This window comes from Amphibalanus amphitrite, unplaced genomic scaffold, assembly GCF_019059575.1.
Source record: "Amphibalanus amphitrite isolate SeventyFive unplaced genomic scaffold, NRLGWU_Aamphi_draft 001019F_arrow, whole genome shotgun sequence".
Lineage (NCBI taxonomy): Eukaryota > Metazoa > Arthropoda > Thecostraca > Balanomorpha > Balanidae > Amphibalanus > Amphibalanus amphitrite.
The window spans coordinates 1-133,998 of NW_024882513.1; the positions used below are offsets into that span (position 1 = coordinate 1).

The window sequence follows — 133,998 nt, forward strand, 5'->3', positions numbered from 1 at the left end:
CCAAACCGGCGTTCTGTCTAGTTTATGCTACGAAGGCAGCTTAGCTAGTCGTCGATTTGTGGTCATGAGGTCGACGTGGCCCACCTGGTCTATGAGTCACACGTTCCTCGAGTTTGTTTCCAAAGGTCAATCGCTACACCCTATATCAGCTCAGTTCGTTTACCAAAACATTCCTAGCAAAGACACTGGCAGCGAGAAAGGTCTGGACAGTGGCCAGACAAGTGCCTCTTCTCCCTGGGGGGGATAGAGCAGCCGCCTGACAGGGCGACCGCCACCGACCACCCACGGGAGGGAGGGGGGGGGCGGAAGCCCCGCTCCGTCAGAGGAAGATAACACCATGGCACGAGAGGCGACATCGGAGAGGGGAGGGGAGAGGAGGAGAAACTGATGAACTCGCTAGCATCAGAGATCACGTGCCAGTCCCGGAACGTTATAAGCTGATCATGCGACCAGCCGCCTATAATAGCATTTGTTATTGATGTCTCGAGTTAGCAGCTATTGAGTCGCGATAATGTGAAACGGCCAGACTGCCTCATTAGCCAGTGGTTGAAGCGCATAACGATGGTGCATTAGGCTGACCTGATAGCATCACTCTGCATAACCCGTGGTTAGATATGCTGTGATAAAACGGCGCGTAATGCGTCTCGACCTCTATAAATTTACCGTTTGCATTGTTAAGCAGCATTAAATGGACTGATAGCGCGCTTGATGATCAAACGATCCACCACTCCCTTTACTTCTCTAGGACTAGTTACGCAATATACGCACTCACTGCATGTTGCGTTCTCCTCAATAAGCGCAGTGGTCCACATTGTCACTCACTGTGTGTAGAGCTCGACGTTCTTGTTGCTGCCGCTGATGTAGAACGTGTTGAGCGTCTCCAGGTTGTCCCCCTCGAGCACCTGCAGACCCTCGACGCTGAACTTGGCCCGCAGCCGGAACGCCGGTCCCGAAATGATGCGCTTGTTGATGAGCCGCGCGGAGCAGAGCAGAAGCAGGTCCGAAAACTGAGGACGCGACAGACAGAGGGGTCAGACTGGGGTGGTTAAATATCACTTGAGTAGCGTAGGTGTTACGATGAAGGAGAGGTCAGACGGGGAGGTGAACGGCAGCCCAAAGGAGTTGGACGACAGGACAGGTGGACAGCACCTGCCATACGAGCAGGAAAGGACTTAACACACAAAGACACATCAGGCTGCTGTCATTAACACAGATTGGCAGCCACGGCAGCCGGCAGTGAAGACACCCGTCATTTAACGTCAGTAACAGGGCTCCTCCTGTCTGACTCCACCCTGAAGACCGCTAGGCAGAGGTCCCCGCCCTGCCGGCCCACTCCGCGGCTGCACGCGACACCGGACCGTTTCACGGGGTACGGAACCGGCTGACCCCGCCGCGCTGGTATAGTCCGTGGGCCGGTACCGGCCCCACTAGCACAGTTCGTGGGCTGGACGACAGACAGACCGGTCATTGAACCCATCAGCACGTCATAGGATGCCCCATATGGACCAATGGCGGTCGCTAACCGGGACGAAAAACGCGCCAGCTGTCCCGCAATGGTGTGGAGCTATCGGTCAGAGTAACGCGATATCCGCAAGCATCGGTATAAAAAACGGTAGCGCAGAAGAAATGTGAGGCGGTGTGTGTCAGGCAACACGGACACACTTATCATATGCCAAAAGCAGAATGAATAAAGGATGTCGCTATTTTACGATACTACAAAATTATGCCTCTTACGCACCGCATGTACTCTCCAACGAAACTACCACACAACATACTCGCTGATTACATCCCACAAAGCGCCTCTCCGCCGCAGTGTGTTGACCCGGCATTCCTGCAGCCCGGCACAGCCCTGCAGCATCGAATGCATTAGCATATTCCGACCATCCCAGTTCCGGCACTGTGTGCTATACACCGCGATTACGTAGTCGGGCTGTGTATGGGGGAGTGTTGTGACGCAGTGTGTGACCTCCAGCGACCGGATCTCACCGGGAGCACGTGCTAGAAACGTACCGCTCCTGATGATCTTCCTAGGAACAGGACGCGAAAGAACACGTATCGATCCAGACTTTCTCACCATGAAGAGGCTCTAAAAACAAACACCGTTCCCAACCGTCTTAACACTAAGAGACATGAAGAATACACATGGCTCTTGGCCATCTTACGTCCAAGAACAGGTAACAAGAACACGCATCGCGTCTAACCATCTTACCAGGAAGAGGTAGCGCTCCTGATGGTCGCCGCTTCGTGCAGAGATCTTGCAGATTTTGCCCTCCTTCAGGAGCTCGCGGGTTGGCGACACGAGGTCAGGCCCGCCGCTGATGTTCTCCTGGATCTCCAGCAGCTGCTTGAACTTGTCGACCCGCTTCATCGTATCGTTGCTGTGCCTCGCAGCCTGGGTGACCAGCTCCAGTGCCTCTGCAACCAAATAACGGAAATAATTAATTATCATTATAGCTCCCGCTGGCTCCAACGAAACCATGAAAGTGAAAATGAGTTACGAAAATAACACGTTATAACGTATTATTTCCGTAACTACCACCATCCTCCACAAACGCCTTTCAGCCAGCTTCCTGGAGTTTTCCGAGTTTTCCGTAACCATTACGGCCGTAATAACCACAAGTCCCCACGGTGCGGCGCTTCACGAAGCACTTACAAATAGACCACGGCCAAAGTTACGGAGACCTTCAGTTTGGGCACCCGAGGTTCCGGAAGCTGACCAGTGAGTCCGGGGCCGTGCCACGGAAGTCGGTATTTCCCACGGAGTTTTGCAGACCTCGAGCAGGTAGCCAGAGGGTCAGGAAGCTTGGTGACCGCAGCGGTAGCGATAATTGGGGCATGGAACGGCGGCGTGAGGCCGGTGTGAGCCGAGCATGTGGAGTAGATGGTGGACGGGAGGTGGACGAGGGCATGGTGGAGCCAGCTAAGGAGTGGACGGTGGTAGGATGTAAGGAGGAGGAATCCGTGAAGGAGGTGGTAAACTGGCAATGGCCTGAGCGAATTTTAGGATGAATAATGCATTCAGGTTTGCTAAAATGGAGCCAATGCAACGGGACGGTGATGGGATCTGAACGTCATAACGCGGGTTGGCGTGGATGAGGAGTGGAAGCACTGCGTAAATAATCGGAATAAAGTAGAATGTAGTACCTAAACGGTGAATATAAAGGGGAAGTTTGAGTGAGTCATAAAGATGACACCGTGATAGAGAGAACGTTAACACTGAAAACTTTTTTACCATTTCCTGGAGGGTAAACCCGCCATAGCATGGTAGCTTGACACACAGACGTTTTTTACCACCCTCCAGATGGTAAATTTTACTCTTTCATGTAGAGTAAACTCGTCAGGGAGGGGTAACGTGACACACAGACGTTTTTTACCATCTTCTGTATGGTAAACTCTTTTGATTTACTCTCGTCTAGAGGTTAACATTTTCGAAGTTACACGCTGCGGAAGAGTAACTCTAGAACGTGACCCTCCTCTAAAGAGTAGGATGCCATCTAATCTGTAAATTTACCCTCTTACTGAGAGTATATCCTTCTGGCTACCCTTAGTCACATGGTAATGTTTACTCTTTCCTTTAGTGTAAACCCCCCAGAGGATGGTAGCGGACCCACAGACGCTTTCTTCAGAAGCTTCGCGAAGCTTCTGTTAACCGGAGTTCATCACTAAAAAACATGCTTCAAGAGCAACAATATATATTTGGCATTCCGTACAAACAATACGAGGGGTTCACCAGCCATGAGCATTGTGAGACTCTCCACTTATTCATACGCGTTCAGCGATGCACACGCGGTAAATAAACATCACGATACAACTTGAAAGCAACTTGAATACGAATACTCAAAATGAATACTTGAATATGAATAATAATTCAGCTCCCTCCAATTGGATAAGGCACCACAACATTTGAAGTGAACGGCAGCGTTCCTGGGTGGTCGCCCGTCTACGTGGGATAATAAAACTGCATCACTACAGTGCATGGCTTTTTGTAAGTCACCAACAAAATGCATCACAACAAAATTTATGTACCTACTTACAGCACTCTGCCACGTGGCCGTGCACGGGGTTCTGTTTGGCAGATCAAACTAGCACCACTCAACAGCACGCAATGCTCATCACATCGGTACTTACAATAAAATGTCCACAGAGGCTCTAAAGGCGATGAACAACACACAAGCACAATCACCAACGGCCACGCCGCGCGGCACCGACACCGCTCACATCCGCTCTCGGAGACCAACGGCCGAAAACTGACAGATGCGCGCGGCCTTCAAACCGCAAACGGCCGATCTCGTTTCTGATTGGCTGATTGATATTCATTCAAATATTATCTTCACGAGGGTAAACAAGATCCACGCATGAAAGAACCACCTGCACACGAGTCACGATACCCAGGAGGAAAGAGTTTTCGTCATGTTCAGGATTGCGAGAGATATATTGATATTTACATGGTAATAATACTCTTTGCTGGCGAATAACTTCAATTTAACCACGTACCGTTACCATGTACATAATGGTAGCAGCGAGGTACCCTTTTAATATACTCTTATCTTGCGGGTTTGGTAAAAATGAATCCTCCAGGAGGTGGTAAAAAAGTTTTGAGTGTTTCATCGACTCAAAGCGGCGAGTTAAATTTTTATTTTAAGAGAACGTTTAGTTGACTTGCATAGGTGGCACATTTAAAGAGAACGTTAAACTGTTTCGCAAAGGTGGCTGCTGCTTTCATCGAGCACAGTATGCCGCTTCTCGGCCGGTGAGCAGCTCTGCAGGGGCAGCTGGTATGTTATCTACTCCTACAGCTCACGGTCCCGAAGGTCATATCACATCACACCTCGAACAATGAGCATCGCAGCTCGTGGAGTGACAGATAAGGTCGGTGGCCACAAACGTACCAATCACGTTACGGAAAATAGAAAAGTGACGGATACGTCACTTTACAAGTGACGGATACCTTCTTTACAACATCGCCTCTAACGACATCTCCTGTCACATGCCGACCGAAATGAGGGGATTCAAAATCACAACAGTTAGATACGCAGACGACACGCAAGTAGCAATCACGCGGGACAACGAAATCGCCTATCAGAACTATCTAGATGCATGGAATATGTTTTGGACAGAATGGCTACCTGGTTCCTTCAACACGGTATGAAAGTAAATGCATCCAAAACTGAGGTAATCATCTGCGGTGATCGTAAGCAACTGTCGCGAATTGATATGATGCCTGAAATATCTTTCATGGGCGAGTGTCTGAAACCCAGTTCACATGTAAAAAATCTAGGTGTTGTCATGGACCAGAATCTATCTTGGAGTCATCACGTTAAGTTAATCTCACAGCGATGCTTTGGCACTTTAGTTGGCTTATTCCATGCTAGACATGTGTTGCCTCTTGATGTGATGCCCAAGCTTGTAGATGCGTTAGTTATTTCACACGTCAGGTATTGTGTTCAAGTGTATGGTAGCTGTAACGGCGAGTTACTGGAACAGATTCAAAAGATATTCAACTTTGCGGCCAGACTGCTTTCAAATAGGCGTAAATATGACCACATTTCGGATGTACTTCGAGATTTTAAATGGTTAGATTCGCGGCAGTTTATCGCTTATTTTGATCTCTGTATGTTGCATCAAGTCATCACGACCGATTGTCCATCATCTCTGTCATCCCAATATCGATTTAATCATCAGACTCTTGAACGTGTGACGCGGCAATCAAGCCATCTGTATCTCGAGCGCCCCAGGAACAATCATGGAAAAAGATCATTTGCTTACCGTTCTGGCCATTTATACAATACCTACCATGATAGGCTGTGTGATGTGAATGTTACCACGCGGACTTTTAAAAAGCGCGCCAGAGAAGTAGCTTCGTCAATTTAACCGTTTTCATCGTTTTGATCGTATCATGCATTTTAAGTGTTTTATTTTTACTCTGTACGGCTATTTACACCTTTGTCTCATGTATATCATGTTTTTTTCTAGTGTAAGACAATGACCTAAGAATAGCCCTTCAGTGTGGATTGGTCAGCTCATGTCAATACATACATACATACATACATACGTGACAGATGATGAAAGCTGTAGGAAGCAACGGCTGCCATAGTACCCAACCACTGCACTGTGCTCGAAATCGCACAGGTTGGTGGCTAGATGCGAATCGTGAGAATATGCCGTTATAAAACCGTATCATTGCCTGGTCTCGCACCTGATACCGATTTCCTAGGAATCCCAGTACATGAGCGATAGCAGGCTTGTAACGATAAGGACAGTTTGATGGTGAGGTCATTGAGTAAACGCCCTAACACGGATTCTCCACCATACTCGTATATCCGGGGGGGTGTTTGAACACCCCCCCCCCTGCGGTTTTTCGCAGATATCTCAAAAACGGCGGCGCGGAGCGCCGCCGTTTTTGGCACACCTGTTCGTGCATCTTTTCCGCACATGTTGTGAAAATTTCAGACCCAGGTCACCTTAGGTCAGGTCACCAGGTCACGCCAAGTGACCTCACCTCAGAAAAAATAAGAATGCTCGTCATAGCTACACCGATTGATTGATTGCCTTGAAACTTGCAGCGATTGATTAGAGCAACAATATCTATAAAATGTATATCTCGGAATTTTGATATCGGTGACCTAAGGTCAGGTCAATTTTGCGACCTCTCCATTATAAGTCAATGGGAGAAAATTGAAAAGCGTCTGTTTTGCACGAACGTTATTCTAGACACTCTTAAACATCGAGATGTAGGTAAAATGGACACACTGAACCGGAAAATGGCAACTGTGACCCCTCGCTATGTCCCCGAGGTCATCTCAGGTCACGAACAGAATCTAACAGTTTTTCGCTAATAACTTCTGATAGAGACGTGCTAGAGCGCTGAAAACGCCTTAGATGTGTTCGGCTCGACGTTGCGGATCGACTGATATGCAACATGACCTTTTCCGGTCAGGTCATGACCTTGACCTGAGGTCAAATTTTCAAGTTGACCTTTCAAGGTCAAATTATAGTTCATTCGACGCGTCTCGACGAGAGGAACACGATGGTGGCAAAAGTAATGTCATGACTCTTTTGAGTCAAAAGTTATTGCCGAAAAAACGTTTTTCGTAAAAACGGCTATTTTTGGAGTTTTTGCCCCCTGGAGGCTAAACCGTTGACCTGAGGTCAAATCTGAGAACAATACTCAGAAAGGTCTGTAAAAGGGCTATCGAATGCGCTTTTCCGCGGCGCTGTAGCTCTATCGGTTCCCGAGATAGCCGTTGGCAGTTTCCAAAATGTTGAAATAGTGGACATTTGACCTTTGGTGACCTCTGGCGACCTGACCTTTGACCTGACCCAAAAAATGACCGAAGTGTTTTCGTCCTTATTTTGGACGTTCTTTCGATTGCCGCTTACCGCGTGTCGCTACGTGGCCCAGGAGCCGAGTTAGAAGGGGGGGGGGTGTTCAGACACCCCCCCCCCCCGGCCCGGCGCGGAATCTCAGAGCACCGGCCCGGCGCGGGTTAATTAAGCTGCATATCCGCTCCGTAGCGTACTGTCGTGTTCATCGCTTATAAGACACATAGGTAGGTTCAGTACTTAGCAATTCACCCTGACATCTTATTTCACCTCTTTGGCTCTTTAGGCCATGCCTCTCACTCTCCTCTCGCCTCCTCTCCTCTCCTCTCCTCTCCTAGTCTCCTCTCTCTCTCTCTCTCTCTCTCTCTCTCTCTCTCTCTCTCTCTCTCTCTCTCTCTCTCTCTCTCTCTCTCTCTCTCTCTCTCTCCCTCTCCCTCTCCCTCTACTCACGCTCAGCGTCGGCCCTGTCGGGTGAGTCGGCAGACAGCTTCTGCAGATAGTCTTTGAGCAGCAGCTCGTAGCGCGGCACCCTCTGCACCGGCACGATGACGTGGTGCTGCAGCGGCAGGTTCACGCACTCGTCCATCTCCTGAACATCAGACAAGGGATAGGGGCTGAACATCAGGGGACCGAGGTCACAATCGAACTGGCATAAACGAGCAGAAAATTGGAATAATACCGAAATTGCTTTTTAATACATTGATAGTCTGCTTGCTCTGTACTACTATATATAGGTATAGATGGACATTGAACAGCTGAACGGTTACCGGCATTTGGAGCAGCAATATATGTATTGAATTATTGTGGGGAAGTATACCTTTATTACTGAGGAATACAAAAATAGGCACATTTTAAACAGCATATAGCCGCTATGACAAAGACAGCGCATAGACAGCGCATGAAGGCGAATATATGGCGACATGGAAGTCGGCTAGGGAGACATTCGAGCATCTGAGCATCCTATGGACAAGTTCACAAGTGATGCGAGCTTATCTTTGTATATGTCATTTTTCGTTAGTCGGCAAGTCTTAGCGACAAGCGGCACATCCGCCGTCACCGACAAACGCATCTCGGGTGCTCTAAAAGCTATCGCAGCTAAGCGTATCAAGCGCGTCCGCGTGCGTCCGTCTTATATAATCTGCCCGTATAGGAGCTGCTCGAATGCTGTTTCTTGGTAGACGTACTTGGGAGCGACACGATAACTGGCTGGACCACTATAACGTGTCAGATAGAGGCTGCAGAAGTACCCACGCCTACACCGGAAAATCGAACAACGTATGCGCAGAAGCTATCGCGACTTTATCAAAAGTGGACCCTCCGTGCATCGGTGGCTGTCCCACCGTACTGAATCATCGCTGTTTTCCAAGACTCCGGTCGCGCGCAGGCACGCTGTTTTGGCGTCAGTGATGTTTTTAGCCTGCGTCAGCGGCGCGGCGACATTAGGGTGGCTCGTGACGGAACGCTGGGGGTGTCTGGACGGCCCGCGCCGACGGGCATCCAGGAATCGCCCACCCGAGCCACCTTATAGGACACAATCGGTGGGTATCGCGGGGTGCAATGTCGCACAAGGCCGGCCTGCCCAGTCAGCTGGCAAGAACGTCACAATCGATAGTGACTCAACTGACGGCCTCGCTGGAACTGGAGTTAATTCTCGGGTAACCGACTCAGACTACTCGGGATTAAAATGACGCGTTGTTCCGCCAACACCCATCCTCTGAAGATGCTCGCCCGCCCACAAACGATTTCGTGCGGCGGTGTTTTTAGGTAGGGCCCGTTCCGGTCTCTAGTATCAACAAGTGAGTCAGACCGGTTTCGTCGATGACGCTGTAGCCCCCGCCCATAAGCCAATAAAATGAGCTGATGACAAGGAAAAGGAGGGAAGCGACAGGATAAAGGGTCATCCCAGCAAAAACGCCAGAAAATGTGATGATGCAATTATGGGTTGTTATCGTAATTCTAATCAGTGTCTTAACTACATAGACATTGCGTTGCATCAGCCATTATAAGCATATTTTTACATCGTTAAAATACGATACATGCACTGTGTATATAGGGTATAAAGACGGGAATTTGTCGTCTTATCAGATCACATGATCGTAACTGAACTCTGCAGCGGAGCATGGTAAAGATTCTTTGAAGTTACCGAACAGCGGAAGACGGGAAGACAAATAGGTATAGCTGCATCAGCCATTAGGCGGCGGAGCGGGGGTGGCACCGGGGCACCGTGCCCCCTTTGATTTTTGCATTTTAACATATATGGCCCTAGGGCGTTGCATGGAAAGAATGGGACAAAAAGTGGCAGTACCCCCCCCCCCCCTTAATTGAAGGTGTTCCGCCGCCACTGGCCATCAGCATTATATGTAGGTACTCACATGAATTCGATCCATGATGGCGGCAAACTGCGGGCACTTCTGCTGGTAGGTGTTGATGAGGTTCATGGCGTTGCTGTAGCCGCTGACGTACTCGGTGTACATCTTCAGGAACGGCGCCGACCTCTTCATAATGTCACCTGACAGACAAACACGGTTCCTTATAATAAGTCTTTCAGCCCGGTGCAGTATGCAAAATGCATTACAGTTAAAAAAGAAAGCATTAGGTAAAAATAAAACACATACCTAGAAGGTAGGTCCTATTCCTAGAAGGTAGATCCTATTTTTGTGATGGTTGTGCTGTTGTGCATCGTTCGCTGCAACCTAACTTTCAAATTGAAGTCATCACAACATTCCCACGGACAGGAACAAAGTGGGGCTATTAGGGGTGCCCCAATTTGTGCCTTCGGTAATTGGGTGCACCAGGTCACTCATGTATCTATATAAGTGTCAACGGTGAACGAAGCATCACGGGAGCCCCAGCGGCCCACTCCCTGATTGACCGGTAGGTATATGACACATCTGGTGACACGCGAGGATTAATGTAGGTAACAAACAGAGTAGCTATTCCTACAGGTATCAGAGCACATATCATATAGCCTATTCCGCCCCTCCCTGACCCTCTTCGATGTCTCTTCCCTTACCTACATACTAATTACTATTAAGTGGCTGGATGACTGACAATTTAAAACCACTTCAATGCTAGTCACACCCCGCTGCACTGTGAGCCAAGCTCCGACGATCGTGGTGAATAAGTGATGGTGGCAGAAATTCTTGTGAATAATGAATATCCCCAAGGCTTTGCGTAGCAGTGACTAAACCTTCTGCATTCGAACGACGAAACGATTCCAAGTTCAGCTAGGGGTCCACCAGCCGTTTTTCGAAGAAATGTTCAGAAGTAAGCGCTACCGTTACACGCTGATCCAGAACCATGACCGAATATTCTAGGAACTCCTACGCACACTGCTTGCGTGAAGGGCCATCTGATAAACGCATAATCGTCCGACCGCTCTTCTGCGTAGGCCATTGCGTCACGCTAGTCAGCCGAGTCGGCAGCGGCAGATCTGGGGAGCTGGAGACGGGCTGCCGGACGGCCTCCCAATGTTCGGACCAGTGTCCAGTATAATGTTCAGACCAGTGTCTCGTGCAGTGTCCCGACTGACGAGGGTTGTTTTAGAGCTGTCAGAAAGCCGCACGTGCAGCTGCGGCGACCCTGGCGCTGTCGCACGTGACTTGTGACAGTTTTGAGCGGCATATGTGACGGCAGTCCCGCGCAGCACTAAACTGGCGCACGCAGCATGTGGCATTTACCTACAGGCTGCAGTCGTCTGCTTGGTATGATTATTAGGAAGTTGCAGAGCACAGAGCACAAATACATAGTAAGGGGACACCGAACTTCCACCGCCTTAGGGCCAGGGCAGTGAGACAGAGACGCCGCAAAGAGAAGAACATGACATGGAGGGATGCGGGCCACGCGAAGAGAGTATCACGATCAAAGTTTAAGAATGGTACACGGAATCACGTCAAGCAGTTGATGATGAAGGGAACACCCTTGCTGTGACATTAAATCCATCTAAAGCTGGATAAGCCGTGCTGCTCAGAATCACGGTCAATCAACAGCCGGAGTAGCTCTCATAGTCAGACCACCCTGCACCGGCCACTTCAGCTATCATCCCGTTTGACTTGCACGGCGCGATAGCCCTTCACCCCTCTGCTTCCCCTGCATCCCGACTCCCAGGCCGCGGGCGCTCATTGCGGCCGGCGGCGGCTGGACCTTGGCCCACTGCCCGTCATTTCGGTCATTGCCGACGACACGCTCGGCCGCTGGTGTCGGCTCGGCCACGAGCTGACTGGCTGGAACGTGGGGGACGCAGCTGGATGGACTGGAGGGTGACCGGCGGGTGTGTGATGTCTGGAAGGCAGCGACGGCGGAGGGAGCGAGCCTGAGAAGCTGCAGAGCCAGTTAGCGGAGACGGCTGAGGGAGCAAAAACGACCTTCAACAAACCGCAGCGAGGGGAGACGTCTTATCTTCTGCAGCTAAACAATCCGGCTCCGGTCTTCACTGCCTTCGGTCTCTCCGCAGCATGAACGTTCTCTTACCGCCTCTTTCCAGCTAAAGCTTTCCCGTGGGTTGGTTTATCTGCACTAAGGCTCCTAGATAATAAGGTTCAATGGGTTTCAGAGTTGTGTAAATGTCTCGCTTAGTACATAAACGACATATGTCATTAGAAAGGTACCACAACAGCCAGCCATTCTTGCCGATCATGTAGTGTTTTAACACGCGCAGTGGAAGGGTTGCGAGTACTACGCCCAGTGGAAGGGGGGGGGGCGGATGTCGCCCCCCCCTAAGATCTCAGCTCCCACTGGAGCTAGAAAGACGAAATTTGGAGGGTAGGTGGGGGCCATAAGGAACTCTGTTGTGTGTGAATTTCATGACCCTAGGTCAATAACTTCAAGGTCAAATGAGGTCAAATGTGGTCAAATCTGCCATATTAGCGACTTTTTTGCGTTTACACGCCGATAACTCAAAAAGTTACCGGCCGATTTTTTTTAATCTTTCACTATACGAAAGAGCAAACATTTGTGAGTATGTATGGTGAATTTCTAGATAATCCAACAATAAATATGGCAGTTAGAAGTCTGCGAAGGGTAAGATGTCGCCGGCTGAAGCGGCATCGGCCGACGCGGGAAACGCGGCAATCACAATTTTGTGTTTACACACTCATAACTCAAGTTGTTACCGGCCGATTTTCAAAATTCTTTGACCATATGATTGCCTGTACATTTCTCAGTCTTCTCACCGAATTTGACGCGAATCTAATATAATCAGCGGTAAGGAGCGCGCAGGCGCGTAACCACCACTGGGGACACTGGGGACCGGTCCCCAGTAACTTTTGGGTTACTGGGGACCGTCCCCAGTGAAACCGACGACATCCTCATACTCAATTTGCTTAAACAGCCAAATATTGTCTCTAAATCGACGTGAAGAGTAATATGTAGTCAACGGAAGACAAAACTAAGGATGTTTTGTTTAGCCCTGCCTGCCCCTCGCCTGGGTGGGCCTTCAGCCAACTTCTCCATGGGGGGGGGGCTTTTTGGCCAAACTGCAGATTATCTCGGAAAGTAAGCAATTAAGAAAGACGCAGTAAAAAGCAACAGCTAGCTCGCTACAGTATGTTTCAGAATTACACTTATTTTTGATCAGGTCATCGCTGAGGTCACTGGAGGTCACCAAAGTTAAAATTTTCACGAACTTTTGTTTCCAATTTTGACAACTTTTCACAAATCGGCGCATAAGTCGGGAACCAATAGAGCTTCAATGCGGCGGAGAAGCGCATTCGATAGCTCTTTCAAATGCCTTTCTGACCAATGCCCTCAGATTTGACCTAAGGTCAACGGTTTAGCCTCCAGGTTGGCGTTTTTGCGGAATAGGTTTTTGTATCATAACTTTTGACTCCAAACTTGTATGACGCTGATTTTACGGCATCGCGTTTGTCTCGTCGAATAAATTATAAGTCTGGAAAAAATCGACCTCAGGACATGGTCACGGAAAAGGTCATGTTGCATGTCATTCGGTTGGTATTGTTGAGCTGAACACATTCATGGTGTTTTCAGCGTTCTAGCGTGTTTCTACCTAAAGTTATGGTAACAACTCATGGAGATGTTTCATGACCTGAGATGACCTCAAGGGCATAGAAGGGGTCACAGTTGCAATTTACCGTTTCAGTGTGTCATTTTTACCTGTGTTTTCGGCCAATAGAAGATCATTTCAATTTCCTCCCATTGACTTATGGGAGAAAATTGGAAAATGGAGAGCTCGCAAAATTGACCTGACATTAGGTCACCGATGTGAAAACTTTAGAGATAGGTATGCGAATTGTTCACACTGATTTCGTCATGCAAAAGCTCGAGTTTCAAACTCTTGGATGGATGTTTACTGTAGGAATGACAGTCACATAGTTTTTTTTTCTTAGGCATGGTTAGGGGAAAGTGGGGTAAGACGGTCAGGGTAGGTAAGACGGGTACCCCTTCTGCAGACCAAACCAATAGCGCTATGAGCAAGAAAAATTAGGACCAGAATTGCCTTTCCCACTACACACTACCATTGAAGTCTGGTGAATTTGTGTTCAGTCAATAATCTTTTATTTTGATTTCTTTAAAACACTCATTTCATTGAAAACATTCATAATGTATTGTGCAAGCTTTTGTGTGCAGCACTAAAGTTAAAAACTGGTAATCACTTGTGGTACACTCATATGCCTGCAGTGTTCATTCACCGCGGATTTGCTTTGTCTGCATCAAATTGTCCACAGATAAAAATCGTGCTGAACTTCTGACATTGAGTTTGGGGTAAGACGGGCAACTATGAATCCAATGGGTCTGTAATGGTGAAAATATTTTGTGTTGCTGTAGGAAAAAAGAAGCATTTTTAATAAGAATATGTTCGATTCCGATACTCACAGACATGTTAGCAATATTCCTTCGGCACAGTTTATTCTCGAATAATGAATGTGAAAAACGGCTCTACATGGCTTCTGAACTAGGGGCTAGGGCCTATATACGAGCATACGCCTTCTGCTCGAATCTCGTATACTGCCATTTCCGAAGCACTTGAGACCAACGAGCGACTGTATCAATGCGGCTAATCTCGGGCATTTGCTGCGAGCTGTGCTGGTCGGTGAAAGAAGCTGGCCGTCTTGCCCTACCCATGAGACCGTCTTACCCCATGGGGTGGGGTAAGATGGGGTTTTGCAAGGTTTTGCAAAAATGGCTGCAGTTTATTTGTTGAATCAGGTCTAAGTCTCATCTTCTGGCAAATGGAAGTAAAATGTCTAAAAAAAGGTTTTCACTCAGTTTCCCGTTTCTATGATGTTTCTAACCGGCCGAAAATGGCTCCGAAGTTAAGGTGCCCGTCTTACCCCACTTTCCCCTACTTTACTTGACCTGGTGACCTGACCTCAGGTGACCTGGGGTCAAAATCTTCACACATGATGCGAAATTGAGGTATCATAAGCTATTCGAAATTTCGCGGCGGTGCGCGCGGTGGTTTCCCTTACACGCGCAAAAAAAATGGCAGGTGTGGCCAAAAACGCTCCCCCCTCCCCCACTCGGGCGAAGGCTGATCCTGAAATATAATATTTGGTGTTCACAGCCCTCCATGTGGTCCCCAGTGACTTCGGACTCGTGGTTACGCGCCTGGGAGCGCGATGTAAAGACGGAACCGTACCGCCCCGGCACAGTCTACAATTCAGGCGGCGGCGCGTAACGGCTAGCGCCGGCCGCCGCGCCGCCGCGCCGCCGCGGCGGCAGGATGTTTGACTTTACACCGCTATTACTAGAAAAGTTGTGAACCGATTTTCTTACTTCTTGCACGAGAAGATCCGCAATTCAATTCTGGACAGGTAGCCGAAATTTCACATTGATGTTATGCTTGCGGCGCGAGTTATTGGCGAAAAACAGGAGGGGTGGGCGAAATCCGCCCCCCTTCCACTGCGCGTGTTAATTGATCGAATAATTAGCATCGTTAATTCGGTGACCCGATGGTTTCTGATGGTCTCACTGCTGCCCTTAACAAGTTGTTTTTTTTCTGTCACAATTTTAATTCAGCTGAGCACCAAACGGCCTCGGAGCCACTTCTGCCGCATCACTTATATCATCCCTTGGTTTGCCTAAATGCTGCGCGCCATCAATGCCAGACCACCACGATACAGGGAAAACATGACGATCATCACCCACGCTCGTCTGTCCCCGACCGGCGGACGCGCGTCGACGTCTGCGGCGACGGCTGTTTCCGGTCCACCGCGCCGGACAGACGCCAGACGGACGGTGGACATGTCATGATGAGCTCACCGACTGGTGGCGTAACTCGTGTAATGTGCTCCCATGTTCCCAGAGGCGGCGGCGGATGGCCCTGTGGTCGTGATATCGCCGCAGTCGTCACAACCACAGCGGCAGATGGCGTATGGAATGGGAACCATGACGAGGATCCGACTGAATATGTTCCAATTCGTGGGATGCTGGTCATTTGGTCATACTTGTTGGGACCATGTCCCTTGGCGATTATTTCGGTCAAACCATAAGCACATCCCATAAGCAAACAAACGTCGTATTTAGCGATCCTAGCTACTCCACAACTTTCGGCCTAAATCGAAACACGACCATGAACATTTTGACTCTCACGGCCGCTTACACGCATTTTCGGACAGCCCAGTCCCAAGTCTACATATGAGACCCCGAGTGCTCACCTATTCTGGGGTTGTTGTCCCAGTCCTTGAGCCGGGCCTCCAGCTCCTGCAGGAGGTGATCCCGGTGGAACTGGTGGATCGACTGGATGTTGAGGAACATCTGAGTGGTGACGTCGTTGTTGAACAGGTGCTGCCTGCGGTTCTCCTCCTCCACCCGACGCCGGAAGATCTGTGGGAGGGGAGAGATGGTCATCGGCTGCGGGTACGGGGCTCAGAGCAGCGCACAGTCAGAAAAAGTAAATTAACTGCCCCGGTCCAACAGAGCATTGCAGAAAAAAAGAAGTAATTCAACTGCCCCGGTCAACAGGATGATGTGACAGGCATGCAAATCTGCCCCCTGAAACATCAGGATATTCAGGATGATAAATTGGCATTTAATTATCAGACACATGAATTTCTCACAAAGCAGAGAAATAAAAGTGAAGAATCGGACCTGTATTGTTGGTCCGCATAGTGGTCCGTGGACTAGCTTCCCTGAGTTCGCCTACTAAACCAGGCAAATCTAAAAATTTATCGCTGTCGCTTCTTCCGTTCACTTCAACCCGTCACTTTTTCTTATGGCCACAGTCCGCATGAACATAATCCTATCTAAAGAGCCGTCTGTTTATCGCCGTGACTCTATAGATGGCCTTGGCCGTGACCAGCTATACCGACCTTCAGGGTCACATCAGTGGTCGAGTGCAGTTCGGACACTAACAACAAACTGAATAACAGTGTAAACGTTCAGGCTCGGCTCTAAGGACAAGAAAGACAATGGCCGTGCGATTCAAGGTTAAATTAGCCTGCACGAAGAACCACACATCATGAAATTCAAATTATCTGTTTGGACATACTTCCTAATGAGCATTGAAAATAATAAGGTACCTACATTTTTGCTACGAATGTTTAATGAGATGGCCACAATAGAATTGTTCCGTTCGGGTTGAAATAAAGACCATTGTTAAACTTTTCCACAGTTTCCATTCGGGCCACCACACGACGAACTCGTCGCATGTTGTTTTCCTCTTACCATTCCTGTTATAGCCCACGCTACGAGCCGTATAGGGGCATTCCACGTCAAGTGGGACAAAAAATGACGATTTTGAACCTCACCTCCTCCGATTTTTGCGAAACTTTGTGAACCTACTCATCTATAAGTGAAAAGAAAGAAGACATTTTTTTGCCAAGATATGACGTCACGTTTCCGAGATACACGTCATCAAACCTTGACTTCGGCAAGGCACATTATCATCTTTAAAGCGTCATAACTTTTAAAGTTTTAGACATATCACCACGCGACAAAGTTTGAAATGGAGGGAATAGATCAGGCTTTAATTTGAAGATCACAATATGGACGTCATTAACTAATTAGTGAGCATAATTAAAATTCAAAAAATAAATTTTGAATTTCTGAAAAATGGGTACCCTTCGATTTTGCTGATTTTTGCATATTTTATTCTTCCATACATTAGCTACTTCATATGAAAATTTCAGAATGGGCCGACGTCTACGTAACTGTCTTTTGGACTTCGTAATGTCTGGCACTCGCGCGTTTCGTTTTAGCAACCAAGGAGAGGCGCTACGCGGAGATGGTTCTTTCTACCTTAACCCTCGCCCGCACATGCCATTTTCCCATCCTAGAACGCACATGGGGGGGGGGGGTGGTTGCCACCCCCCCCGCGCCATTTCGTTCCTGTTGGAGATAGAGCTTAGCAGTAAAGACCAAAAAGATTCTTTGGGAAGAGACGAATCCAATGATACCCAGTTTTACCTTCTCAGGTCAGTCATTGACCTTCCAGGTCAGGTCAAACTAAAAAATGTTGCTGTTTTGGGTCACCGTTGGATATCAAGTGTGCTGCTTATCAAATACCGATGACGATGCTGTTTTCTGGTGCCAAGCCAGCTAGAACCTCTTTGTCACACTACCCGACCAGAATTTTGCTGCTGAGGTCATTTCAGGTCAAGTTAGGTCAAGGTCAATTATATGTGTTTGTATGTCTGTGTGTGTCTGTGTGTATACTGATGTGTGCACCGATTGTTTTTGGGTCCATATTACATGAAATCATGATCTGAGAAGCTTTTACCAAAAACGCAGTCAAAAAACTTAAAAAAAGTAAAATCAGCTTGCCTAAAACGCAATTATCTTAGGTGACCTAGGTTGACCTTGACCCTGACCTTGACCCCTGTACATCGTCGAACAACATGTTCCATGATAGGTAGGAGGTAAGACTGGCAAAAAAGGCCGAAATCAGGGTGTCAAAAGCTCATAAGGCCCATGGCAAACGCAAGATGTTGAGAATTGGCCATTTGGGTCATGACATGACCTGAAAAACAAGGTCATATCTCCGAAACCAAAAATCACAGAAACTTGAAATTTTCAGTGGACATCAAGAAAGGATAGAGGAGCAGCTATACGAAAAATCAGCCTTCTAGCTCTAAAAATGTTGAGTGCAGAGCAGAAAGACTACCTGGGGGGGGTGGCAACCACCCCCCCCATGTGCGGGCGAGGGTTAATCAAACCAAAGCAAACCTAACCTGACCTGGCCTAATCTAACACGCGTAAACTTATGTATAGCCCTCACGGCAGTTGCTGGCTGGCCAAATGCTACTTAGATACGAACACTATAAAACAAAAATGAACGCGTGTTAAAACACTTGAGGCTGACAAGCCACGAACCAGCGACCTATAGATTACGAGGTGGGTTGGGTACACTCGGCACACTAACTACTAAGCCACGAATGTAGCTGGTCATCGCTGAGCTGTAAGCCAGTTTTCTTTTTTAATGATGCAATTGAGCATTCTCCCGGCAGCGCCTCTCTTTGGTTGCAAAAAGGAAATACGCCTGACTTTCCCAGCGCTAGGGGAGAAAGGCCCGGTTTAGTCAAAAAAGGGTATTAAAAACGGAATTTGAATTGTAGGTGGGGCGGTGGGGAACTTTATCGTGTGCCAATTTCATGGCCCTAGATCAATATCTTCAAGATCAAATGAGGTTAAACGTGATTAAATTTGCTATAGTGAATATTTTGCGTTTATACGCCCATAGCGCTAAGAGTTAATGGCCGATTTCCCTATTTCTTCCTTTATACGACATTTGTAGTGTTATGAGAATCTCTAGCTAATGCAACCATAAATTTGGCAGTTATTGGCCTGCTAAGAGTAAGATGTCGCCGGCAGAGGCGGAGATCGGCCGACGCGGGAAACGTCTCATTCACAGATTGTGTTTGCGCCCTAATAATTCAATTTTTACCTGTTGATTTTCGCATGTAGGTATTTGACCATTAGATTGCCTGTACATTTTTAAGCCTCCACACCAAATTTGACACGAATCGATCATAATCAGCGGTAAGAAGCGCGGTGCAAAGATGAACCGTCCCGCGCCGGCACAGTCTACCATTCAGGCGTTAACGGCCGGCGCCGGCCGCCGAGCCGCTCCGGCAGGAATGTTTAACTTAACACCGCCATTACTAGAAAAGTTGTGGACCGATTTACCTATTTCTTGCACGGGAGGATTCGCAATTCGATTCTGGACAGGTACTGAAAGTTTGACGTTAATATAATAATTATGGCGTGAGTTATTGGCGATAAACAGGTGGGGTTAGCGAAATCGGCCCCTTCCACCGCCCGTGCTACGTTGCACTTCTTGTTGCTATATCATCCGAAGTTATCTTTGGCCCACTCTAATTTTCTCAGCACCTGTGCCTTACGTGTAGTGGAAAACAATATCTAAATTTGAGCAAAATCGAAGGGTACCCATTTTTCACAAATTACATTTTAAGAAATTAATTCAAAATAAAATAAATTCAAAATCATCAAAAAATGTAAAAATTGTCAAATTTTACTAGAATAACTCCTTATGTACACGTTTCAGTTTGTTTGAAATTAACCCTCGCCCGCACATGGGGGGGGGGGGTGGTTGCCACCCCCCCCCCCAGGTAGTCTTTCTGCTCTGCACTCAACATTTTTAGAGCTAGAAGGCTGATTTTTCGTATAGCTGCTCGTCTATCCTTTCTTGATGTCCACTGAAAATTTCAAGTTTCTGTGACTTTTGGTTTCGGAGATATGACCTTGTTTTTCAGGTCATGTCATGACCCAAATGGCCAATTCTCGACATCTTGCGTTGGCTATGGGCCTTGTGAGCTTTTGACACCTTGATTTCGGCCTTTTTTACCAGTCTTACCTCCCACCTATCAAAGAACATGTTGTTCGACGATGTACAGATGTCAAGGTCAAGGTCAAGGTCAACCTAGGTCATCTAAGATAATTGCGTTTTAGGCAAGCGGAATTTACTTTTTGTGAAGTTTTTTGACTGCATTTTTGGTAAAAGCTTCTCAGATCATGATTTCATGTAATATGGACACATAAACAATCGGTGCACACATCAGTATACACACAGACACACACAGACATACAAACACATATAATTGACCTTGACCTAACTTGACCTGAAATGACCTCAGCAGCAAAAACCTGGTCGGGTAGTGTGAGAAAGAGGTTCTAGCTGGCTTGGCACCAGAAAACGGCATCGTCATCGGTATATGATAAGCAGCGCACTTGATATCAAACGGTGACCCAAAACAGCAACATTTTTTAGTTTGACCTGACCTGGAAGGTCAATGACTGACCTGAAAAGGTAAAACTGGGTATCATTGGATTCGTCTCTTCCCAAAGAATCTTTTTGGTCTTTACCGCTAAGCTCTATCTCCAACAGGAACGAAATGGCGCGGGGGGGGGGGTGGCAACCACCCCCCCCATGTGCGTTCTAGGATGGGAAAATGGCATGTGCGGGCGAGGGTTAATAGCTTCAAAAATGTTGAAGCTATAGATCTTTCAAGATTGCAGTACACGTCCAATTCTGCTAAAAAAGCAGAAGTTTAGCAGCGTGTATCTCTGTAGCCCGAGGGCATATGACAAAATCCTTTCACCCTCAGAGGTTTCACCCAATAGGCAATAAGTATACCAAGTTTGAACAAAATCGCAGAGGTGACCGATTTTGGCTGTCCCGGTTGACATGGAATACCCCTATATCAACACGAGACATCGGATGTTTTCTCCACGGACTAGTTTTGTTGTCGGCTGCACGCAATAAACGCCCGAGTGCGTGTTATGAAAGAGCATCGAGATCTCAGATAGACCTGACCTCGACATCGCCTCGCTGTCAAATATACCATGTCATGCAGCTGCGGTATTAAACCACCTTTGCTACATGGCATGAGACACCGTTTGAGATGACAGGCGCCCAGCCTGATAGGGCTAAAGCGTGAGAGTGAAAAGACAAATTCGCTAATTGCGGAAATGCAGCAACATCAGGGACGTTGTTGTCTTCGGGTACACTCGGGTCTAAAAAGGGAGAAAACCACTCGGCCGAAATGGGCACTGGGCAGCCCTATCGATGTCAACTCACCTGGTCGATGAGGTGCAGCTCCTGAACATATTTCCTCTCCGTGGTGAGCAGCTCGGTGGCGATCTTTCTGAGCCGCTCGCGCCGCTGCCGCTCCACCTGCTCAAAGTCCACCTCGCTCTGTTCCAGGTCACTCTCAGACTCCACTGAGGGCGCTTCTGAGGGCGCCAGTGACGGCGGCCGCGCGGCCGACCGCCACGGCAGGGCTGCCGCCGGCGCCGCCCCCGGAGCCGAGCCTGGATCCGCCCCTGGCGGTGACCCGGACGGCCGGAGGCGACAGAGCGGCCGGTGGCGCCGCAGGGGCCGCTCGGAGGCCGGCTCCGCGGGGACCTCAGTGATCTCCAGCCGCGGAGGGGGCTCCGCCGAGCCGGCCCGGCTGGGAGGCCGCCACGGCAGCGCTGGTTTGTTGGACCAGCCGAGCTGACGCTGAGCGGTGCGAGGTGAGCCGCCCAGCGCCGGCCGGCCGGTCCAGCCCAGCTGACCCGACCGCGAGCCGCCGGCCAGCGCCGGCGTGAAGTCATCGTCGTCGTCCGACTCAGACTCGGAGCCGTAGGAGTCCTCGAAGGCGATCTGGTTTCCCGTGATCCTGCCAAACAGAGCAGACGGTAGGCGTGTCAGAAGGCAGCCTAGTTTTCAGGATTCAGGGCTGTGAGAGTCTGGTGAGACAGTCGCAGCTGACGCTTTATGGGGTGCTCGGACCGGTCAAGACAAGCTCTATTGACATAATTTGGACTTAGATATTACTGCAGCTGGCACGGTTCATAAGTCAGTTTGATTTGACAACAGCACTTCCGTAATCATTCCGAGGATAAAAGGAAATGCAGCTTAATTATTCGATCGAATGCAGATCTGCCATCGAGCCGTATCCAGGCTGGGCCGTGGTGAGGTATCATACAGCTTTGACGTAGCGCGGCTCCCTTGCACCGCCGTGGTGTGAGCGGTTCCCTGATATCCGTCCCGCCTGCCTTAACTGGCTTGATGGGTGTAACCGGCCGCGGCGGCAGCAGCCCACCAACGATGACGTCAAAAAATGACGCTGTTGTGTGACGTCACGCTCAGAAAAACTGGTCCATTGTGCGCTGATAACTTCGACGAACTTCGCTCGGAAGCCGCACAGGCCGGAGGTGGCGGAGGCTCTCGTGGGCGAGACAGAGCACAACAGCGGAACAAGGCTTCCGCCGCGCGGCGTCTCGCGCCGACACGCGTCCCACATCAAACAACGGCTTTTCCGGCGCCGCGGAGCTCTGGTAAAAACGACAGACGGGCCGGACAATGGACAATGATGGAGAGACTGCCAGTCGACGACCCGGCGGCCAGTATAATAAAATAAACGGGCTATATAAAACGTGAATCAGAGTAACAAAGAGAATTGTGGGGACAAATTGGGACTGAATAGAATATAAGGGAGCAGCTAAAAAAACACAACATCTTAGGAGGAAAGAAGCGTATAAAACAATCAGTCCTACCAAGCAGTATTGACGCATTTCACAACCAAACTCGTTCCCCAACCTATCAATCACTAAATACACCGAAAGGTGTGGTGAGCCGACGGGGCCGCATCTGTGTGTGTAATGTGTATGTCTGTGTGGTATGACGTCAGTGAAGGCGCGGCCAGCTGGGCAGACCCAGGAGGGAGGGGGGAGGGGTGATTCGTCCGTCGCGTCCGTTCGGCCGAGGGCGGTCGGTCAATCGGACGGTGACGTAGATCGGCCGTCAGACTACGCCGTAAACATATCGGGGTACCGTCTGACTAGGCGGGCGGGACAGCATGAGAGGGCTGGCTGGCTTCAATGAGAGTGAGCAGCCGCAGCAGTCAACAGGGAAGACTTGATTTAGAAGGGTGAGAAAGACAGATGGGCTTTGGCGCAATATCAAGATACAACCAATGCTCTGGTTTTCGGCTGATGAATTGGTGGCCGTCTCAAGGTCTCGTTCAGAAATTCGTGCGCCGTCTTTATCAACCACAAAACGTGCCTGCGTGTGATCAAGGTTCAAGCCTCACGTTACCAGATAAGCAGCAGTACATAACCTATCGCCCATCATTTATCACTCTGCCGGCGGTGCTGGGTCCCATGGGAAGCTCAAGTTTGGCGCCGCCAACAGACGTCATCACGGGACCTTTGGCAGCGGGCCCGCTCACAGGAATCTGTCCAAAGGTCGCGGTATGTCGCTCGGAGCCCACCACGGTCACCACACGCACCAGAAGCATGTCGAGCACGACTGTCAGGAGCACCTAGTGTCCCTCAGATGATGACAGGCTCCGTCTAGCAGCGCGTGCAACATGACAGCGGTAGCACGTGCAGCATAGCAGAAACAACGCTGCCAGTCTCGCAACATTGCCAGACTTTCTACGTTGTCGGCGGAGTGTGAAAATGTATCAACAAAGTCCAGGGAGGCTGAGTCAGAGGCTGCGGTGGACCCACGCGACGGACAGAGTTCGCGACGGGAGCGGAGCGGGAGGCCGGCGGTTACGGTTGGAGAGACGGCAGACGACTCTGCGACTCGGCTCTGCGGTCGTTACTCGTTAGTTACTTCGCTGCAGCCGCTGCCGTGATATCATACCGTCTGCGTGAAGGTCACACGCTGTGTAAACCCCGCATACCGCCGCGCCACCTCACCGTACACACACCAGTCGAGTAAATCTGCCGACTAGTCTCACAGCGGTTACACCCGGGTCCCAGCTGTCTGCGTATTCACACCGAACGTGAGAGTAAACATATTCTCTCAGAGCCTGGCCTATTTGTTAGCTGGATGACAGAGCCACGCCATCTCTTACATCCATGACAATTCTAGAGAAAGGAGACCAGTTTGGACTGACAGAAGCGAGGCTTCAGGGAAAGACTACCACCCAATCAATCCAGGTTTGTGAGCCCCAGTCATGTCACTCCCACTGACCTCGACTTTGAACTTGGGACCGTTTGACGGTGCCAACTGCCAAGCGAGAGCCAGCAGTTGTCTGTCGGCGAGGTAAACGACTACCCGGCATAGCGCGCCTCCTGGGCCGCGTTGGGTCGGGGTCCTGTCATAACTATAGACGGAGTACGTGGTGTGTTATTGCTTCAGTGGCTGGGAAAGTGTCTGGGGGATGTTATGGATGGGGCTGTGAGTGGTCAACCCGTGCTGTCGAGTTTGACAATGTGACGCTAAAATTCGGGAAGTGCTTATATTCTTCAGTTTTAGCTGATCTAGGATGCATTTAATAAGTTTGGTGCGTCGTAAAACGTTAAAGAACACGCACCTAATCCGTCACGGAGTACCTATCCATTGACTGTGTTTAGTTTTTGCCGCTAGATGTCACTAGCGATAAACCCCTGTAGGCATGCTGTGCCGCAATGCCTGCGTACCTACTGTATGTATACGTAACACATTCACTTCGCGTTCTCACAAATACAGATTGACAGACACACATCATAAACGTATATAAGGCATATGCTTCGTTAAAAAGTCTATTTGAGGACTTGAACGCAGCAGTGCTTACTTTCATGCCTATCAGTCATCGGCCATAAAATAGGTACTTAGCATTTTACTGACGCTAATGATCATAACAAATGTTGGTTCAGAGGAACGCCGTCTTTGTCATAAGACGTGAATTCCGCAGCCTTTCCGTCTTGAATCTCTCCTCCCTATTACTATGGTGATATCTTTTTTGACGTCATGAACCAGACCAAATACGACTCGGCCGACGACTGTTGTGACGTGGGTGACAAGGTCACCTGAAGGATGGGATGAGAGAGATTCCGTTTTTTTTTTATAACCGTACAGTGGTCCAAGCGGGATGATTATTATAAGCGAAAACATGCAGGCATTACAAGAAGCTGATAAGATTACAATTATCGAAGTGATTGGGTCGCCAGACGGCTTTGTCTCGTATCTGCCACACTTACCTACTTTTTTGCAGCATGCTTGTTTGTGTGGACTTTAAACACGCTTATTCATATGTCGATAAGAAACAGTTTACAGAAATCGATCAGAATAAAGTGAAAACATCACTTCCAATGCTGCAATTTAAAATTGTGCATGGATACCTATCCCATGGTTAATCTGACAATGATGATGGGATTTATTGATGGCGACCCATCCCATTATAAGCCACATAGAGAATGGATTAAGAACCTGACTAATTAACATTGGTTTCTATACTACTGCATGGAGGCAGTAGCCAATCAAAACCGTTTGACGAATGACTGACCTGAATAACAGAGTCGTTCAGAAGCGTGAAGGCGACAATGCCACATACCAGTGGTTGGAACCAGGGCACAGATATGATTATAAGATAAGTGCTTATCTGGTCATAAACTTGACAAAGCTAGCCTTAGCGTCACGGGCAGCCTACCGATATGAATTGTGAGGTCTAGACAGACCTTTCTGAAATACTGAGTGTTTTTTACTGCTGAACGCCTAAACACTTAAGAACAATCAACGCTGAATCTCGGAGTGTCAGAGTGACTGCAGACTTATAGCTTCCGGCCAACAACACCGTTCGAATATGCCTGGTAGGCGCCATGGCAAACAGCTACACCGGCCCACCACGCCCTGTGGCATGGACGCGGCGGCGGCGGCGGCGGTGGCAGGGTGGCCTTATTGATTCGTTAGAAGGGCGTGCCCGACACGTATCCCGCCAGGAAAGTGGTTGGCTACTTCACTTCAGCTTTGCTGGACAGGAGAGGGATATGAATTTATTCACCTTTAAGGCCGCCCCACACTGGACCTCGCATGCGGGTTGCGAGATTGCGGGTTTTGAGTTTGCGGGCATAATAGGTAGGTACTAATTCATAGAGTGATTAGAGCGTTCCCTTATGGTAACTTCATGAATGCAGTGAAGCCGGTACACCTTCAGAAAATTACATATATAGTCGCAATAGCAGCGCAACCATCCAAAATTCGACTCCAACGAAGAACCCGCAAACCTCGCAGAACTCGCAGACCTCGCAGCGAGGAAAATCGAAAGTTGACTCAAAATCAACTTTTGGAATGCGATGCAAGCTGGCTCGCATGCTAAAAATATGCAGACTCGCTTGTTAGATTGTATTGTGGGTCACTCAGCTTAGATTGTATTATTTGATTTGAAAGAAACCCGAAAAACCAAAAACTCGAAACCCGCATGCGAGGTCCAGTGTGGGGCGGCCTTTAGATATTGTCAAGGATATAAATCATTCGCTTCGCTACGTCATCGCGGTAATTGCTGAGCTTGATGCCAGCATCTAAGGGAAAAACTGCCAGAAGAGTCCCGAGCCATATAAGGCTTTGATCTGGTGTTAGATGCATTTGAGCAATCAATTAGATTAGTATCAACAGTTTCCGGCGCCAGAGCCCGAGTTGCACGCTGAAGTGGTGCTGTGATTGAAGTTGCAGTAAATATACGTGATTTCCGCTGTATCGTGAGTGGCAGGCTGGACTCACCCTATAACTGCACGACTGAGATGAGCAGCTATTGATCGGAAAGAGGTCATGGCTGTTGGCCATTCAATGGCTGTCCAAACAACGGTGAGGGCGGCAGCATGCAAATTTTACGGACATATAAACATTAAACAATCCCATTCAATCAAACTCCGACTCTGACCTCCCGAATGCAAGATATCTCTGTGAAGCAAAAGGACATTTATTCTCCAGTTGACGGAACGAAAAAGATAGAGAAGCATTCATGAGATGTGTTTTAATTAAGCAAGAATCATTACCTAACATCAGTGATCAGCAACTATACTTACACATCAATCATGATAGATAATGCGAAAATCGATATGAATGCACCTTGGAATTTGAAAATTAGTAATGCCTGGAGAGATTCGAATATTTTCCCCCGTAATTCAGTGTTGGGTCCGCTTAAAATTGACCACAGGTAGGTATGTGGAAGCCATTTTGCATGTTTAATAATGCTATTCAAGATGTTAGATACCAGCTACGACATAAAATTATTACTTATCAACAGTTGTATCTACTGATCCTTACTTCCTTATAAGCTACATGCTTTTCGGGCCATATAAGGAACCAATTCCAAAACAATACCCCCTCCACACGCCATTCTCAATCAAGACGGGCCCACCACCACAATCCCCGCAGCTCCGCCATTCGCAGACCCGTCACAAACACTAGCTCTCAGCAGGTTCGGCGGGGCCTCTCCAATGGAAATTAGCCGGCTTCCCGGGAACGCGCATACATTAGAGGGCTGCGGTTGAAGGATGAGCAGCGTGACCTCGGTGATATATACGCGTGCCGGTGGGTAAACAGCCCCTTAGGCAGGAGGAACGGAATGGTGGGGTCAAAGGTGATATAAGGACGGAGAGAGGGAAGTGATTTGGTGGGTGTGGAGTGAGTGTTTGAGGGGAATTTGGAGCAGCTAACAGGAGGGTGAGAAAACAGAGTTGCAATCCGTGAGCAAATTGTTTCGAATTATAACATTGCAATGTTGCCTTAAATGAGGCAATGCATTGCCTTATTTATTTCTCTATCTATTTTTTTACGAATACTGATGCGTTATTCAGGTCGTTTGAGCATGCTGCTGTAGGAAAGGTAGGAAAGGCATGCCGAGCCGCCACGATTTTAGATAGTCGCCGTAAAGCCCACTTTACGTCACAGAAAAAATGCTGTCGTTGGAATCGTTGCAAAATGATGAGTCACGCCCGCCGAGCTTTCGGCACTTCAATAGCTGAGACGAATGGCCATAATTAACCGTAATGCCCGTGCGGCGGAATTTAGAGATCCTCCCAACGAATCAGCAGGCGCATTAACCTCGGAGTGTTTGCGGCCGGGACTCTCTCGCCCGTCATCGGTGGCATAACGGCACCATTCGGCGGTCTGTTACCAGCGCCGTATACCGGCAGAGTGGAGCCATTTGGCTGTCATCCGCGGAGCCTATGCAGCTACGGCTGCCGAGGTCAACACAGAAGCAGCGAGCATGCAAGAGAGGGGTCATATCGGATCTTTTCAGACGCCGGTGTGAAGGCACTCATCCGATCCCGTCTCTGGCCTCGGCCACGGTCTGCTCAGCCAAACCGGTGACGGAAATAACGTCAATAACATGACTGGTTCCGTATTCGACCGACGGCGGGCGGGCAGAGGGCCGTTTGGACGGCGCGACTGTTGTCTGACGTCAGAGGAGAGAGGGGAGAGGAGGGAGACCGGCGGGCTGTCGGTCGGTGACAGAGAGCGATGACTGTTTGGAGACGCTGGGTCGCAGCTCCGGTTGTCTGGGTTCGGCGCAGTACGTATACCGGGACAGACAGGAATCGGCAGCTCGGCTGCTGAAAGCGGCGCAGCTCCACAGTGGAAGACATAAGAGCGCGTCGATGTAAGAGCAGGCTATAGGCACTAACGTATTGCTTTAGACGATTCCATTTCGCCCTGAAGATCAGACATTTGGTTATTACGACCTGTCACCTACCTATATCCTGTCAAATTGGATAATCGAAAACTGAAAACTGAAACGGCTTTCGGTAAGGCCTACCCTGTTCTAGCCCCAAAGGCCCCTGTTCGGTATGCATGAGCAGCAGGGATGGTAGGCGGATGGGTGAAATTCCCGACAGGCAAACAAACAACACCTGTTTCTGAGCGCGTCTCTGCCTATTACCAGTCCGCCCTTTCACCCGCGGAGCGCCGGGGCCCATGTAGTGCTGCGGGGGCGGCCGGCTACAGCTCGGTGACCTGCTGGGTGAGGGTGTTGTTTGGTATTGTGGCCGGTATTTAGGCGCTGGTGTGAGGGCGTGCCGCCTCCCGCCGCCCGTCGCTTACAGACCACCGCCCGCCGCTCCCAACTGACCGCCCACCGCCCACCGCCCACCGCCCGGAGCACGGCGGGCCGTTCCGAACGTGACTCGTAAGTGACGCGGCGGATCATGGGCCAGGTGTGCGTTAGGTATCCCTGGGGCGGTGGACCAGATGTGGCCCCAGATAACGGGACACAGCGGTCTTATGTATGAGGGTGAATAGAGGACCGAGGGGGCGACGAACCAGGCAGGAAGAAGGCAGGAAGATAACGAAGAGGTGTGAAAGGGCCGAGTGATAGACGGCACCGAGTAAGGATACTATGGCCCATGGCGTTTCCACTGCAACGCTTACCCGGAAAAAAAAGACATGAACCATCGCAAAGCCCAGTCTCTGACGAATGACAGTGCGCCTTCTTCAGCCGTCAGACGCTAGACAGCGACTGTTGGGGGCGGCTACTGTTCACCTTCGCCGCCTCTTCTCACTGTGCGAGTAAGGAGCTGTATCAGTGGGAGCCTCAGCAGGCCCCCTCGGTGGCTTGGGTGGAGGAACACTATCCCAGGCGCGAGGTGACGTGACCCCAGCAGGCAGAAGCAGCGCTCCACCCATACATCCGCGTACGTACGTGACTTCGCTGGCTACCACTCCGCCGACCAGTAGCCATGACCCCTCCCCGCCGCCCCTCCCTACACCACAGACACCACGCCACGCCCCCTCCCCCGACACGACCTCCACACGACCACACGTGCCGCTGATCACGTGCTGGTCGATCAGATCGTGTCGGCTCGTGGCGTGCTAAACTAAAGTCAGCAGCTGTGCTTGGTTCGTGGTTCGTCAGACTGAATCTGACGTCACCGTCCGATGGTGACGTCAGAGGTTGAGCTGGCGTGTTTGTGAAACTCGGACCTCGCGTCGGTGACTTTGAGCGCTACGTGGCGAGTAAAGCTCGCTGCTCGGCAGCGCTGAACAGCCACAGTAGCTCTCGGCACGCCCCCTGGCTCAGCTGGTATGCTGAGGACGGTATCAGAATATAGTTCGCCCATGAGAAGCCCCGCAGTGACCGGGCTGATCTGTTTGTTGTTGGTGCTCAGTATCGGCCATTCGGCTCGCTGGGTGGATCCCATTACACTGTGATGGTATTCCGACCTACACAGCTGGCGCAAATGAAAATAATTTGTCTTCCAGCGTGGGCGGTGATGGATGCCACGACGGGCGCGCCCGTGAAGAGACGGAACAAAGAATCAATGAGATTCGATCCATTAGCTCATGGAGCGCCAAACAATTAGAGAGACTGTCTGAGCTTCGGCCGTAGACCCGAGACTAGCTGGAAGGTCACACATCTGAGTTCAAATACACCAACCACGGCGACGACCTTGGAGTAACGCCAGAGGGAGAAGAATGGGACACAGACGCGCTCGCCGGTTCCATGTATACAGCTCGGCTAGGAAGTTGGATTTGAAGACACATAAGCTGAGTCAGTCACTAATCAGCACTTATCATAGACAAAGCTCGGGTACTGATACTGTGACTGTAACTATGACTGAAACTGAAGTACGGGAATCATGTCCTTATCAATGGCAGTGCATTCCTTGCTAAGCCTTATCAAACATACATCATCTTTGTGATAGCGCAATGAGGAAGTTGATAGTACTCTGTACTCACTTTGGCAGCTCGCCGTCGAGGCAAGTGAAGGAGCTCTGAGACGCCTGCACGTTGATCTTGTATTTCAGCCGCATCCCCGGCGGCTGGATCAGCGGGCCGGCGTCGAAGAACCTCCAGAGCGGCCCGCTGACCCCCTCCAGCGGCATCATCTGACCGTCGCCTCCGCCGCCGCCTAGAGCCTGACGCACGCCCAGCTGGGCGCGCACGTTGTAGTCGTTCCCGCTCAGCGAGACCTGGCGCGGTCCGTTGTCGCTGGCCTCGTACACGCCACGCCGGGAGCCTCCGGATGCGGCCACCTCTTCTGTAACGTGCGCCGCGCCGTCGGGCCTCATGTGAACGGCCCGGTCGTGCGAGAGCTCCTGTCGCTGGGCATCCACATGTGTACGACCTCCGCGCTGGGTCACAGTCGCAGCCTCGGTCTTGTGCGCGCGCTGCTGGCGGACTTCCGAGCCGTCGCTGTGCGTGTGCTCCTGCTGCTGCTGTCGAGTGACCCGGGTCACGCTCGGCTGACCCCAGCCACCGCTCGAGGTCACCGTCGTGCTCGTGGAGGACGACTGGAACGTCTGCTGCACGCCCGACGGCAGACGGGACGGCATCGAGAGCGGACCGCCGCCGGAGCGGGTCACCAGAGCGTCACTCAGACCCGGGCTGTCCTCCGACCTTCCCAGACGGCTGGACAGCAGTGACCTGCTGCCCAGCAGAGACGAACCATCCAGCATGGACCTTCCATCCAGCAGGGATTTTCCGTCAAGAAGCGACGAGCCGTTCAGCAGAGAACTGCGGCCGTCCAGCAGCGAACTCTGCTTGTCGAACAGCGAGGGTCCGCCGATGCGGCGCGGGGAGACAGAGTCCTTGAGCGGCGCCGGCGCCGGTTGGAGGTCCTTGGCCCCCGCCAGCCGCGCCTTACTCGATGCTAATGGCGAGCCGCCGTTTTTAGCACCCATCTCTCTGAACGGATCGTCTCGGCCCAGCCGCATCCCTTGCAGACCTTGGAGGCTCTTCATTCCCTGCATTTCGCTGTCTGCGAACATCTGCTGGAAGCGCTGCTGGGTCTTGCTGACAAACGCCTCGAACTCGTCGTCCGAGTCGCTGCCGATTCGGCGCCGAAACTCGCGCCGCAGCTGGTCTAGCTCGTCCTCGGGTTCGGCGGGGGCGGGGGCGGGGGCGGGCGCCTGTCTGACCCGCACCGGGGCCGGCAGGCTGGAGCCGACCGGTCGGGAGGGCATATTGTTGACCCCGCCCACCGCCCGCGCTGGCAGACTGACCCCAACACGGACGGGGTCCGTTCTCGCCCAGCCGGTCCGGCCGCCGCCCTGCTGCGTCATCACAGAGGTCACCAGAGGTCACCGGAGGTCACGCTAATCGTCCGTGGCGCCGTCACCTCTGCCTGAATCAACAGGGTGACGGATGACCTCGCCTCACTTCACCTCAATCACCGGCAGACGTCACCTCGAATAGTTTCCACTTCGTAGCACGCTCCAACCGACACGACTCCACAAGTCCACACACTCAACACAAGGCACTCCACCGCACCGCACCGTCTGGCAGTGGCTCTGACAGCTCTGATACTACTGAGCCGTCACCACCAGACTCGTCACACACAGTCCGGTTCAACACACTTCAAGCGTCCACAGCACGCGGCACCCTCACCCCTCGACGGTCTCCGACTGACTGACGGCGGGCAGCGGCAGTGACGCGGCGGGCGGCGGGCGGCGGGCGGCGGCGGGCGGCGAGGGAGGGCGAGGGGCGGCAGCCGACAGGGGTGGAGAGGGGAGAGGGGGCGTGGGTGCTGCGACGGGCTATCGCTCGCTCGCCGGATACAGTGACGGAGTCGCCTGGGTCAGTCGGCATACAACAGAACGGCAGATGTCTCACGGCTTAGGATTGGCCCCGTTGTTGACCCCGTTTTGCCTTCCTCAGCTCAGGTTTCGAAAAAAAAAAATGTTGTACTTACGTGATAACTACTCGTAAAATAATCACGAATCTTAGCAGATGCTATACTTCAAAATATGTGAACAGACTTTTCAGTCATTGACTGAATCTTGGGACTGACAGTCATCTTGGGACTCAAATTATCTCGGGAAACGTCAGCTCAGGGTGGTGACGTCAGGTCAAGGTCAGATCACAGTTGCTGAAGTCACGAAGCTGATCGAGGACGGCTGCATGAAACATACCGTCCTCTGCGGATGAATCGTTCTGAGCCCATTGCCATGGCCTTCCCGAATCGCCAGCTCAATTTGATCGGGAGTTGTGGGAAAAAACTCTGATGACTAGAGTTGCAAAGTTTTCCCAATGGGCTGCTACCGGCACCGCCCCGCCCCACAAACATTTTCTGGGATACCGGCATGCTACCACGCCCCAAGCAAAAAAAACCGCCAAATTACCGGCATACTAAAAAACCTGCATTCTTGATTTTGGCTTACCCCTACATGAGATGCCACATTTTGGCAATTTCAGAAACCGCCCCACCCAACAGCCACCCATTGTCCAACTTATTACAATTCAATAGCCTCTTAGTGTCCAAAGTTTGAATCATATGCTGATAATTTTTTGTGCAAAATCAAAAATACCGGCATGCTACCGGCAAGACATGCCAGATACCACGAAAAAACCTGCGGTAGTGAAAAATTACCGGCATGCCGGTAGTGCGGTAGGGAAATTTTGCAACTCTACTGATGACCTCAATCAACTTTAGTGACGTCTTATCGGACGTTCAAATGGATGTTTACAGTTAGTTCGGACGCAGTCCGAAAAAAATATCCAATGCATATATTTCGAAAAAGTCACAATAAATCGCCAAAGGTCAATGACCTTGACCTGATCTTCCCGTCAACTTGACCGCCAGCCAAATGAATGAGTCAACAGCCATTTCACATGTTGGCACGTCTGTTATCAAAGAAAATCTGAAAGCGCACACATCCTAGGTCGTTAGAGTCAGGGTCATGAAATTTTCAGGGCAGATATAAATTTGATAGCCTGGAGGATAGGTACTTATTAGAACTTTCGTCGAAATCAGCTACTTTTTACGAGACTTACCTATTCGTGAACAACCTAAGGGGGTGTCCGTTCGACCATAAATGCTAAGGGCAACTTTCGGTCATTGCTTTAAAGTGTAATCGATGTAGGAACCGGCTACAGGAGGATTCGCTTTTGCACCGCCATCGGTTTGACAGACTTATCACTAGCGAGTTTGCTGTAGGTAGGTAGTTAATCTTTTTTACGAGTTCTTAATGAGCTCATCCACAGCTCATTTAATTACACATCTGAGCCAATTAATCAAAGCCAAGCAGTGGCAGTACCTACATACATGTCCAATGTTGAGACGGCGCCCTTTGAGTAATTTAAAAATAATAATTTGGCTGACATCCCTGACCCATGAAGCTTTGACATGAAATCATGATGAGGTGCGTAGTGCGTACATGACCTAGACATGCGTTGTAAGCACAAATACTATATCCAACGTTAACCCGCGACCGCCTGGGGGGGGGGTCGGATCCGACCCCCCCCCTCCGTTTTTCTTGAATAACTCATGAACCGCTTGCGCTATCAACTTGAAACTTCGCATACCTACTCCCCCATCAATTTGACGTCTTCTGTGCAATTTTTAAGAAAAAATTTTCAAAAAATTTTGAGATATATCGATTTTAGTGATGTAACTACATGGCGTTTTCAGTCAAAAAATGGTAAATGTTTAAAAAATCGCCAAAAATCGAGGTTTTATGCAAATTGCAAATTAAGGACATGAAAAGACGCAGCTCAACGAGTTCTTTAAAATGTCTATCTCGGATTTTCCATAAAATGCGTTTTTCACCCCTAAAAATTCAAAAAACTATATTTTTTTTGGAAAACAGCTGATAAAATCCAAAATTTTGAGAATTTCCAAAAAACCGGAATATATGTTATAGAGCTCTATTAGAACATTAGATGTCCCAAATTTCAACTTTCTATCTTGATTTTTGACCCCCAAATTGTAAAAAATAGCTCCAACATGCATAGGGCATGGTGACGTCATAAGCATTTTCGCGAATTAGAGGCACTTCTGAACATCGCATGTGAAAACAAATTGCACCACTAGATTCCTGGGACAAAACTGGTCTAGAAAAGTGCATTTTTATGTCAAAAATAAAAAGTTGAAAAATTGACTTTTTTTTCTTAGCCCTCGTTTAGTTATGTATGGTATAAACGATTTTTTATGCTTTCAATGCACACTTATCACCAGCACAGTGACTTGGGGTCACATATAACCATTACCATCGGATTTGGCGTGAAAAATAAGCCATAAAACATGTGTCGCACGCCCATGTAGCAGAAAGTGAAAACCGTGACCTTTCGTGACCTGACCTGACCTTGACCCGTACTTAGTATGACCCCTATACGCACATGGTACCTTCACTAGGTCTTTGAGGTCATTTGTGGTGAGTTTCGAGCAGCAGCTATCGATTCTGCTGTCCGTAAGCCTAATCATGCAAAACCCCTGAATTTGACCTTTGACCTGACCTTGACCCGAAAGTTGACCTCAATCTTAAAATCTTAAGAGTGCTTTGGGAAGGTCTCGTAGAGACCTTTCGAACGCCGCCTCGCGGGGCTCGATACGACCATTGGTTCTCGAGATAACAGGGGGGGGGGGGTCGGATCCGACCCCCCCCCCCCCCCAGGCTGATGTGGGTACGGAAATAGCCCAGGCGGTGCCGGGTTAAACACTGAGTTGAAAGTTTACGTAACTTCTCAGGCCACACCGGGGAGGCGTGATGCGTTTTCGTCCTCCCCGCCCAGGTTTTTTTTTTTTTTAATTTCTTTTTATATAAGCGACGGTGCTACGCGTTTTTGGTACGCCCTTCGGTGCATTTTTTTCTCTATATGTTCTAAAAATTTCATACCAGGCACTTTCTGAAAATAATTGGTATGTATCTTGTGACTCATATTAGGGTACCGAAGTCATTCTTGCAATACAAGGCCATAATTGGTTGATGTTAAAATTCCAAAATGATTAGTAGGGCTGGACCCCTACTAGGTAGGCCTAAAAGACGGCACCCCGGAATCTCTAAGAATTCAGGGTTGCAGGCAGGGCTGCGGAGTCGGAGTAGGAGTCGGAGTCGGAGTCGGTCGGAGTCGACAGTTGTGACCGGAGTTGGAGTCGGAGTCGGAGTCGATTTTACAAACCCGAGCCGGAGTCGGAGTCGGAGTCACCGAAAATCTGTCGACTCCGCAGCCCCATGCTAGGTCTGCGGAGTCGGAGTCGGGAGTTGGAGTCGGTCGGAGTCGACAATTCTGCCCGGGGTCGGAGTCGGAGTCGGAGCTGGTTTTTGAAAGCCGGAGTCGGAGTCGGAGTCGGAGTCGCCGAAAATCCATCGACTCCGCAGCCCTGGTTGCAGGTCACCACGTCAGGTCAGGTTGAGTGACCAAGTCATAAGAAAAACAACGTCGCTCCACAGCTTCAGCCTTCACCAGACATAATTTGATTCGGAACTTGACTAGATTGATAAGGGCGACAAAATGTAGAAACGTATATCTCGAATTTTCGATATTGGTGACCTAAGTGCGGCTTCAACATGAATAAATAAGAATTAATCGCAACATTTTCTTTTGAAAAAAAAAATTGTACTGAAAAATACAGAGTAGAGGATAATTTTCCAGTATCGCTGGTCAGAGCGTCCAGCGAGTAAATAAGGTACCCAAAAAACATCTAGACTGCAACAATGAGCTCCTCAGGGTCAGGTGCATTCAGACTGCATCGACAAATCCTGACTAAGACGGGACCCGGGCCCTGTTCTAAACCCGTGCTGAGAACTAGTATTTGACTAGACCACATAGTACAATTCATTTTTGAGTGTAAAAATTTGCATTCATTCGCCCTTTTATTATTTTGTAAATGAGTCCCCCTCTCAAGTTTCAACGTATCATGGCCTAATGGCTTTTTGGGTCACTGGAACTGCAGTCCCAGTGACTCATGACAAAAAGCCATTAGCCGGCCATGATGATGTAGAAGATAGGGGAGACAGAGCATAGGCGGCGGAACGGGGGGGGGGCACCGGGGCACCGTGCCCCCCTTTGATTTTGGCATTTTAACATTAGCCCTATGGGTGTTGCATGGAAAGAATAGGACCAAAAGTCGGCAGTGCGCCCACTGCCCCTCCTTAATTGGAGGTGTTCCGCCGCTACTGAGACAGAGTGAGTCCACCATCAGCGACCACTGCGGCTAAATCCATGTCTCGGTAAAAAGTAAAACATTTTGTACCATGATGGTGATGGGCTAATTAATCATTTAGTACACAAAATGATTCAGGGGTGTCGTTTTCCGAAAATGATTGGTAGTGCCCAAAGGCGGCGGCTGGCCATATATGACGGGGCTTACAAGGTAGGGTACCCCCAAATCTGCCTTTCTCATCGGATTTCGGCCACTTATTTTTCGCCCTGGTCATTGACAAGACTAACCGAAATCTAAAAAAAAAAACACAAAAAAAAACTTTGGAAATCTGGGTCCACACCGGACGCCATGCACAAAACGTGCAGTTATATAGGCAATAGTGTCGGAGGAATGCACGCCATTCTGAAAGAGGCCCACATCGACTTAAAAGGACGGCTGTGCTGAAAGGGGACAGGAACAGCTTTGAGGGCCCAAGTCGACTAAAAAAGACGGCTGCGGGGCCAGGAACGGTTTTGAAGACCCACGCCAATTGAAGGGTTCGACAACTAACGAGGACTGGAAACACAACGATAGTTAGAAAGACCTGCTTGCCAAAATAAAAGGATGACAGTACGAGGGGCGTTCAGAAAGCTACGGGCCCGACCATGAAGGAGCAGAGAGATACAGCATCGACTCATTAGACCAAAAAGTTCATTTATTCAAATAAACACCGTTAAGACAAACACATTTCGCGCAGCGCTTCGCGAGAGCCCTCAAGGCCTCCATAACCAAGTGGGTTTTGGACCCATCCTGCACGTCCAAGACGGCTGATTTCGTCTCCCTGCTGTTAGCGAGGTTGCCGCTGCTAATTTTCTTATGTTGGGGAAGAGGTGGCAACCACTAACCAGAGTGTGCAAGGTTCGGAGAGAAAAAAGTGGATGCGACAACAACTCGAAGCTCATCGCTTCACTGTTCGTCATCCCGCCCATGTACGCAGGTGCGTGGTCGCGGATCAGGTGCACACTTTACGTCAGCTTCCCTATAGCCTCTCCTCGATGTTTATCGAATGGACGCACATCATCAATTGTGTGCCCCTGTTTTGGAAAGTTGACGAGCGGAGGGGGGTCGCATCGACCCCTCCCCCTGCCAGGCCGTGTTATGAAAAATGCCCAGGGCGAGGGTTAACGCTTGGTGCCTTTTCTGCACTAACTACTATGAAACGAATCACTGCTCTCTTCTGGGCGTCGCCCATCCTATCCGAAATGGCGAACTATGCTACGAATAGAAGCCCGAATCAATCACAGAAGAGACTTAATTAATGGCCACTTACTTAATTTGCGTAAGTGGACATCCCAATCACACATCATTTAACACACCGCCTTGCAGGCCAAAATTCCAACTCCTTCATTGTTCGGCCCGAAACTTTTTGAACGCCCCTCGTAGTTACGAGCTTCAGTTTTCGGGGTCTGATGCGGTAATGACCTGGCGTTGAACCCTGGGGAATCAGGCTGCATCACCCACTCAAATCAATATACCTATGGCCTATTCTGGAGCACCGCGGCACCTTCCGAAGTCGGTGTAGGGCCTCCAGCGGCTGGTGTGGAGACGGATCGGGGTCTATTAGGGGCGGTCGCGTGGTATGCGGGACTCAGAGGCAGTTATGGACCTCTATAACCAATTGCGTTTTCGAGCCTCTTAAAATCCATTAAGGACCGGAGTCCTAGACACGTGAAACCTCATTGTCAGCTACATGCACCTACTGTGGCTAGAACCTTATTTATGTACTTGCATATGTGCTTATTTAATATTTGCTTATCTGTTTATTTTGATTTTTTAATCAACTGATAAGTGACAAAAGATTGGTAGGGCTCAGCGAACATTGGTAGGGCCCAAATAAACATTGGTAAGGCTCGGGCCCTGCCAGGCCTATACAAAATGACGCCCCTGACTATTGTGAAACTTGGTAGGTAGGTAGGTAGGTAGGTACCACATAACTTGAAATTACTTGACGTAATGACATGATGTGGAAAGTGAAAATGATACCTAGGTATTGATGGAAATTTATGGACTTAGGTACGCTACAAGAAGATTGAATTGGTCAACCAATTCAAATTCAATCTACTTGTGGAGTAAGTCTATAGATTTTCATCAATAGTTACCACTTACCATTGAAGTTACTTGCTATCATGTTGATTTTATACATAAGAACCTCATTCATTTTATTTGTATGACATGTTTGAATGCAATTTTCTCAATAAGTGAAGAAAAATGTTGGTAGTGCTCAACAACACATTGGTAGTGCTCAGCTGAACATTGGTAGTGCTCGGGCACTCCCAGGCCTATACAAAACGACGCCCCTGAAATGATTATTCTGATGTGTGTCATCACTCGGTCGAAAATCGCTGACGAGGAGGGCCAATGGGCCTCAACGCCCTGCAGCGACATCTAACAGAAGCAGGAGTAGTTCTACTAGCGACACCTGTAGCTGGCGCTTCAACTACGATTCCGGCAGCACTACCGCCTGTATCTGCGGTGCACGCTGCACACTGCACAGTGCCACTGCACACATTATCGGGGAAACGGGACTAGACGGGGTGTGCAATTTTTATTTGTATTGTTATCGCTTCAACTTATAACCATTAACCGCATTAACTGTTGTAAAACTGTGTGTCCATGGTTTAGAAACCTTTACCTTTATCAGTGTGTCACTTGCCTACATTTATAGCAATGCTATATATGGCGGTCATATATGTTCATAAAGCAATGTGTAATGCAAACGTACCTACATACGCCTGCGAGGTATTACGCTATGACGGTTTGCTTTGCAGCAGTATTATTGCACATGATAGGCAGTTATGACAGCTAGACGACAACTGCCGAAAACTGCTTCTGCTCGTCTGATAAATGTGATTCCTCTAGTTACCTATACGTACTTATCCAGCATCGAGATTAATTGGACTGAACAATTGAGCCAAAGTGGGTACGGTATACCCATGAAACCTATATGATGCCTCTCCCTCCCCCTCACCCTACCGTGCACCCCACACATCTGATAGTAGGTATTTCAAAAGGTGTCACGTCAAAACAAAACATTTGAGGATGTTTACTTTTCCTCCAATTACCATGTATCCTGTATCCATACGTTCAAATTATACGTACCGAACAGCACACCTCACCACATACCACTGTCCTCATTACCAAACGTGTGGTAAATCGGCGTTTAATCATCCTCATGCCGAACTAGCAATCTGTCCCCGCTCAAACAAACATTCCGTGAAATTTTGCGGCGTGGGAAATTAGCCAGCTGTCCCACGGGCTGCCACAACATAGCTCCCAGGGTCGGACATATATCTCACCTTCTGTCCGTCCCGTCCGCGAGGGACAGGGCAGCGCGAACCGATCCCGTCCCGAGCCGCCCGATCCCCGCCCGCGGCTGTCCTTCTAAAACAGCAGGGTTCCGCCCTGTTGTCCCTACAGAGGGCTCAACCCAGCCCCGTCCCATGTAGAGGTGCCAGTTCCCTGCCTTCGCGCAGATATCGGCCGCCGGGGGCGAATGAGCGGCAGCTGGGGTTGGACCAGCCGGACCAGCCGGCCCTCTGTGCTGTTGTGCTGTGCGTCCCTTCCCGCCGGAGAGGGGGGAGGGGGAGGCGTCAGCGGCAGGGGTGCCGGCGGTTCTGCCGTGTTCAACGGGTCCGCTCACAGGGGCGCACACAGGCACAGAAAGTTGGCTTGGCACCCTGGTTCATCAAAACGTCTTTTCTAATTTTGTCTTACATAGTCGACAGATATTTCAAAAGTCAACAGAGTGCAAGGGTACTTAGTATTTTGACCCCCGAATCATTTGCCTCCCAGGAATTCTGCCTGGAGTCGCTCCTGCCCCGCCAGGGGCCACTGCGCGCTGGTACCGGTGTCGGCGTCCTCCGCACGGGGGCGCTGAGGGTCGGCGGCGGCGGCGGCGGCGCCGGCAGTGACAGCGGCGGCAGCGGCGTGGGTTGTCGCGACATTGTTGCGGACAGTCAGCCCGGTGACAGCTCGTGTGACAGTTTGGTGACAGACGCGTGGACTGTGGGAGTGTGACGGACGCACGCGCATCTGTCAACTGGGGGATTGTGATCGAAAGGTAGTGGCCAGGTGCGAGCGTTCGGGAGAGGAGAGACGGAAAACGGAAAGAAGCAGCGGACACCGACGAGGCCCTAGACCGATAAGCTCTGCCCAAGGTAGGTTCAATGTGCGAGCTGAAGAGAGGCGGAACTGTGCACAAACCGATGTATATGGCAGAGCGGGATAAATCTGTCTTATACCCACGTACTCATAGAGCTGTCATGCTGCATAGGAAGGGAAACTGAGGAGGCGAAGTCTCGGAACTTTTGGACGGGTGACTTAGCGGCACAAAGCCCGTTCGTTTTCGTCGACCTGTTTTCAGATTATTCATGAGGACCCCTAAAGGATACACTACATAAAACCAACATCAGATTCAACCTCGAAGCTAATCTGATGATGTCGGGAACCGGTCCTCGCACCTTCATAGTTCATACGGCGACCGATAAGCCGTATTAGAGGCTTGTTTACTTGTTCCCTAAATGTTCGTACTCCGTAGCCTGCGTCGTCTGCCGGCCTAGCATGATCTGCCCCAGAGTAAGTCCGTTATTAAATGCCGGTTCATACTTGGTGAGTAATTTCTGAAGAAGTGCCCTTTTTTATATCGAAGACCGCTCTCTACAAATGTTCGCGCTTCCATGATTCATTGTTCATGCATCGACCACAGAGTGAGAGTGAAACTGACAAATCAAATTCTCGTCTCCGGCTGCAGTTCTTCCGGTCATGAAGAACGACTCACTTTTAGTAATTCGTCCGGGGTGCCACGGTAAGTAAGGCACAGGTGCAACGTGAAGAGATAACCACACATCACAATAACTTCGAGTGCTCCTTATTTACCCTTATTAGCGTTATAGTAGGTACTTACTTTTATTTACTTCCTCACCTACTCTTCTTATTAACGTATACGTTCTCTGGGACACTTCGAGATATGTGCGATTACAACGTACAAAATCTTAACAACACATTCACTCATATAAAGTACCTAGTATCCGGGTCAACACGGTGTAAGCCACTGTGTGAAATTTATTTATGCTAAATACCCGAGTTATTCATGCACTCAAGGAATGGCACGCGTCGTGAACATTGTGGTGCAACGACCCGCTCATCCGCGAACTATTATTGCAACACATTTGACGTGCCCATCTCAATTCTCAGCTGATTGATATATAAGGAATGCATGACTAACGAGTGGGTCACTGGAGTTGTTGCTGTGGCGACGCTTAAATAACCTATTTAAATATTTATTATACTGAGCGTGCAATGAATACATTTAAGACAAACTACGACATCTTATATAGTAAAAACGTATTTACTTAACGAATAATTTTCCGTAAGTGCTTCGTGCTAAGGCAGTTTTCTTTTTATTCATTGGCACTCTGTTAGGGTGGGTCATTTGAAGTTCCGCCGCACCATGTATCTAACGCGTGAGCGTGTCCCTCTGCTATATATCTATCTCACTATCACCCTGCACAATTTATCTGCAAACTCCGGCAGTGAGCTGAAGCCTCAGCATTCCGGTCGCGTTTGTTTGACCTCCCCGCCGACTGCCGCATATCTGCTGAGCACATACAGAGACCAAGGACGGTGGTAACCGGTGCAAGGATCTTCCCATAAAGACTGTCCTTCATGCAGTGTTTATACGCCCTGTCATCGCGACACGCGAGGCGACACGGTGTCTGTCATGGGTACCGAAGCGCATGCAGAACTGGAACGGCGAGGACATCATTGACATGTTCTAGACGATGGGAGCTATCGTAATTTCTACGGGGTGGAGAGGTTTTGCCGGTTGGAATCGGAGCAGCGACCTCAGTGCCGGAAAGATTGTTTGAAGGATTTGTTGCCATGATTTTCAGCCGGGAGAAATTCATTTTGTGTTATGCTTGTCATTTCCTTCTTCCTACTTGCTATTTCCTTCTTACTGGATCCTTCGTACACCATGCTAGCACCTTGTAATGCTATCTTTTTCCTACATCTTCTCTTCCTCATCCTACATTCTGCAAACTTACACACTTCCTTACATGCTCCACAACCCTCTCCCCTGTCCATCCCTCCGCCCTCCATCCCTCTCCCCTCCCGTAAACCATATCCCAGCCCCGCCCTTCCATGGGGCCGACACAGCGGCGCCTCTCAGCGTGCCTGCAGCTGCCGCCCACATGTGTGCCATCTTCCCTGTCTCTCTCCTCCCGTCAGTTGGCCTCCCCTCGCACACCGCAGAGTGCCTCCCCGGGCGCCCGCAGAGCCCTCCCCGGGCGCCGCAGCGCCGTTCTGCCCGGGAGGCGGATCCCGCCTCTGGCCGTGGCCTGGGAGGCGGGACCCGCCTCTTGCCGTAGGCGGCGCCTCTCCAATGAGAGCGGAGATGCCGTGAAACATGCGGGCGGCGAGGGAAGTGGTTCATTCAGTGGGAGGGTGCAGGGTAAAGGCAATGTTTAGTTTCCAATAATACATGTTAGCGTAGACTTCAACTTTATGTAAAAAAGTCACAAGTGGATAAGTGTTTTTTTTTACAGCATACAGTCTTAAACCCTGTTAACTCCCATCAAAGGTCATCACAATTCCCTTCATACCGACATTTTCAACTCCGTTAACCCTCGCCCTGGCAGGGGGGGGGTCGATGCGACCCCCCCCCCCCCTAAGGTTTTTCGAAGCTAGCGTAAAAACGGCGGCGCGCAGCGCCGCCAAATTTGGCACAGCCTATGGGGCAACCTTTTTACATATGACCTTAAAATTTCAGGTCCGGGTGACCTTGGGTCAGGTCACCAGGTCAGAAAAACCGGTACAAGGTCATGGTCAAATTTCAATTTTCTTTTTGCACCTGTCCAACTCACAGTTTCGGACTGATTTCCTTCAAACTTTCAGGATGTGCTAAGTTCACCGAGTTGTATAACATACATTCCGTTTTTTTTGAGGTCACTGACCTGAGGTCAGTTAGAGGTCATTACGTCGTAATGTTAAGCCTATGGGAAAATACTAAATTCGGAAAATACTGGAGATATCCGTCTCGTTCTATCACTTTTGTGCTTTGAAACCACAGTACTTAACAGCAGGTCACTTGGTGCTTCTTTGTTTGGTGTACTTATCCAAGGGTCAGGTCAAATGAGGTCAACTGAGGTCAAATGACGTTTTTGCCAATAACTTGGCACATATTGACGCTAGAGCTTAAAAAATGGTATCATTGTGTTCCTGGTGATCAGCCGAATCGAATGATATGCGATATGATGCAATTTGGTTAACTTGAACTTAATTTATAAATTTAAGTTTACTTAAAATTTAAGAAAAACTTTAAGTACACTTAAGCAAGATAAAAAGTATATCATTCGACGCGCCTTGACGTGCTGAGTTCACTGGTGCTTTTCTTTTTGCTCTATCTTAATTAGATCAAAAGTTATAAGCGAAAAACTTTTGACCTGTTTTTAGCGAAATTTTTACATTTATACCCCCCAAAACCCCCCTAAATATTAACCTAGAGCAACCAAATTTGCACAGGGGCGAGAACTCCAGGGGGCCCACCTACCTACCAAATTTGGTGTTTCTAGGTGCCATAGGAGCCAATCGCGAGGGGGGGGGGGGTCGCATCGACCCCCCCCTGCCAGGCCGTGTTATGAAAAATGCCCTGCCAGGGCGAGGGTTAATCAAACTCAACACCTCTAAGAGTCAGAAGGCTATACCGTCAAACGATTCAGTCCTGACCTAAACCATCACCACCTGGGGCAGACGCGGGAGGCCGACGCCACGCCGGTCTGGATCAATTAAACATGAAGCTCAGGTATCTATTAGCATGGAAAAATATTCCAACGCTCAGTTGGCACAGGTTTTATGGAGGCATTCCAGGTCCAATTTGTACAGGTCACTCAGCTACTAACCGGAACTCTTGTACAGTGCAGGTTGAAGCTGAGACCCGTTTAACGACAATTCACAACTGTAATGTTGCGTTGAATGTATTCGCTGAGTGACCGGAAATCTTTATTTCCGGAACAATTTTCCCATATTCTTTTTGCCTGTTTCGACTTTTTTCATCCGATGAGCTCATTTAAAATAATTTAAAGATAGTGTATAGGCGATTCTCCCCATTTCACTTAGGCATTTGTTTTGATCATTACTTTATTTTAAATTGGCTTCACATTTTGTGTGCTCATACACGCTTCTCTTTACGCAGCTGCTTCAGTACGATATATCTATAGTGCACTGCAGACGTTGATTCCAGCCCTGTCACGGTTCTGTTGTATCCTGGCCGGTGGGTTTTTGGTTTCCAGACAATTGTGTCGAACCTGGCGCTGCCCCTGGTTCAGTTTGGTATACTGACCGCCCGCTGGCCCGGGGCCTTGCAGTTTGTGGTGTGTTGTCGGTAATAAAAACGTCCACTTCGCACACTTTCCCTTTTTAGTGATGCCATGGGCCCATGGCAGAAGTCTTGCAAGTCAAATGGAACTGTATTAATCATGTTTCCTGAAGCGTTCATGCATTGGAACGGGCACGGCCCTTCGGTTCGAAAGGGCTTGCTTTTTGTTGATATTCGTAACAGAATTACTTTCTCGTGATTGCGCTACCGAGTTTTTGTCGTTATTGAATCGTTGACCGGTTCGCGCAGTTAGCTTCCGCGTGATTAAATTTCATTGAAGGCTGCGGGCAAAAATACGAAAGCCCCACGAGACGAATACCAAACCACGGAGGTATGTGACCTTCCCTAAGTGGCAATTAAAAATCAAATTAATTTTGTTCTTGTTTACTCTTTTCTCATCTCCTCTGTCACCATAACTCATCTCACTCTTCCGCACGGAGACGCTCACCTTCCGCGTGGTTTCCGCGCGGCGTCCTTGGCTGTAGCGTCCGCGCAGTGACCCCGGCGTACCGAGTAGCTGACCTCTGTGTAGTAGCCGGAGCGGCGCCCCTTCCCCTCGGCGTCGGTTGGGATCGGACGGCCATTAACGGCCATCTCATGGTCGGTCGTGGAGATGAGAGGAGCAACGCCCTGCGTTCGTTCTGCCCGCCCGCCCGCCTGTCCGCTCCGCCCGCTCTCCGCCCGCTCTCCGCCCGCCCGGCATTGCCCGATCCCGACCCTCGGAGAAAATGATACCAGTATTCTCGACTCCCCTGGTCCGACCTGGTTTGGCTAGCCGGGGAGTGGTTGTACCGATCCAATGACGTCAACATGGAGTGCGAGCTGAGAACTATGCTTCTTCGTAGTCAGAACAGGCGGGCAAACAAATGTCCACATCGTTCGAGGAACGCTAATTAGATTCAAGTTCCAGTACAAGCTCTCATATCTTCATTCGGGACATTCCGTCTGCATATCTGAGAAGCACTTACTGTCGCGATAGCTTTTAGATTGCGATGTTAAATGTTCTGTTTCTAGTTACTGCACTGAGGAGCACGACACTCTATAAACGGACCATTCGAGGGACGTCCTAGACATGTCAAAAGGTCCACCACCGCTGGGATAACCTGTAAGAACTCACGATCGGGGCCTCACGGGTATCCCCGCTGGCGCCTCACGGTCCGGTCGCTGATCGGAGATTTGACATGAGCATCCTGGATGGCGGCACGTGCCCGTAGACCTCCTCTGTCGGGAATGCGGAGCTGGAGCTCTCTGAAGTCTGGTCACGTTCCGTGGGCCGGTGACACTGGTCGGGACGGTGACTGTATGTGTGCTCCTCTGTCAGTGATGTCTATGTGACTGTCTGCCGTTTATGTCATGTGTGGTGTCTTTCTGTGCCTTTCTGCGCCTTTCCATTCTGTTTTCGGGTATATCCACACCGTCTCTCTTGCATCTCTATTTTGTCGGTATGTTTCAGCTTCCGCTCCTCTTTGCCAATATGCATGCCTGATCTCCTTTTCTGTATTTGTTTTTGCGTCTTTCTGTCGTCTCTCTGCGTCTACTCTCCCATACCCCAACACTGGCTGGTCGTTCGTCCGTGCCCTGTCACGCCGGACCGCGTTCCGAACATGTCTGTCTCCGACATCCGTCGCCTGGCCCGCCGCTAACGCCATCGGTTTGCGCCATAGACGTTCCATTGTTCCGAGCAGGGAGTGAGTGCCGTCTACGCTGTTCGGGTGTCAGCTGCATGGAGGACAGTCTGAAAACAGAATAGCACCGGGCCCATGTTCGTGCGACAGATCTTTGCCTTGTGTACTTATCTCGACTGGAATGCAACTTTTCCTGTCTACAAAGCCTATTTGAACTGTCTCGAACAACGGGCCCAAATCGTCACGCCAACGGAAGTTTTCAAGCCGGTAAGACCACTCGGAATTTGTTCAATCGGGGCCTGTTTCGGGCTCCCACTCATTGAGGAACTCAGTCGGGTCCGTCTCGTTGCCGGGAGCTGGGACTGTGCACTGTGCGTGTGTGCGTGACGGCCGTCGCCCATTAGCGCCGCCCCGATATCAGATGGTGCGCGGCCGGCGCGGGCGGTGCCGTGGCTGGGACCGTGCGGCCTTCAGCCACTGATAATCTGCTGCGACCCTCGAGAGAGACTGAGAGAGGCACCCACGCCATCCTGCTGCTACTATCGTCACTCTCATCTCGCGCGCCGCTCACTAATTGTTTGTCCGTCCGCCGGACGACGCCCCCTCGGTAATGGACCTCACCCGGAGGCCATCTGGTGACCTGAGCTGACCCCTGGCGTGACCTGGGCCACGATTGGATCGGTGGAGGAGGTGGGGTCAGCGGGGTCATCGGGTGACCTCGATCGGTCATTCGCGGTAGCTGGGGGGAAGCTGCACAGGGCTGGGGACTGCACACTGCACAGGTGGGGTTTTGGTAATTTGTGAGCGAAACCCACTAAAGAAACAGCATGGCATGATTCAATTTATGCGTGGGATTGCTTTACTATTCATAGTGAGGCGGCCCCGTTACAGGTGGGAGGTCTGGGCACTGGCATGCGCAGTGTAGAGTGTAAACTGACTGAAACCCGATAGAGACGAGGGTAAGGGCTGAACTGGCTAGGACCACGTTAGGTTTTTGATCTTCTGTTCAATACGCTGCCTTAGACTACAGAGCGATGAAGGCTGAATCAGCTCAGGATGGCGTGACTGGACATCACCGTTCGGGGGGCAGTCCTTTGACGCAGACGCCACTGATGACGTCACTTGTCCTTCAGGTGTGACGTCATCAGTGGTACGGCGCGGGTTACTCATTGAGTCATCTCAAGATCATGCCAGGGTGAGGTGCAGTGCCTCGCACGTGTACAGTTACATTGTGTGAAAGTGACACCTTTTTTCACCAGCCCTGGAAAACCAATCCCGCACGACTCCGCAATCCACGAGACGGACCGCAAGCGGCCTTGAACACTGAAGCGTCATTTAAAACGCAAATCGAGCTGGTGTTCTACCGTGTCCAACATGCTGCCTATCAACTACCGCCCCTTGGTCATCTGCCGAGTGTCTCCTCGCTGCACTGGCTCTCTGCCGCTGTATCGGTGCAGTGCAGCTGTCCCCGTCCGCTGCGCGTCGCACGTGCCACGTGATGTGCGTGCGGCTCGTGCGCCACGTGTCACACGTGCGGGTGGTAGGGGGAGAGGGAGGACGAGGGGCTCACCTGGCGCGGGGGAGTGTTTGGCTATCGGTGGCCGCTGCCGCCGGTCCCTACCCGACCAGCAGTCCCGCCGGCTCCCGCTGAGACACACCGGGTGTGTTTTGTCCTGGCTGGTGGCGTCACGCGGCTAGGGGTCCCGTGTTTGTTCACCATTTTAGCAGCGGCTTTTTGAGGACCCAGATTGGCCTGTAGCTCTATTTTGGACTGCAGATGGTCGGGGTTGGGGATAGCGCGGCGGGAGCTCCCCGATGAGGACCAAAGGACCCAGATGGTGACCGGAGGCGGAGGATACCTACAGATGGATCCAGCTCTGACACATCCAGGTGTCCAGCGGACGCGCCGCGGGGTGCATTGTTCCACGCTGCCTTACAGACTGTGTCGACTGCCGGGCCCCGGACAATAACTGTCATTTGCACAATCATAACGCCGTTTGTCTCACATTCGCTGCAAATGCACTGTGCATAGCACACATGACAGCGTGCATCACGCCGTGACGGTCCCGCATATTTGACACCCGGTACCGTGACCTCGCCAGGGGCGGCCCTGCGCGCGGCCGTCCTACCGCGGCCCACCGCGCGGCTCACGTGCACGTCGTGCAGCGTCCCAGTGCCTCCCGCCGCGCGACGATTCGTCATCAGCAGCCGGCGGCGGCTGTCGGATTCACCGATCTCCGAACTGGGAGCTCCACAAGGTCGCTGCTCGTGTGCTCTGTCCGGGAGGCGGCGGCCGGCGCACGCGGCACAGGGCGGAGGCGCCGAGCCGCTTCGACCAGGGGCGTCGGTGGCTATCGCGAGGTCGGGCGTGTGCCAGTGTCTTGTATACGCCCCTGATACGATGGGCCGCCCCACCCGACGGAAACCGGCTCCGCCGTAGCGGCGTTTAAACTGGCACCGGCAGTTTAAAAACCTGCCGCACGCGAGCCGGGTACAGTGTTTGCGCTGCCGGCCGGCGGCGGCACTGTTGTCGCGCCAGCTGCTCTTGACCAAGAGCACCCTCCGATGGGCTGAGCCGAGCCGGTCCCAGGCCCGGTGGTCACGTGTGCACCATCTGAACCCCTCCCCTCCCTCATCCTCCCCTCCAGACGGCAGCTGGTCGACCAATTGTCAACAGGTCCGCCGGAATGGGGAGGGTTGGGACGCGTCCGGAGGGAAGCACCCATCAGCTGCTCCCGTAACGACCAATGGGTCCATCTGCCGCCGATCTCGTCTACCAGAGCGGAGACCGGTAGAAACTAGAAACAACCTACCGGTGGCACTGCAAACAACCTACCACTGGAAACAACCTACCGGCACCTCAGCGGTGGAAGGGTGACATCTAAATCCAAGGCTGCAGCTGCACTGAGAATGTCGCGTGGCTCGACAATCTCCTCTGGAATGAAAATCCGTCAATATCGTGTCGCACCTCCGAGACCTACCTAACAATGCCGCTGTCACCAGGGTGTCTCCATGGGTGGAGCTATTCGAAAGTGTCACAGTTGAAATGTGAAAACTTGATTATACGGTTGGGCTTGTCAAAGTCATTATTTTTGCTGAGACAGCTGTCGAAACTTTTACCGAAACATTTCACCTCAGAAGCATATCAGTTGTGCGTCGCGATAATTCATTCGGCAATGACAACCAGACTTGGGAGAAAGTCATTTCTCCAAACTTTGTCTATTGACTCTTCTGAACAAAGAATGCGATTATCAGCTACCTACCAACATCCGTTCAATAAGCCCTCAACTATTCGGCAGTTTTAAATCCCGCGAACATTGAGCCGTGTTCTACTCAATAGCAGCTAGTTTGTAATGACAACCAGACTTGGGAGAAAGTCATTTCTCCAAACTTTGTCTATTGACTCTTCTGAACAAAGAATGCGATTATCAGCTACCTACCAACATCCGTTCAATAAGCCCTCAACTATTCGGCAGTTTTAAATCCCGCGAACATTGAGCCGTGTTCTACTCAATAGCAGCTAGTTTGTAATCATTTCTTTGCGTGTTAAACGCAGTGTTTGACGCGCTTTTCAATATTTGACTAACCATGTGCAATCTGATCAATTGAAGCCCTGCAAAGCTGACCAGTTCCACGATAATTGGCGATCATTCGCGATGGTTCGTGACTGCCAGCTGCAGCTGTCGATACTATCGGTGTACCAGAAAGCAAACTCACAGCACGATCCTGTGCGTGTGCGCGTTGCTAATCCCCACAATCCACATCTTACATCGCAAATCCCACAGGCGTCCATCAAACACAGCCTAGCGCGGAACTCCGAACGAGCCAAACACCTCAACTCCGCTCCGGGGTCGATTAGGCACGTTCCAGGTCGGTCCCGGACGCGTGAAGGCATCCGGATGACGAGGCGTCATCGGTGACCTCATCTCCTCAGCTCCGAGCCCGGCGGCGGCACTGGCGGTCCCAGGGGGGGGGCACGGGGGCCATGGCCCCCCCTTTGGTGCTGAAAGGTGGGGCCATACTATCTTTTGGCCCCACCTTTCAGATCGAGCAAAAGTCCTAGAAAAGCTTTTCGTATGTTTCATTTTCTTTCTTGCGCCATCAAAGGACGTAAATTTCACTCATGAGTGGGCTCAGTTTCGCATTCTGTCAATTTGGCGGTCAGCGTCGCTGGCACCGGTTCACGAGTTTGGCCGGATCTTATATGGAATATCAGCGTGGGTTTACTTGAGGCTCTCGTAGGCCCAGCAATGGCTGGCATGAGACCCTCTTCGGCAGTGGTGGGTGGGCCCTGCTAAAGGAGATTGGCTCTAAGACACTAAAGTAAGACCTCATGGGTTGGTGCTGTGCACCTCAGAAGCCCGGTGGTGACGCCGTATGCCGGCTTGGTTTCTTAAGGATTAGCGTGGGAACTCCGGGGCCTGCATAGAGTTTGCATGAGCTAGTATGTAATCTCAGAGGCATGTGTGTAATGTGTATGCACAGTGGCGGTCGCGGGGGGGGGGGGCATCAGGGCCATGCCCCCCCAAAGGTCAATAAAGGGGGCCATCATATCATTTGCCCCCCCCCTCAAACAACCAATATATATATATTGGTTATATGGCCCCATATAGGTGTATGGGGCCTTGGCAATTATTCGATCGTCACGGGGCTAAAAAAAACCACGTCCAGCTATTAACACGCGCAGTGGAAGGGGGGGGGGGGGCGGATTTCGCCCACCCCTCCTGTTTTTCGCCAATAACTCGCGCCGCAAGAATAATATCAATGTGAAATTTTGGCTACCTGTCCAGAATTGAATTGCGGATCTTCTCGTGCAAGAAGTAAGAAAATCGGTTCACAACTTTTCTAGTAATAGCGGTGTAAAGTCAAACATCCTGCCGCCGACGCGGCGCGGCGGCGCGGCGGCCGGCGCTAGCCGTTACGCGCCGCCTGAATTGTAGACTGTGCCGGGGCGGGACGGTTCCGTCTTTACATCGCGCTCCTTACCGCTGATTATATTAGATTCGCGTCAAATTCGGTGAGAAGACTGAGAAATGTACAGGCAATCATATGGTCAAAGAATTTTGAAAATCGGCCGGTAACAACTTGAGTTATGAGTGTGTAAACACAAAATTGTGATTGCCGCGTTTCCCGCGTCGGCCGATGCCGCTTCAGCCGGCGACATCTTACCCTTAGCAGGCTTCTAACTGCCATATTTATCGTTGGATTATCTAGAAATTCACCATACATGCTCACAAATGTTTGCTCTTTCGTATAAAGAAAGTTTGAAAAAATCGGCCGGTAACTTTTTGAGTTATCGGCGTGTAAACGCAAAAAAGTCGCTAATATGGCAGATTTCATCACATTTGACCTCATTTGACCTTGAAGATATTGACCTAGGGTCATGAAATTCACACACAACAGAGTTCCCCATGGCCCCCACCTACCCTCCAAATTTCGTCTTTCTAGCTCCAGTGGGAGCTGAGATCTTAGGGGGGGGGGGCGACATCCGCCCCCCCCCTTCCACTGGGCGTAGTACTCGCAACCCTTCCACTGCGCGTGTTAAGGGTGCGTTTCACGCGACCTTTACACCACCTGGCGAGGATCTTGCCGACATAGAGATACGTTTCTAGACCAGTAGATGGCCCCAGCGCTGAACGCCGGTTTGTTGTCATAGGACAAGTATCACATTTCCCCTGTCCATCCATCTGTTAGCGCAGAGGGGCTCGACTGCCGGGCCGCCCCTCCCCATCCGCGCCCCGCGAGTTCGGGGACGCGGCGCCGGTCAGGCCGGGCGGAAAGGACCAGATGTCATGCTTTCAGTCGAGCCACATTGGGCCGAACCCGCGCCGACACACACGGATAGGGAAAGACCGGAAAAATGAAAGGGCTAACAGAATGAAGCACAGGAAAGCAGCTTCAGTCACATTCATAGTGACGTGTTCACTTCATTAATCCGCGCTTAGAGAAGTTGGGCGTTTTTGGTCAAACTTGCAAGTTTTTTTGCCCGTATAAGCACCGCGAAATTTGGCATAGCTTATCATACATCAATTTCCCATCGTGTGTGAAATTGTGGAACCCCGGTCTCAGAAGTTTAGGTCACCCAGTTCAGGTATATCCTAGATGCTCGAAACTCGGGTTATTGCATGAGCTATCAGCATGAGCTACACTGTATAATACCGGACTATCGTATCAGAAGGCACATAAGAATATGCTTTATAAAACGATTTATTTGCAACTTTGTCACCGCTTCAGAGCTACAGTAGATGCCCGAGTCCTTTGAATGTTGCAGTGCACGATGTAATAAGGCCATTGGTAGCTACAACTTGTACGCCTCGGAATCTTATCAGTTCATCCGGACTTATGTCTCCCAAGAAATCGTTCGGGTCGGAGCTTTCGAATTGTATCACAAAACGTCAGCGTGTCGTAATCGAGTTCGTGTGTATCGGTCGCAAAATTGAGGACGTTTTGCGACCGATTGGATTCCCCGTGATGAGGTACATCGAAATAGGTAACCTTTTTATGCAAAAGTATCAGCTTCGAAATTTGACCTTTTTTACCAGACCTTGACCTAACCGCCACCAGAAAGTAACCTAAACCGTCCCTTATGGTCCTCTAACCAAAACCATTGCGTTCGAAATGAAAAAAAAAAATGGTCACAAAACATGCATCACACGGCCCTAGTAAAGTTTGGTTCATGTGTTGACCCTTGGTGACCTGACCTCTGTGACCTGACCTGGTATCCGTGGCGTCTTTTAGCAACATCTGTACTAGGCAACCGACGCTTGTCGATGATTTTCGATAAAATGCCTTTTAATCAATGTTATAACGCATTTTCTAAAAGGCCCGTGAACGGTGAAACATTTTAACTTTGACCTGACCTGTGACGTCATCAGTGACCCTGTGGTCAATGAAATTAATTTTCTCAAGGCAACAGGGCTATCGAACGCCATTTGAGTTTTGCGAATCCGTCCAATAGTATAGGTAGCTCCCACACCGGTCTTTGAGCGTCCTACACTGACCTCTGAGGGAGCTTCAGTGGCGGTCAATCGCCCACGTTGACCGCTAAGAGCCTACATCAACCTCTGAGACCCCACATCTGGCCTATGAGGGCCCCTAACCGGCCTCAGGGGTCCCAACCGGCGTCTGAGGGCCTCACACCGTCTCTGGTGGCCTTATTTCTGTCTGTGGTGTCCCAAGACGAACCTTTAGGTGCCAGTGAGGGCCCGCACTGGCTGCTGAAGACCCGGTGCCGGCCTCTAAGGGCCTGCATTGGCCTCTGAGGAGGGCCCATCTTGGCCTTTGAGGGCCCTCTGCTGGCCTCTGGGGTCCAACGACGGCTCATGCCGGTCTTTTAGGGCCCCACGCTGACCTCTGAGGGCCCATGTTGGCCTGTAATGACCCACATTAACCTCTGAGAGCCCAACTCGGTCACTGATTGTCTCAAACTACTGGCCTTTGTAGTTTGCAGGCCCTGTACTGGTCTCTGAGGGCCCTAAACTGGCCTCTACGTGAAAACATACATGTACATGGGTGGGTTTCTGAAGATCAGAGGGCTCACGCAGTCTCCGGCACAGCCTTACGTTGGTCCTGATCGAGATTACTTTACGTCCTGATGGTTCCGCGCAGATTCCCTCATATTTCGACGTCGGGACCCCATGAGCCGGTGTGGGTCCTGGGGCTGGCAGAGACTGATGGAGTCCTTAGGGCTCAGGGCCAGTCTTTTTAGCAGTAAGACTAGGAAGGTTGAGTGAGCCCCAATAGAGCCGTTGCGAAGCCCCGCAGGAGTCGCGCGCGGCCCTCAGATGCCAATTTTGAAAGCTCGGAACCTTTGGGGGGTCTCCAGAGGTCGGTGTACCTATGTACTCTCTCCCGCCGCCACATAACTAGGTATGTTACCTATATGGGTAAATGTCATAGTCTGAAAATGCTCTCTGGGTTTCACATGCTTGTTCAAAGCAAGAGGTATCTGTACTTTTCCGAATTGTTTTATAGTGGTAAGGTCATGAATCCGCGTGCCTGACCTTCCAGTATACCTATGCTACACCGATCCGTCGTCATGGTGCAGTGGGCCGACCGGTGGAAGCACCGTGGGACGGGAAATGGAACTGGTGATTTTGCCTTAAATTGAGCTTAAAGATTTCACGCAAGAATCAGATGGATGAAGCATAAGTAATGCCAACTGCATGGCACCTCGTGGACGTAAAAAAATTAGCCGATCACCCCCCCCCCCCCCTCCCGGTGACGGATAAATGTTATGTCCCGTGAGTGTGACTTTGGCCCCCCCTTTTGCTAGCGGCTGCGACCGCCAGTGGGCGGCGGTGACGGCGGCACTGGCCGCAGGCTACGGCCGTGTTAATCACAACCGGTTGTCTCGCATCTCACACCAAACTGCTCACATCTCACTCGGTGAGAGCGGTCCCGATCTCACGCGCATCTCGCATCACTCGCGATCGACGTCAGTGGTTTCCTCCGGGGATCGTCATTGGTATCGAGCTGCCTCTGCTGGGATGTGCTTGCAAACTCGGTCTGCCTTCGGGGCTGTCTGTGACCCTGCTGGGATGAGTATGGCTGATGTTATTTATATTAGTGGGGTAGGTATTAGAGATGCCACTTTTGAACCCGCGAACCCGCTTTCTGCGGGTTTTCAAAACCCGCAGGGTTTTTGGCGGGTTCGAGAAGCAAAGCTAGTCGTGTGGCGGGTATTTGGCGGTCAGATCTTAGAACATATAAAATATATTTTTTTTTAAGATGCAAAACACAATGCCTAGTGCATTTGCACAGGTTAACAATACAATATTCATCAAAACAACTTTTAAAACAGAACCAAATAGAAAAATATATCAGGAAAGGACATTTCAAATGCAAAACTGAAAACAACCAGCAATAGCATCCACAGTCTAGCAATGACCAAACCAGTGGTACAAACACTGGCGGTCGCAGCCGCTGGCAAAAGGGGGGGCCAAAGTCACACTCGCGGAACATAACACTTATCCGCCACCGGAGGGGGGGGGGGGTGATCGGCTAATTTTTTACGTCCACGAGGCGCCGAAAAAGTTGGCATTACTTATGCTTCATCCACCTCATTCTTGCGTGAAATCTTTAAGCTCAATTTAAGGCAAAATCACTAGTTCCATTTCCCGTCCCACGGTGTTTCCACCGGTCGGGCCACTGCACCATGGCGACGGATCGGTGTAGCATATATAACTGGAAGGTCGGGCACGCGGATTCATGACCTTACCACTATAAAACAAGTCGGAAAAGTACAGATACCTAACCTCTTGCTTTGAACAAGCATGTGAAACCCAGAGAGCATTTTCAAACCATGACATTTACCCATATAGATGTGTAGCGGCGGGAGAAAGTAGGTACACCGACCTCTGGAGACCCCCGGCCCCACAGGTTCCTGGTTTTCAAAATTGGCATCTGAAGGCCTCGCGCGACACGTGCGGGGCTTCGCAACGGCTCAATTGGGGCTCGTCTCACTCAACCTGTCTTATAGTCCTACTGCTAAAAAGACTGGCCCTGAGCCCTAAGGACTTCATCAGCCTCTGCCAGCCCCACACACCGGCTCATGGGGTCCCGATGTCGAAATATGAGGGAATCTGCGCGGGACCATCAGGACGTAAAGTAATCTCGATCAGGACCAACGTAAGACTGTGCAGGAGTCTGTGTGAGCCCTGTGATCTCCAGAAGCCCACCCATGTATGTTTTCACTTAGAGGCCAGTTTAGGGCCCTCAGAGACCAGTACAGGGCCTGCAGACTGCAAAGGCCAGTAGTTTGAGACCATCAGAGATCGAGTTGGGCTCTCAGAGGCTAATGTGGGTCCTTACTCATTACAGGCCAACATGGGGCCCTCAGAGGTCAGCGTGGGGCCCTAAGAGACCGGCATGAGCCGTCGTTGGACCCCAGAGGCCAGCAGAGGGCCCTCAAAGGCCCAGATGGGCCCTCCTCAGAGCCCAATGCAGGCCCTTAGAGGCCGGCATCGGGTCTTCAGCAGCCAGTGCGGGGCCCTCATTGGCACCTAAATGTTCGTCTTGGGACACCAGAGACAGCAACAAGGCCATTAGAGACCGGTGTGAGACCCTCAGACGCCGGTTGGGGCCCCTGAGGCCGGTTAGGGGCCATCATATGCCAGATGTGGGGCCTCAGAGGTCGATGTGGGCTCTTAGCGGTCAACGTGGGCGCTTGACCGCCACTGAAGTTCCATCAGAGGTCAGTGTAGGACGCTCAAAGACCGGTGTGGGAGCTATATTAATAGCTGGGCGTGTTTTTTTTTTTTTTTAGCCTCGTGACGATCGAATCAGGGCCAGGGCCCCATACACTTATGGGGGCCCATCGGTTGCTTGAGGGGGGGGGGCAAATGATATGACGGCCCCCTTTATGTGCCTTGGGGGGGGGGGGTCATGGCCCTGATGCCCCCCCCCCAGTGACCGCCATTTTGTACACATTACATACAGGCCTCTGAGATTACATACCAGCTCATGCAAACTCTATGCAGGCTCCGGGGGTCCCACGCTAAGCCGGCATACGGCGTCACCACCGGGCTTCTGAGGTGCACAGCACCAACCCATGAAGTCTTATGTGTCGTAGAGCCACGCTCATTTGGCAGGGCCCACCCGCCACTGGCGAAGAGGGTCTCATGCAAGCCATTGCTGGGCTTACGAGAGGCTCAAGTAAACCCACGCTGATATTCCATATAAGATCCGGCCATACTCGTGAACCGGTGCCAGCGCCGCTGACCGCCAAATTGACAGAATGCGAAACTGAGCCCACTCATGAGTGAAATTTACGTCCTTTGATGGCGCAAGAGGGAAAATGAAACATACAAAAAGCTTTTCTAGGACTTTTGTTCGATCTGAAAGGTGGGGCCAAAAGATAGTATGGCCCCACCTTTCAGCACCAAAGGGGGGGCCATGGCCCCCGTGGCCCCCCCCTGGGACCGCCTATGGGTACAAAGCAACAAACTACAAAGCATAAATAAATGCTGATGAAAATTGAAAGCATTCCATAAAACATAAAAGAACCTGAAAGCAAACTTACAGGAAGCTGAACTGAAGTCTATGTGCACTGTGCAGTGTGCACTAGGTATAGGTACATTATGGAAGAACCCACTGGCCAGACTTAAATGAGATGTTGAAAATCAGAGCAAACGCCACATGTTACTTCATTTGCGTCTGGTCAGCATAAAAAAGAGCTATCAGCTAAACAAAATTTGATGCAAATTCATTGATTAATTATCCTACTCTACGTTCTGCCCCACCCTACCTACATTACGAAAATAACACAACATTACATTACCCCCGCAAAAAATCCAAATATTGACTGACATGCGGCCCAAACATCACGCAATACAATACTGGCACACTTCCGACATTCTTACAAGGATTGGCATTTGCGTCAATTTCGGTCTCTGAGGTGAAGGAAAGCTGTCTTGATGACGTAATAAAAATTTTACAATCAATTTTTCTGTCTTGGTTTTTGAATACTTCAAAATAGCAGTTATGCATGTTACAAAACCACGTAGCTGGTCGCATTTATTTCTTTTGCTTTTTACGTCCTTATCATTTGTATGCCGGAGAGGACCGGCCGGAGAGCATTACCAAGACCATCTGTAAAATTATTACATTTAATTTAGTATTTACTGTCTCTTGATTTCTAAACCAGTGATTTAATTGTAAAACTTTAGCTGTTGTGTAAAATAATTTTACCAGAATGGCACATTAATGCATTATGCAACGCTGGCTTTGCAACAAGCTCGCTTTAACTACGGCTGCAATAATTTAGTCGCTGTAACTTTCCTTGCAATCAGCTGTTGTCGACGCTTCTGACGCATGTTTCCAGAAATGCGTGGTTCATTGGTGGTTAGTTGATTTGCTGAGAGATTTTGCGGAGTTCTATAGCCTTGGATTTTGCATGATTTGTTTTATGTGTAGATAGACTGGATACTCAATACTCATTATTTACCGTGTCACTATTTATTTTTAACTGGAAATCGCATATCTGTTTATATCAACATTCATTTTGATAACAATATTATTCCAGAAGCCTAACATTGAGAGGGAGACAGAGTGAAATTTTGATCCTCAGCCAATGCTGAAGGGTAAGGTGAGAGAAAGATTTTATTGAACTCTTTTCAGAAAGGAATTTCAAGTGTATTGATGCATTATTCATTTTCCACTATCCAGTGTGCACTTCCTGAGAACTTAGCATAGCTATTTCAACTCCTTACTATTTGTTTGGCTGTCTTTTTTTCTGAACAGCAATGAAGCAATTAAGGTTTATATAGCTCTGGCATTGACTCAGCTATATTTTTTCTTGCAAAAACAGGTTTTTTTTAAATTGCGGGTTTTTTGCGGGTTCGGCTCAGCCAAAATCAGCTTGCGGGTAGTTGTGGTTGGGCAAGGGGTAGCTGCGGGGCGGGGCGGGTAATGAAATTGCAAATTTTTGGCATCTCTAGTAGGTATAGGTCAGTATATCTCCGAGTGAATTTTATACCACCCTGCCCTGGGCACCAGACCGACGTTCCAAAGTGCAAAGTTTCGCACTATGCAGTATGCAGATCTTCGAAAACCGCCATCCCACGGATGTAGATCTACTGCCCCGTCCGTCCGCTTCGGGCAGTGTCATGAGTGTCACCTATATCAGACGTGTCAGCAACGTGTCCCTGACACCCGACGCACCCCGCCCCTGTCTCAGCGCGTCCGACCCATGAGGTAATGGACGACCTCTCGGCCGTTGGCGCCGCTCGGTCGCAGGGCTTTGGGCGTCTCTATCTGACCCAGAGTGCAGGAGTGGAGGATTTGGGAGTCTCCGGGCAGTCCCAGGGAGTGCTGTTAAACCAGGATACGGTGCAGGGGTGCAAGAGTGACTTATGGTGACTCTGACGGTTATAACGTCCCCACGCCCCAAAGGTGGAGCAGTTTAAATGAGACGGTCTGTGTCGGGTCGCCAAGCCAATGTGTCTGACGTTAACGCTCGGTAAACCTCGCCGAGAACGTTCAAATGCATGGTAACTAATTCAGCTCAGAGGAGGTCCAGAGAGGTGGTTCTACAGAGCCACAGCGTGGCCAGAGGTGTCGAGAAGATATATTTCGCTGTCACTGCAATGCTAATGGGTCATCTGGCGGGTGGACGGGCGACTCGTGTTCGTCCACACGTGAGACTTTCGCTGCCGAATTCCGCGATGTAGCGAAATTGCAAGAGCGGGTGTCGCAATCCACATTTGTGCAATTGAAGCTCCGGCTTTCAAAGGACGCCGCCGATATTCCGTCATTCATTTGTCTGAGTGGAATCTGTTGAATGCATGCCGGTGAAAAAGGTGGGAACTTTGACGGTATCTTCACCGTCCGCACCTTTTGTCTGCACCTCTCAATTGTCTCATTGATGACCAGGTGAAGTCTAGCTTCATCATGCATGCGCATTGCGTATTGTGCACGCCACTGAATATCTCACTTATCCTGATTCAAACGTCAAAACATCTACACTTTATCATTTGCTCATATTTGATAGTTTCTTTCAGTCTGTAAGATCCGCTCAGCATTCAGGTGTTCCTTGTGTGCGTCATTTGGTCGTGCTTCTGTCCTGAATTGCCTCCATCGGCCCCCGCCGGCTCTGGTGTTAGTCTCTTGTGCTGTATTCCGTGCGCTGCAGTCTCCGGCTACCGCGGCCTGTTGTCTTGCGGCTCACCTCCTTGGGGACGCGGAGTGGTCAGTGGTCGCGGCGACTGGCGTTTCGGTGCGGCTTCTGGTAGATAAAGGACCGCTAGAGGAACAGAGACTGATTTATTGGCGTCCCGTCCTGACCGGATCCGGTCAGCATGAGGTGGCGAGGCGTTAAATCAGTGCCGACCTGTAAGTACCAGACAGAAGTCGTCTTCACCAGCCAACGCTGCCGTGTGTCTGGAAAGGCGTGCGTTTGATGGCAGCAGCGGCAGGACCGATCGAAGGCCCCTTTATGACCCCAGGAGTCTGGCGCACCTTGCAGACCAGATGGCCTTTAAATCATCTCCACTGGCGGTGGGTCCACGACCGCCCACCGGTGAACAGAAAGGCAGTGGACAGACTCGCTTGGAGACCTCTCGCTTTAAGATGATATACGCTACTCATTGAGCGGCATGCTGCACCTGCGTGAGGACGGACTGCGTATGAAGATTAATATCGACGTGCCCCAGCTGGGTGGTTTGATCGTGATAGGCCCAAATGGGACGCAACGCAGTGCAAATTCGTATGGTGATTTCCAACTCCGCCCAACTATTACGGATGAAAAACGTACTTGATTATACTTCTGTGTTGCATAATCCGTTTGGGTTTTTCATGAGCTAGCAGCACGCGAACAAAGACCTCACGTGAGTTTCGTGTCCAAGTTTTCACGGGATCTCGCCTTTTTATGGTCACCTCTGCTACGAATGGGCATGCTCGATGTTTGCGCAAGGACGGTATCGTACGTGTTTTCTGGTCTGTTTATACCACAAACCAGATGTTTTCGTTGTCGTATCGCCGGCAGTAAACAGACTGTTGTGCGACGCACTGACTATAGCGCGCCTGTCGCCTGTCGTGTGCGACGTTTGTGGTGTCGTTCGTGGCCTGGTGTGTTTTACCGAAACCATTCAACTGTAAAGGCTGAGGACGGATCATTACCCACACACAGCTCCAAACCACCGGGACCGTGAGAGTGTGCTCCACTCGGCCGCTCGCCTGGTTCCCAGCGGCCAGCAGCACTGTCCCTCGGTCTGCCGCGCCCCGTCCGCCGGGCACCACCTCCCAGTCGCCCAGCGGACCCAATTACCTGATCATTAACGTAATTGGGCGGCCACGTAGGGCGTTAACTTGGCGCACCGAAAATGCCCCGCAATTACGTCCCCTCACACACACCGACCTCGCCTCTCAGCGTCTCACACGAGTGATGAAGCCGTGTCGACAGCTCGGCGGCCTCTCGGCACCTCAGAGTCGGCCCGAGCTGCGCCTCAGGCTGACAGACACCGCGCCGCGTGCAGAAAACAAACGCTGCAGACAGCCGCGCTCCATATTTGCCGCAGTCACGAACGGCGTCTGTTTAAAATCCGCCGGCGTCCGTGCTCGAGCGTGCTGATACGGCCGGTCGCTGTCGAGAGTGTGCGACTCGGCAACCATGTCACACCGGTCGGGCCGACATGATTCCCAGCCGGCGCGGTGTCAATGAGGGGCCTTCCAACTGTTTACATGTAGTCGTGACTGGATTGGCGCCGCCTTGATGGTCGGATCAGACTCGGTCGAGCTACCGGCGTGGATACAGCGGTCATTAGCAAAGCACTGAGCGGCCGGAGCGCTTATCAACCGTGCCAAAACCGGAGACCAACAGAGCGGCGACATGAGAGCGAGGGCAGTGTCACCGGGGTGATACGGGAACAGGTGGTGATGTGATGCAGCGGCACTGTGATGTACCAGCGTCCAGTGATGTTACCAGGCGAGATAGAGGCACAACCACATCTCATATAGCTGACGCGATTTGTAGTTCACTATCACCGCCGGCCGTGATACCCGACGTCATGGTCAGACATCGATACTGTTCCTGCAGATGCCGACTGGCATACCGTCAGTACTGCGCGGTAGCCGACACCTCCCGATGAGAATGTCGGTATGTGCGGCTGGCGAGTGACATCGGGTCGGGTCGCCGGTGACACCGGGCCGCACTGGTCGGCAGCCGGAAACCGACACCGCCGGGTCGCCCGTCTGACCGACGGTGTTTTGTGACGGCGGCCCGCTCGGCTCGCGTGTTGGTATACGGGGTCAGTGAGTGCTGGACCACATCGTGACGGACCAGGTGGGACGCCGGCGACCACCGAGGAGCGAAGGACCGCTGCAGACCAAGCGGCTCAGCGCTAAATGACGAAAACAATCGATGTGTCCTAAATACCCACTAAACAAAGATGATAATTACGTCTCGTTTCACAGTCTGCTGCAGCGGGCTCCAGATAAAAACATGATGAAAGGTCAGAACCTCCGCGTATGCTTATACTGCTGCGGCCACCAAGGAAGGTCGAAGCTCGTTAACTCGTCACCACACTGACGTTTATTTAGTCTTCGCGTGGTCTGGGCTGGTGGGGCTCGTTAACAGGCACCTAATTATGGAAGCACACGCTGCAATTTATTCAACGAAGCGCCAAGCCCTCGACCACCATGCGTGAGATTCTGTCCACTGTGAACTCCGCTGGGTGGTGCCCGACAGAAGCCTTATAGCCCTGGACGGTAGTCTAAGCCCGATTAGAGACTGGGGTGGGGGAGGGGCGCCGACGCGTCGATGGGCGGTGCCAGCCTACTCAGGGTCACGTCTCGAGTAATTAACCTGGGCGAATAGATAGAGCCGCCAGAGGCCCGAGCTCGTATTCCGGCCGCCCGACGCCCCGACCAGGTGTTGATTAATGATCGCTCGCCTACTGAGAACCAGCTTATTTAAATAATTCGACGCCGTTATCGGGACATTTAAACGTCGCAAACAGTGCTATCGGAGAGCTTGGGGAGGAAACTCCCAACACTGCGATGTCACATGACAAGTATGTTTGCGTTATCACGTCAGCGGCTTGTAAAGATGCTGATTAGATTTTGAGAAAAACTTGTTATTTGCGTTTCTCATTATAATGATTTGAAAGATTTAATTCGCTTTTTTAGATTTATCAATTTGGTTTCACGAAATGTACTTCAATCACTTAATCACTCACTCACTCACTCACTCACTCACTCACTCACTCACTCACTCACTCACTCACTCACTCACTCACTCACTCACTCGTTCCTTCACTCACTCACTCACTCACTCACTCACTCACTCACTCACTCACTCACTCACTCAGCCAATGGTTTGGTATCTGTATATGTGACAAAAACAGGAAGTGTCGCCACATTTTCACCTGAGACGCGTGACGCGTGACACATGCCGCGTCACGGTCGACAGGTGCTAACGCTAGAGCCGGGCGTCACTGTCCGACGGACCGTCACGATTTACAGCGCCTGTGACGGCGGCGAGTAACAGTATACGAGCGACAGGGGAGCGGCTAGTCCTTCCTAACGCTCTTACTGAGGGCTCTACACAGACCTGTGGTGTGACTTCGCTGGCCTGGGACCTGAGTGCATCTTTTTCTGATTCCTGTAACTAAACCTTCCAGTTTTTAACGCTGCGTTGTGGATTTGAATAGATCCAGCGGAAGTTGCTGAACCATTTGTATTCCGTCATGCTGCGACACTAATTATAACTAATATCATTGTCGAGATATTTCCTCAGTCATTTTTGCCTCAGAGTTGTCAGAGTCATTTTTGATTGTAAGCGATAACTTTGACACTTATCCGAGGTATTTGTCCATGACAATCCCCGAACAGGACAGTGCGGTACGCAATCGCCCCCGACAGCGGGAAGAATTACCGTCAGGTAAAATGTCAGGGAACGGGCTGATCTGCGGTGCGTGACAGGGTTGTGGCCTGTGGCCGGTTGTGCCAGAATTGCCTAGGAATCAGAATCAGAATCAGAATCAGAATGTTTATTAACGAATGATCCACTTCACGCTGTGGTTTTTCACATCCGCACGTCAAACACAAGCTAAAATAAATGACAGATGGGCTACCATTTCTACACAGTTCACACACTCACACGCGCTCACGTACGAGGCTCAAACACTCGTGTGGACGGCTGTCGCTCAAGTTTGGGCGTTACCGCTTACAAATTTCTTCACATTCGCTTTCGTTACGATGCCATTCGAATGTTGCAGTGCGCTATCGTAATCTATTACTCCACTGTAGTTCAGTCGACTGCGACCAGCCTCGGTTCGAATCTGAGGCAGCAGCCGCCGCTCAGCGCCTCGCGTGTGGTGCTGGTGCCGCTGATTGGCGGTAGGACCGATAGTGCGGGCCAGGGATACGGGCAGTTGGTACGCGATCAGACGGTGCACAGCCATCACTCTATGATACTGAATGAGATGATCTGCTCTCAGCCACCCAGCACGACATATCACGTCAGCAATATGCTCGTGTCTACGACGGCCGCTCAGCACACGTGCGGCAAAATTGATCAGCTTTTGAATGCGTTGTTTTTGAGTTTGTCCACAAATGCCATAAACCGACAAGCAGTATCGTATCGTTGAGAAAACAAGAGCAGTGATGAGATATTTGAGAGTGGCGAGGGGAATGACATGCTTTGCGTGATTGAGGGCAATGAGCATACCGATACATTTTGGCACAAACTTGTTGACATGGCACTGAAAGGTCAGGTTTTTGTCTAGCGTCACTCCTAAATTACGCACTTGATCAGCACAGCTGATCGTAGCATCGGCAAACTTGACTTGCACGCTGGGAATGTCACGGAGCATTTGCTTCGTGCCAAACAGCATAAGCTCGGTTTTCGCAGCGTTCACTACCATTCCGTGGTCACAGAACCAATTCAATAGACACTGGAGGGCAGTCTCGATTGTGCTGATTAAGTTAGGTAGTTCACACTTTTTGCCGGTCGTCCAGATCTGCGTGTCGTCAGCGAATTGGACAATGCGGACATTGTCTGGCACGTACAAACATAGGTCATTGGCGAAAATAGACCACAAAATGCAACTCATAGATCCTCCCTGATACACTCCTACAGAGTTTTCTCTTACATCCGATCTGGTTTCGCATCCGGAAGTACTCGCGAGTTGTACATGTTGGGTGTGACCGCTTAAGTAGTCCAAAAACCAAGGTTAGGTCAGCAGTCAGCACCATATAGGTAATATGCATTTGCTTACATTTCTGCTATTTAGTTTTTTTCTATCTCTCTTCCTCTATCTGTCTGTCTGCCTGTCTCTCCCTCCTCCCTCCCCTCTCTCCTCTCTCCCATCTCTTCATTAGTCTCTTCCTCCGTTTCTCTTTCTTTTTTCCCTTCCCTCTCTTTCTTTCTCTCTCATTCTTTCTTCCCTCCCCTTTGCTTCATTCCCTCTCTTTCTCGCTATCTCCTCTCTCTCTCTCTCTCTCTCTCTCTCTCTCTCTCTCTCTCTCTCTCTCTCTCTCTCTCTCTCTCTCTCTCTCTCTCTTTCTTTCTCTACCTCTCCACGATCTGCGATATGAGGTCTGAACTAGTCGGTGATGACTGCTAATTTATTGGCCATTGTCTGGGCGAAGACGCCGGTTTCGGAGACTCCTCGTGCCGATCGAACGGGCGAACAGAGACGAAACCGGCGCGGCGCGGTGAAAGCGCACTGCTGCACGTCTCCGATGCGCCGAGATAGTCGCCCGGCGGTGCGTGTTGATCAAATGGGCGACACGACTGTGGGTAATGCGTCGGGGCATTGGGAACGGTCCGACTGGTTACCGCTACTGCTGCCGTCTCATCAACACCAGAGCCGTTGCAGACGACCTGAGCAATAGGTCATTTCACCTCGGTCGGCGAATGACTCCACGATTCTGTTCACTCTCCAGTGAGTAGATTGGTCCACCTATGTTAGCACACTATTGCATCTTGTTCAGATCACTCTACCCAGCTGGCAGATCACCGCAATCCAGACAGTAGATCCCTGCACCCCGATCAACAGACCCCGCCGTTCCCGGTCACCGCCCCGGCCACCTGGCACGGCGCTGGGCGCTGGCGTTCATAGCCAGCTGTAATAGTCTGTGAAACCAATCACCTGTGCCGCCCACGGCCCCCGGAGCGGGTCTTCTCGGGGGCGGCTACGGTAATGAACTGACGCTCAGCGGTCTGTGAACCAACGAGTGTGGAAGACAGAGAGGCGCGGCCGGCCGCTTCAGCGAGATGAGAGTAAATTCAAGGCTAGGTAAGGCCGTTTAGCCTGCTGTTTGCTGCCCATTAGGAAAGTGATTGGAAGAGTGAAACATCGTTCTTGGCGTAATGACTTTGTAATATCTGGAGTGCTACAGGCCTAATCGATTTGAGGCTACTTGTGAAATTTTCCATCTAGCCGAATGGCAGCATTATTAGTGAATCGTTACTGCGAAGTTATTCAAAAGAATGTCTTCCAATAAACATTTGCACCTTCGTAGGTACCCATGGATGTAGTTATGATGAATTTCTCTTTCCGTTTCAGGGTGATGAGTCGTTTCTACGGTCGGTGACATCTGTTTGCGTGTTCTGAAGCAGTGAACAGTGAACAGTTCATCTGGCGTCATGGGGACCACCAATGGCGGCAGCGCGTCGCTGCTGGTGTTGCTCACGGTGGCGTTCGTCAGCAGCAGCGCGCAGGAGGTGAACACGGCGACACCAAACGACTACCGATTCGTCTCGTATACAGGTGAGTTTGCTCAGCTGCTCAGTCTTACAAAGGCTGACTGACTGTGTATGTACGTTGCACACTGCTCAGACACTGGGAACGGCAAATCATGACGTCCAATTAGCGAAGACGCCTCGTGTGAGCGCGGCATTGGCCCGGCCATGGGCAAACACCACCTTTACCGTGCAGTTTGCTGTGACCCTTGATGAACACAATGAACCCAGCTCGCCATTATGTCTGTGAAGTGCACTATGGATGATTCGCCGACACATAACCGGTGACTTTTACCGGATATTTATTTCCTAAATGCTGTTGGGACTTGCTAATGTGGGACTTTGGAGAAATTCGCATCATGCCCGGGTCACTCTAAATCACATGAATTGAGCAGATGAAAGTGGTTCTGGGTGCTTTTCGTGATGAACAGCACACGCTCCGACCTTTCTACGAGCATGTTGCACGGAGTACCGGTCCAGGTCACGATGCGACTGCCGTCACTGGCTCTGTTATCTTGGGATCCGGTCTCCTGGCAGTAATGACACTGTCGTGTCTGCAGATTTATAGGGATCTGATTACTCGCTGTTGGTCACATTCATCACGGTGTTTTGAAAACGGTGACAGCTATGAACGTTTCTCCGGCTATGAGAGCACGTAATGACGACAGAAAATAGTTCAAAAGCTCGTAGATCATCCCATTCTTACGTCTCTCTCCGGTGGCCACAAATAAGTCACCTCGCCTGGCCTCTGGTTGGCATGCACGGGACTCTCTCGGGCCTCTCAGCCTCATCCCGACCGCCCTTCCCCTCACCGGTCTGTCCGAACGCGCTGGTCATGTTGAAAGTGCCAGCGCCGGCGGCCGGCCGCTTCGGCACGGCCCAGGATTGATCGCAAGATTGTTGTCGGCGACTAGTCAACGTGACGAAGTGTAGCGACGCCAGAGAGGGTGATCATGAGCTGGGAATCCCGACCCGGCTCGCTGATCAGCTCATTGAAGTCCGCCTCTGGCCTAGTTGCCTGTTGGACATATGTGCCGCCCGGTACGTGTCTCATTTATAAGATGATCCAGCAGAGAGCGACCCTGCATGGCCAGCCTGCGGTAGTGCCTGATGACTGAACAAAACTGGACGAGGAGCTGCTCGCCTTGGCCCTCATTAGTATCATCGCGTTGTTCTATGCTTTACATTCCTTTGTGTACTGATTGAGGTCTAAATATTTCGAATTTGCTCTGTTTAACGCTAACTTCAAATTCATAGCCAAAACGTCAGTGGTACCTGCTGCCTGCGATTCTGCCCAGGATGTTTGGAAAATGTTTTGGTTTGGAGCTCTGCAATATTTGATATTTCGAAGTAGGTATTGTCTCATGAGTATCCCATTTGCTTCTTTATAAGTGTCCTGCATTATTCATTGGGACTGGTCTTGCTGGAAGCACATCTGTCAGTCAAGATCGTTTTCCGGTTCGTGATCGTTCAATCGCCTCTATCAGTAAAACGGTGTTTAGATTGCTCAACAGTGACTGGACATATTGAAGATGCCGAGAAAAAGCGCAGGATCCGGCAGCGCTGAGTTTTCTCGCCGTGTGAAATAATGGAGCCCGCCGGCGGCCGGCCGTCGGAGGGCTATTATTCGGGTCGGCACGCCAGGTCTGCGGTGAGCCAGGTGCCGCCAAACACGAACTAATTGGGAGTGTCTGGCAAGCGGCACCCTCTGTCGAACGTATCACCACCCATCACAATGGAAAAAGAGCGCCGCAGCACGTGCAGTAGCCGGCAGCGCTCTGTTGTGGCCGCATCCTGTCCAGATAGGCATCTGTTCAGCGAGAACAGTTTGTAGCTACGAGTTTGTCCGTTACTCGCCGTCACTCTGCCGATCTCGTCTGCTCGGCAACTCGCCCCGCCGGTCTTTTCGCGCCGTGACCTCGCCTGTGACCTTGGCGCCCCTTTAGTGGACTGTCTGGGTGGTGGTCAGCCTACACTTCCCGTGCAGCGCCACACAATCAGACCTGTATCCTTCCTGGGGCGACGGCGCGGCGACCCTGGCGCCTCTTCCTGGCGTCTGCCGACCCCGCCGGGCGGGCCTACCCCGGCCCCGACGCGAGCCCCGGCCCCGGCCCTGGCCCCAGCCCAGGTCTGGTCCGGTGAGTGGTGACCATATCGGGAGGTCTGGCGTGTCCTCCAGCCGGCCGTCGATCACCGAAAACCGGCGCCCAATCCGTCCGGTAGTGCCGGTGTGTAGTAACAGCGGCGGCAGCGGTGGTAGCAGCGCCGCGGAGACACAGATGGTCGCTAACTGTTCCAGGTGCTCTCCCTTTTAGAATCCCGAAATCTCGAAAGTGGAACCATGTGTCGAGGTTACGGACTCCTATTTAGGCTTTAAAACTGTCGAGTAACTTAAAGCAATCACGATTTCCACTCGAGACCAATGTGGTTTATATGGCGTTTGCTGTCCCGATTCGGCGACCTCCAAGAACCACCGATGCCACCTGTTTCCCGTCTCTGCCAAGGTGGTGAGACCCCTCCCCTGTGGCTACTCTCTCCACCTCCCGTGGTTGTTGGGGTGGTTTGACCATGACCGCCAGACCAGCATCCCCCTCCCCCGGGGGGCGGCACGTGCCTCTCGTCAGACACGATGCTTCAGCACCTCTTCCTCTGTATCCCGCCGACCAGGACAAGGCCACAGCGGACTCCGAGGCTAGTTCCTCAGGGGACAAGGGACGTGCTGAAGGCTGGTGGTCGGCGAAGTGACGGTCGATGTCACGGCTAGGCTGGCTCGTGTCGTAGAGGGTCAGACGGTGCTGAGTGGGGGTCGGGTTTGACTATATCGTGTGTCACTGTTGTGTCACTATGTGTCACCGCGTGTCGTTACACACCGTGCCACGTCCGATCGTGAGGTTGTTGAGGCAGTCGGCAGCCAGTAAACGCCAGCTTACTCTGCCTCCGATGGAGATAACCGCAGGTCAGGGGTCAAAGCCGTGCCCGTCGGAGGAACACCCAGGTGGTCGGCAGTTGTGGTTAGCTCGATAGAGCACGAAGAGGCTCCCTCCTGTCCACATCAGAAGATGAGTGTTATCTCGACACGCACTTGGTTGACCGAGCCTGTCCAGTGTCCACCGGCTATGCATACAGTGTGTTTGATGTTGGTCTGGTCCTCTCTCCCGTCACTCGGTCAGACCACCTATGGTCCGGCAGCTCTCAGGCACCCAATTATCACTCCATCCTCGTGTAAACACACCCACTGGGCAGCGCGGCCTGTCTGAATGCCGCAGCAGCTCCGCCCTGTGCGAGGGACGGCTGCAATCGTGCGCCTACAAACATCTCTGGGTCAGCCAGGTGGCTGGGCCGCCTCCGTCGTCCAGCGTCCAGTCACTGCGCGAGCTGACCTGGCGCCGCCGGCACCCGCCCCCGCCGCATACTAATGACCCGGGCGGCACCGGGACGCTCTGCAGAGAGACCTGCAACACGGCGCTGGCCGGAGACGCGCGTCATGCCCGAGCTGTCCAGCCCGCCCCGTGAATAACAATGGGGGCGGCGAGCGGGACGGCGAGCAGGTCCTGGTCTGTGGAGGGCGGTATGGGAGGCAGTGTGGCAGGGACGCTGGTGTCTAGGTCTGCACTTTGTGCGAAAAAAAACGAAAGCGCATCATTTTTAGTTGACGTACTTGTCTTGTACTTAGTAGCTGTCCGATTGAAAAAATAGTCAAATTATCTTCCAATTTAGATAATCAGAAAACACAATAAACTGGTCACCACTACCAGTTTTGATGAAGTAAGGAATAACCTATGCGATCAAACCAGACTAACTTTTACATCCAACTTTTATCATTGCCATGAGGTCATCCTTCTGAGCTCGTCTCCGCCTCCCCCGGCCTTAGACCCAGAGCGCCCGGTCCGGTTAGCCCCATTCATGGACACCCTTTAGCCGCGCGCGCCGGACCGACTGTGCGGAGATTTATCGGACCCATCATTCACACTGACACCGGCGAGCTCGGCTCACTGGGGTGTCGCGGCCGCCCAACCAGGGCCTCGTTTCATAAAGCGACTCCGTAACTTACGTCGATTTTTGGTCTTGAATTGCAAGTGCATGTGAAGCGATGGCGATAGTTTGAATCGTTGAATTTATTTATCTTGTAAGCAAGAACAGAAGGGAGAGGGGGAAATAACTTTATCGCTTCACATGCACTTGCAATACAAAACCAAAAACCGCCGTAAGTTACGGAATCGCTTTATGAAACGAGGCCCAGGTCACGTTACCTCAGGGCGACTGTCGCAAATAAGTCGGCAGACGGCGTATCACAAGACGAATCGGTGCGGCAAGCCATTTATCATCGCTGCTTCGCGAAAGGGTGTAATCGAACTCGCGTGAATCAATAAGCTCTTCTCGGTAATGCGATACAGAGTGCAGCTCTTAGAGTTTCTGAGTTTGGCCCATGGCTACTAATCACTGATGGACCATATCGTGTTGCGCGACTTAGAAAGCACTCAGTGGTTTTGATAGCAAGAAGTGCTACTTGGCACAACGGTTTGTTTTCTGGCAGTGTTATTGCGAATCCGTTCAATGACAGTAATGAAACGAATTAGTCAAATATTGCTGTCCATTTCACGTCCATCCTCATCCAAAAATCTGTGTCAGGGTCGAGTTTATGGCTGCGGGCATTTCCTACGAACGGATTTGCCGCGAGTTACATCCCGCTACTGTAGTGCCCGCGGCAGCCCGTGCCCCTCCCTGTTCTCTGCACTCGTGTCTGGGAGCTTGTCCGCCCGTCTGCGCTGCAGGAGATGTTTGCCTGTCACGTTAGCTGCGCCTCTCTATCAGGCGCCGTAGGAGGCTACTGCGACGCGACGCCGCATCAATGTCGTCAAGTTGTGAATAATTCTGAGGAGTTTGCAACAGCACAGGGCAGCGATCAGTATTCTCGGCGGTGACTAGAGGCTGTGTTGGCTGTCCGGAGCTGTCGTCTGCTCGGTCCTGATGTCCTCCGCTGTATGACGGCTGTCTTATGCTGATTCTGGCAGTCTGATGATGGGCGATGCCTACCCTGATGTCTGGAGTTCGTTGTTGGCGGCAGATCGGCGGCTTGCAGTTGGAAATGAATGAGCTGTCAGTTCTCCCGTTATTATCCCATCGTTGAGGATGAACATCCCCTACCGTCTTATGCATGAAGTCAGTTTTCACTAACTATTAGGCTATCATTTGACACGTAGAACAAAAATCGTCATGCAAACTGATGTGCGACGACTTGGCCCATGCACCTTCCTGAGCCTGAACTAGGCGGAGTTCATGTTTCACCGACGATGCCAGTTCTGCAACTGACCTGGCCCGTCATGTCGCCTGCATCGCAGAGTGAGCTGCAACATGCTCCATCTGTCACGCAGTCACCTCACTGTCTCCATACTGTCAGTCGCACTGTCAGCTGTCAGCTGTGGGCGGTACGTCGGACTGTCGTGTCCGTCGCTCAGGCTGTCCCCGTCGCCGACGCGGCCTGTCCTACGACCGAGAAGTCGACTGCCGCTCAGAAACTGCATCGTATAGTATTCCAGCAGTGCGCCTTCCGTTTCGTCAGCTAGGATTATAGATTCTGTTTCTGGGCACGTCTCCGAGTAGTTTGATAGCCCATCGGCCCCAGGACCCTGGCCGATTTCCACCGAACCGGACAAATGGTGAATTCGATTAGGCAGTTCCCGAGAGCCTCATCAATAAGACATTCGCCAAACCGTCGAGTCAAAAGGTCATGTTAAACGGTGGCAGAGAAAGCAAATCATGGTTTGATAAAGTGACAGATGAATCGGATGGCGGTTAGGAAAGTCCAGCTGTGACTCTCGCTCCCACAGCGTTTATCCCAGCGCTCTCTTAGAACCATCGTCATCTTGTCGGCTCTCGCCAACTTCGTCGCTACACCGGAGGATGGGCGGCTGTTTCTTCCTCCGTGATCCGCTGCTAGTCGCAGCTGCTGACTCCGTCGTGCAGCCGCCTCAGACCAGTCGGTTGCACAACATAGGTGCTCTCAAGAGACGGCCGTCGGCTCGGTGCAGTTCTCCTGCTTTGAGATGGGCACTGGCGACGGACGTGGCTGACATTTCGCAATGATTAGTGGACAGTGTCACCGAGTGTTGACACGTGCAGTGCGGAAATACAGCTGATTCCTGCATCTTTCGGTTCGTTGAATAGAGGCTGGACTCGACTCAATTTTAGGAAAAGCCAGAGATGTTTATCATGTTCGATTAGTCCTTTCGCGTTTCACAAAATTTTTGTCGTCCCAAAATAAGGTAACGATGGTGCCCAAAAGGTTTTATTCAAGCCATCAATTGTTGCAAAGTAGCTAAGTAGGGATTCCAACATATAGAGGCGGCACATAAGTATCGTGTAATTCTGCTAAATGGCTTCATATTTATTATTTCAAATAAGATGGTATATCTGGGATAATATAATCACGAATACGATATGATCATAGCGTGATGTTGATTCAGCACATTTCTTTCTTTTTTCCATAGAATATTACAGCTTTAATTTGTCAGAGCCTACAACATAAATATAAGTAAGGTTTGGTTACTTTCCCCTTCAATTATTCCACGCAACATCTCGGTTTCGATCGATAGCCCCTCTTCTCTCCACTATACACACACGATGACCGACGCTGTGACCTGTGTCTCTGTGTGAGGTCGTCTCCATGACCGACGCACCGACAGCAGCGCGCCATTCGGCGCTGGAGCCCCTCCTACCAACCCGTGTTTGTGCAGCTGTGCCCAGCCAATGCAGCCGCTCTGTGAGTGTCGAGCTGGGTCCCAGTGACCGATAACACCACCCCACGCAGAGAAACTCTGGACCGGTGATCGCTCTGTCCCGGGAAAACTGAGGTTGAGCTGGGTGTACGGTATACGATGGATGGATGCGTTGTATGTGGGTACATATGAGAGAGTGGTGGGCTCAAGTGGACACGTGCGCTCGGGGCAGAGTCCAAGAGTCACGAAGGTAGTGAGAGGGCAAGGGCGACTGAGGTGTCCACTCGACTACGGCGTGACTCAGAACGGACAGAGACGCGACACGGCGTTTGTCGAGGAAAGTGAGCGTATAGTCGAACAACCGATCGTGCGGCCTTCACCGCTTGTCGCTCTATTCCTACACTTGCAGGAAAGGTGACGGGGGTAGGAAAACGACCGTGTAAACACTTTTTAGTGCAGTATTCTTATGTCATCCATGTGGAGTGGATGAGCCCCATGGGTTCGTCTGCTTTCACTCGTTTCGCCAGTTTAGGAACACTGACCCTGAAGCGGTGCTGGTCCATTTATTCCGCAACACACACCTTCACGAGATACACCGACTTCTTGCCAAGTCGCCTCTAGCCACGGTCTCGGCATGATCTCGGCTAACAGACGTTCCAGTTCGGCTCCATTGCGATATTTTTCCGTACGATATTGTACGGTACGCCACGGCACGTCTCAAGTACGTACGTTCACGGTCGTCCTAGTACGGCACGTCTCGGCGTTCCTGACGAGGTCGGCGTCCGGCGCGGCTCGCCCCGGGCACTGCCAGTCCTGCACGGTGCAGAGTTCGTCCACACCGGCCGCCATGGAGCCAGAGGCGGGTGGTGCTCTGCGGAGCCGCGGCGCTCCTATTTTGCGGCTCGGCACGGGCGGACGAGCTCGCGCCAATGATGAAGAGCCGATCGTGCGCTGCAGCAGGGGCGATTTCGCCGCAGCAGGCGAGCGCGCCGTGACCCTTATTGTCATGCGCCGAGCGCGTGGCATGTTTGCAAATGCTGCCGGTGTCAGAATAGCAATGAGCACGGTCTGGCCGAGTTCGGTGGACATCTCAGTGGACGGCGGACGGTGGACGGTGGACGGTGGACGGCTCGCTGCTGAGAGGACGCTCCATGGCGCCTGGACTCCGGGACGCCTGGGTACACGACCCTCGAGACAGGATGCCGAGTCGTCAGGATGCCCGGGCGCCAAGATGCCGGGCGTCGGATTTTCCATGTCCCCCACTGCAAATGGCCGGCTCGTGAGGTGGCTTTATAGGCGGCCACCGACTGGCAATAAGCCGGCGGACCATATGCGGACGCAGGTCCGGTTGACTACCAGGTCTGAAGCGGTGTATCGGTGGCTGAGGTACTGCTGTCGCTCATTTCAGCTACAGCGCTTTGGCGTGCTGGACTAAGAGAGTTAAATAAAACAGGACCTAACGTCAACAGAGGAGCACCCGGGCGCGGCGTCGGCACGGAACACGGTGAATTAACTTTCACTAGCTAGTTTTAACATTTGCTTGAATGATTGCCGAGTGCAACATGGAAGTGGTTGAAGATCACAGCCTGTATGCATGTCTTTATGATGGAGGCTGTCAAGTAGCACAATTATTTGGATGTGGAAACGGCATTTGAATAAATGGGTGCTTGCTTCACTGTTCATTATCTTGACGACACTAAAGTTTATGCAAAGCTTTCACGAGACATGCGTGTCTTGTGGCCGTTGTTTGATAATTGGTCTCCTAGATGGCAGCAGTTATTCGCGTCTGAAGGCATGCTGCACCGCATGGCACAGTACGGTTTTGGTTGAACTCTCAATAATAAAAACGTAAGAATAGAATAAACAAGTCACCATGAACTCCAAATGGGGATGTCTGGTCTTATCTGTGGCCCTCGTTTATCATATTATAAGCCGATCGGTTTAAGCCGTATATTATTTTCTACCCATTCACCTAAGCGCTGTGTTGGTATCGCTGGAGATATGCCGACAGATTTGGCCCACTTTTGTCCTGTTTCGTGTGAACACCTGGCGTTTTGCTCGGTTGCCATGCTTTGTAAGCTCAGACAGCTGCAGATTAAAAGCCGCAGCCATCACTAACACCTGGTATTTCTTGTTGACGAAATCCACCGTTGTAGGTACTGAGAGGGTACACAGCGGGTAAAGAGCGAGCAAATAACGGATAAATAACAGATAAACAGCTGGTAAACACAGCTGATGCTTCTAGCGTCAGGCGACAGTCGACGATCAGGCCCGTATATTGAAGGGTTACAGAATGGGAGCCATCGGCCGATCCACAGGGAAGAGCGCCGAATTGGCCAAACTCGCTGTTCCAACCTACAGTGACAGGGGTAACACGCGGCATAGTGCGAGTTAGGAGTGTGCTACCAACTGGAGCATCAAGTCCAGCTATACTGAGGCATCTCACAGTCCTACAATGTATGATGAGGGTGTGACTATACCGCTCAGCTCATCAGCTCCCCATATCGCCCCGCCTCCATGAGCAGACAACCTAATAGAAAACCACAGTACGCTGGTCTCCTCGCTGTGCCTCGTCTGAAAGACCCTCCCCGGCATAGTTTATGAACGATCCTCCCCCTCCGTCATGCTCCCCTTGACGTCCCCTCCACCGTCCCTTGCCTATTATAACCCCTTTGTCTCATTGACCGACCCCTCCCCCCACTCTGCTCACCTGACCACCCCTTCCCCCTGCTCCGAACTGACCGATCCCCCTTCTTCTCTCTCCGGCAGAGCTCCGTCCAACGCTGGACGTGTTCGCGCCCAAGAACGTGACCAGGTTCTCAGAGATTCTGTTCGACATACAAAAATACCAGATCATCGTCGGTGCCAGGTGAGACCAGGGCTTATCAAGTCCGCTCTGGGCTTGTCCGGCGTGACCGGCGTGTGGTCAGGAGGGGGGGGGGAGGGGGTTGCAGAGCGACCTTGGTCGGTCCGTTACCTAGGGCTGTCCGTTGGGTTGGGAGTGGGACTGGTCGCCTTTAGTCACGGCTCAGTCGGCTGGCTGTTGGTGCTGAGCTTGAGGTAAATGCTGTCCGGTCGCCACACCCCTATCCAGGTGGTAACCGAGTCGATCGCCACGACCGCACCGACGCGAGCCGACTTAGGACCGAGAACGGGATATAACTGTCATTACGGCCGCAGTCAGTCGGCAGCCACGACCGGCTGTGACCTGTTCCGTCTCTACTGGATAAGACGGTGGGATTAAGTGCTGCTTTCATTAGGTATCAAGAGCTTCCTTGCTCTTGGTGTCTCCTAGAATGAGAGGGATGTTTCGTCCCCTCGTCATCCTGCTACTTATTCAACCCGCACAGCCGATTCTCTGCCTCAACCCAGTACCCACTATAGTAGGTCACTGTCCTCTCCATTGTCCCACTGCACAGTGCACAGTGCACCGTTGTCCCGTGTCGCTGACGTTTGCACGGCTCCGGCTGCCCCGGAGTGATGTGGCGACACTGCCGCTCCGACAGAACTCATCCGTCGCGTGGCAGGCTGCCTAATGAGCTCATCAGTGCCGTATTGTAACCCGCGGCCGGCGGACCACCGGGCTAGTGCGTGCAGGTGCGGGACCGCGTTGCACGAACAGGGAGGCGAGGGATGCTCAAACCAACCACGTTCCAGCGCGGATACTCACCGCCGGTCCTCGCGACGTCGAGTCATCTGAACCGGCCAGCGTCGTGACGGCGGTGGTTGTTCGGAAATGCCGCGCGCCAAACATGGAATTGGCTGGAGTTTTCTGCGGAAAATGCCATTAGCTCGGCCTGCAAAAATAAGTAAGCGTTTTTGAGTGGGTCATAAAGCTGTCAAGTTATCCAAATACAACGAAAATTAATCATGTACTTAGCGAATCACTAATATCTCTTTTGCGCAGACGCCTTCTGGTAATCCGTTTAGTGTGTAATTCATCCACGTGTAAACCGTCGGGAACACGTGAACATTTCAACAGCCATAACGGTTATCAAAAGGTACTTTTCTCATATTCATCAGGCTATTAGAAGGTAAAAAATAACTTCATGAGTAAAGTGCTTCCATCATGCGAGATTAGACTACCACTATGGAAGCACAACGCTGACGCATGTATCGTACCATACCATCGAGGCTTATCTCCTGAAAAGCTGCCCCACCCATGGGATCAAACACCGCATACTATCAGCCTCCGCAACGACCACTGCAATATTTACGATGGCTGCGACGTATCGCAACGTTTAGGGTGTGTGCGATATCTCCCTCCTGAGCCGTCGTACCTGCCCACCTCGTGACGCCGACGCCATATCGGCCGTATTTTAGAGCCATCCCATGGGCAGATTGCGAGCCGAGGTCTCGGGCTCCCCAGTATACACCGTCGTTCATTCCGCCGGCCCTAGTAATGTCGGGTGTGACTGTACCGATTCATGAGTCGGCTGTCGTTTATCGAGGCGGTGTTTTGTCCGACGCCCCCATAAATTCGGAGTTACTGCCGCGCTCATTTGTACCACGCCCAGAACATGTTACGGGGGCGGCGGCATCTTTAGTGGTTCATCTGTCTGTGATAGCGCCTCCACCGGTTACACTCAGCACGTGCCGACCCGGTTACGTGCTTGGTAATACCTGTAGCACCTACCGTGTGTGTCGGCTAATTTCTGCCACCCTCCCCCCACAGGGACCATCTGTACCGTCTGAGTGTGCGCGGCCTGCAGGAGCTCGAGTCAGCCTACTGGCCGGCAGACAAGGACGCCGTGAAAATGTGCGAGATCAAGGGCCAGACGGCCGTCGACTGCCACAACTTTGTACGCGTGCTGCACCGCCACGAGTCGCGCCTGCTGGCCTGCGGCACACACGCCTTCCAGCCGGTGTGCACGTGGCGGCAGCTGGACGCGCTCGGCACCGTGCAGCGGCGCGAGTCGGGTATCGCGGTGGCGCCCTATTCGCCGCACCTCAACGTCACCTCAGTGCTCTCCTCAGAGGGAGATGTGTTCGCTGCTACCCCGACCGACTTCTCCGGCCTCGACCCGGCCCTGTACGGCCGCAAACTGCGCACACAGAAGTACGACAGTCGCCTGCTGAGTGCCCCGGACTTTGTCGGGTCGTTCGAGGCCGGGGATTTTGTCTACTTCGTGTTCCGCGAGGATGCCGTCGAGTACATGAGCTGTGGCAAGGTGAGTGTCAGTAGAACGAGCAAACGAGGTGATTTATTTATTGTATTTATGCCTCAAGCCTTTGAGATGACGGTAAAATGGCGGAATGTAACTTGTTACTATTAATTATCTCATTGTATTCCTAATGTAGTTAATTTGATTGTAATTTGAATTAGATTATGCATGAGGTGACACGGATGATTGTCGATATCATTTATGTGTATCCCGTTAAAAAGAAATAATATTTTCGTAACGGTATAGGCCCCAATTAAAGCCATTAAGTCCCCGCGGTCGCGACCCGACCTTACCGTCGGTCGATTTTTACCGTCTGTTTGGTCAGCGTCGTCACCTCGCGCTGTCAAAACAGAGTACAGATGGTAATCGCGTCATGTTCGGTGTCAGGCGGTGCCAGACAGCTCGGCGGCAGGCCAGTGACAGTTCACACGGACTATCGCCGCCACACCTGCCACCGACGGGAAATCGGCGACGATATAACCAGAAGGAAATCCGCACAGAGTGACGAAAACCGACGGCAGCTCAGATATCCATTTGCCTTGCCGTGGCCTTCAGTGGTCATGGCGTTTTGTATCATTACCGACTCACGGCATCCGTCGATATAGCGATATAGACTGCCACCAGCCAATTGTTCTCATACTTGTCACAGCAGGGTCCCGCCTCCCGCAAGGCCGTCTCCTGTCCCCACCCCAGCACACACAGGGACGTCTGCACCGCGCATGCATGCAGACATGCAGACATTCATGATCCTCAGACATGCCGCCGTCGATAAAACAGCCCCCAGGACCCCTGACAGGGACAGGGTGCACGGCATATGGCGGTAATTACAGCGGATGGAGCCTGCAGTGGGGCTCGGTGCACCAGGAAAGCTGATTACTGGCATCCATTCAGATAAGACGCCAGCACTGCATAATCATGACGATCATTAACTGCCAGATGTAGATTACGACGGAAACCGACAGCGCGACAAATATTTAAATGTGTCACATGACGTCGTTTCGTTTTGCGATTAAGCTACATATAGGAAATTCCACTCCCGATTGCCCAACTGCAGATGCAATCTAGAAATTGTTGCGACATTTGGATGCAACGAGACATATTTTCGATACGATTCAAGCATTTCATGCACGAGCAAATACGATCGGTTTGCACATGGATTATTTTGTTTATTCGGCTAGATAATCTTACCATACCATGAAACCACTGTTGTCAATTTGTTTGACCCATCATTTGTGTCTCTCATCACAGGCGGTGTACTCGAGGATCGCTCGCGTTTGTAAGAACGACCGAGGTAACGGTCGGCACGTGTGGACGACGTTTGTGAAGGCGCGTCTCAACTGCTCTGTGCCGGGCGAGTACCCGTTCTACCTGGACGAGGTACAGAGCATCCACTATCTGGACAGGGAGGAGGTGCTCTACGCTACCTTCACCACACCAGAGTGAGTATCGAGAGATCGGGAGAGTAGGCGTACTAAGTACTTACCGCGAGATGGGATGGGGAGGGGAAAGGAGGATAGGGAAAGGGAGGAGACATCAACAAACATTTATAATGTAGTTATAACTACATTCATCCCCGTTGGATACCAAACACCTGTAACGATCCGTCCCGCGCCCATATGGAGGTATCCCTCAATGGTGGCTGTCTATGTCTCAGTGGTCTGCCTCACAGAGGCTAACTGACTCAGTGAGAGCTGTCTCAGAGGGCTGTCTCACAGAGACTGACTGTCTCAGTGTCTCAGAAGGCTATCTCACGGCGGCCGGCCGTCTCAGTGACTCTGAGGGCAGCCTCCGCACGGGACGAGATATCACGCTCGTAGTGCCACTCTGTCTATTGACTTTACTCGCGCTATCAGACGCGGGAGGGGGGGGGGGCTGTGGAGACGGCACACTGTCAACTTAGTGTCATTTCTTGAGGACCCTTTAGAGGCCTTCGAGGAAAATGTCCTTGAGTACTGATTACACGCACAAGCGAGTCACACAACGTCCTTCTGTTCTCCGTCGTATTTATTATTGGTAAACTGAGTTCGATTATCAGCTCAGAGCCCCAGCGAAACGCTGACTATGACCAGCGGTGACAGAGTTTGTGTGTACACATTTGCAGCGGTCGGAAGGCTGTCACGCCCGCTGGGCTGTCTCCTGTGTTGTCCGACAGCGGTTTGGAGGCAGTCACGCGCGCGGGGCTGGTCGAGCAGGTTAATTACACCGGAGAAACCGAGAGGAAAGTGTCGCTATCCGGCCAGGAATAACAATTACCAAACGGTTAAGGCGGTCACGCTCACTCCGGGCTATGCCGTTGGTGTTGAAAACAGCAGCGGGGCTAGGGCCCGATATTTTCCTGTAAAAAGATCTCTAATTCACCAAAAGTAGGTATTCGGTTTCATCAATTATTTTTTAGAAATATTTCATTAGCAATCACACGCTGGTAGGTATTTGTTTTGGAAGGGTCTCGTAAAATTGTCCGTTTTGTTTTGCCTTTCGAAATGTCTATCAATTGGCTATTTACGTTCCCCGGATGAGGCAGTTTCCTCAACGCCTCACAACTGAACCGTCAATGCTATAGCTCGTATAAAAGATCAGAATGATCACAGCTGCACATAGCGGAACGGGAGGTCTTGAAATGTTATCACATGTTAATAGATAACGAAGGCCAGAAAATAGTTCACTGTAATCTTAGATAGAAAAGTTGCGTAAAAACTAAAGTCCATTGGTCGTATGACGTTTCGCCTCGCAAAGAACCAGTCCCACAACGGCAGCAGTATCGTAGCCTCTCGGTTCTAGAGGTTGGTGGACCCTTGGGAACCCTGCTGACACGGCAGTGTCAGCGCTGTGTCAGCGCCGGCGGCTGCCGATGCCGGGTCATGACTGGGACCGCTGACATAAGGGCGCTGACATGGAAATGCTGACCTGGGAGTGTTGACCTAAGGGCGCCGACCTCAAGGTGCTGACCTCGGGGACCGCTGACCTGGGGGAACCGCTGACCTGTGAGGCGCTGACATGGAATTGCCAACATCAGCCTCGCATCAGCAGTCGCCGCCAGTTCGTCCGAATCATCACCTGGGCGGAGACGAACCAGTCACTCTCAGCATTCATGGCGCTGTGGCCTGCGGCAGATTCGGCGCAGCGCGGCCTTTCCGGCGCCGCCGGTGCGCCACGTCGGCCGTCTGACCACCCCGGAGTCAATTAATGACGCTGCAATCTGTTCACGGTGAGACCGGCGATGAGTAACTGCAGACACCCACTGTGCGTCGTCTATTGGGTTTTAATTCTCGCCCGGGGCGTGTGCAGATTTGCTGCGAGGGAGGCGGTGGTTATAGGGCGGCGGCGGCGGCGGTCTCGTAGGGTGGAGGGCGGCGGCCGACCTGACCGGAGGGCGGAGGCGGCGGTTGCCGACGGTACCGCCCTCCGTCGCGCCGCTACTATGAAGGGAGGAGGCGCGGTCGCGTGGCTCAGTGTTGGGTAATGCCTCACCCCGCCAATCGCGGCTCTGCACAGTGACCGGCGCGGCGGTGAGCAGTGCTGGTCGGCCGCCCGTCACTCACGTGCGGCCCCTGGCTCCGCGGAGTGTGCGGAGGAGGCACAGACGGGTCAACCGGAGGGGTCGATGGGTCGACCCGTCTCGTCGCGGAGATGGGCTGCGGCCTGGACTGCTGAGCTGACAGACACTGGCAGAGCCGCTATTGGGAATGAGGAACGTAGGAACCAGCTATGGTTCGTTGAAGGCTATCGCTTGATGCTTGCCGTCGCAAGCGAATTTGTTGCATTCTGGATCGCAGCCTTTGGACTGGGACCTGCGCTGTCATTCATGTAATTCGTCCGACAATGTCAGAAAGCTGGGCTATTTCCACCGACTCGTACCTAAATGCCACCGGTCTTTGTGTTCGGCGGCGATTCGCCTTTGGGCCCGCCGGTGATAGCTATCGACACATTCAGTCTGCACCCGTTACCATTGTGCCCGATTCGGAACGCCAGACGAACCGGCTCACTCACCTTCGTGCATCGAGTATTCGCTATTATTTTTACCTCAGTCTAGCGCATGAAGATGTCCCGATTGTAGCGAATCGCTTATCTGACAATCTGGAATCGTGCTAAGGCACGCTACATTAATTTTGATTTAGCCGTAAAAGTGAAAGGGCCTGGAAAATTAATAGCCCTGCAGAGCAACACAACGTATTTTCCTTCATAAAACAAAACAAAGCCTCCATCGGGAATCGCTGTATCGACTGGGATGGCTCTCACATGTTGACAGCTGGGCGGTGTTTTACAGTTTTTCTTTCAGTACCAGTCAGTGAGTCAGCGTGGGGCAGGCCGTTCTGGACGCCTCAGTGCAGGGGTCCGTGTTGCCAGCCGCAATTAACTGATGGCCCTGAGCCGACAGAGCTGACGTGACTGCATGATGAGCTGTCCACTGGCCACTCCAGCACGGCCCGCCGGTGAATAAATGCCTGTCAAGTGTCCCAGATTCGGGCGAGGGGCGCTACCGTCTTTGTTTGGCCCGAGTTCCCGAAATGGTCTCGGATGCCCGAGTGGACCCTCTTCGGGGATTTATCCTAGGCCTCAGTCGCAGTATGTTCTAGCCCTCGGTAGTCACAAAACGATACGGTCGTCCCTGGTTTGAGCAGTGAGGTCCTGTCATGATATAGGGGTTGACTCACTGGACTGGATGTGGTTCTGCCACGCTTCATGAGCCATGAGCTCGGTAGTGTCCCTGGCACGGCCGATTGCCATCCGGATGTACCGTTCCGGTCGTGCGGTGCCACCAGTTCCCATATTTCTGTCCCGGAGGCGGTAGTGACCTCAGCTCGCGCGCGTCACATCTACATACTGCTGAATCCCTACACTTCACGAGACTCGTCTCAAGAGGAAGCCGTTTGGTACGATAATGTGCGTCCACGGAACGTCCTCGATGTGGCTTATTGCTAATACGGCTCTGTAGAGAAGTGCAATCGCAGTCAGATTCAGTGGTTAGCAGATATTGAGCCATGGCTTCCGAAAAAAAAACACGAGTCAGCTTAGAGCTGGCTAATCGCAGGTAGCTGCTTACGCGATACCTACCTGATGGCGATTGACAGTACGCCACTCTATAGTACCTTGCATATCAAAAACATTAACCCGCCACCGACCCTCCAAACATTGCTACATTACAAATCCTGCACTCAAACCCTTTACCCAAGGACGGCGCACTCTCAGATGCAATCTTGTTAATTCCTCGCCCGTCCCACTGCACTGGGGCGACTTACTCAAGGTCTGAAGTTGGTCTGAAGCACCTAGACTCGGCCAGTTCTGAAACGCGAATTGTGTCAATCTCCGTAAGTGGAATATTAAACAGAGGCTTACATGATTACCTACCTACATGACTTAAGTAAGTTTCTACCAACGAAATTCCTTATATGCAAACGTCAACGTCCTTGACCGTCTAAACAGAGCAAATTAGACGCGAATGGTGTCAAATGTGGAATTATGTATCTTGCCAGCATTGCTTGAACTAGTGTGTGAATTAATAATTTTATCGATTTTTCCTATTTGCTGCAGAAGGCAGGTATACCTATCTAAAAAAAAAATGGTTTCATTAAAGTACCTACACTGCATCACCTTGATCGTCTGGGGCAAAGTACCTTTTACACGTAGGCTACCTTTTATGCCTTTTATCGTATGGTATGTAAATTGTAACATCTTAGGTGCCATGTGTGGTCGTGCAGCCTGCCCACAAGGTGACCGCTGCAGGTTGTGCCGACACTCGGCCCGGCTGTCGGCGGTCAGCTGGCCGGTGGCCCGTGCTGGCACATTTTTACTAATGGTATATCTGTAGACGTGTGCTGCACCTGCAATATGACGTCACTCACGTGCCTTGCAGACGACACGGGGGGGGGAGGGAAGACGGTGGTCGGGCGGGCTCTGTGGGAACTGCGTAGTCTGTTGTCGCGCTGCTATTGTAACGTTCAAACAATGCGTTATCAAAGATACTGAATGGAGTGACGGTGAACATTGTTTTACCTTCCAGTGCAAGCGCCCTGACAGTCGGGATCTGGAGACGCGTCCAATCTTTACATCTTATCATAGGAAGCTGTCAAAATGTGTAACATCAGATAGGTATCTCAGCAGGATTAGGAACACTGAATTCAAACAAAGTGACAATTGATATCCATACATCTGGTATACCTCATTCGCTGTCTTCTTTCCACCGCATTACTGCCCGTTCCGTAGGTACGCTCCCACCCTGACCTCCGCCCCGCTTCGTTTTTTTTTTTCTTCAGTAACAGCCTGGCCGGCTCAGCGGTGTGCGCCTTCACGATGGCATCTATCAGCGCCGCCTTCCAGGGCCCCTTCCAGCACCAGAGCGCCGCTGGAGGGCCCTGGAAGCGCGTCCACCTGGAGGATCACACCCACTTCGAGTGTCGCTCGCCGGAGGTCACCTCGGGTCATCAGCTGGCAGCGCTGTATGACTTTACACTAACGGCTGAGGCGGTACAGCCGGAGCGACCGGAGCCGCTGCTGCTGCTCGATGGAGTCAGGTGAGAGAGAGGGAGTGAAGGGGTTGAAGGGGAAAAGTAATTGATGAGTGAAGAGAGAAGGAGAGGAAAGCATTCTGGTGGAACCTGTGATTGAGCAATGAGCATCTGCTTGACAATGTGACGAGTAGAACGAAACGTACGTATTCACTATTGAGTTAAAACAGAAGCGAGATAGCCTTACAGCGAGATAGATACAGATAACGAGATAGATTATATGAGGACAAGGTAAGTCCGGCTCCTGTGTAATAGAAGCAAGAACCAGCCGTCCCATATCGGGGATAGACGAAAGGATACCATTGTAAGTCTGAATGAAAACCGGACTCACCGGCTGGCGGTGTCGCAGCGCCTTAAACCCAGAGTCTGGCCCGGATGTGTGCCTGCTCAGTGGGGCTCCGACGGGAGAGAGGACAGGATAAAGTGGACGGGGAACGAGTGGGCTTTTCCAGCCGGCTGGCGGACGGCTGAGTAGCCGCCTCCGAAACCGTCTCTAGGACGTCTGTGGGCAATCTCGGTGCCATTCTGTGCCGTCTCGGTGACATCTCTTGACCGTCTTAAAAACTGTATCTGTGTCGGTCTGTTGCCGCCCCTGGGACGTCTCTCTAAAGTTTAACGTCTCTGCACCGAGTATGTTGTTGTTAATGGCGTCCCGAAGGCCATCGCAAAGTGGTCTTTGGGCCATCTCTGTCGTTTCTTTGCCGATCTCGTGACCCTCTAGGCCGTCTCTATGTCTCCGTACCGTTCTGTACAGTTACCAATCCGTTTCTGTTTCGTCTCTGTACCATCTTTGGGCCATCTCTGTGCCCTTCCACAACTGTCACGTCTCTACCGTTCTATGACAGCTTCTGTCCCGTCTCTAGACAGTATCTGGACCGTCCCTAAAGTATATATAGCCTATAGCCGTCTCTGTGGAGCTCCGACATGCATCCGTCCTATATCCGCCTGTCTCCGTGCCGTCTCTGTGCTGTCTCTGTCGCCCGCTTACCGGCGGCTAATGCATCTGGCCGTATAAGCCGGCGCTGTAAGCCGCGCCGCTGGAGATGTTATCCGGCTGAGCCGTGAGCGGCTCGCCAGGCAGAGTCACCGAGTCGCGGCACTCATGGTCGCAGAGTCGCCGAGTCGTGGCACTCATGGTCGCCCCGGCCACCTGCCGCCCAGGGCCGCGCCTTGTGCCGGGCGACCACGGTTGATCGTAATCACTCGGACACCGGACAGTCGCGAAACCCGTGATCCCATTTTATATAGAGGAAATGTGTGACGGGTCGGAATGATGAATGGCATATGCCGAAGCGATGGCATGTGTGTATTGTCTTCTTCCTATCGCAGCCTCAATTTTTTAGAGCTCATTTCTGCTTCTGTTTTCTCTTTTGAAAGTGAGGACAAAATGACATCGGTATTACCAGTAAAACGCCTTTTGGGCGAAGAACGAGCGAGCGAGACAGTGAGCCCTGCACGTGCGGAAGGGCGAGAGGGTACTTCCAACGGGCTTGCGCAAAGCACCCTTCTAACCGGTCGCTAGCGGTGTACCAAATTTGAGCGCAATCGGCCCAGCCGTTCCTGAGATCTGGAAGCGGCATTCTGCACGTGCGCACGTGCAAACGGGGTCCAAACTGACCTTTGCACGGCACCCTACTAACCGGTCTCCAACCGCGTACCAAATTTGAGCGCAATCGGCCCAGCCGTTCTCGAGATCTGGAAGCGCCCCTTGCACGTGCGCACGTGCAGTAGCACCTTAACCGCAACACATGGGAATGCATTGCCTGGTGGGTGTCTACCTGTATGCCAAGTTTCAGCGAAATCGCCCCAGTAATTACCGAGTTATTAAAATGGGAACAAATTTGACACCTCTTATTGTTGTATTTTGCACGTGCACTGGGGGTGACCCACATGCATGGAGACTGGAGAGTATCCTATTTTTGGTAGAAAGGATGCAGCTACCCTATAAAAAATACCGCAAGTTAATCGCCCAAGCGGCTGCTGAGATATGAGCCTCTCAAAATCACTACTTTTGTAAAACAGCTTGAACACCCTCGACTTTTCACGTGGCACGTGCCACGACGGTCACTGAGATGTATCAAAAGTAGTCAATTACGGGGTAGAAGGGATGGGGCTACCCAGCAAAAAAGACCGCAGGCCAATCGGTCCAGCGGTTGCTGAGATATAAGCTTCTCAAAAGCGTTACAGGCCGGGCCGGGCCGGGCCGGGCCGGGCCGGGCCGGGCCGGGCTGGGCCGGGCCGGGCCGGGCCGGGCCGCTCATACTGAGATTTTTCCGTTATATTGAAAAGACTCGCTTCGCTCGCTGCGCTCGCTCGCTCGTAACCACACTGCATAATATGCCCGGGAATGCCATTGAATACCAGTGAAACTAATACCCTCTTACCTGTTGTTTGTGCTGGATGTGAATTATGACATCTGACCTGACCTGACCGACAGGCTGACCTCCGTGGCGACTGACGTCATCACCACCAAGCACCACGTGTCTGTGCACGTGCTGTACGTGGCCGACACCACGGGCACGATCCGCAAGCTGAGCGTTGTGCCTCGCTCGCGCCAGACCTGCCTGCTGGAGGTGCTGCGGCCGTTCAGCAAGCCCACCCGGGTGCTTACCATGAAGCTGCTCAGAGAGGCGGTCAGTAATTCTTCACCTATCACAGGGACGGCGGAGGGGAGGGGGGAGTCGGGCTGAACTTCTGGTCTACGGGATTGCAGTAGACTAGACAGTCACTGGGGCGGTTGGCACCGGTACAGCAGTTTGGTTGTTTCCCTGTCCTTGTCTGTGAGTGTGGACTGTACCATCGCTCATAGCTCTGTTTATGAAGATTTTTCCATTACGTATATTTACATATATCATACTGTTCCGCCATGCATATTTATCTGTATTGAGTCAGAGTTCAGACTATCCGTTCTCGTTCCCACCTTCCACTGCAGCAACCGTGCGTCAACGTTTTGCAAATCGTGCTGGAAAGTAGAATTTTCGCGCTAGCCCGGCTATCCGGTGCAACTGAGTCACTCGATCCACGGCCACTGAATACCGACCTTGTTTGTCCCCACTGTGGACTCTCACCCGACCTCGGCAGTACACACAGCTGTGCAACTGCCCACCGAGCGTGTTTGCACTGCTTTGTGCCGCTGCAACTCGTACAGCGGAAGGGAACGAAGCAAGCTCGGGTTTACTTAGGATTGGTGTCCTTCCGCCACGAAATCTGGCTCGACTGTGGTTCGACTTAAACCTAAGGCCATATGACTCAGCTGTGAACTGCTACAGTGAGCTGTGGGTCTCTCGAGTTGTAGCTGTTGATTAGTTCGTTGATATCCGTCTAACGTTTACCATCTGACCCGCAGGCCTCCCTGTACCTGGGTACCGACTCGGGCCTGGTCCGTCTGCCGGTGGAACGGTGCGGCCGGTACCGCAGCGAGGCCGCCTGTCTGGCCGCAATGGACCCGTACTGTGGCTGGGACGAGGCACGCGCTCTCTGCACGCCGCCGCCGGGCCAGGACCCGGGCGTGGCCTCGTGGCTGCAGCCGGTCACCCAGTGCCCCGACCTGAGCCGGCCCGTGGACGGCGGCTGGAGCGCCTGGGGCGACTGGCAGCCGTGCCGCCAGCTGGAGAGCAGCGACGGCGAGGACGAGCCGGGAGAGCCGTGTCTGTGCCGCCGGCGACAGTGCTCGAGCCCGGCGCCGGCGCGCGGCGGCGCCCCGTGCGTCGGCCTGGCCGCTGAGGTGACCAACTGCACGCGCCACGGCGGCTGGACCAGCTGGTCAGCCTGGTCGGCGTGCTCTCACCCGTGCGGCGTGGCCGTCAAGTCGCGCCGCCGCTCGTGCAGTAGCCCGGCGCCGGTGCACGGCGGCCGCGACTGTAGTGGCGACGCCGAGCAGGAGATTATGTGCCACTCGAACCCGCCGTGTCCGAGCGAGACCAGCCTGCCGGTGGACGGCGGCTGGGGCCACTGGAGCGCCTGGTCCCGCTGCTCGGCCCGCTGCGGCGGCGGCCTGCGCCGGCGCCGCCGCAGCTGCGACAGTCCTCGGCCGGCTAACGGCGGCCGGCCCTGCGCCGGCTGCGAGCTCGAGTACGGCGAGTGCGGCGGCCAGCCGTGTCCCGAGCAGCGCCGCCTCACACACTGGACGCCCTGGCTGGCGGCCAACGGCAGCACCGCCGGCCGCCAGCAGCGCTTCAGGTTCGAGTGCCGCGCGCCGGTGCCGGACGCCGCGCTGATCAGGGTGTCACACGCGCGCAGCGACGAGCGCCACTGCACCGCCGACGGACAGTGCACGCCAGGTGAGAGGGACAGACATGCATCACTGTCCATATAATACAATGAAACAGATACGGTGGTGGCTCTAGATGCCTTCCCATGAGGAATTGTGTTTTTAGCATGATGTTGAACGATGACATAGCTTCTACTTGAAATGTTCGAGCGTAATGAGATTCAGACTCATGCTTTCGTTTTCGTTCTGAGTCATCCCATGGTCCGCCCCTTTCCATCGTTTCTAACTATCGTTCGTTCCAACGTTTCTAACGTTTCTAACACCCAGCCCTCTTCGCCCCTCTCTGCCCCTCTTTGCCCCCTCTCTGACCCCCTCTCGCCCTGTCCCGCAGCCGACTGGACCGGTCTGGGCTGGGGCGACTGGGGCTCCTGGTCGCCCTGTTCGGTGCCGTGCGGCGGAGGCGTTCAGACCCGCTCGCGCGCCTGTGATGGCCTCCCCTCGGCCTGCCTGGGACCCAGCCGCGTGGAGCAAGCCTGTAACACGGAACGGTGCAAAGGTGAGCGTCCAGAGGTCGTCGCGCGTCCGGCGGGGAAGGACGGGCGTCAGCACGGCGTGAGTCACGCGACAGAGCGGCCTCACTCACACCCGGTCTGTGGTTAGACCTGGAGAAAATTACAGCCCGCTTCACGGGAAGCGCTGATGCAAGGGTGTGCTGACGTGCAGGAGTCCCCAGCAGCCTTGGTAAATAAAACATGCTGGAAGAAAGGGCCTCGTGCTAACGCTTTGCACAGTCACGCCCCAGAACAGGGGAGAATTGAAACAATGCATCGGTTGTTGATTGTTGACTGGTGCACGGCAGACAAGTATCGAATGCAACGTGTGATACTCGTGCTGTATTGTTTACTGTGGAAAACATTGTGGGGATGTAATGCCTTTATGTGAGCTGTGATGCCATTTGCTGTTAGCATGACGTGAATCATGACGTGAAATGTCTGTGGTATGGCGACTGGCGTATCTCAAATGCCGGTGCGTGATAGATGAAAATCGTGGTGTGTCTTCATAAGTTCATAACCCTATGTCTGACATGTTTTATGATCCATTACTGTGTTCTGCGCTCACATGTGTCATGGGTGTATGACACAACGCAGGACTCACGTATAACCCGCTCCTCTCCGGCAGGTGACTGGTCGTGCTGGTCGGAATGGTCGCCCTGCTCCGTCTCCTGCGGGGTCGGCCGGCGCAGTCGACACAGACAGTGCCGGCCGCCCGAGGGCGCCGACCCCAGTGACGTCACCTGTGACGGCTCTGACGTTACTGAGGAGCCGTGCGAGATGCCCAGCTGCAGCAGTCTAGAAGGGTGGAACGAATGGTGAGTGGCTTTGTGCTGTGTCGATGAGTCTACAGGTGTTAAAGTGAAAGTGCACGCATTATTTTGGTGCTCTTCCAGGATTTTCAACGATTATCAAGGATAAAATGGTTTATCCATAAGCGCTATACATGATTTACCGGCACAGGTACATTTTCCTTGCATAGTACCGCACTATTCCAGTAAAGACAATACACACTTCTTTGTCGTAGTCGGTATCCGCCGTCCTTGAGTAGTTTTTCTCCCATTTCCTCCTTATGCATCCACCGTTGCGTTTACTCGATAATCAGAAGGTGCGGGGCTTCTGGTGACCTCTCACTGTCTACGGCCCCTGTGCCAGGTCACTCAGTACCTGCCCTGACCTCGCCCCCCCCCCCTCCCCCCCAGGTCCGTCTGGAGCCAGTGTGATGTCGGTGGGGAGCAGCATCGTGTCAGAGACTGTATGGTCTCGGAGCCCGGCCAGGAGCTCTGTCAGGGAGTGGACCGGCAGAGCAGACTCTGCGTGGAGACCAGCGATGGTAGGTTCCAGAGGATGTGTGGAGATGATTTAGAAAAGTGATATGGAGTGGCATACCTACTGATCACTTGCTGCCACTCAGGGTACCTATGATTCAGTGATATGATTCATTGTGAAAGTAATTCATGGGACCCGTTGAATTTTGTGGGATGCTGCGTGTCTTTCTTCTTTAAATGTGTTTTCTTGTTGGTGTGTATGTGTTTATGAAATAACTAGATTTTTGGCCCAGGTAGACCGCTGTTATCGATGAGAATCTGTTGACGGCCCCTCCACATTTTGTCATTAAGCTCCCAGTGCTGTGCTCAGAGGTCAGATCACGTTTTGGCTCGTCCCCACCGTCCCCCTCTCACACCGTGCCCTCTGCCCGCAGATTCCGTGCTGATGGCAGCCACGGCTGTGGCGCAGGGCGGCGTCAGTGCAGGTCGACTGGTCGGCGCCTGCCTGGGCTGCTTCTGTGCCGGCGCTCTCCTGGCGGCCGCCGGCACGTACTACTACTTACATAGGCGGCGATACGGTCGCGTGCCTGGCTCCAAGTACTACGACACACTGCCGAAGCCGGCGGCACCGAACGCCTACCAGAGCGTGCCCGGCGTCCAGGAGCTGGCCGAGCTCCGTAACGGCCGCGGCCGGCACAGCTCCGCCGGCAAATCGGCCGCCGAGCTGTCCCAACCCGAGAAAACGGCCACAATACGCCGCAACGGCAGCCAACGCTACACGTCGGTACTCGGGAGCGAGCTGCGCGCAAACCTGGCGTCAGACACCATCTACTGACCACTGCCGGCAGGACTCAGTCTCCAGTACAAAGGGTGCCGCGGGAGGGGGCCGCGCGGCGGACTGGGGCGGCCGTGGCCCGCCGTGCACTGGGTGTGTGAGAGGGCGGGCGGTAATTGCCGCATCGCCAGAATTGTGATATCACCTCGGTCATGCTGTGATGGACACTGCGGCCATTCTCATCCACGTGTGTGACTGCGTGCGTGTGTGTGTATGTGTGTTTGTAGCGCCATTAACTATGCTTTGCGATCGGTTGTGGGATGAGACTCAGGTATTTCAGTGCCTGCGAACAAATGTTATAATTGACGTGACGAGGTACAACATTAACTGTTAGGTCCGTGTCTATTTCACGGAGTTCGATCGTGCCGTGCGATGTTTTTTAAAGTGTATGTATTTTTAATGAAGCTGTTTGACAATGTCGACCATGAGTAGGTTTAGATAACCGATATCTTGCTGAGGAGCGACAATGAATTGGACCAATCGTGCACATACTGAGGTTACCGATTTCTACCCCGCCATTTGAGCGACTACTGTGCCTGTCTACGATCCGTGTTTATCAAGTGCTGATTGCAATGCATTCTAACAAGTGCGACGGTATAATAACAATTTAACAACCCGAGCGCTTAACGATTCAATGTTCCCCCGTCCCACCATCTTACAAGTTCCGCGCGATTTACTATCGCTGTCAGTGTCATGCCGCCGCGTTTTGTACTGCCTGACGTGCCAACGGGGCGCCCTGGTTGTGTTGTGGACTGTGCAGGGCAGGGCAGGCGGGTACAACTACCCTGGGTCGACTGTCGACACAGAGACGTCTCTGTGTCGACAGGTGGTCGAAATACACGGATCAGATCGGAAACGACACTTTCGTTGCATGCCTATCATGGAAGCTGGTAGCGTCCTGGCCAAAGAACCACAACTAAGTCGTGTTCGTAGGCACCTCGACTGTTTCGAGGGGTTACAGACGAAATCATTTTATCACAGCTGACAGTGAAACTGGCCCGAAGAACGGGAGGGCAGAGGTAGGAGGGATGCGGGTCAGATGCAGAAAGGCAGAGGGGGTGGAGGATGGTAACAGGTCAGGTATAGTATAAGGATAAGGAGTGGATCAGATGCAAGAGGAAAATGATATGAGAGGATGGTGAGGTTGATATGCGGGGGGGGGGGAGCAGGCCTACCGTTTGACACAAGATGGGGGGTTTTCACTTTTCTCCACGGGCCCCCATGTCACACGAATCTCAGAGCGGTCACTATCTGCAGAGCGGCACGCTCGGTTCCCATGGCTAAATTCTGATTACCGGGCGACCCGCCTTCAACACCATCCGGGAGGCAGTCCGTGGCCGCCCAGCAGCTGTGGTGAACCCACGATAGATGCCGCAGGGGTTCCCCAGCTATCTGCTCTGTTTGAGTAAGGACAATGTCGTGAGAACTGCCGAGGTGCGTCGTTGAAATATGACGCAGGTGATGAACATCGTGATTCCCAGTATTTGGTTGAAAGTGAAAGTGACAGACATCCCAACTGAAGCCATTTTGTTGTTGATAAAGCCATTTATTAGCACGAAGAAGATGTGGAGCGGCTGTCTGGTAAAACACGACAGAGATAAACCAAAAGCTACCGATGCAACAATAATGCATCGCAAACCAACACCGTGTTAGAGACAAACGGGCAAAACTGGTCCTACACTTTTCAAAGAATAGCAATAGTCAAGAGGACTCCTGTATCACAAAGCAATTCTACACATTTCATAACGATAGCCATTACAGTACTCATCAACTTGTCACCAGCATTGTAGTTTGTACACCCAGCATATCCACCGAGCTAACTATGACACGAATTCCGGCTGTCGGAACAGAGAACCTCCAGCACACTGAGTGAAATGTCTCGGCAGTCGTATCGTAAGTAGACCAACCAGGAACAAGCAGTGCGCAATTTCTCTGCGTGCCGTCCACACACGTAAACACGCAGCATAAGCGCAAGTTGCAGTCAAGGCAAACGCCATCGCAACTGACACAGGCCTCTCGAAGGTTCGCTGTTCCATTCTGCAGTATCATTCACGTTCTCCAATGCCGTCGTTCCCGGGCATACTGTGAGAACGAATCACCGCGTCGCTTGGGGGAGAGCCGAGGAATCCCTTAACCTTGTGACAGCAACCGCTCCTTACACATTTCTTCCCAGCATTGCCTTCGGTTCAGCGGACGCCCTTCACTTGATGTTATGCTTTTTGGCGAGAGCGCGGCGCCGGTAGAGCCAGTACTGGGCGCGAATCGTGTCATGTTCAGCGGCCAGCTCGTCACACAGTCTGAGTGCTCTCTGAAGCGCCTCCTTGTCCCCAGCGGCCGCGCGCTCGGCGCTGGCATCCACCACAAACGCGAGCAGCTGCGGCGCGCGGCAGCCGGCCTCCAGCAGGCCGTCACAGAACTCTGTGAGCTCGGCGTGTCCCGACAGGCCGGCGGACGACTGGAACAGGACACCACGCAGGTAGTTCCACGCCGACTCGTTCTGCTTCACCTTGCGCAGCGCCTGCAGACAGAAGGAGACCTCGCGCGCCACCACCTCGGCCGTGAAGCCGGTGGTGTTGTTACAGACAAAGTAGCGCTGGTTCCAGGCCGAGTTGTTGCGCACGTCCTCCTCGAGCAGCCGCTCGGCAAACTCTAGCTCCCCGTCGAACAGGTCGAACCGGCGCACGGCCCACTGCCGGTACTGCCAGGCGTGAAAGTTCTTCGGGTCCTGCGAGAGCACGATCTCGGTGAGGCGGCGCTCGTCGCCCGGCTGGCCGCGACGCTCCACCAGCACGCGCCGGTGGTGCCACACCTGGTAGTTCTTCGGGTGGTCCTCGATCATCTGGCGGGTGAAATCGAGCTCGCGCTCCAGCGGGCAGTCGAGGGCCTGCAGTAGGTGACGCCGGTGGTGCCACACGCTGTAGTTGGCCGGGTTCAGCTCCAGCGCCGCCGAGGTGAGGCGCAGCGCGCGCTCCGACACCTCGCCCGAGGCGAGCAGCGCGCGGAACCGGTCGTACACGTCTGTGAAGCGCTCCGAGTAGAGGATGCGCACCACGGGCTCTGGTCCGTCGTCCTGCGGCACCGGCTGCACGTCCTGCCAGTCGGGCCGCTCGCCGTACGGCACCCAGTCGGGGTCATCCACCGAGCCCTCCTCGAACATGGACGGCGGCGCCGGCTCAGTCTCGGCGGCGGCGGGCATGGCGGCACGATCTAACGCAGGTACGGCGACTGGCTACACCGGCCCAAGGCGGAACACACCTCCCCTGCAACGGATGGATTAGGTAGAAACGAGCTGGTATCTAAATTCACCCTTTAGGAGAAAAAAATGTTAAAGCCATGGTATGTGTGAGACGCCATATCCTGGCAGGATATTGTGGGCAAGCACTCTTGAGTTGAAAGCATCTTAAAATACTCATGCAGGGCTAACAAAATGGAGAATGAGATTGAGAGAAACATATCAAATTCCTCATATACCGTAAACCAGAGCAACTTTGTACCACTTTTTAGGTTTTTGTTGAATATATTTTTTAATTGTTGTCCAATCTGGCTAGTTTTTTGCAAGGTGGAAGCTACAACCTTTGTCAACAGTTTGCTCTAGAGTAAAAGAATGCTAGCATCTTGAGCTATTTTTTTTTTATTGAACAAGTGGTCAAAGTTGTAGAGGGGTTTTACAACTTTGTACCACTGATCATAATCCTATTTTATTCAATGCTAACGAATAAAATGGTATTTTACAGAGCATCTTTGGTCCACATAAGTTCTTTTAAAAAATATCCTGACACACCAGGACTTCAACTGGCTGAAAACAATCACAGAAACACTGGTTTACAATGGGGCAACAGATTCACAGTGAACGGCTGTTCCGGGCTTGTCTCTTGGGAGTACCTCTGATAGGTGCGACCTCCCACTTTTTTTTCTAGACTTTCCTGCACTTTCTCCTCCCATAGCATTAACAGTGAAGCAGGATCAAAGGATCATATGGCACAACTCGGACCTGAAACAGGAAAAATCATATTGGATAGGTATGGAATACAACAGGCTGGGAAATGATCTGGATTTGGAGGGCTAAAAATGAAATATAGACGCAGCAGCATAACCAATCGACTATCAACATCAATAACTTCCAGCATTGACTGTCATAAATGACGAAAAAAGTATGCTATAGTGATGAGAAGCTTCCTAAGAATGATTTCCTGGTGGACCAAAGTTGTAGCATTTTGACGGAAAAAGTGCTTGCAACTTTGACCACCACCCCTAAAAAATGACCATAAAAAGAAAATGGGGGTTTTCTTCCTCTAAGCCTTTGGAGAACTCATGTACTTACTGTCTAGATAGCCAGTGTCGCTCCAGTTCTTACCAGTTCCGCTCCCTACATCATCCTAGCAACTTCTGTTTTTTTGCGCCAAAATCAAGGCTTTTATTATAAAAATTCTGCTGCTGTCAAGGTCACATAACAAAAGCAGGTCTGTTCACACATAGTTAGGGCACATATTGGGCTAAATTGCCTGCATGAAAAAATGTCCCAAATATTACGATGGATTTTTTAAAAAATCAGCAAAGTATCTTTTCCATGGTGGACCAAAGTTGCACCGATGGACCAAAGTTGCTCTGGTTTACGGTAAGTTTTTTTGCTATAGCTTTCTGATTTTTATGCATGTAAGATAATCAAAAATGGAAATGAATGATCTTTACAAAAGAATTTCAAAAAAAATATTTTGCACTTTTGGTAGAGCAGCATTTGCATTTACAGCATTTGCAGCAGAAGCTTATTTTGTGTTCCCGTTGACCAAGCCAAGGCATAATGCAATAGGCATAGGTACCTAGTTCAAAATTAACTGCATGCTAATTGGCTGACAGTGGGCTCTGCCAGAGGTGGCTGCATTTTTTGCCATTTTGCTTCCTCCAGACCGCAAGGCAGTGCAAGGCGCATTTGCAAGTAACACACTCATTTTGGATTAGAAATGGAATAGGTACCTATCTTTTGACTAGAGTGAGCATTGGGCCATAAAAGCTCCTGATTTGTATTAGTGTCCTGTCAGCTCAAGCTAAAGCTACAAAATTGCTATTCCAATGTAAAATCCCATGTTAAATAAGCTTGGCTGATATATTTCCTTGAAATCATTATATCAAAATGAGAAAGTGATTAAGATTGTAGGAATGCATGTTAAGACTTTTGAGAATTGAGTATAAGTATATACCTATTAGGTCTGAATGCTAAACCGATCATGAAAAGCAAACTTCCACTGTACTTAGCAGCTTCTGTTTAACTAGCTGATAATTAAATTGATGAAAGTGCAACTAAAGATTACTTTACTTAAGTGCAACCCTCCAATTACTCACCCAACCTAACCCAAACCCTTCACCTACTTTTCATAGAATCATCATAGAATGCATTTTCCGAATCGTAACTATTGCGCAGGTTTTGTCGAGGATTGAGGCTTCTACATGCTACCACATTTGCTGCCATATCTAGGAAATATTTTTACCCTCGGGCATGTTTTCAGCGGCAAGCGTTTGGGAGAAAACATGCGTTTGGGAGGTGGACGTCGTGCATTGATTTTGCTTAAATGTTGTTAGGGGTCTTCTATTCGCAAAAGAAATCCGTCTAACTTTTTTGAGAAGCTCGGTACTTTGTCTATCAAATGGCTGCTCGGTTTTTTGAAAAATTTTGGATTTTGGCCCATTTTTTTCTTAAAACTGACTTTTGGGGAAAATCATTATAAAGTCCAAAATTTTGAGTGTATCGAAAAAAACGGAATATATGTCAGAGAATGTGCACCTACATACCATTTTTTAGAAGAATCGGTTCAACAATGTGGGAGCTAGGTATAACCGTATACAAACTGTTATGACTCACGACACAAAATTTTTTAAATGATTTTTTTGAAGTTCTAGACCTTGTACGGAAACTTAAATAGCACCATTCGATTCGCCGTGAAAAACTGCATTAGATAGACGTCTTAACAACCAGCTTCAAAATTTGACCTCACTTGACCTGACCTTGACCTGGCCTCGACCTGAAGGCTGAAATTCATCCTGATGTGGTCCATATCACTTATTGAGTGTGCTTATTGAATTGGAGGGGGCAGAATCTGCCCCCCCCCCCAGCAGGGCGCGAATGGCTGAATAGCCCAGCGGGGCGCGGGGTCAAATGGTCGAAACGTTCAATGTTGCATATTATTCGACTATTCGACTCGGCTGTGCAAGAGAAACAGAATGATACCATTTTGAAAGCTTTATCTTTATTATATGACAAGTTATTGGCACAAACGTCAGTTGACCTCATTTGACCTGACCCTTGGATAAGTACACCAAACAAAGAAAAAACAAGTGTGAAGAGGCTTTATGTTAAGTACTATGGTATCAAAGCACAAAAGTGATAAAACGAAGCGGATATCTGAATCTCTAGTATTTTCCTAATTGGAGTTACCTACAGAAGAATCCTCTTAATAAATCCTCAGATAATAAATTCAGCCGCTTATTGTGGCCGCTTGGGCTGTTCACGGATTTTCTCTATAGATACCCATAGTTTATAAATCCGCTTTATAAATCCACGCACACCGCTTAATTAACCCATTTATGCCCAGGAATATTGACCATCATGAAAATCGATGAAATCAAGATATGTTACGCTTCTACCAGGGCCTTGCATGGAATCGAAAATAATTTTTGCCGGCAGCAAAAGTTTTTCGAGAAAAACGTAAAAAACGTGCGTTGCGAAATCGCAACGAAGGGCACACCGGGCGCCATCAGCGTTGCGAAAACGCAACGACGGGCACATCAGACGGACATCAAGTACACTAAACCGCCGTATATGCTAGTTTGTTTTAACATATAATTCACCAACTGTTGACAAATATTGCTGGAGAATGCGGAACCCACATCCCTCATGCTTTATTACCCGCCTAAGAGCCTGAATGAGGGAGCATAACTTAAAGGAAAAGGGCCACCTTTAACATGGGGATTGAAACTGAGATAGCCATCTTGTAGCCCGTGTCCGAAAACCTACCTGTCTCCCTCCTTACGGCCGATTTCGGCCTCCATTCGTAGTTATCGGCAATTTTAAAAGAAAATATGCCAGGAATGCGTCCTTATCCCAGGAATGCGTTCTTATCAGGGTTGTGCTCGACTCAAAAAAATTTGCCGACTCGACTCATCATTCAACTTCAGAAAGCCCTGACTCAACTCTGACTCAAACAAGGAGCTGATTTTTTTCCCTTGACTCGACTCATGACTCAAGTGGCTTTATGAAATTATGAGTTGACTCAAACTTGACTCAAATTTTTTGTTGAGTCAAGTGTGTTGACTCAAAATTGACTCAGATAAAAAAGTTGTTGAGCGGGGGGGGGGTGAAAAAAATCCGGGAGCAGGGCTAGGCCAAAGTTGGTTGTTACGCGGGGGGAGAATGAAAAGCTTATATATTGTTTCTAGAAAGTTGAGTCAGCTGACTCATGTTCCTAAATGTTTTGACTCAACTTAATTTCAAAAGTTATTTTACTGACTCAACTCTGACTCAACTCAACACCTTAATATTTTTGTCCGACTCAACTCTGACTCAACTCATCAGCTCAATATTTTATCCGACTCGACTCAAACCTGACTCATTTGAGTCAGAGTTGAGTCAAATTTCTGACTCGACTCATGAGTCAAGCACAACCCTGGTTCTTATCCGACAATACAGCCACCCGCGGCGAGGCTTTAGTTTTTTACCAATCAGCTCCAATCAGCTCAGCTTTAACCAATCAGCTTATCTGACACAACCCGACGAGTCTGTCTTCTGAACGCTGATTGGCTTGAGTGTGACGTCATCGCTATGCCATCATACAGTAGGTGCCGCAGAGAGTATCAACATAGTACCAATATGTTAAATAGTTTTAAATACTTTTTCGCGAATTGTGCACTTCTGGCACCAGTTTTAAAAAGAAAATGAAAAATAATAATGTCAAAATGAAAAACAACGATATCTTCATATTTCACGAAGGTGGCCCTTTTCCTTTAAAGGGACCCTCCCACCTTCAAAAAAGTTAATGAATTGGCACGAAAGTGATGTCGCTCGGTTCAGAAAGAGCGAAAACGAATATCTACCAAATTTCATCGAAAAATATTCACCGGTTTTCAAGATATTAGACTTTTACTTTTGTTTACTTTTTGGAATATCCGCTGTTCCTAGCGACTTTATTTGAAAGTGCGGCATTTGTTGCGCGCAAAGCAGCATATACCACCGCGTGCTACCAAACGTTTTAGTAAAAGATTTAAAAATCGTTAGATCTCCGCTGACGTCACAAATTCTAAGGGGGCATACCAATGCACTAGCCCCTTAGAATCCGAAAACTGCAAGTTTGAAATTCCATATCTCCGAATTAAAGCATTTGTCGATGTTGTGAGTGCCCAAACCGGTATTTGCAGGCCATGGCCACCAATTTGGCTATCTCAACTCAAAACTAATGTTAAGGTGGGAGTGTCCCTTTAAGGGTTCGCGAACGGGCCGGGGAGATGGCAACAAACGGTCATTATCAACAACAATTGTCCATTTAAAGTACCTAGTGGTTGGCACGTACCCTGGGCGGTGCTTTCTTTTTGGAAGCTAGACAGAGCCATTAGCCCATTACCCTCTCATATGAGAACCCCAAACAGAAAATAATTTAACCGAGGATTGGGAGTAAACCTGTGCCTCGCCTAAGCGCCTATCCGCAATACCATTGTTAACCACCCTCCTAGGAGTAAAGTTAAATTCAAATGCAGGGTAGTCATGCCTACTCTTAGCAAAAAAAAAAAAGAACCTATCCGGCTTTCACAAATTACCCACGTAAGGCGTAGCGCGTCATAACAACTCGGCTTAAAGTGTCTCCCAGGACCCACTTTATCACTTTTACACCTAATACAAAATTGTCATTGTCCCACTCTCAGCGACCTTCACTTGTAACCTCTCTCTCGAGACAATGCCAGGGCAGACCAGTGATTCGACGCAGTTCACACTTTCCAAGTGTTCCGTTAATCCGTCCTTTCCATCTTCAGGATAGTAGAATCCTTCTCCTCCATGCCTCAACCCCTGTTTCGAGCTGGACGGGCAACTATATCGCATTCGAGCAGCTCCCATAGGAGCACAGGTCTGTAGCCGGATGCAGTAAGTGCTTGGGAAGGGGGTGGGGCTGGTTCATGGGTGGCCTGGATGGATGGGCTCAGCCTCGACGATTCACCATGCCCGCTCAGACCAATGTTTTCCCTAATTCAATAATGCTTCTAGCTCTAAAATGGTCTGATTAGACAGGCCTACCCTCAGTAAACAAACAAGCAATGCTTCACATCAACCACCTTATCAATCCGTGCAAACCATCATGGGTGGAGAACCTGCCCCGGCCACCCCGGCCGTGGCCGGGGTAGCTTTCAGCCTACCCCGGCGCGGCCGGGGTAACTTTTCCACTCTTGTAAATCCTAAAAGCTGTCGCCATACGAGAAAAGAAAACTCGTTCTTCGGATGTTGACTGCCATGGGCGTGATATTGCAAATCAGGTAGGTATTTAACATTTACTTAACTTGCCATAATCTCCAACCCTAAGACCCGTTTGTGGTCGCTAATGCCAAGATTGCCCTCAAACCGTGTTCAGTTTCGAAAATTTGGCGCGCGCCTTCGGCGCACTTTTTCAGAGCCACTGCTTGGCCTCACTGCCTTCGACTGTCCTGCCACCAACCGCAACTAGGTATACCGACACTAGGGCGTAGCCGTCAGGATGGTCATAAACGTCTTGTCACGCTTCGAGGCTTGAGCTCAGACTTTTGTAACCGGGACACGTGGACAACCATTTTAGTGTTTTGGAATTCGAACGTTCAATTGTCTCTGTAAAGCTCCTACGAGTTGAGCTGTCATTTTCTGTAGCATTTTGAGACACAACAAAAAGCTGAAAACGCCACGTTTACTCGTAATGGCTTTATGATATGGTTTGGATATGGTGTGAAATTGCATAAGTCTAAGTAAAAAAAAAAAAAGAACTAAAGGCCAAAGGGAAAACCGTTTTTTCAATCATTGCCAACAATGTTATGAATGATACGATGTCAGATATAACGCTCATCCTTGAACAAACACAACATCCATTATTCCATTCCCATGGGTCAGAATAGGGGTTTGTTTATGATGACCGTTGACAACAACGTGAGCATATATCGTCTTTCCGACTATCGGTCGCTGGCCGGGGTAACTTTTTCAAACATTATCCACCCATGAATTCTAAAAAATAAACTATTATTTTCCCAGACGCCATCATCACCCCTGCCAAAGGGGTCTGTTGCCCCCCCCCCCGAGGGGGCATATCCCACATTTGCCGACTCTGGGAGTTATCTTTTCTAACGTAAGGGTCAGCGGATTGTATCCAGAGAATGACAATGCCTATCTGTCGTCTGATACCAGACTACGTCCCCATTATTTAGTACATAGTAGATCCAATTTTCAAAGTACCTCGCTATCTCTCAGCTCCGTTAGCATCGCCGACCGTTTGATGCAGGTCCTTTTCCTACCATGCGATTTTCAGATGCTCGAAAACCCATTGCAGTGAACAGCCCGATAATCTGCGAGAGAAAAAGAAATGAGTGTTTGATAGCTGTAAATAGATAGATGATTAAGTGAGTTAATGTGAAACGTGTCGCAACATTCACGTGCAAATGCACCTTGCACTTTAAATACCTACACGTCCCTCACGACTACAAAACAAGAGAGAGAGAGAGAGAGAGAGAGAGAGAGAGAGAGAGAGAGAGAGAGAGAGAGAGAGAGAGAGAGAGAGAGAGAGAGAGAGAGAGAGAGAGAGAGAGAGAAAGAGAGAGAGAGAGAGAGAGAGAGAGAGAGAGAGAGGGAGGGAATGAGAGAGAGTAGGGGGAGCGTGGAAGAGAGGGAGGAAGATTGGGGAGAGAAGGAAAGAACCCACAGCGTACCACAAGTGAAGTCTATTTGATGTTCCTATACTTCCGCTGCACTGCCAATTTGCCCCTCGTTGCGTTTTCGCAACACCCCTGTCTTTCCGATGTGCCCAACGTTGCGTTACCGCAACACGACTGTAGTCATATTTGAAAATAGTCACGAACCCTATTTGCAGCATAATTTGTTAATAAAATGCATATTCTAGCTATTGTAGGGACTCTGCAGAATATGTCCACACATTATTCATTACGATATAATTAATCACTTAATCTACTTATTTTGGTTTTCGTGACGTCATCACTGACGGGACCTTCGACTTCCCTCTGGGAGCTCTGGACGGTAACTTACCGGCCGCACAGACTTGTAACTGCGTAGCATCATGCGCACAACCATGCTAAACGCGCTGAAACTTGTCTCATCGGTGAGACACACACTTCTCAAGATTTGATCACGTCGACGCTTGCTTGTGTTGCGAAAACGCAACGAAGGGCGTAAATGGGTTAATAAAGCCATTTGGGAGTTTCGAAGTTCGCAGTGACGGACGTCTCCTCACTCGAAACGTGGCATCCAACCCGCTCCCAAAGAACCACTCTGGAGCAGCGGTCTGCATCAGTTGGAGTTCTAAAAACAGAAGTTCAGGGCTGTTAAGAGCGCAATCAACATGCACCTCAAAGAAATGTTCCCGGCAAAGCAGGCACGCTCGGCTGTTCCGCGTTGGCATAGCAGGCATGACTGGGAGTGATCGTGGATGGATATATTGACTTAATTGGTGTGACAGTTGTGCAGCGTGCGTTGGTCACTTTCCGGGGCATTTCTACGGTCTTTATAAATTAGGCTGCATTAGGAAAGTCAATTGTCAATTGGGGGTCTGGACCCCCGCGACCCGCCGATGGCCGAGCCCCTGGTCACTTTCATTGGAATGAAGGCATTGGGAAATGCTAGCCTATACGCTTATATTGCATGGGAACGGAACGTACAGCTGCAACACATGCTTTTTGAATGAAAATAACTGACTTCGGTTAATGAACCCACCGCTTAATAAATCCAAAACACCTTGCCACCAAGGTGGATTCATTAAGCGGATTCCACTGTATTTGGATATTTTCCCATAGGCACCCACGAGCCGCTGGGGGGGGGGGCATACAGGGGGGGCATAAAGTTGCAAGTTTTAGTGTCAGGAAGTAGGGGTGATTTGACTGAGTTAGTGTCGCGGATGGAGGGCTGCCTTGAGTCGCTCGACTTATGGTTCAGGGGTAACTCCCTGAAGGTGAATGCTTCCAAGACGCAGCTGATGGTGTTCGGCAGCCGGCGGAACCTCCGTGGCGTTCCCACGCTCGAGGTGCGGTTCCGCGGCGAGAGTCTCCGTCCGGAGCCTACGGCACGCAACTTGGGTGTCGTTTTCGACCCGATATTGTCTTGGGACGCTCATGTCGCACATGTCGTGAACAAGTGTTTTGGAATGTTGATCGGTCTTAGCCATATTCGACATCACTTGCCTCAAAATGTAGTTCCTACTATCGTACACGGTCTCGTCCTGTCACATGTCAGGTACTGTTTAAAGGGACAGTATCACCATTTTGATGAAATTTGACATTGCATAGGCCCCACCTTTCTGGTCCGGGAACTGAAGACCGATCCTCGAAGCTCCACACCGTTATCCCGCTATCGCCGCTCAAAGTACGAAAGGTGTACTACACTTTGAATCGTGCTTCACTATCTTCACTGTTTATATGTTTGCGCCGTTTTGAATTGACCGCCAGTAATAAAACTTTTACCCTGGTCATTTCATCAAATTTTATAAAGCCAAAGCGTTTTTCGCACTTATTCATCACCGTTAAATTCATTAAATAGTCGTAGGCAATTTCCGCTGTTTCCTTCGGATTCTAGCGGCTCAACAAAGGAATTCCTCCAGCTTGAATCACAATCTCCCTCCAATGTATGACGTTTATCACGTGATTGTCACGTGATATTTTCTCCCATTGTCAATTGTCACGTCCACTTGTCACTCCCTCCAATTGTCACGTGATATTTTTATAGGCAATACCTAAGGCTACCTCTCCCTAAGGACAACTCAATCAGAAGAACGACCGCGTAAGCGTAGCGTCAATAATGTATTATCTGCGCCAGTTCTGTAGGGGTGAGACTAAATGCTTACTTCGAAATCTAAGCTGTGTTGCGGCATTGGCGGTTATGTGCGGCGTGTATGCCGCATGATTAGCAAGTGGCGACCACTAAATTAAAGACTTAAACGCTCCAACCTGTTTTCAATGAATAACACTGCATACCAAAAATGCCAATCGCTCTCGTCATAAGATATTTAGATTTAAATAACTAAGTTATCTGCATCATCATTTTGAACCAAATTAATGCTTTCAACTTAGTACTCACTTATTCCTTCCTTCGTTGGCTCCAAACAGTACTAGAGGTGTCAATTTCAGAAATTTCTTGTCCGATGTCCGTCCAATGTCCAAAATCCTAGCTCACTTTTGTCCGAAAAATGTCCAAAGCATGGATTTGTCCGAAAAATGTCCGAAAGCTGGATATGGAAAGAGAGGATGGTAGAATTGATCTATATTAGGTACATGTTTGTATGTACCACATGATAACTAGAATAACAGATATCCGCCACCTGGTTTTGAGTGCAAAATATTGCAAACTAAAAATGTTGAAGCAATATCATATGCAATAGGGAATGGGCATTTGGGCAATAGGCCTAATCTGATATACAACACAAACAGCATATTGAGACAAGCCTATTCTGCTTCAAAATGTGCTACAGCCTACAACTGAAGCTGAGTAAGCAAGAATAATGCAAAACATTGCATTATCCCTCAAATTTGCATTCTCAAAAAGGTATTGACTTCTTGCCACACCCCTTGAACACTAAGCCACCTGATGATGAATAATACAGCAATAATGCAAGAAGCTAGTCACTTACAATAATGATGCATATCTTCATCTTATATCACACTGGCTGAGATGTAAAGTTTGAGCTTCTTGCAAAAGCAAAATTGAAATAGTTAATGTGAGAAGAACATGTGAGATAGGTACATCTGGAAGAAACGTGCTCTTCACTGAGCCACACATCTCTAAATCAGGGTTGCCAGATCCAGAATGGTCCTTATCGCCAAATTCGCCCCTCGAATTTCGCCAAAATTCGCCAAATAGGATGCACTGTATAAGCATACGTAGCAGCGCAAGTTGGCACCTTTCCGTGCTTCTATCCTCAGGATACAGAAATCCTTCTCCTCCACGCCTCAACCCCACTCCGGGCTAGACAGGCACCTTTTTGTTATGCGGGCTGCTCCCTTGGAGCGGCACCGCTGCTCCCGAGGGAGCGCACCCCGTAGCCGGGTGCAGAGAGTGCATGGGGGGGGCTGGGTGGCCTGTCCTCTGGACGGGCTCAGCCCCGGCGACTCACTAGGGTGTCTGCCCAGACCAATGTCTCTTCCTAATTCCTATCATCCTTCCGGCTCTGCAATGGTCTTGTCAGACCGAAAGGGCCTAACCCAACAAAACAAACAAACAAAAACGCAAGTTGGCGTTCGTGTAACCGTGTTCACGAATCGTTTCCTAGTTCACGATTTACCTATCTCGTTTCTCATATTCATCTACAGAACAGCGTACCTACCTTAACCAGCGCCAAATAAAATAGCAAAGGTCGCCAATTGCAACCGTTCCCGCCATTCCCGCAACACGCCTTGCATTGTATTTAGGGCCTTGCAACACGCCACAAAGTTGTTGACAAGTAAGTACCTAGAAGATATTTTCATCAGGAGCATTTTATAATTGAGTGCCTAATATGAAACGTTGGACGGTTATCAGATTACTAGATTATTTCGTAATCTGATCGTAATCAGATTACGAAATATTTCGTGATGATGTTTTTTGCTTTGTTTTGTTTATTTTTTAAAATAATATTCGGTGATTTGGAGGTGAACTCTGGAAATTCGCCAATATTTGACGTTTTATCGCCTATCGCCAAACGCCGTGCTTCTATCGCCAATGACTTTCAAAATTCGCCAAATTGGCGACATATCGCCAAGTCTGGCAACCCTGCTCTAAATCCAAAAGAATAAGCGATCACAAAAAATAAAATTACTTGCTATGATTTAACACAAATTCACTAAAATTCACAAGCAAGCAGCGTTACCGCTGGCGTCTCGCTGGTTTCCCCAGATTCTCACGAAAATTTCCCTATTTTGAAAATCATTTCCCTAGATGCGGCTATTTTCCTGGAATTTGACGTACTTTCCTCATTTTAACCATTCGTGTATAGTCGCTGCGTCGGAAACAGCCACGGTCATAGAATAAACAGCAATTAACTACATTCTGTTACGTTAACGTAAGAGATTGTAATGAAATTGCTGGCATATAGCAAATTACTGTATGTGGTATAATATAAGTGCGTGGTATATCGCAAATTGTAGTGTGTTGCGGGACGCGGGAAACTATACCGTATAGGTAGTGCTGGCGATAAGAGGCGAGTCGATGCATTATTTCGCATGCCGTCAGTTTGACCGTAAAGAGGTGAAATGCGCTAGAAATTGTAAAAATCGCGCCAAAACAAAAACTTTGATGTAAAAAAATTAGCCGCACCCGATATGGTACAATACAAAACATGGAAGCAGTTTGTTTTGAAATAATAGCAAGAATCATATATGCATGCATACATACCTATGTAACTCTCCCTATCAGCGTTACCGCTGGCGTCTCGCTGGTTTCCCCAGATTCTCACGAAAATTTCCCTATTTTGAAAATCATTTCCCTAGATGCGGCTATTTTCCTGGAATTTGACGTACTTTCCTCATTTTAACCATTCGTGTATAGTCGCTGCGTCGGAAACAGCCACGGTCATAGAATAAACAGCAATTAACTACATTCTGTTACGTTAACGTAAGAGATTGTAATGAAATTGCTGGCATATAGCAAATTACTGTATGTGGTATAATATAAGTGCGTGGTATATCGCAAATTGTAGTGTGTTGCGGGACGCGGGAAACTATACCGTATAGGTAGTGCTGGCGATAAGAGGCGAGTCGATGCATTATTTCGCATGCCGTCAGTTTGACCGTAAAGAGGTGAAATGCGCTAGAAATTGTAAAAATCGCGCCAAAACAAAAACTTTGATGTAAAAAAATTAGCCGCACCCGATATGGTACAATACAAAACATGGAAGCAGTTTGTTTTGAAATAATAGCAAGAATCATATATGCATGCATACATACCTATGTAACTCTCCCTATGTATTTAAAACGAGAGTATCAAACCTGAATTTTGTGAAAAATGTTCTCATATTTATTTCATATGACATGCGGAAGGATAATTCATTACAACAATGATTTCGATTGTTCAAAAAACAATTTTTCGGGTTTGTGGCATTTCCCTAGATTTCGTGTCAAATCCATATATCCCTAGATCTTCGCTGATTTCCATAGAAAAGGGAAATTTCCCTAGCAGCGGTAACCCTGCAAGCAAGAAGAAGTTGTAATCATTCTTGGTGGAATGAAAACACATTTCATGCTACCATTCTCGGTAGCATGGAACGGTATCCGGCCTTGAGTCGATGATGTGAAAGTAAATCAATAATATGACGTCATTATCATTTCATTTGTCCTATTGAAGTGCATTTACTATTTGTTGTTTAATTAAAATTCAATATGTATTGCAAAGTAATATAATTTCTCGAAAATTATTCAATTGTGAAGCGAAATGACTGTATTTATTGTTTAAGACGTCATTTTTTTGTCTCCTCTGATTCTCATCGGGGGGCCGGGTGTGTATCAAATGTACCCAAGTACAGTCGGACCCAGAATCCAACGGGACCCAAGATTCATAAGTACCCAGGTGCCCCAGGCTATACGGAAGTACCATAGCGACGTTGGGTCCCAACGTTCAAGGCTGCCAGAATATGATTGGCTGAGCAGGCAGACCAATCAAACGAGCTGTTAGAAACTACTGTACCTCAGCACACTCTCTGACAGTGGGCAAGTGCGGTGAAGAGTTCGCATACCAAAGTGACCCTTCCGGAGGACCGGCGGCCGGCGCCCACATTCAGGTAACAATGGGAAGGGTCGGGGGGACGGCCCGCCGCGCCGCACGGTGACGCTGATTCCCGGGACGCTCAAGTGTCGCCTGTCAGACGCGTCGCCTGCCTCCCCCCTCCCGCCCCGCCGAGCCGCACAAAGCAGCCGGACCCTGTCGCGGAACGAACCACCCGACCATGCTGTCATCATCGGCGGCGAACTGAACTGCATGTCTTTCTGAGTCGTGGCGCTGAGCTAGCCTGAATAACCGGTCATGCTTGCGTATTTCATGCTTCAGCCCTGCTGTGAGCCATATTTTATGATTGCGGATCTTAACCCTCGCCGGCAAGGGGGGGGGTTGATGAGGTTTTTCGCGAATAACTCGCGTAAAAAGCGGCCGATCGCGACGAAACTTTCAGTACCCTCGCATTGATCAATTTTACACCTACCCTGAAAATTGCATGACCCTGACCCAAATGACCTTTGACCTGTGACCTCTTTTCCGAGACCATGTTTGGCCGGAATCGCGATTCGGCGTATGTCGGCCCGCATTAGGTTTGCAAGCTTTTCGTGGTTTCAAACGTTCAAACATGTGATTTGATGTTGCTCCCGTACATTAGGGTGGGTGTCAAGGTCACCTGAAGGTTAGGTCAGGTCATTGACCTTTGGTGACCTCGGGTGACCTCGGTTCAACTTTTCGAGTTTTACATGTTTCTAGCCTAGTTTTTGGAGCTGAATTCGAATTTAGCAATCATTTTAACATTTACGAAGTAGTTTTGGTGCCTTCGTAACATGTTACGAAGCTGTCAGAGGCGGTTGACACGTATTACGAATGCCCGTCACAACCCCTACCGGTTGACCTGACCTGACCTGACCCGACCTGGTCGGGTCAAATGTTTAAAGACATCATCTCTGATCAAAACTAACACGATATTCGTGATCGTGAAATTACGGGTATGGTAAAACGCCCCAACTTTGGTTCACCTGGTTATGAGTATGAGTTCCGTTTGTATAGATAATGCATTTAATATTCCAGTTTCGGCGGTACTACTCTATTATTTAGGTAAGCAGAAACGTATTAACGTCAGTAACGTGCTTTCGAAGAATATGATTGGATGGAGAACCGTTAGAAAAACAATACTTCAGCATTTGCAAGCAAAGCTACCTAGCTCAATAAATTCACCCCTTGCAAAAAATTACTGTTTTCAATGTCTTCGTCATCTATTTACCCCAATCAGCAACAATGCATCACAATATAGCCATTTCTGGATTGTGGCATTTAAGCAAATAAAATGGTCAAGGCTGAAACAGACTTTCCGCAGTCAGGAAATCGCATGCGAGAGCCTATTCAAATACATTACAATCCTTCCCGCATCAAACGCATGCGGGAGGTGCGTACGATTGATGCGAGCGTGAGTTAATCACGCTCGCAACTGTCGGAGTTTCACACTTTAACCCTCGCTCATCGCATCTTACGATCGGGAGAGCCGTCTACACTTGTTTCACTTTTTAGAAGAGTGTCTAGTTTACGTGACCGACCCACGCGACAAGACAGCCATTTTTATCTACCTCGTGTCAGGTCAGAGGCAGGACGGCGTCAGTTTGCGTACCGAGCCCCACAGCTATACAACAGTGTGCCGGAACGGCTGACTACGCTCAGCACGGACGTCTTCAAGCGGAACTTGAGGCGTACTCTGAAGTGAGAAGCGACTACTGTGTGGTGTGTGATGCTTTTACCATTGTATGAGCAGGTGTGTTTCCAATTTTGTAAGCTTGTACGTACCTCTTACTGCACTGTATGACCATAGGCGTAGGAACAGGGGGGGCCAGGTGGGCAAGTGCCCACCCACTTTTCGAGGTGGGGGGGCCAACCATGTGTTTTGGCCCATCCACTTTTTACTCGAGGCCCCTCGTCTCGATTTGAGAGGACGTCGTCATCTTCCAGAATAAACAAACTCGGTAAAAATAAGTTCCACGAATCCCCACGCACGGACTCCAAGGGGCCGTGATGGATCCAACGAGGCCCTCTGTTCATCTTGTCAGTCGAAGCCCCTGAGACTGATGGCCTGAGAGGCCCTAGTGGATCTGAGGAGGCCCTAATATACACACTGGTCTGGGGAGGCCCCTGACACTGGCGGTCTGGGAGGCCCCTCTATCCACACTAGTCAGACGTCTGAGACTGGTGGTCTGGGAGGCCCCTCCATCCACACTAGTCAGAATAGGCCCCTGACACTGGCGATCTAGCCGAGGCCCCCTACCCTCACTAGTCAGAGGAGGCCCCTCTATCCTCAATAGTCAGAAGAGGCCCCTGAGACTGATGGTCTAAGAGGCCTATCCATCTACACTGTAGTCAGAGGAGGCCCCTGAGACTGATGACCTGAGAGGCCCTTATAATCACACCAGGCAGAAGAGGCCCATGAGACTGATGGACTGAGAGGCCCTTCTATTCATACTGGCCACAGGAGACCCCCAAAACTTTCGGTCTGGGAGGTCCTAAATCCGGCACCAGTCAGAAGAGTCCCCTGAGACTGATGGCCTGGGAAGCCCTTATATTCACACTAGGCAGAGGAGGCCCCTGAGATTGATGGTATGAGAGGCCCTCATATTCACACCAGTCAGAAGAGGCCCCCGAGGCTGATGGCTGTGAGGCCCTTCTGTTCATATAACTGGCCACTGGAGGCCCCTGAAACCGGTGGTCTGGGAGGGCCCTCTATCCACACTAGTCAGAAGTCAGAAGAGGCCCCTGAGACCGATGGTGTGAGAGGCTCTTATATTCATACTGGCTACAAGAGGCCCCTGAGACTGATAGTCAGAGAGGTCCACTCCTAATGAATCTGAGGGGGGCCTTCTATCCACATTTACACTTTTCTAGGGAGGCCCCCGAGACTGATGGTCTGAGAGGCCCTTTTATTTATACTGTCCACAGGAGCCCCCTGATATAAATGGTCTGAGAGGCTCTTTTATTTATACTAACCAGAAAAGGCCCCTAGGTAGGATTGATGGTCTAACAGGCCCTTCTATCTATACTAGCCAGAGGAGGCCCATGAGACTGATTGTCTGAGAGGCCCTTCTATTCAAACTAGGCAGATGAGGCCCCTGAGAATGATAGTCCGAAGAGCCATGCGGCGGCAACTGGCCGTGGCCATATTTCGGCCCGGTGGGGCCCCACAGAGCTCATGAGAGCACCTCAAGGGCTCCTAAGTAGACACGCTTATCCCCATAAGGGTGCCACGCCGGCTTCTGAAGGCTCCTTGCAGGCATCTAAGGGCCCTTTCCGGCCTCTAACGGCTCCACCCGCCTGTGATGGCTCCACACCAGTGTTTATGAGCGTCACACAGCGGCGCCTTTGAGGGTCATACTAGTGTCTCTTAGGGCCCTATATCGGTGGCTCTGGGGTCCCCACACCGGCGCCTCTGTGGGCCACCACACCTGTGCATCTCAAGGCTCTATAGGTACATCTGAAGGACCCACACCGACACCTCGGAGGGCCCCACACCAGTATCTCGGAGCTCTGAAGGCCCCACACCGGTGACTCTGAGGACTCACCGGCTCCTGAGAGCACCATGTTGATGTCTAACGGCTCCACAAGGCCACTGAAGGCACCACACAAGTTCTCACTGAGCTCTAATGTCCAATGTCCATGTACCGGTCTCTGAGGGATTTAAGCCAGCGCATTCATAGCTCCACACCAGCAATTGTAAGGGCTTCACACTGAAGTATCTGAGGGTTCCACACCGGTGTCTCTAAGGGCCACATACCGGCATCTCTGAGGGCCCCATACCGGCGTCTCCGAGGGTCCACATCTGGCGGGCACCCATCAGCGACTGAAGGTCCCACACTGTCGACTCCGAGAGCCCCATCTGCGTCTGGGAGCAACATGCCGTCTCTAAGAACCACAGCGGCTCCTCCGTACGAAAGATGGGCGTCTGCATGCCAAAGGGGAGCGGTTCTGAGACAGTAGGGCACCTACGTGCAATATCTAGAGGGGCGCCTATGAAGCCCATAGGGGCACCTCAATGCGCAAGAGGGGCGCCTCTGAGGCCTACATAATATATGGGCGTCCACATGCAATAGAGGTCTGCATTGATCAATGCCATGGGGGTGCATTCATAAGAAACATGGGCGCCGGCATGGCAAAGAGAGGCGCCTTCAAGTGTCCATAAAAGAGAGACGCCTATGATAAGCGCACATTGTATGCGACAACGGGGCGACTGTGGGACATATAGGATGTCTCTGATGACTATACATAGGGCGCTTATATGCCAAAGAGGGCGCCTATGAAGCTAATGGGGGCACCTGGGAAACGAGGAAGACATTTGTGTAAGGGTTTTCAGGGGTCATGCGCCGTTTGCGGCAAATAGATTCTAAAAAAAAAAATAGGAGGGGGAATAAGTTTTAAAAATGGTGCGGACTTTCCGCACTGTTCGCTTAAGCGGTTACGCCCCTGGGTACATCTGCCCGAGCCCCGATCTCAGAAGCTAGATTTGGAGGTCATACTTGAAAGCAGCCAGCAGGACGAGGCAAAAGTTGGAGGCCCCTGAAAATAGGAGGCCCCTGAAAAAGGAGGCCCCTTGACAGGGTGGCCCACCCACTTTTCATGACGTTCCTACGCCCGTGTGTATGACACTGGACCAAGAATAGCCACAGCTGCAGTGGATGGTTCAAAGATGTGCAATAAATAAATAAATAAATAAATAAATAAGTAAATAAATAAATAAATAAATTTGAATAGGCTCTCGCATGCGATTTCCTGACTGCGGAAAGAGTCTGTTTCAGCCTTATTAGAAACCATGCCGGTGCGTTTTGTGAATTTTACAATGCTTGTTTGTAGCGGTATATCTTATATCTGTCATTTATCCCGCATCGTAGTCAGTATTTACAATTGCTTCACGTGCTAAGAGAGAAAATTATCAGATGTTGAGTAAATGATTTGTTTAACAGGTTCTAGACGTGTAACAGTTGTTAAACGTCTACTGTGACGATTAACAAACTGTTAAACGTCTAGTAGACATTACATGAAATATGTCGGCGGCACGGGATAAAATTATTGAACCGCTCGTAGGTAGAAAAATCTTTTAAACGTCTCGCCCATCGGCTCGACGTTTAAAAGATTTGTTGTAGGGGAGAGTGGGGCAAAGCGGCCACCCTAACGCTTCTCACGATGCTAACGCTTGATTTTTAAACTTGGAAAGATCGGTGGTCACGCTTTTGCGAGGCTTATATCTCAGCAACCACTTGACCGAGTTACATGCGGCAATTTTTATAAAGAAGCTTCATTCCTTCCGTATTGGATTATTAATATTATTATTATTATTATTATTATTATTATTATTATTATTATTATTATTATTATTATTATTATTATTATATCGTTCATTCCACTAACCACGACACCCACATTCATTATTCCTGATGAATGTGGGTGACCCCTTATGCACGTGCTACTTGCAAAACGAAGAGGTGTCAGTTTTGTAACAATTGCAATATCGGGCCGATTGCGCTGAAAGTTGGCATGTACAGGGTGTCCCATAAGATCGTTCTCACCTAAATTTTACTTTTAGGCGTACTGTTGTTTAACAACACGTTCAGCGTAACTCGCAAATTAACCCGCTCCCCACTGGGGGGGGGGGCTATTCATAGCCCCCTGCCGTTTTTCTACTGCAATAACTTCTAAACCGCTTGATGTATCGCCGCCACACTTTCAGTACCTTCGGCTGCATCAATTTGACACCTTGTGTCAAAATTTGAACTTCGTATCCATCATAGGTCGGCCGGAAATGACGTCAGAGTGACGTCATGTTCGGCCGATTTCGACGCAAAACATTGAACCACGGGAATTCGCTCCCAAGAGCTCAGTTTTTGAGCTAGATCCAATTTCTTTGCATGAGACGACTCCGAATGAACTGCGCTATCAAACTGCTATCTCGAATTTTCGAAATTCTGAAAATATTGAAAAATGTATATATTTAAATTCAAAATTTGTATTTTTATCTTTTTCAAAAACTTTTTGACTTTTCGAAAAAAAAAACGGAATACATATGATAGAACACATGCTTATGACTTACTCTATGCTTGAGGCTCAAAAACGGAGCGCTGAGGACACCAGTAAGGTCATGTGGACTAATTCATGATCGAGATGAAACACTCGCCCAAATCCCAAAACGGTCTCATAAGCGCGAAAGACAGTGCCTCCTTTTCGCCCCTCTTGGTTCCTGTTCAAAAGGCCAGGGCCACGGTATTGTGGGGTTATAGGCGCCCAGGTGCTGACTGAAGTTGCATGAGGTACCCCAAAACCAGTTTTTTTTACGAAGACTGGTTCACCAGAAGATCTAGGGATCTAAGAGAAGTCTCTACTTTCCAGCTTAACTCGAACCGCCAGTATGGACTCAGTTTTGGAGGGGAAAATGGCATCAGGGAGATCGGTCGGTCGGTGATACATTAAAGCATTGAGGCAATGATGATGACTACACGTTGACGCTTTGATTTAAACATAAATTAATAGAGACTGATTCTATTCATGTCAATACCTTAATTGGTTTGACCTTGGTACGGCTACCTACCGTCAACCCCTACATCGTAGCAGGGCCTCGTCTAACATGTTAACTGGGGGGGGGGGGGGCAAACCCCCGCAGTCACCGGCCTGCCCCCCCCCCAGTCAGGGTAAAAACGTCACTACTGGGGGGGGGGGGGGGCGGCAAAAGCGAAAAGGCAAACGAATTTTTACTCCAAGGCGTCGATGCGCATAAAAACAAATGCGTAAACGAAACATGGATGCAATGTGAGCATATTGATATACCCGATTAGTACCTCTCACTGTTTTCACGTGTTAAAGGTATCTTGTTTACCTGATAGCATTGTTTTTTTCTTGGCTCACTGCTCAGCAATACGTTACATTTCGGGTTTTCAGGCGACCTAACTCCGTGTCCCGCATATTATCTTTCACGTATTCTCCTGTTGTTTCTGTCCTCGGGCTCGGGGCGTCAATCTGTTGCTTCTACCCATCGTGGGCCCACTACGCGACGTCGAACTTCTATGTAGCTGAACGGTCACCGGTGTGCGGCAAGAGTAGTTCCTAATCGTAATGAAGCGGGCTCCCATTCTGGGTGATCGTAAGTTCAGCTTGGTGGTCTGTCTCTGGGGACAGGAAAGACTAGTGTGGGCTACCAGAGGTCAACGTGGGTCCAGAAGCTGGCATTGGCCATCAGAGCTCGGCACCTGACGCTCATAAGCCAGCGGGGCCCATTAGAACCAATCAAGGCCATACATATATATATAGGAACCGATGTGGTTCGCAATAAAATATATGCGTTCGTAATAAATTGCTAAGATAAGGTCAATGTGCAGGTCATTCGAGGGCATCCATGGTCCATTTGGCTCGATTATAATTCAAAAAAAAAATATTTGATTTCAACGTTTTAACTTTACCTTGCACGAACAGGGGAGCAGAAGCGCATACAAATAAGTGATGGCTCCCTTATAGCCATAACGGGAGTAAGATTCTTAGATAAACGGAAATAAGTCGTTAAATTTGAACTCCGACGAACAGTAAAGTATCCATGAGAGGCTGAAATCGTTTACGAATGACCGACTTAAAAGAAAGGTGTAGCGGGTCCAAAACTACGGTTTCATTCTTTGCATGCTTAGGGGAAGCCGGGGGAAGCCCGGCATAGTAAGCTCTTTTTCATTTTTATTACATACCATACCTGCTGTATAAAATGTTGATATCCTGAACCAATGAACTAGCTAGCTAAGTTCATTGGCCGTGTTTTCCCAAAAATTCGGTTTCGTGGAATAAGTATAAGGTTGAGAAATTCGAGTTTTAAAAAAGTGTTGATTTTTCTGGGGTAAGCCCGGCATAGGGGTAACGCCGGCCACCTCCCCAGCGCTTTACAACGAGTTGATGAAACCATTATGTGTCTTCCAAATATTAACGGAAAGTGAAATATTAAGGTACTGATTAGCTCTGGACATCTTAGAGTTTATGTCACTACTGGTATTTTAGCTAGCGTCTACCACATATACAGTACAGGTCGATGAAAATCGTGATGCAAAATTGACAAAAAATGTGTATTTCAAAATTCCTTAAAATTTCTTTTTCTTTTTACCTTAATGCATCATATTGCATATCATTCGACTCGGCTGATGAAGAAGAACACAACGACGCCATTTTTGAAGCTCTAGCTTCATTGTCTGTCGCGTTATCTGCAAAAACGTAGTTTGACCCTAGTTGACTGTTTCGACCGCCGGTTCCAAAAGAAGCAACTGAATGATAAAACACAATATATTGATGATAATTTACCGGTTTTAACAGTAACAGAAGCAGCCGGCAGGAAGAAAACAAAATAGACTTGATCTCAGGAGACAATAAGCAAGTAAATTCGATCAATTCGATCAAATAATCAAAATTCCTTATGTTTCTTCTCAATAAACAAAATTCAAACTAAATTCCAACTTGATTCAAAATCTCCCAAAAACTCTTTGTGATCCAATTTTCAAATTATTTCGAATGACCAGCGCTCGTGCTGATTGATCTTCTATGCCACGCTCCTACAGAGTCCATAGCTTACTATTTTCTGTTCCGCGCTTCAACAGTCCCGCCTTTAAAACCACTTCACTGGTTTTAATCTTCTACTGACGGGTGGCAGGCACCACGAGGACCATCTTGTTCACAGGGCGCTTCAATGTCCTTCCACCGGTGGATACAGTTGCTGAGCGCACCAATCCATCACTGCTGATTTTCAGCGCCTTTATCAATCCAAAGGGCCAACTTCCTCGTGGAACGGATTTGTCGACGAGGACGACCACATCACCCACCATCAGGTTCCGCATTGAACGTTGGTCCATAGGTCTCTCTTGTAGCAGAGGGAGATAAGACTTTTTCCATCGCGCCCAGAACTGCTCAGCTAGATACTGTGCTTGTCTCCAATGCTTTTTGCTGAGCAAATCGTCTTTCTGAAAAAGACCAATTGGGATTTCTGTATTTCTCAATATCAGGATATCGTTCGGGGTCAGGGGACGCTGGTCTCTTGGGTCAGCTGACACTGGCGTCAAAGGACGACTGTTCAAAATGAACTCCACTTCGCAAAGAAACGTTTGCAGAGTCTCGTCGGTTAACCTTTGCAGGTGTAAGATGAAGTCCAAAATTTTTCTTGTGCTCTTAATCATGCGCTCCCATGCTCCCCCAAAGTTTGATGCATGGGGAGGGTTGCATATCCATTGTACGTTCCGCTTCAACATTTCTGTCTGTATTTCAGAGCCTTTCTCAGCCAAATGAGCCAGTTCCCTGGCAAGCTCACGCTTTGCTCCCACAATGTTTGAGCCCTGATCTGACCTTACCACTTTCACTGCGCCTCTTCTCGCTAGGAATCTTCTGAACGCGCAAATGAAGGAGTCCGTTGATAAACTACTGGCGACTTCTAAATGAACAGCTCTTGTGCTCAGGCAGGAGAATATGACGCCATATCTCTTGATTTGGCTTCGGCCTCTCATGACAAAGAACGGACCGAACAGGTCTGTGCCTGTGTAGGTGAACGGCGGTTCGAGGGCACTCACTCGATCTTGGGGTAGATCGGCCATCTTCTGTTTTTCAGGCGGCCGCCTGATTCTCTTGCATTGCAGACAATCGGATAGAACCCTTCGGACTGCGCTATTTCCCTTTACAATCCAAAACGTCTTCCTCAATTCCGATAGGACATGCTCCCTTCCTCCATGTCCCAGCTCTGCATGTACTTTCTGTATCAACATATCTGTAACTCTTCCCTTTGCAGGCAGGATAATGGGGTGCTTCACAGTGTAAGTAAAGGAGGAATTTTCTAGACGCCCACCAACTCGTAGCAGCCCATCATGTATCTCAGGATCTAGGCGGTAGATGTCGCTGTTTCGCCGTAACAGCCCCGTTTTTAAATCAACTTTCTCTCGTTGGAACGAACTGTCTTGTTCGTGAGTCAGAATGATCTTCTCCGCCTCCAAAAGCTCCTTCATCTGTATATTGCCACTACTATCCTGCTTGCCTCTGAGACGGGATTTCAAACGAAGGAGCCATGCCACAGCATGGATCAGCCTCCACCAAGATGAGTAATGGTTTATCAATTTTCGGATGGGGTGCGGTTCCGCAGCGGCGTCCGTCAGCGCCACCGAACACGTGGTTGCTTTAACCTGTTTTACTTCTGGGTCATTATCTGGCACAGTATCATCGCTGCCGTCTGTAACTTGTATGTCCTTTGTATCCCATAGGAAGTGAGGTCCGTCGAGCCATTGCTTGTTTCTGATAAATTGGGGGCCATCCAGTCCACGAGAAACATGATCTGCAGGGTTATCCGCTGAGCTCACGTGGCCCCACTGACTTGGTTGTGATCCATCGTGGATAACAGCAAGGCGATTTGCAACAAAGACGTGAAATCTCGAAGAGACATTACGGATATACCGTAATACCGCAGTGCTGTCCGTCCAAAAGAAAATTCGATCAACAGAAATGCGTAGGGCTCGCGTCATGGAGTGATTCACCTTTACAGCGAGAGCAGCTGCTGACAGCTCGAGTCTTGGGATGGAGATGCTTTTCATTGGTGCCAACCTGGATTTGCTTCCGAGCAGCAGGCATTCAACTCGCCCATTGCTGTCAACTAGTCTGATATACGATGCGGTACCGTAGCCCTTCTCGCTTGCGTCAGCAAAATGGTGAAGTTCTACAACTTCGACCGCTCCCAAGGCAGGGGATTTGAAGCATCTTCGTACTCGGAAGGTAGATAGCAATGGAAGATGCCGTAGCCAACTATCCCACGCTCTGCGGTTACTGAGTGGAATTTCCTGATCCCATCCGATGTGTAATCGATTTAGTTCTTGTAGTAAGATTTTGGCGGTCATAATCAGGGGAGAAGCCAGACCCAAATGTATGTATGTATGTATGTATTACATCAACAGACACTCCACACATGGTTGTGGCTATTCTGTGCCTTAAGTAAGATAGATAAAACAAAGTGTCAATGAGGTGGGAGGGATGTCACGCAACATGTACACAGCATACGTACACGCACACCGCTCATGCACACACGGTCGTGAAAGCTACTGCAGTACCAGCGACTTGGCAGCGCGCTTAAAAGCAGACGGGCCCAGAGCTCGGGTCTCGATTGGTAGGCGGTTGAGAAGCGTCACAGCTCGGTAACTAAAAGATCGCTGTCCGGTCACGGTTCGGAAAGCCGGCGGCCGAAGACGCCCGTCCTGTCTAGTTGGCCGGTCACAATTGCGCGCGTCGGAAAAGCACTGGAAGAGTGAGGCCAGTTCGGACGGCTCTCCACTGACAAGTATCTTGTGAGCTGCAGTCAAGGTATACAAATCATGCATTTGCCGCGGCACCATAAAACACAACTGATTTCGCGCTCGAGAGATGTGATCAAATTTCCTAAGACCGGTCACTACACGCGCTGCAAAATTGACAACCTTGAGCATCCGAGCATCGTTCGCCGCGGATCCGTTCCCGTAAACTGTGATGCAGTAAGATACTCGCGAAAGCACCAAACTCTGAACTATTGAGAGCAGAGCCCTCTGCGGGAGGAAATGTCTCAGGTGACGGAGACCGATCAGGATGCCGATGCACTTGTGAACGATATCGGTCACGTGTGCTTCCCAAGTCAGATGTTTGTCAAAAATAACGCCGAGATTTTTAGCAGTGCGGCTCTCCTGAACGGTCTCCCCACCGATCCGTACGCTGACAGGAGGGAGGTGCCGGGTGTTCTGTCTGGTACCAAGGAGAAGGAGTTCAGTTTTGGAAGCGTTGAGTTTCAGACCATGAGCATGGAACCATGAAGACAGGGATGCAAGGATGGTCTCCATGCGTTGGATGAGGGATGAGAGATTGGATTTGACGTCGGATATTAGGATTTGGGTATCGTCAGCGTACTGGATCACATGGGCGTCCGGCGCGTGCAGACTGAGGTCATTAGCGAAGATGGTGAACAGGAGAGGACCGAGGACGGATCCCTGGAACACTCCCATGGTGTTAGGAAGGGGCTTTGAAACCACTCTACGACCGGAAGGACTGGAGATAGAGACAGACTGAGAATGACCGGAAAGGTAAGCGGAAAACCAAGTGGGATCTATGTTGTACAGTTCTAGCTTGGAAAGGAGTAGATGATGTGGGATGACATCAAAACATTTGCTAAGGTCCAGGAGACATAGGAGTGAGATATGACCATGATCCATGTTGGAAAGGATACGGTTTGTGACAGATAGTAGAGCGGTTTCAGTGGAATGACGAGGACGGAAGCCGTGCTGGGATGAGGATAGGAGGTGATTGTGAGACATGTAGGCAAGCAGCTGGCTCTGCACCACACGCTCAACAATCTTGGCCATGACAGGTACAATGGAAATAGGACGGTAATTGGAGGTCATGGCAGGATCACCGGATTTGAAAATAGGGAACACCAGGGAGTGTTTCCAGGTTTGGGGGAAGTCACAGGAGGCAAGGCATGTGTTGATAATGTGGAGAAGGATGGGACTTATGGCGTCAAAACAGAGGAGTAGGATGCGGATGCAGATGCCATCAGACCCACACGCACCGGAGCGCCTCATGGAGAACATAACCTCCCGCAAGCCGGCAAGGGTCGTGCCCGCCACCCGAAACCCACACGCACCCACGCGGGGCAGACGGCACGGGACATCAGGCGGCGGACCGAGGCCAGCCAGGCTAGCGGCTACACGTGGTCCCACACTCACAAAATGCTCGTTCATCTCGTCCGGTGTAGCGGCGGGGAGGTTGCGCGCGCCGTCCCTCTTCCCTGTCAGAATGGGTCGGATACTGCGGTACAGGGAGCCGCTCCCTCGAGTACGCAGACTCTCCTCGATACCCGCACAGCAGTCACGACGGATGGCTGACCTGACCTGCCTATCCAGATCGCGGAAGGCCGGCGATTTGCCCTCGCGACGCAACACTCCCCGCCGCTGTGCCATCAGGTCGAGGGTGGCACGGGTCACAGGTGGCGCGTTCGGGTTCCTGATAGTAATACATTTGATTGGAGCATGCTTGTCAATGATCGGAACTAAAACGGAAAGAAAATGAGACCACTTATCACACACGGGAACGGAATTAAAAACCCTAGACCAGTCAGCGAAGTTCAAGTCATGCAACAAACGCGTACGGTCGACATCCTTCAATTTGCGAGTGGGGATACGACAGGGCTTTGGACGACATCTCGTAAACTCTAAAAGTGATCGGACAAAACAATGAGGACTAAAAGCGCATCTAAAAACTCCTATTTTCTTAACACCGTCGCCCGCATTGGAAATCACAACGTCGAGCAAAGGGTCGAGCAATTTATGACCAAAGGGTCATAAATTGAAGCCACCGCCGACAAAATGCCTCTCCGAGTCAGAGGCGTCTCTACCAGACGTGTAATGTCTACGTCGAAACCAAAGAAGTCTTCTTCTACATGCCAGAAAATTCCTAGAGCTCGCTCTGGGGGCAGCGTTTCCTGTTTTATGTCCAATGTCTTGATTTGTTTTGAACGATCTGCCATGGGTATAGCGCACAAAACCGTTCTGCTGTTACTGATAACCTTTGATAGGCGGAATCCACCCATCGCACAAAGCTTTTGTAAGTCTTTCAGCATCTGAATCGCCTTTTCTTCTGTTGCAACAGATTTTAGGCAGTCATCCACGTAGAAATTATCAAATATGATTTCCGGAACATCTGAATTGAAATATTTCCCGAAGTCTACAGCGGTTCTTCGAAGGGCGTAATTTGCACAACTAGGAGATGATGTAGCTCCAAAAATGTGTCGTGTCATCCTATATTCTTCAGGATCAGCATTCGAATTCATATCTCCATTAGGCCACCACAGGAACCGAAACAGGTTGCGATCATTTTGAGGAACCTTTACCATCATAAACATTGACTCAATGTCTGCCATTACTGCCACCCTTTCTTCGCGAAACCGAAGCAGCACGTCGACCAGAGAATTTGTTAGGTCTGGGCCTTGCAGAAGTTCATCATTCAGACTACTACCTTGATACCGTGCCGCACAATCGAACACAATGCGTATCTTGTTCGGTTTCCGGGGATGATACACTCCGTGGTGAGGTAAATACCAAACTCTTTCATTTGATTGTCTTTCGTCATTCGGGACCTTTTCTGCAAACCCTTGTGCAATGAGTTCGTTCATTTGAGCAGCATAATCCCGACCAAAATTGGAATTTTTGATGCATTTTTTCGTTATAGACGCCAATCTTCTTAGCGCCATTGGACGGTTATTAGGAAGAATCAGTTTCTTTTGTCGTACTGGCAAATCAATTTGGAAGTGGCCATCTTCCGTTCTTGAGCAGGATGCGTCTACTTGGGCGCGCCATTCACGATCTTCAACCGATGGCCCCCTTTCTTCTGTAGCCAGTGTTCCATTTATTTCGTTAATTTTCTCCCAGTCCGTGGTTGCTAAAATACTGTTAACATTGGAGCTGGGTAGTTCACCTACGCCACTAAGAAGCCAGCCAAATCTTGTTCGTACGGCAAACGGGCCGCCATTTTCACTGTTCACGACCTCCAACGGCTCCATTGCCAGAGCTGCGTTATTCCCCAACAGGAGGCCCACTTCCCCTTCAATTTGCTGTATGTGCACACCTTGATCTTGAAGGTATTGGAATTCATCGACTCTTGACTGAATATCATTTTGATGGACTGGAATATCGTCCAAAGTTAGTAAGGGTGGTAGAGGAAGGCATGTATTTTCTGCCAGGTCCTTGATCTTCATTCCTCTAGCAACGTAACTTGGCAAACGTGTTTGGGTTTGTATGGTAGTTAAATTTATTGTTGCCGTTTCTTCTAAACTGTAGTCAAGCTGGCGTAATAGTGAATGAGAGCAGAAAGAATGCGTCGATCCAGAATCCATGAAAGCGTTGGTTTTCACTGTTTTTGTTCCCCATGTTATTAACACCGGCACGACGTGTAGTTTACATCCACTAACAGGGAGATGCGTTGAACGAACATGTAAAGAGACAACATCTCCGTTGTTTGTCATTCTCTGTCTATGTAGTGAAGTGGGATGTCTACCTTCGCAAATTTTGCATTTTTTTCTTTGAATACATTTTGCCGACGTGTGCCCCTTCACCAAACAACCAAAACAAAGGCCATTTTCCATTACAAACCGTTGCTTTTCTTCGCTTGGTAAATCCGACAGCTTTTTACATTCTGCTGCATCATGAATTTCGTTGCAAAACGCACACGTTGTAGTTGAGGAAGCATTGCTTCCAGCCATCGTCTTCACCTTTGTTGCCTTCGAATCGTAATAACTTGTGTCTGGAAACAGCTGTTTCCCGTACCAGTGATTTCCGTTCACTCTTGCCAATCTTTCGATAAACACAACAAAATCTTCGAAGTTGGGGCATCTACTTTGATTTTGATCAATGAGGTCTGCTTCATCTCGCCACTTTTCTGTAGCATACGGAGGTAAACGGCACAGCATATGTCGAATGGCCCTGGCGTCAACTTCTGCCAAACCTGATGGAATATTTTTTAACGAATTAAGACATCCTCTCAAAAAGATAGCAAATTCGTCCAGTCCGGATACGTCGTTCGAATGAATGGGGGGCCAAGAAATAATTTTAGAGACTAAAGCTGTAGCAACTTTCGATTTATCTCCATATCGCTTGTCAAGGAGACTGCGCGCTTCTCGATAACCTTCTCCTGGTGGTAAATGTAAGCATGTCTTCACGATGTCATTAGGTTTGCCAGAAGTCATTTGATCTAAATAATACAATTTTTCTTCCTCGTCATCCGTTCTAGATGCAATGTTATTTTGAAACTGTCGAAGAAAACTTGAATATCTCATTATATCGCCGCTGAATGTTTCCATCGTCATTTTTGGCAGGTGAATACGCTTTAACAGGCCCATCGAATTCTGTGTGTGCTTTGACTCAGGCTCGTTTCGTTCAGTATCGCTGTCGTTCGCGTCGTTCTTGTTTTGATCGTGTTTCGTGTTCGTATTCGCTACAACATTGTAGTTAGTTTTCGATGTCGAAGGATTTGATTCGGGACGATAATAATCAGCTTTCGATGTCGATGGTTTCGATTCCGCATATTTCATAAAGACGGCTTCTTGAGCCTTGGACTGTTCAATTTCCATTTCCAAATTAAGCTCAGATAATTTGCTTTTTTGTTCACTGATTTGGGTAAGCAATGTGTTTCTCTTTTTCACAGCTGCTAATTTTGCTGTCAGTGCTGCTGTTCGAGCTTCCTGAAGTATCGAAGGAGAAAGCTGTCTGTTTGATATGACTGAATCATAGCTACCATCTGATGACTGCAACTCGTCATCGCATGCGAGAACGTCTTCGACACTGGATTTGGGTTGTTCTAGGAACTTGGTGATTGCATTCAAAATGGTGTCTTCTAATCTTGCTCGTTCTTCATTGCTCAGATTTTCCATGGTAGTCTCACAGGTCAACGTTACGTTAGAAAGTAATTTAGAACATTTACGTTATTACGATTGACTGTACTACTTATAATTGTTAGCTGTTAAAACTGTTTCGACCGCCGGTTCCAAAAGAAGCAACTGAATGATAAAACACAATATATTGATGATAATTTACCGGTTTTAACAGTAACAGAAGCAGCCGGCAGGAAGAAAACAAAATAGACTTGATCTCAGGAGACAATAAGCAAGTAAATTCGATCAATTCGATCAAATAATCAAAATTCCTTATGTTTCTTCTCAATAAACAAAATTCAAACTAAATTCCAACTTGATTCAAAATCTCCCAAAAACTCTTTGTGATCCAATTTTCAAATTATTTCGAATGACCAGCGCTCGTGCTGATTGATCTTCTATGCCACGCTCCTACAGAGTCCATAGCTTACTATTTTCTGTTCCGCGCTTCAACATTGACCTTAAGTGACATGACTGGCTTTGTCTATGATAACATGTTTATTTTCGAAATTTATCTTTGATCTAGGTGTAAATCAAACCTGCTCAGTACCTATTATCTCATGGAAAACAGTGGTTTAGTGGCATTGCTCTCGGTTGGGGGTAAGCTTGGCCACTCGCCCGGGGTTACCCCAATGTGCTAATTTTTATTTTAGAACAGCGATATTCGAAAAAAATGTCATACTTAAGCCAGCCTGCCTCGTCACCCCTCACTATAAACACTTAAACGGTCCTTACATAACATTCGTATAAATATTAGTACTGTATGGTATAACATTAACAGTGCAACATATCTCACTTTTTAGCTAAAAGCCCTTAAAATATCATTTTTGCGATATAACTTTAACAATATGCAATTTTTGTTAGCCTTAACTTGTTTGCTGGCGTTACTTTAGCTGCCACGCTGAAAGGACAAACAGTTGAGCATGTTATTGTGAATAATTTAGCCGGAAACGGGGTGGCCGGGCTTCCCCCGCGCCCGGGCTTCCCCCGGCTTCCCCTACAGGGTGTCCCAGAATTACCCGAACATTTATTTTCTGGCTAAAAGTACGACTGCGCTCGCTTCTAATGATATACAAGCATCATACTTTTATAAGATATCCCTTAGCTATCGAGCTTGGGGACTGTGTGCTTTTGGTGGCCGGTAACGACTCGAATCAATTATTATCCAGAGTCAAGTAAGAGTAGTCCTTTTCCGTTTTCAGCTTAAGCCACTAATAGGCAACCATGGTGAATCAACTACCGTTCTCAACTTTGTAAACGGACTTTCGGTATGGTTTTTGCTGGAGAGCTTCAGCAGCTCATCTGCAAGCAGTTAAGATTGAGCAAAGCGCAATTATATCAGCTAACGAAGCCAGAGAGAGCAAGAGATAAACCTGATTGACAAGCTTGGGCTCGGTCAAAAAGGGCCATGCACCAGTTGTCAAACAAGGGGTTGCTTGTCATAGACAACAAACGTCACCGATCTAGTTAAAACTAGCTAAGCAATAGATCAGGATTATCTACAAAACATCAGTCTACCTTGCACCACTATCTTCGACAAAATTTTGGAAGTTGGGGTCCGTCGCCAGAAAAATATGCGAAAACTACGGGAAAAGCAGCTCAAATCACTACAATTCATCCCAAAAACATAGCATATACAACAAAACAGTATATTGAAGCACACTTTGTGGTCTAACGAAGGTATTATGCCATTCGAACCGCCCGAAAAAGGCGTGTGTGAACGTCAGATAACTACAACGCCCCAACAGCAGAGACGGCCAGGCACCCGTCGAAAATCATATTGTGAGACCTTTTGAGCCACCGTGCACTCATTAGGCTTGATAGGGTGGCCCAAAGACAGCCGTTAGCACAGAGTAACCCAAAGGAAAACACTATTTGACAACGCTTCTCGTACACTGGGAGAAAATTTTGAAAATTACTCACCCGACCAAAAATTGAACATTCTTATCCACGGAGATCGCTTGAGTGGCGAGGGCAGTCGAGAAATGGCTTACGCCTTTCAAAAGTTTTTGACAAAAACAAGTAGATTTTCGTAGTAACAAATTAATTCATTCAAAGTTTTCCAAATTTGCAATCCCGAGAGCTGAGCGGCTGATGGAACACCAAAATTTACCGCTCATGAGCGACTGGTCAGCGGCGGCGGCGGTTGTTTCACATGTTTTATTTTTGTTCCAGAATGGTGCCTCGAGTTAAGCGATTGCGCTTTTGCACCACTCTGCTATCACTTTTATGTTGCTTTATTGTGCCATATGTTTCATTAATCATGCTTTATTTCTCGTGTATTTTTTGTTCCTAATAAACGTTTTGTGTGTGTGTGTGCGTGTGAGTACTACTGCGGTAATACTCTACCAGTACAAAAACTGGATGCCGTGAACCAAGTGGCCATGAACGGGTTTGTTTTGGAAACCAAATCTGTTGGAAACCAAAGGTCGCGCCATGTTCAGACACATGGAGCTTCTCCACTCCAGATGTAAAAAACGCAGTAAAAGTGGTGTAGGCAGAAATGTTTGTTTTGGGGGATAATACCACCTGGCCTAGGCCAGGCCTGGCCTGGGAACACTCTGATGTCAAGTTTATCTTTATATGATTGTTTATATGATATGTACATGTCATTGTCGGCTGATCTTGTAACAAGCGTATCTATTGCATGTGCTATTTGACAGCCACCCTAGTTGACTATATTGGACGGTAAAAAGAAAAAAGCGCAATCATGTTTGCCTTATTTTATACGCTAATTAAGAATGCTCGGTTAATTCTGGGACACCCTGTATTACTGTCTGGTGGGGCAATGTGAGGGGGTTATAAACTAATGCAAAGGCATTGGTTGGATGGTCTACTTTTTACTTATTTAGTGTTAAAAAAGTTCATCAGGTTTCAGGGCTGTGATGAAAAATAAGTGGCCTAAATCCGGTGAGAAAACAGGATTTGTGGGCACAAACTATAGGTACACGCTATAAACAAGGTCATGTAAAGCGACTTGATTATGTCAACAGTGGACACATGTACGTACGGCCAGCGCTTTGCGGTCCAGCACCGGGAGCCCGGCCGCAGCCGGGAGGGCGGGGTGCAGGAGCGCCAGACCGTCTGGGAGGTGGCGTCCACTCCCTATTCACAGCGCAGGCCCGGCTCGCCTAACGGTCACCGCTGCCACTACCGTTCACATACTCCCCCTGTCATGAGACAGCAGGGCTGGGAAGCTGATTGATGAGGATACCCTTGAGGGGGTCCGAGATTTGCTCCGCTGCCCGGTACGCTCTTACAATGGGCACATCCGATGGTCGGCTCAGTGGCGGGGCCCGTCCCCTGCGCTGCCCCGGCCCACCGGGGGACCTCCTGTGGCGACACTCAGTCATCCATGAATTGAGCAGCTGGTGCAGCCCAAGATGAAAGCTACTAAAAGTCAGCTATAAACCTATTTTAACCAGATCGCACCGAATGTCACAAAATGTGTTCCAGATAACCGTTCTAAAAATGGGTATTATCTTGTCATCTACACACTTCTTTGGGATAAACTAACTACCTGTGTTTACTTGTTGATAGGGTGGGTGTCAAGGTCACATGAAGCTGCGGAGACGATGGATTTTAAGGTGACTCCGACTTAGGCTCAGACTCCAACTACGGCAAAAAAAAAATATCCGGCTTCAAAAATCGACTCCAACTCCGATTCCGGACATTGCCCAGCAAGTCCTTATAATGAAATAAAATTTATTGTCGGAGATCTTTTTTATCTTGCCTGAAGCGACCTTTTGCGCGTTCCAAGGCCAATGTTGCAAATAAGTGCCTACTTTTTAAATAGCATGCATAAATAAAAACAGGTTTTGACGCAGCAGCCTTCTTCAGTTTTTGTTTCAATGAAAACGCTGGTCCAAAACGGGGGTATGTCCTTAGCTTCAACAAAATCAGATTTTGAAAGGTCAACAAGCAAAATATCATGAAGCAACCAGGTGTCGGGCATGACTTTGAGCAATGCAGTGTTAACTTCAGAGTCGGAGTCGGTAAGATTTTAGCGACTCCAACTCCGACTCAGGGCAAAACTTCCGACTCCGACCGACTCCGACTCCGACTCCGCAGCCCTGGGACTCAGGTCAAAGTTATTTTCCTTAGATGACCTTGTTTGGCGTTTCAAAACGTCTCATGCGTAGTTTTTATGAGCTGATTACAAATATAAACACAGATATACTCTTGTACCTATTCTTGTATTTGTAATAGCCGACTACAGGCCTTGCAGCCCATTTACAGTGGCAGTCACGATTAAAATAGGTGACACAGCACATGCACATTGCACATTACAATGAATACTGCACATTACATGTACGTCCCCTGAGAGCGAGCAAACTCACGGATGTCCGATAAAACGGAACCCGATGATGCCAACATGTCAGCAGTAGGTGTATGCTGCAAGAAGCGATTACAAAGTGCAGGGATACGGACAGTGAGCCCTGACTTCACAGTATTCACACGACCGAACGGTACATGGAACAGCCCTGTCTGTCGAGAGCGTCTGTTGGGGACTGCTAGGCCAAAGACTGCCAACAGGTAGGGACAGTCGATCCTACTGCGATACACGTTGAGTAGGAAAGAAAGGTCGGCCTGTACAAAGCGGGACTTAATCGAGCACAGACCAAAGCGGTTCAAGAGGCAGATATAAACAGGCAGATATACAGATATAAACATTCCGGAACTAGTTCTGGCAATATGTTACAAAACTGACAGCGATGGTTTATAGTTTATACCTAATGGATAGCCGTCGGGACGCCGGTTGACCTGACCTGACCTCGTTTGATCTACTCAAATGGATGAACACATCATCTTTGATCGTAATAATTCTTAAGTTCGAAATCAGGACTCCATAAACATAAAGCATCACTTTTAGAAGTTCTAGGGGCATTCCACGTCAAATCAAACACCGAAATCCGTCATCCCCTTCGATTTTTCTGAAAATTTGTAGGCAGACTAGGCATGGTTCAAAACTGAGTTACGTGTAATATTTTCGAAATTTGATAACGTATCGCCGAGATATAGGTCATCGAATATAGCCAAAAATGCCACACATCATTTTTTTAAATGCTTATAACTCTGGTTCCTTTTCTGGTATCAAAATGATATTAACAGGGTCTTGTAGGCAATTGATAAGGCTTTGATTTTTAACTATAAAATTAAATTGAAGTGACCTTGAAATGCATTTGACTTTGAATTAAAACAGAAAAAATTAAATAGCAAAAAACACGCCACCTTCGATTTGAGTAATTTTTACATATTATGTCCGTCACAATGTTCCTAACCATCTGTGAAAAAATTGGAGTGGGCCATTCATAACTTTCGCGGCAAACGCCGTTTTCATGCATCAACATCACGCAACCGCGCGTGACCTTGAAAGACAGAGTCAAGACATGCTTGCTTGTGTACACTTTCTGAAATGAATGATTGCTGATTAGTGATATCCCAAACTCTGCGAGAATGGAAATGCATAGTCATCGTAGTCAAGCATTCACGTTCCATTGTAAAAGTGTCTCAGGCAAACGGTATTTTGCGGTGAATTTTGAGCCGTGTGGAAATGCATCATGAAATAAATTCAACGAAAACATTATCACGCAACGATATCTTCACGTCTTTTGATCTTCACTATACGAAAGAACATACATTTTTGAGTATGTATGGGGAATTTCTAGTTAATCCGATAATAAATATGGCAGTTAGAGTCCTTCTAAGAGTAACATGTCGCCGGCTGAGGCGGGATCGGCCGACGCGGGAAACGCAGCAGTCACAATTTTGTGTTTACACGTTCATATTTCAATTGTTTACCAACCTATTTTCAGAATTCTTTCACCATAAGATTGCCTGTACATTTCTTAGTCTTCTCATAAAATTTGACGCGAATCGAACGTAATCAGCGGTAAGGAGCGCGATGTAAAGACGGAACCGTTCCGTTCCGTCCCGGCACAGTCTACAATTCAGGCGGCGCGTAGCGGTCGGCGCCGGCTGCCGAGTCGCCGCGTCGCCGCGGCGACAGGATGTTCACTTTACACCGCTATTATTACTAGAACACTTGTGAACCGATTTTCTTATTGCTTGCACGATGAGATGTGCAATTCAATTCTGGACAGGTAGCCATAAGTAATTTCGCATCAATATTATGAGATATTGGCGAAAAACAGGAGGGGTGGGGCGAAATTCACTCTTCCCCCTCCACTGCGCGTGCTAACATACGTTTGCATATGTGCCATTTTCTTCAAAACTTATGAATGGCCCACTCTAATTTTTTCACAGGTTGTTAAGAATATGGAAGGCAATAAAATATATGAAAATGAGCCAAATCGAAGGGGGCGTGTTTTTTGCTATTTCAATTTTTGTGCTTAAGAGCAGAGTTAAGCAAATTTCAAGGTCATATATTTAAGTCGATGCAATTCTAAACAAATGCTTAAGAAATTACCTAAACAGTAAGGTTTATTTCATTCAAATCAAACAAGTACAAACAAAGTTATGGTCGTTCAAAAATATAAAGATGCAACATTTTGTAAAAATTTGATGCCCTATATTTACAAGACCTGTGGTCAGAATGTGCAAAAAACATCAATGTAATGTCCGGGGCGACACAGGAACTCGCTCACAAATTTATAATGAAATCGCTGATAGTAAGATGCAAAACAGCCGATTTTTGTTCGATTTGACGTGGAATGCCCCTCTACAAGATCTCGATTTTCCCGATATTTGGTCATTGACCTGACCTTCGGCTTCCAGGTCAGACTAATGACCTATGTACAGGGTGAGGCAGAAAGATTTACCTGTTTGTTTTCAGTCCATGACTGAAAAATGTATGAACGGATTTTATTAAAATTTTGCATGCGGCCTCCAAACTGACTTGTGCATTAACATTGATATCGTTTTTGCATTTTGTCATAATTTTTGACGAGCTATGGCAAAGATTATAATTAGCCCTCGCCCTGGCAGGGCGCCCGAGCTTTTTTACGATGCAAACCGAACTATTAGTCGGATCGTGCTTAAATTTTAAATGGCCTCTGGGGCATCCTTCGCGCAACTTTTGGTAAAAAAAATCGGGTCATATCAGGTCACCGAGCTGCGACGTCATAATAGTTACAACCTCCGACCGTTTTTGACAAAATCGCACATACCGTAACTGGGCTTGGTCTCATCGACAAGAACGAAACTATCCCGTGTAATTTATGCTAGAATTTGGCTATCAACTGACCGGTGTGCAACGAGCAGATAGGTATTGATACTCGGCAATGGTTATTTTTGTTGTTTTGATTTTTTAATATAGGTATGTTTAGAGCTGTTGTGGCTATTTGTTTAGGCACCAAACAACATCAGTGATAGCGAGGTTATCGTTTTATTGCGTGCAAAGATATGTAGACTGTTCTAATTACCGCATGGTCGGGGGTAACACACCGTGACTTGGTGGATAAGTGAGGCTATACTTTCCCAGGTATGCTCAGCTCAGTTTAGTTTAGTTTAGTTCATTCAATCAATCATCCACAGGCACACACCCAATGATGGATGATATCATAATATAAAACAAAGCTTGTCCAAAAATAAGGCTTGCATGGTGAAAGGAAGTAATATTTGCGCTACTGAAACAGTTTTTCTTTCTCCAGGGTTGAACTGGAATTTTGTGTGACAGAGTAAGCGTAAAAAATATGTTACAAGTACCACACCTTACACTTCTCTTGATGCATCTAAAATGACCGTCGTGATGCGTGCCACGTGAAAAGTCAAAGCTGTTTAAGTCCTTCCAAGGACAGTGAAAATGGATACCATCGGCTTCCGCACGCCACGCCCGCTTTCCCTGTAGCTCAATCAGGGGACGAATCGCTGGTTGGTTCTTTTGACCCCTCCTTCCAGGGGCGTCGCCGACGGGGGGTCGCGGGTGTCGTGACCCCCCCCCCCACTCGCGAGAACCGGGGTGTCGACCCCCCACTTTTGGCGGTGCTGGGTTTTCTTTTTTGAGCTATCATGTCAGTGAAGTTGGCGTAAGCAACATCAACAAATACAACGTCAGATTCAGAATCGCTTCAAGAGCTCCGTAGCCCTATTGCTTATAGGTCAATAAGCGGTGGGCGTGGAACATCAGCATAACAATATTTTAACCCTCGCCAGGCGAGGGCCTTTTCCATAACACGGACGGCGGGGGGGGGGGTTGGTACGACCCCCCTCGCGATTGGCTTCTATGGCACTTAGAAACACCAAACTTACAGGGTAGGTGGGTCCATAGGAGATCTCGCCCCTGTAAAAGTTTGGTGACTCTAAGTCAATATTTAGGGCGGTTTTGGGGGGTATGAGTGCAAAAATTTTGCTTAAACATGTCAAACGTTTTTCGGTTATAACTGTTTGCCTAGTAAAGATAGTGCAA

At 49.9% G+C, this 133,998-nt stretch overlaps 3 protein-coding genes across 11 annotated transcripts; 1 reads left to right on the forward strand and 2 right to left on the reverse strand.

Moving 5' to 3' along the window:
• Positions 1-822: 822 nt before the first annotated feature.
• On the reverse strand, positions 823-32,047 carry LOC122369243 (triple functional domain protein-like; the record flags this gene model as incomplete). The annotated part of the gene is made up of 7 exons (XM_043343828.1): positions 30,677-32,047; positions 21,320-21,902; positions 15,939-16,107; positions 9,696-9,832; positions 7,774-7,912; positions 2,210-2,415; positions 823-1,007 (listed from the first exon to the last, which is right to left on the reverse strand). Coding segments are annotated over exons 1-7 (2,744 nt in total), but the record flags the coding sequence as incomplete, so codon positions are not given.
• An 8,716-nt stretch (positions 32,048-40,763) lies between these two features.
• Positions 40,764-93,151, forward strand: LOC122369238 (semaphorin-5B-like). The gene is made up of 12 exons (XM_043343813.1): positions 40,764-41,017; positions 66,872-67,075; positions 76,533-76,632; positions 78,439-78,934; positions 80,177-80,367; positions 85,180-85,437; positions 87,869-88,064; positions 88,778-89,711; positions 90,033-90,197; positions 90,821-91,010; positions 91,395-91,525; positions 91,895-93,151. The coding sequence occupies exons 2-12, from the start codon at positions 66,952-66,954 to the stop codon at positions 92,293-92,295; spliced, it is 3,186 nt and encodes a 1,061-aa protein (XP_043199748.1). The 5' UTR covers positions 40,764-41,017; positions 66,872-66,951; the 3' UTR covers positions 92,296-93,151.
• Positions 73,509-97,705, reverse strand: LOC122369239 (protein farnesyltransferase/geranylgeranyltransferase type-1 subunit alpha-like). 9 transcript variants are annotated; one of them, XM_043343823.1, is made up of 4 exons: positions 97,491-97,515; positions 94,462-95,555; positions 74,075-74,080; positions 73,509-73,522 (listed from the first exon to the last, which is right to left on the reverse strand). In XM_043343823.1, exon 2 carries the CDS (start codon positions 95,489-95,491, stop codon positions 94,496-94,498), a length of 996 nt encoding a protein of 331 aa, XP_043199758.1. In that variant the 5' UTR covers positions 95,492-95,555; positions 97,491-97,515; the 3' UTR covers positions 73,509-73,522; positions 74,075-74,080; positions 94,462-94,495. The 9 variants fall into 9 exon arrangements, with proteins under 9 accessions (XP_043199758.1, XP_043199756.1, XP_043199749.1 ...); XM_043343821.1 differs by lacking the exons at positions 73,509-73,522; positions 74,075-74,080; positions 97,491-97,515 and adding an exon at positions 97,660-97,705 and having other exon boundaries at positions 93,821-95,555; XM_043343814.1 differs by lacking the exons at positions 73,509-73,522; positions 74,075-74,080; positions 97,491-97,515 and adding an exon at positions 97,633-97,672 and having other exon boundaries at positions 93,821-95,555.
• Between the last annotated feature and the right edge of the window lie 36,293 nt (positions 97,706-133,998).

What these genes read in the sequence shown, in the direction of transcription:
- LOC122369238 (XM_043343813.1), top strand. Translation starts at nt 66,952, where the DNA reads ATGGGGACCACCAATGGCGGCAGCGCGTCGCTGCTGGTGTTGCTCACG. An exon ending in CCGATTCGTCTCGTATACAG is followed by an intron (nt 67,076 to 76,532) that starts GTGAGTTTGCTC and finishes TCTCTCCGGCAG; the next exon opens with AGCTCCGTCCAACGCTGGAC. An exon ending in TGAAGCTGCTCAGAGAGGCG is followed by an intron (nt 88,065 to 88,777) that starts GTCAGTAATTCT and finishes TCTGACCCGCAG; the next exon opens with GCCTCCCTGTACCTGGGTAC.
- LOC122369239 (XM_043343823.1), bottom strand. Translation starts at nt 95,491, where the DNA reads ATGCCCGCCGCCGCCGAGACTGAGCCGGCGCCGCCGTCCATGTTCGAG.